General features: G+C 41.0%; 10 protein-coding genes and 2 non-coding genes across 18 annotated transcripts; 8 read left to right on the forward strand and 4 right to left on the reverse strand.

Annotated features, from left to right (window-relative positions):
* Positions 1-13,529: 13,529 nt before the first annotated feature.
* gata2a (GATA binding protein 2a) lies at positions 13,530-30,338 on the reverse strand. 5 transcript variants are annotated; one of them, XM_044122772.1, is made up of 6 exons: positions 30,069-30,338; positions 24,118-24,524; positions 22,734-23,303; positions 19,070-19,215; positions 15,435-15,560; positions 13,530-14,761 (listed from the first exon to the last, which is right to left on the reverse strand). In XM_044122772.1, exons 2-6 carry the CDS (start codon positions 24,344-24,346, stop codon positions 14,465-14,467), a joined length of 1,368 nt encoding a protein of 455 aa, XP_043978707.1. In that variant the 5' UTR covers positions 24,347-24,524; positions 30,069-30,338; the 3' UTR covers positions 13,530-14,464. The 5 variants fall into 5 exon arrangements, with proteins under 5 accessions (XP_043978707.1, XP_043978704.1, XP_043978703.1 ...); XM_044122769.1 differs by having other exon boundaries at positions 19,070-19,227; positions 30,069-30,324; XM_044122768.1 differs by lacking the exon at positions 30,069-30,338 and adding an exon at positions 24,744-29,905 and having other exon boundaries at positions 19,070-19,227.
* An 11,038-nt stretch (positions 30,339-41,376) lies between these two features.
* On the reverse strand, positions 41,377-46,773 carry rpn1 (ribophorin I). The gene is made up of 10 exons (XM_044122774.1): positions 46,386-46,773; positions 45,282-45,346; positions 44,332-44,638; positions 44,029-44,238; positions 43,618-43,810; positions 43,423-43,522; positions 43,165-43,303; positions 42,750-42,869; positions 42,338-42,583; positions 41,377-42,257 (listed from the first exon to the last, which is right to left on the reverse strand). The coding sequence occupies exons 1-10, from the start codon at positions 46,623-46,625 to the stop codon at positions 42,075-42,077; spliced, it is 1,803 nt and encodes a 600-aa protein (XP_043978709.1). The 5' UTR covers positions 46,626-46,773; the 3' UTR covers positions 41,377-42,074.
* Positions 46,774-46,963: 190 nt separating this feature from the next.
* Positions 46,964-47,036, forward strand: trnaf-gaa. The gene has a single exon. It is a non-coding gene; the product is annotated as a tRNA-Phe (tRNA).
* Positions 47,037-47,912: 876 nt separating this feature from the next.
* LOC122834376 (ras-related protein rab7-like) lies at positions 47,913-54,063 on the forward strand. The gene is made up of 6 exons (XM_044122776.1): positions 47,913-48,022; positions 50,324-50,386; positions 50,534-50,660; positions 50,740-50,958; positions 52,352-52,480; positions 52,594-54,063. Exons 2-6 carry the CDS (start codon positions 50,334-50,336, stop codon positions 52,687-52,689), a joined length of 624 nt encoding a protein of 207 aa, XP_043978711.1. The 5' UTR covers positions 47,913-48,022; positions 50,324-50,333; the 3' UTR covers positions 52,690-54,063.
* Positions 54,064-54,196: 133 nt separating this feature from the next.
* On the reverse strand, positions 54,197-57,808 carry hmces (5-hydroxymethylcytosine binding, ES cell specific). The gene is made up of 6 exons (XM_044122775.1): positions 57,374-57,808; positions 56,573-56,716; positions 56,274-56,489; positions 55,991-56,145; positions 55,040-55,232; positions 54,197-54,402 (listed from the first exon to the last, which is right to left on the reverse strand). The coding sequence occupies exons 1-6, from the start codon at positions 57,560-57,562 to the stop codon at positions 54,211-54,213; spliced, it is 1,089 nt and encodes a 362-aa protein (XP_043978710.1). The 5' UTR covers positions 57,563-57,808; the 3' UTR covers positions 54,197-54,210.
* A 1,161-nt stretch (positions 57,809-58,969) lies between these two features.
* On the forward strand, positions 58,970-66,017 carry ttll3 (tubulin tyrosine ligase-like family, member 3). The gene is given in 15 exon segments (XM_044122777.1): positions 58,970-59,113; positions 59,596-59,740; positions 60,579-60,664; positions 60,743-60,884; positions 60,959-61,014; positions 61,106-61,234; positions 61,354-61,468; positions 61,583-61,687; positions 62,206-62,398; positions 62,517-62,665; positions 62,744-62,987; positions 64,061-64,320; positions 65,234-65,409; positions 65,496-65,895; positions 65,898-66,017. Coding segments are annotated over 15 exon segments (2,367 nt in total). The 5' UTR covers positions 58,970-58,984; the 3' UTR covers positions 65,936-66,017.
* A 440-nt stretch (positions 66,018-66,457) lies between these two features.
* Positions 66,458-75,966, forward strand: LOC122834378 (cytochrome b-c1 complex subunit 1, mitochondrial). The gene is made up of 13 exons (XM_044122778.1): positions 66,458-66,614; positions 68,124-68,264; positions 68,374-68,460; positions 70,424-70,553; positions 70,688-70,886; positions 72,085-72,164; positions 72,247-72,362; positions 73,023-73,166; positions 73,843-74,003; positions 74,123-74,208; positions 75,168-75,256; positions 75,361-75,436; positions 75,525-75,966. Exons 1-13 carry the CDS (start codon positions 66,552-66,554, stop codon positions 75,587-75,589), a joined length of 1,437 nt encoding a protein of 478 aa, XP_043978713.1. The 5' UTR covers positions 66,458-66,551; the 3' UTR covers positions 75,590-75,966.
* Positions 75,967-76,076: 110 nt separating this feature from the next.
* On the forward strand, positions 76,077-79,957 carry LOC122834381 (urocortin-3-like). 2 transcript variants are annotated; one of them, XM_044122781.1, is made up of 2 exons: positions 76,077-76,463; positions 79,267-79,957. In XM_044122781.1, exon 2 carries the CDS (start codon positions 79,278-79,280, stop codon positions 79,653-79,655), a length of 378 nt encoding a protein of 125 aa, XP_043978716.1. In that variant the 5' UTR covers positions 76,077-76,463; positions 79,267-79,277; the 3' UTR covers positions 79,656-79,957. The 2 variants fall into 2 exon arrangements, with proteins under 2 accessions (XP_043978716.1, XP_043978715.1); XM_044122780.1 differs by lacking the exon at positions 76,077-76,463 and adding an exon at positions 78,238-78,369.
* A 1,772-nt stretch (positions 79,958-81,729) lies between these two features.
* LOC122834380 (tubulin beta-4B chain-like) lies at positions 81,730-85,943 on the reverse strand. Its single transcript, XM_044122779.1, has 7 exons — positions 85,801-85,943; positions 85,354-85,462; positions 84,762-84,872; positions 84,319-84,563; positions 83,471-83,793; positions 83,041-83,385; positions 81,730-82,565 (listed from the first exon to the last, which is right to left on the reverse strand). The coding sequence occupies exons 1-7, from the start codon at positions 85,855-85,857 to the stop codon at positions 82,418-82,420; spliced, it is 1,338 nt and encodes a 445-aa protein (XP_043978714.1). The 5' UTR covers positions 85,858-85,943; the 3' UTR covers positions 81,730-82,417.
* A 1,681-nt stretch (positions 85,944-87,624) lies between these two features.
* Positions 87,625-94,433, forward strand: cidec (cell death inducing DFFA like effector c). 2 transcript variants are annotated; one of them, XM_044122784.1, is made up of 6 exons: positions 87,625-87,726; positions 89,168-89,236; positions 89,328-89,481; positions 89,974-90,123; positions 90,455-90,645; positions 93,458-94,433. In XM_044122784.1, exons 2-6 carry the CDS (start codon positions 89,184-89,186, stop codon positions 93,657-93,659), a joined length of 750 nt encoding a protein of 249 aa, XP_043978719.1. In that variant the 5' UTR covers positions 87,625-87,726; positions 89,168-89,183; the 3' UTR covers positions 93,660-94,433. The 2 variants fall into 2 exon arrangements, with proteins under 2 accessions (XP_043978719.1, XP_043978717.1); XM_044122782.1 differs by lacking the exon at positions 87,625-87,726 and adding an exon at positions 88,791-88,970.
* An 18,800-nt stretch (positions 94,434-113,233) lies between these two features.
* On the forward strand, positions 113,234-117,262 carry LOC122834383 (G-protein coupled receptor 22-like). The gene has a single exon (XM_044122785.1). The coding sequence runs from the start codon at positions 113,322-113,324 to the stop codon at positions 114,837-114,839; it is 1,518 nt and encodes a 505-aa protein (XP_043978720.1). The 5' UTR covers positions 113,234-113,321; the 3' UTR covers positions 114,840-117,262.
* A 4,012-nt stretch (positions 117,263-121,274) lies between these two features.
* Positions 121,275-121,347, forward strand: trnaf-gaa. Its single transcript has one exon. It is a non-coding gene; the product is annotated as a tRNA-Phe (tRNA).
* The last annotated feature ends 15,003 nt before the right edge of the window (positions 121,348-136,350 follow it).

Here is a 136,350-nt window from a genome sequence, read left to right on the forward strand (position 1 = left end):
GACGTTTTTAGGAAAAGTGACACCTTAAGTGTCATGCATATGATTTTTATACAATCAAAATCCATTTCATTTATTTATTTTTGTGCCGTTTGACCTTTATTTACAAGATACATCTGTTTTGATTACATTTTAGTGCAAAGAACAAAATCTTAAAGTGTTATAAAGGGGAAAAAGATTTTGTTTTACAAAGCCAGTTAAGTTGTTTTTATTTTTATTGGTAGTAAGGAAAAGAAAAGACCCATTTAGCAACAAAAAGGACGTTGTTGCTGGTTGAACAACATAGAAGCACTGTACTAAAAATGTATTTTCTGCTGATATTGCTCAAACACATACAAAAGGACCGCTGTGGTCCCTACATGAGGGCATTTATAGAAAATTTAAAGTTTAACTTCTTGTGGGCAGCAGTTTCTTTCCCCCAACTCCTCCATAAAGGCCAGTTTTATAATAGTTGTCCTTTCCTCAAATCTTTCTGCCTGAGTTGTGGATCTCTGCAGCTCCTCCATAGTTACTATGATTATTACTTCCCTTGTCCAGCCTGTTAGCTTACATGGACAACCGTGTCTTGGTAGGTTTGCAGTTCTGCCACGCTTATCCCACTGTCAGATGATGGATGACTGGACGATGACCTTTGACCCTGACCCTCCATAAAGTTCTCCCCCGACCTGTCTGCTGTGTTCCTTGGATTTCATGAGAGTGTTTACTATTAAAACCTCTGAGGTCTTCGTGGAATGGCTGGATTTATACTGAGATTAAATTACACGCAGGTGGACTCTTTGCTGCTCAGGTGTCTCCTGAACGCAGTTGGTTAGTCTGAATTGGTTTGTTTATTTAAGGGTATTGGCGTATTAGGAGAGCTGAATCATCTTCCACATCAAGCACTGCTTTGTGATAATTTATCAAAACCAAATGAAGCACAATGAAGTTTGTGACATGGGAACATTTTTAAAAAAAATAAATAAATAAAAAAAAGTTCACGTGGTAAAGCGACTTTTGCAAAATAATAGATACATCCATAAATACAAAAACTTAAAAGAACCAGTGGATGGGTTTTCATGTTCTCCAACCTGGAGGCGGCGCAGACAAGACGAATCATCACCATCACGCAGAAACCGCAGAGAAGTGAGTTTATGTCACTGTGTCTTTTTCCTTTTTTTGACTCATCGTGCTCTTACCACTGTGTCTTTTTTTTCCCTCCAACAAATATGACAGATGCATATCAAGATGTGCAGTCTGCTCAGGGGAGATAAGGACCAGTTAGGTGCCGGGGTTGCAACATCCCACCGAGCCAATGAGTGAGCACAACGTCTTTTTCATACCGATCCTACCAAAGATAGGCCTTCAGTCCGCGAGCAAGCGCTTGCGTCTGCGATGCCCCTGATAATTTCTGTCTCCACTGGAGTTTGCACACATGTCCGATCCTGAAACTTGTCTGAAGTTAAGCAGAAGTTGAATGGGAGACATTCGGAGAACGTGCTGCTCATCTGGACGGTACTGAGGTCTCGCAGACTGGATTGATACTGTTTATCAACTTGAATTAACCAATCACATAAAAAAAACAACAATAATTATAGCTATTCCTGTCTAAGCTCATTGAACTCAATTGCAGAGTTCACTCAGAGCACATTGCGTCGCATTAAACCGATAGTTTCTCGCGTATTATTCCCCTTAAAATTCGCTTAGACACGCATCAGGCTGCGTTTGTGCATGCCTGTCCATGTTTACTCAGCAAGTAAACAGAACACAAGACATAACAAGGTGCCACGGTGACGACAGACACGACAACAAACTGATCTAGGAATGCCCTCATTGCATGTGGTGTTTCTGCATGAGTGGCCAGATGAGCAGAGCTTAAATGAGGCCTGGCTGACTGGCTCCTGTGAGGGACGTTTCCTTTCGATCGTAGTTTTGTGGTTTCCAATACAGTTTGCTCATGACTGTAGGTCTACATGAGGAAAACCTTATGACTAAACTGTGCGGATGATGTTTTGACTTATTAACCAACCACCTTAGGTTAAATGACGACATTTAGCTGAGCTAACGCCTCTCAGAATCGCTAACCAAGTTGCTAAAAGAGCGTTCAGGTGATCGGAGTGCAGATGGTCTCACCTGGTTGTCCACACAGCGACGGACGTTTAACCCGCCAGTTTATAGTTTATAATTGACGTTTTAAAACAAAGTGACATCTTTTAAAGCGATAAAATTAAGGCCTGCGAAACTGAGTTGCTCAGTTTGAGACAATGAGGCATTTTTTTAAAAGATTTCTTGAAAACGTGGATTTTTACAGTCAAGTATGTTGATGAGTGAAGTCCGAACATTTTGCACAGAGCCAGAATTGTCAAGTTGGAAACACTCAACGATTTATTTATTTATTTGTTTTTGTTTTGTTTTTTCTTTTTCAGTTAAAAATGCAAAAATAATTTTACTGTGAATTATTTTCTTTTTTGCCTCATCAGTTGCAAATAACATAGTATTCTAGTGAAAAAGGTTAGAAAAGAATCTTGAAGTTGTACAGTTTCCCAACTTGTTCAAAAATATCAATTTTACTTTGTTCCCTGCCACAAACAGAAAAACCCTAAACTGTATTTAACCTGGTGAAATTATTTTTTGTGTGATTAAATCTGTTTCTGAGTTAAGTTGCTGGGGATTTTCAGCCCTGCTGACATTAGAGCAAAAAAAAAAACTAAAAAAAAAAAAAACTTGACTAATAAAACAAAAACACCTGTTTTGTACCTGGAATTTTATATCTGAGATATAAATTTTTCATTGAAAATCTTCCTAAGCAGGACCAACACAAATGGCCCCGTGCTGGAGTTTGATTAATCCGGTTCAGTTTTGTAGTCGATTGACAGCCCTACTCAGTTCATCTCCTCATCCATAAGAGCCAACAAAATACAGTGGATAAATTCAGGGCGGCTTTGTCACTTAATCCTCCTCTCGAGCATCTATGGTTCGTCCACAATAGCGTGCAGAACAGCTTGGGAGTTTGAGCAGAGAACATCAGGTCTCTGTGGGCTCCTACCGTCCTCTGTTGCTGTCCCATTCTCTGTCTGGTCATCCTCCGCCCACCTCCCCCATCCTCGTCCAGAGGATCTACCCAGCAGTAGGCACCTGGGTCTTATCCTCTCACTCCTGGCGACGGTCCAGACTGCCCTTGACTCACCCACTCATGCGTGTCTCCTGTTACGTTCCGGTGAAAGCAAGGGGAGCAGGTCAGGGGCTGGGAATGCTGGGCGACATTATATGGGCGGCGAAGAGGTTGCCAGATCCAGACGCCCACTCCCCAGAGCCTTCCCAGGCATTGGTACTGTATCCCCCCCGCCCCCCAGCCTCACTATGTCAGTGGGAGCCTCAACATGAATGGGCCCATTTGTCCTCAAACAGCAGGGAAGAATTTGTCTGTCAGAGCAGGTGAGCAGGTGAGCAGGAGGCGCAGAGCATGAATGAGACCTGAACACTACCTGTCCCCAGGTGGACATGCTGAATGCTCCCCGTCCCTGGTGAGAGGAGACTGGCCTGGTTTTCAGGGTGAATGGAGGGAGGGAGGGACGGTGGGGGGGAGCATGTCCACACCCTGTGTCCTCACAGCTGCTGATTACACACTTTAATCTATCGGTGAAGAATTTGTGAAAGTGTCCAGAACAGGTTGACTGCAACAATTTCAGAGCCTTTCCATGTTTGTTTTGAGGGGAGGTTTTATGTCGGGACTTAGTCTGGTAGCATGTTGGGAAATAAAAGGAAAACAATGTATGGCAATAAATCAGTAACAAAATACTATGATAAACACCTGATTAATATCAATGGATAATGTGTTAGGTAGAATATTCAGTCAGTTCACTGAACTCTGATCCAGAACTGCACAGCATTCTGGGAGATGTAGGCAGAGGAAAGACTTTAGCCACTCATGGCCAGCTAAGTTAGGTCAATGGCATCAACTACCTCACTCATGGTGGGTTCACACCAAACGCGTTACATGTGTCAAAGACTCGTCTGATGCTTCATGTTCAAAGGTTTTGCACTTTGAATGTAGATGCTTGAAATTTTTCTCTACACCTGGCATTTTGTGCGTCAGCCGTGTCTGGTTTACATTTAAAGTCCATGTGGAGGTGTGCTGAGGGCGCAACAAAATTGCTGTAGCGGTTGTTTTCCATTGCCGGCCTATTTTTCGGACGCGTTGAACACTCTTGACGCGTCTAATACTCCAAACGGTTCAAATAACACTGTGGTTTGCAATAGGATATAAGTCCACACTTTGACTTGGGTTTTCTAACATATAAATGTTTGATCTGAGTTTGACTTTTGTAGCTGTAGCTGTGTGTTTTGGGGTTATTGCCTGATAAAATGGCTTTTCTTCAAAATCTTTGTTCCAGTTACAGTACAGACCAAATGTTTGGACACACTTTCTCATTGAATTCAAGTCATCAGGCCGGGATTTGATCCTGTGACATCCACATTGAAGACTTAAGGTCTCCATATGTGGGTTATGTTTTGCTCCTACGCCACCACAGCATCTCAGCCACATTAAGTTACCACCACTATGTTTCAATGTGACTGTTCAGTCTAATGTGCTGTTAGTTTTAGTTCAGTCAGTCATGTCTTCTTCAACAAAGAAGACATGAGTGCAACTTCCTTCTTCAAAAATGTAAACACAAATGGAGAAGCGACGGATTTGTAGAATTTGTCTTTGGTAAAAGACCACAACCCATTTCTCCCTCTAGAGCCAGACTCATATGTTTATTTTGATTGTACTTACCCAGAATGCCCTGCTCTGTAGTCCACGTCCTACCTCAACCGAACCAAGACCTGGGTTTTTAGGCTCTTTTGATACACATCAGAGTTGGATTACACGTTCTTACCTCCTCAAACGAACCGGACTTTCTAGGCAAACAAACCAGAGTTCGATTAAAGCGGACCAAACAGGGCAGGTGTGAATGCACCCAAAATTACACACCGGTGCCCTCTATTCACAAATTAGCTAACCCCTTCATCCCATTGGTTGAACTGGATTTAAATTTTGCAATGTCAGACTAAATATTTAGGCAACACTTTTGTCATTAACAAAAAATGAACAAATAAAAATCAAGGGGTGTGAATACTTTTCTGTGCTAATGTAGGTCTAAACTGAGGCATGATTACTATCTTGGTGTTGATACAACAGCTAGTGACTCATTTGTTCAGACTGATTTTAACTATACGAGGGCGGTACGAGTATTTTGCTGTTTTACCTCGATGGCCTTCTGTTTTCTCTTTCTTTGTGGTTTTTATATATCTTTTCTACGATGAAGCACATTGAACCTGATGAAGGCTGCTTTTTAAACCAGGTAAACACATTTAAGTTCAGGGTATTGAAGTGTTTATTTGACAATAAAACACATAAATTTTACCAAATCAGCAGCTTTGCAATCCCTACAATGGAGCCCGAGGACATTGAGTGACAGAGACAGATCATCTTAAGCGAGAACAACTTTAGTAACCACAAAAATCCTGTGAGTTCATGCACAACTCATAAGCTTCTTTCAGTGTTACTGCACTTTACTGAGAATCCGTTTGAAGACCACAAACCAGGTCTGGCTCTGAATGTTTTCATTTTCCCTTTTTGGCTTTTCTACTTCGATGACAAACCACTGATGTGCTGATATGCAGCAGAAGCAGAGAATATCAACCTCAGGAACGGCAACGTTTACTCAATGCCTGACTGTTTGTGTCGCCATTTTGAAGGAGGCGATGTACAGTCCGTCAAGAAAAAAGACATGCAATTACCAAAATGAATATGAAATATTACGGCATAGCTCTGTGATGACGGAATTGCTCTGAAGTGCTGGACCCGCTCCAATCAATCTCCTTTCACCGTCCCTGTCAAACATCTATGGTTTTAATTGCTCCTAATAGCACCACATAAGTACTTCCTGTTTGAATCTCTCACTTCTTGTTTCTCTTCTCTTTTCTATTCTTTTCCACGTGTTTCAGAGGCCATCTCTTCTGTCAAGCTTGAGACGCAGCCGTGGGCGGCTCAGAGTCTCTCAGTGCCGGTTCTGAGGCGGAGAGACTTTCAGAAAGGTGTAAAGGTCAACAGAGGCAGAATTACACAAGATCAAGAAACGCTACTTTCGTACAAACTTTCATAATACGGATATTGGTCATCGATGAGATATGGCTGTGTTTTATTTTTTTTGTCCGAGCGGGTCAGGATGCGCCCACTTCCTCTCGGCGATAATCGCCGATGATCAGCTCTCACCTCAGAAACGCTGCGACTGACGGCTGTTCCTGTCAGGGCTCTGCTGATCACAACATCGCTCCACACGATGCGCTCGGCTAATCTTAGAAGTGCGCAGGGTTATTCAAGCGTCACTTTTTGGTGTGTCTGCTGAGGTTTCCACAAGTAGCCCAGACCAGGTGTTTTACTGAATATACACCCCTTCTTCCTGTAAGACTCTGACTCGGGGTGTTTCTATGAATTTCTCCTCATCTGGCAAAAGAGGAAGTTCATTTTTGGGTCTCTTGATAGCAAGAAACCCTATAAATTGATAACATTACAAGTGAAGCTTTTCATAGATATACTTTGTCATGGTGTTGCTCAAGTTCTTCTTCAGGCAGCGGTGTCCAAAGCGCGGCCCGGGGGCCATTTCAGGCCCTTGAACTGATTTTGTGAGGACACTGTAGTTTAAGAATGATACAGATGTGACCCATCCAGCATTGATGCTTGATTCAGATGGAAACTTTTTACTCCAGTCAGGGTAAAATCATTACCGACATAATTTTCTTACACTCGTATATGTTCATTACAACACAAAGTATTCATCTTTTTATAACCGAGCTTTTATAAATAGTAGAACCGTGTTTATCCAGAGACTTTTACTGAAAAGCCCACTTCTCTGCACCCAAGTCAGATTTAACTTAACTTATTAAACACGGCCAAGTACATCAAGCTTGTTGAAAGAAAGTGACCCAAATCCCGCTTTTACGACCGAGAATAAATTTGCTCAGTAGAGCCTGAAAGAAATTGAAAACCAGATTCCTTTCTATTGACACAGTAAACGTACAAAATCCTGTTAAAGTTTTGGATCTATGACTAAAATCCATTTTGGACAAAAAATAAATAAATAATAAAATTGATAACTTTATTTGCTTGATTTAAGTTTTGGGGTTTTTTTCTATTGGCCCTTCAAGTATTTTTAATGAAATGATTTTTGCTCCACCTGACAAAAGGTTTGGATGCCCCCACCTTAAGGCCACATGGGTTTGGGACTTCTAATGGCACAGATCGGTTCCCCCAATCCACGTTTTATCCAACTTCTTTCTTGTCCTGAGGCTTTAATATCCTTCTATGGGTCTGAGGAAGGAGGGATGCTTTACCAGCAAGGCCCAGACAAAGGTCAACCCCCCCCCCCCATCTCCGTCCCCTCCACCCCGGCCCGTTTTTACAGCACACTCTCTACGAGACCTGCATTTGAACCGCGCTGCACTTCCTTTCATCTTCTACGTCTCCTTCTCCCTAACTCAAGTCTGCGAGGGGATGTTCGGAATACCTTTTGATTCCGCTAATTCAATTTGATGGAAAAACAAATACTCCGGGGGAGAAACGGGGGACGAGGAAAGAGTGGGAGTAGCAAAGGGGGGATGGATGGATGGCGTGGAGGATGAGGAGATCGGACACTCGCGTCGAGCCCCGGGAGGGAGCGAGGGAGGCGGCGGTGAGGGAAGTCGGTGAGTATAAACAGAAGAGAGCGGAGGGGAGAAAGAGAAGGAGGCAGGGAGTGGGAGATGAGCTAAAACATCCAGTTCCAGGTTGAAGTCGTAAAACCTCCCAGTGCTCTGATCTAGGTGGCCGCCGTGTTCACCCCACTGACGCATCGACGATCTCTCCTCTTCATCTCTCCTCAGGAATGCCACTCTGATAGTCAAGATAAGTAACTTCCTACTTTATGTTTTTCTGTGTCACATAATTCAGGAGGAGAGTCAAGAGGGGTCGCCTCCGCGCTCAGCGCAGCCGTCCGCCTAGGGAGGCGAAAAACACACAACGTCCCCGCTTTACCAAAATAAAGGGCCAAGGAATCTGAACGGGGGAACAATGGTGAAAACAGTGTTCGGTATTCAAAATACAGACCTCATTCGAAGTGTGAATCCTAATGCCTTGTCTCCGGGTCCATCAGTGTTTCCACACCAGTTAGTTTTGTTACATTTTAACCTTAAACTTTTGTGTATTTTATTGGGATTTTGTGCACTAGCCCAGCACAAAGAAGTGCCAAATAATGATGTAGAAGGGAAAAGACGTGGCTTTCTGAAAAATTATCCTTGTATTGACCCACTGATAACCCTAAATAAAAGGGTTATCAGAAATAAAATTACTTCTGTATGCCGTCAGAAGTTCTTTTAGAAGTATTTTAGTCAAGCAGCAGCATCACGAAGATCAACAAAAACACCAGACAGCTCCGGGAGAAACTCGTGGAGAAAGAAAAACAATAAAACCCACTTTCTTAGAGCTCTAATCGAAATTCTTGGAGGAACTCTGGGGGAGCTGCAGAAATCCACAGCTCAGGTGGGAGCAAGTGTCAATATGATAGACAGAAGATGTGCGTCTGGAAAATCAGAAAAGAGACCAATTCTGAAGTGGTTTGAGCTACATGCACAATGTATCAGCAATAATATGTCATCAGCCGATATTATTGTCTTTTTTTTTTTTTTTTACATATCGATATCGGTATCATAAGTAAAACTTTGCATCTAATAACATCGAATTTTATTTCCATCTTTTTGACATTTGTGTACATGTTTTGGGCAGGAGAGGGGCGGATTGGACACGAGTTGTTAGTTTGGTCGGGTGACAGCGACCGATCAAACAGCGAGAATCTGTGGCAAAAGGTCAAAAATTATTCACAGATTTTCTTCACCCAGTCTGACTGACCTTGAGCTACAAGCAAAAACTAAGTCTGGATGCGTAAAGCTGATGGAGACAATGAGACAAAGACTACAACGTATCGGCTCTTGCAGCTGAGCGCAGCTGTCCACCACTCCTTTCAAACTGCTCTTTTTTTTTTAAGATCGCCATGGAGATCTTGTATTAGTGCATCAGGTTTACTTAGTTCCTCTGACTTGTGCTAAAGGATACCAGAGGAGTCCGATTCTTATTTGTAAAGATTTAGTTCTAGTTTGTTGCTGTAGATACGTTGACTTTTATGTTGCTTATGTTTATGATTGTAATACGCCAAAGTGAGGCTGAGCTGAACAGGTGGAAATAGTTTATCCAAATATAGTTTCCTGCATGTCCTTTTAAAAAATGTCAAGGCCTAAAATATGATTACATAGATAAGATACTTTTTTTAAGACGGCAGATCAACAAATTAAAAGGATCCAGAAGTTTGTACTCTTAAAAGCTTTACAAAGAACTTTCTCGTACTCCTATCAAAGGTTTATTTCCCATCAGTAACCCCAATCTTGATTATCGCTGACATGAAAAATGCACAACCTTCTACCGCCTCATTAAAACGTTGCAACCATGAACATGTGCATGGTGACACGTTACGTTGCCCTGGCAACAAAAATGTGCTAAAGTCAGCAGCATAATCTCCCACTAAAACTTTAGAAAAATGTCATGTTTAATTTATTCAGCTGAAAAGATACCCATTGAAATTATTTTCTGCTTTTCTCCTCGTCGCCTGTTGCACGGTTGCGGCATGCCTTTTATCTGTACATTGTTGGTCAATTTTGTGTCTGCTGAACCATTTCCTTGTCGATTTCGACATGTTTTGGATCACTATCTTGCCTTAAGATCTATACGCCATTTTCAGCTTTCTGGAAGAGGTCACCATTTTTTAAATTTTATCCTTCCTGGTATTTCAAAGAGCTCATAAACTCCACCAAGGTTACCGGCTTCCAGGGTCTTTGGAGGAGAAAGCATGACATCTCCTCCACCACGCTTATTTTTTCCTCATATTCATCTTTTGCTTTGTGCAACACCTACTTTTAGCTAAATTTTAGTCTCATCTAATCAGTCTACTTAAAGACTCTCCCTCCAAAAGAACCGATCGGCAGGTAGACGATACGTAGCGGCTGTTAGAGAGCCTTGGCCCCATGAGGACGCTCGTTTCTGAAGCTATCTAACAAAAAGTTTTGATTCTTGTCTTTCCCTCACTTTGCGTCCTTCTTTCTGAGCATGGAGGTAAAACTAATCTGGATTGTCGTTCAGCCGAGCAGCCAGGCCCTCTGCATTGTGGCATATTTACACTTCATGCATTTAAACAGAACATTATGGATTATTAATTGGAGGATCAGAGAGTCGTCGAATAGCTTAAAAAAAAAAAAAGGATAAACTAAAAATGCTTCAGCTACGTTTGTTGTTATTGCTCTGTTATCGGATCCATTATTTGTGTCGCCAGCAGTGGCGCCTTCAAGGAAGGGTCCGGGGGGGCCAAAGCCCTATCTTAAAACATGCTGCCACAGAATAATGTCACAGAAAGGTGCACAGATTCATCGTTTTTTTAAGCTGTGCCCCCCCCACACATTTTTCTGGAGGCACTACTGGTCACTTTAAAAAAAACAAAAAAACATTTATTATAACATTATAACATGGAGGTCTTTTTTCTTTTATCCCACTTAACAGATATCCAATTGAAAATTTTCCACTGCGAGATTTTGACACTCAAAACAAAACTCTTCTAAGACTTTTTTTTTCTTTTTTGCTAGACCAATAAATTTGTCTGCATCTGTGCGTGCAGTTGCATGGTCATGTGTGATGTGGGAGTCTCTGGCGTTTCAGACCGCTGTATTATTTTTGGGAGGGCTGCTCCTTCCCTCCGGAGGGCCTCCCTGAAGAGTGCTTGCTCTCTGGGAGCCCGGCCAAAGCCCAGCCGAGCGGACCCTTCGGCTGCGGCGGCTCACAGCCCACTGGAGTCGCGGCCCCCGGCGCTCGGCCCGGCTCCCACAGAGCTGCGCTGCACACAGATGGCCAGACCGCTCGCTGCCAGTCGTGCGCTGCATTTTTCACCGGTGAATCAAGAGGATCCCTCCTCTCTCAGATGGTTGGACGCAGCCACCCGGTCCTGCATACTGTCAGGGTTTCTGAAGCGAACGACGCAGCATTTTGCCTACACTGGATAACAAGAACAGTACCCTATAAAAGTCCCTGGACAAATCTTTTTCTTTTTTTTTTCACGATTTAAACAGCCCAGACCTCTGGAAAACCCCAGCAGATGTCAACAGGGCGGAGGGTTCAGGAAGAGGTAGCTGTCCGCTTTTAGCTTGGACCGTTTAATCGGACGGTTTGTGCTGTGGGCGTGTGAGGGCATGTTGAGCTCGGCAACGGTGACCTAAAATTGGCCCTAATCGAGCAGACTCATTAGTCGCTTGGCGGTGTTCAAAGTTTCTTCAGTCCGTCCCCTCGCCCCCTTCGCTTTACTGTAATCGTCCAAATGGGAGGCAGAGACGGGGCAAGCGACGCAGAAAGGAGGAGACCACAAAGCAAACAGAAAACATGGGAGAGCAGACGGAGAGAGAGAGAGAGAGAGAGAGAGAGAGCACACAAAAAATAAACAAAGAGAAAGAAAAAGAGGGAGAAACAGAGTCGACGCCTGCTTCCTGGCAGCCTCAGCTGCGAGCACATCTGTGTGTGAAGGGCTTTGAGCAGACCCCCACGTGTTTGCTCAGGTCGCCTGATTGCCTTTCCTTCCTCTCCGCTCTCCCACTAAAGACCCCGCTGTCCTTCCTCTCACTCCAGTCGCCACGGCCAAAAGCCAGAGACAGGGGGCCGCTCTCTGACAGACGCTGGGAGTGAGAAAAACACCGCTCTCATGACTCAGTAGTTTTCACACACAACGTTTGGGACTTCTAAAAAAACGGGGTGACGCCTGTCTACGTTGTTCCGTAAAAATGAAGGGGTGTGAATTCGTGGCTGCATGTGCGTAAGCATGAGGGTACGCGCATATGCATGACTGTGTGTGACTCCGGAGCCCTTCGCTGGAGCCTGCTGTCTGGGCACAATGGTCCAGCCTGGGGCCTTCGCTCCACAAAGAGGCCTTCTCTTAACAACGAGCCATCACAGATAGAGGAGGAGCCTGACCAAAGCATTACCACGCTTTAGGGATCAGAGAGCTTCTCTTGATGCATCTTATACCGCTTATGATTTTAATGACCACGCACCCTTTGTGAAGGGGGAACTTCAGCGTAATAGCCGTGTGCACCATCCCACACAACCATTTTAGTATAACACACTTGCTTTCATTAAAAAAAAAAAAAAAAGGCCCAACACAGAAGCGATCTCATTAAGAGATGCATCCGAAAGCAAGATTGTGTGAGGAGGCAAAAGGGAGCAACTTGTAAAGGTATTTATAGCATGTAATCTTTTTACCGCAAGCCTCTCTGTAACGTATTAGGATTTTATCTGATAGGCCAATAACAGTGTTTGTTCAAACGGTGAAGATGAAACATTGAAATTCTGGGAAATGTGAGTAGCTTTTGCATTCAAACAAAACCCAGTGCAACCAGTTGCCTTCAGAAGACACATGGTGATTTGTAAATGAACTTGTCATTTAATCCCAGTGTAAATCCAGCTGCTCTGTGAAGGTTTTCAGAGAACACACAGCACCATGAAGACCAAGTAACACTGCAAGCAGGTCAGGGGAAGAAAAATGTTTAAAACAACATCCCAGCCTTTAAACATCTCACAGAGCCCAGTCCATAGCATGTAGTGAAACCTACCAAGACACGGCCGTCCAACCCAAACTGAGATCGAGAGCTCGGCTTGGAGACTTCAGTCAACTTTTAGCTATGGAGTCCACGAATCTGTCCTTCATTGAAAAAGTAGCAAAAAGAAACATGTGGAGGAACTTTTGGTCTTCCTTCAGAGGCTTGTATGACTAACACACACATGGCACAGAAGCCTGAACCATCACCATGGTGAGACACGGTGGCAGCCGCCTCATAATGCGGGGATGCTTTTCTTTTGCGGGGACAAGGGAAGTGGTCAGGGTTGATGACCACTTCATCATGATGGATGGAGCGAAGCACAGGAGACTCTTGCCAAGAGCCTCTTTGTGAGACCGGTTCGGATGTCCATTTTTCAGCATTACGACCTTTAACAGCCAAATGATTTATATGAATGTATACTCATAAGTCATAATGGCCTTGCCAAAGTTTAGACCAGAATCCAACTGGGAAATTTAGACAATTTAGGCAACACATAAGGATTGTTGTTCATTCAATGTGGCAAAGCTTGTTCCGTCACAACACAAGTTTGGACAGAATACAAAGACACAGTACAGTTTTCACTCTTTCCTTTGTTGGAAAATTGGAAATACATTCATGATTAACCTTCCAGCTCAAAAATGCGTGCTTCATTGTTTTGCTTTTTGCACATACAATCACACCAAATCATTTTCAAAGGGTGTGAATACTTTTGCAAAGCGACCCGATTGAAAATCGCAGCCTCTTTAAAAAAACACGTGAAATTCCTTCACTTTGTTTTTTTTGTTCCTCATCTCTGTTTTTCTCTCCACTCTGCTTGCTAGGACGCACACCTGTAAGAATCATAGAGACATACGTTTCTTCAGTATTAAACTTTATTTTCTCTTCTTTGTGAGATGGAAAAAAATGATAAAAACGTACAGCTCAGGGACTCTTATTCGCCCAAGACAGGTCAGTGTTTTTCTTTACGTAATAACCATGTAATTAAAATCATACGTTTCCATGTGTGTCCGGTGAAAGTTTAAAGAGTGAAAATAAATTATCGTAGCAATAATTATAACATCAAATATAACAACAATAATAGCAATTAAGCATTTATAAACACTCTATTTACTGTGTTGTTGTTTTTTTTTTGTTGTTTTTTTCTTTTTCCCATAAAACAGTTATGAAAAACAGGTGAGCTCTGTGGTGCACAATCCAGCATGTGAAGAGAGCACTGGTTGGTTGTTGCCTTTCAGCAGTTCTGCCTGTAAGACAGCTTCCAGCACCATGGAGTCCGTCTGCGTGTGTGTGCGCGTGTGTGTGTGTGTGATGGCGGCAGTTCTGAACAACAGTGCGGGGACAGACGAGGTGCACGTATCTCGGGGTATGACGGTATGATCATGAGGTGAGAAACAGCGGTTGTTTTCAGGCCCTCTCTGGAGTCTCCTGTTACAGGGTCAGGGAGAGGGGGGTACCAAAGTGACTTAGTAAAAATAAGCAAAAAAAAAAAAAAAGAGAATGACAAGCTTCTCCATTCACTCCTCTCCTGTCAGCCCGACTCGCCCCAGGGGACGGAGGAGGTGGGTGGAACGGACAAACCCCTCGTCGCATTAGCTCTTCACAGAGTCCGCAAAAGTTCGCGACGGCCACCCCCTCTCGGCGAGGCCGTGGCCTGACGAGGCCCTCGGTCACTGAGTCCAACTGAAAGCCGCTGCGCTCCGATCATCCGCTGTACAGGACACAAGTCCGCCGTTTAGTGTCTGTGGAGATGGGGTGGGTCCTGCGTCCCGCGGGGCGGAGAGGGACGACCTCAGTGAGGCTCGGCCCAGACCGGCGACCGATTGGAGTGGTGCGGGTGACCGAATGACGGGTGAATGGGCGTGGGAGTGGGCAGCATGTGTCCCGAGTGGCTGAAGGGCGGAAGGTGACCCATGTGGGTCATGTGGCTGGTGAGGCCGGGCCCTCCAAAGGGCGAGGCCTTGTCCTGCATGCACTTGGAGAGCTCGTCAAAGCCGTCCCCCGCCCGCTTGTTCCTCTTGGACTTGCTGGACATCTTGCGGTTGCGCGTCTGGATGCCTTCCTTCTTCATGGTCAAGGGTCTGTTGACCTGTTGAGGAGTGGGCACATTAGCTCAAGGCACGCCAAACAAAAGCTGCTCTGACAGTGTGAATGCTACATCATTGTGCTTCAAGGTTGTTTTTTGCCTTCTAACTTCGGCCGAAAATGTCAGCCGGGATCTCTCACTTGCCGCCAATTATCATGTACATGGCATTTCTGTCATGGCAGTTGCCCTTCATGAATTGTACCAGTGTAAAGTAAACCCCATAAATAATGAGCAGCTGCTTTGCATGTCCACTGGCTGCATTCTGGGGCCAGTCAGGGGCGTTTTATTTTAGCTTTTGTCTAATTGTCTGAGCCAAACAGAACCTTCCTGGTCAATATGAATTCATGGGGACGAGGACAGGCTGGGTGTGAAAGGAGCAGCCTCAGACAAATCCTCATCAGTGTAACCGACGCCGTTACACTGAATGACAGTCCCACCCGGCAGCCTCTCCGGGGAGTAACGCCCCCCATTGAAACAACGACGGATTAATAAAAAGAGACGACCGGTGTGGGTTCTGCACGACAGGGTGAGCAGCCTCTGCTTGCACAGTCCTAAATCGATACACGCTGTCCGCCCACTTAACCAGTTAAGCACCACCTTCGCCCCCCCCAAAAACTCCACACTTGGGTGAAAGTCTTTGTGTGAGTGTGTGTGTCCACTCTCTAAGCTTACTTACGTTGTGTAGTTTGAAGTAGAGGCCGCAAGCATTACACACCGGGTCTCCATTCCCGTTGCGCCTCCACAGGGTGGTGGTGGTGGTCTGGCAGTTCGCACAGCAGGTGCCTGCACGTCTGGCAGCAGACTGAGGAGAGCAGACAGAGCGAACGTAAACATTGTAAATAATGCTCCGTTATGTTGTTATGAACTGGTCAGCTTAGGCGCAACACCCCTGGGCAACATGTGGTTAAGAGTGTCTGTTCTCTAAAGCAGCGGCTCCAACCTGCAAAACAACAGTAAACTTCTGACCCTATCGGCTGACTGTGAAACTATAAATAATATCTTTACACATCACTACTGGAAATATATTTTTATTTATCGATTTGCATGCACTGTTTCCATCTCTTTTGAAGGTGGTCTTAAACTAATTGTCCCCGTTTACTTTGACTTACGAAGAGGAACCCGGGACCTCACATTTGTTGGTTTCTTGCCCCAAGTTTAGAAAGCACACGTCTAAAAAGCTGTCTGGTTAAAAACAGCGCTATTAAAGTCTGCATGTGGTTGGAGTTGATCAAAGGGGCTTACCGAAGTCTTTGTTTTGCTAAATTTGAATGGAAGCAACAATGTCAACAAAATGTTATGTTTTCAAGATGACCTTTTGTTTCAAATAAAAACGAAGGAGACACAAATTCTTAAATAACAATTACAAAAAAATAAAATCAAAAATCCAAAAATCACAAATGTTCAGTGTTTTGAGGGCGTGCTCCAAAAACACCTGTGGTCATCATTTTCCATACAGAGACTGCATCAATTAATCCGTACCATTATTATTATTATTATTATTATTATTATTATTATTATTATTATTATTATTATTATTATTGAGGTTTCTCCCTTTCTCCCCTTCAAGCCTGCTATTTGTACACACCTTGTCATTTCTTCCTATTTAGTTTTGTTCACTTTCATACTCATGTACCAATAAAACCATTTTAAGCACTTTTGCTGTTGCATTGATTTTCATATATTATGAAGCAACACGTGTTGTTCCACTAAAGTCATTTAAATGTAGCTGATTTTCAGCTACCTGTAGTACAACCAGTTAACATTGGTTGTGGCAGCCATATGTGGGAGTTCTGGGTGCTGATTATTTTTGACACCCCTCGCTATTTCGTCTTCTGCGGTGTTCGTGGTTAAATATTGACTTTTCGACAACAAGCAGAGATTGACATTGATTTTCTGCATTAAGTCGTCGTTTACTGCACTGAAATGTAGGCATGTGACCTCAACAAATATTTGTTGCTAAATTTTTCTTAGAGTTCCGATTAGTTTGTTAGGTGATTATGTCAGGGGGCTCAAAAAAGATCTAGAATCACAATTAGTGGAAAATATATTATGTCACGTATGAAAATAACATGCAGCTAATTAGATTCATGCGTGTGTGACGGTCCGAGTCTTTATCTCCATGACAACAGTACATAGAGAAGCCAACCTATATGTACATATGTACGAAGTGGCTTTTTTTTTTTAAGCTATTACATATAAGTTTGGGAGGATGAAATGTCACCGCACATTCTTACAATAATCTATAAAAATATATATTTATACATATATATTGCTCCGCAAATGTCTACCCGTTTATTCGCACAATCTAAATTTTTCCAGTGGGTCGCTGCAGGTAATTTGTGCGTTGCATTACGTAACCGGTTATTACCAGTTCGCAATGGAGGACCCGGTTGGGTCCCAGTGCGCGCGCCCTGATCCAGGAGAAGCTGCGCTACAGGTTGTGTAAGCGGAGCCGCCGTCCTCGCCGACAATGCGCCCCCGCATCCATTGCGGATCAATTCTCCACGCATAATGAGAAACATTAAGCGAACACGCACGAACCCCTCCGGTTCTCTTCTCTCTTTCTCTTTCTCTCTCTTTCTCTTTCTCTCTCTCTCTCTCTCTCTTTCTCTCTAAATCCACGCAGCATTCAGGTTTTTCCCTTTTATATCAATTTCAGGTGAGTTGGCGGTTCACTAACATCTATGCTCTTTTTTTATTCCACAAAATACGCGTTTGTGTTGTTTTTTCTATAAACAAATATAGAAAGAAAAGAAAACAACAACCGCGCATTAACATTTTACCTCTGTCCGCACAGAATGACAAACAGGAGGAGGACCGTAAATCCATTTAGTTTTCCAATGGCCGCCCCTCTCGGCCCGTCTCTTCACACATAAGCGGCTCCTTCAGTGTTGTGATAATCTCTTTTACAGTATATGTCAGCCGCGGCCGCAGAGAATGCTGCGCGCCGGGTGAAGGCGGAAACAGCCGGGAGCCTGACTTCCTTATCTGGCCCGGCCAGATATCCGGATAGGAAACAACTGGATGCCCCTTTGAACACAACTCTGAAAAACACTTGAGCTGAAAATGCAAAACGCTGCACGGCCACATGGACAGTGGAAAGTGCGGGCTAATGGAGAAGGAACGGCGTGGAGGTGATGGAGGCAGAAGGTGGGAAAAAAAAATAAACAGAAAAAAGAGCCAATCAGAAGTATCTTCACAGATCGTCTAATGGCGAGACTAATTACCAGCTAATGTTTAAGAGAACATTTTGATCAGGACTGTAGCCTTTGGAATAATTTGAAGCAACAACATTGACCTTCTTGTGTTATTTGTAGTAGTGATGCTAGTGGTATGGGTAATTTATTAATTTGACCCAACCATAGTAAATCATAAAATAAGGGGTGACAGACATGTGTTCATTATGAAATGGTCCTGTTCTCGATTCATACCCAACAAGACCTTTTGTACCCAACTTTTTTTTTTTTATCTCCTCACTGTCAACTGTAAGGAGCCTGACCACTAAATACTGTCATAAATAACAATGCCCACCACCAGGAAGTTGGTTGGAGTTAGTTTAGTTTGATCAGAGTTTCACATCTGTCCTATTTTAATACAGTCTGTTGACCCAAATCAGAATCAGAACCAAAACAAATAGTGAAACAATGTGACACAAATATTACACACCGTAAATGATAATAAATTAAAATACACATGAGATTTGAGCATTTTCGCAACTATTTAGTGCCAGAATTTATAAACATATTCAAATACAAGAAAATAAATTTAAATAATCATATGCAAATGTTTGAGAAAATGGATGTTAAACTGCTAATTTACAAGTAGGAAAGGATGATGAAGCACCAGAAAGGCACATGGATAGATAGATAGATGGATAGATGGATAGATAGATAGATAGATAGATAGATAGATAGATAGATAGATAGATAGATAGATAGATAGATAGATAGATAGATAGATAGATAGATAGATAGATAGATAGATAGATAGATAGATAGATAGATAGATAGATAGATAGATAGATAGACTCCATCATGGTGTTAACTCAAGCAGCCTGGGCATCAGTATCAGTAACAGTATCAGAAGTACCAGCAATAACGATAGCAGGAACAATGGCAATAGTAGCAGTATTGTAACAGGCCGCGAAGGCGGATCGTCGGGGGGCGAGAGGGACAAACAATTCCAGGAAGATCATAGGGAAAATATAACTTTCCTGGAATTGTGCTGCCGGCATCTGCTTTGTGCTCATATTTGGGTAGCCAGCTCTCGGAGCACAGCTTCGGGGCGCAGAGCAAAAGACGAGAGACTCACCAGTCTCCGCTTGGGCTTGATGAGCGGTCGGTTCTGGCCGTTCATCTTGTGGTACAGTCCGCAGGCGTTGCACAGGTAGTGGCCGGTGCCGTCCCGCCGCCACAGAGGGGTGGACGTGGCGCCGCAGTTCACGCACTCTCGGCCCTCTGCATATAGTTCAAGAGGAAGACAAGGGAAAGAAATTTTATATAATTAAAAAGTTCACCTTCTGTGGGAGGCGGCACATGTGGCAGCTGTCCGGCGCTATCGGGCAGCCGTCCCGCGCCGGGTGACCCCAGATGACACTGTAACATGAAGAGAAAATCCGCCTGGAATCGGGGACAATGTCCGCATCGGCGTGCAGGTGTAGCAGAGTGAGCGCTTGTCACACACAAACGGCTCCGTGTAAACCGATCCAGAGGCGGCGAGAGCATGTCCAGAGGTGTCCAACAAGAAGAATGAGCCACACCATCAAATTAGGGCTACATTATTTATCAACTCAGTGGGCACCCAGGAGAGGAAGCATTAGTGCGAGTTGGAGGTATTAAATGTGGCAGACAGTGTCGCAGGGCTTGACGAAAGGCTTGCATGTCACTTGGCTGCTAATAATGACTTTGAGGTGGTTTCAAACCACAAATGCTCATTCTTTGTGGGTAAAAAAGAAAGAGAAAGAGAGAGAGAAAAAAAATATCTGCTTTTTTGAATCTTCCACCCATGCCCTCATCTCTCCCTTACAGGTTTGACTTCAAACAGCCTATTGCTAAACCGACAATTCACTTCAAGAATCCCTATTTTTCCCCAGAGCACCATCTCATTATTCCTGTTATAAAGCCAGCGACACCCAGAGTCCCACCCTTTGCTCCACAATGGAATCTGACCTGAGTACAAAGCTGGGCTCTCCTTTTGAAATGCATCTTTCTTAGACCTCCCTTCTCCTTCCTCTTAATGCATCTTACGATGCATTAAGTGTTTCACAAGTCCAGCGACCCGACTGAAGAGGCCCTCATTAAAGCTGCAAATATTCATCAACCGTGGCTTCTATGTTCTGTTTTATGCAACGCATTGTGTCGAAATAAGAAAAGAAAATGGGAAGGGTGAAGACGCGTCGAGCACAAGAAAGTCAAATGGGGGAAGAGCGCTTGGTTTGAGGTCAGTTCGACAGGAAGCCGCAGGACTGCAAGGTGTTTGTGCTGACAGCTGAAATGTCATTGTGGCATTTTGTACAACAGTCAATCAACATTACAGGCACCGGGCAGAGAGTTTGACAGATAAGAGACCTTTTTTTTCTTTTTCTTTTTCTTTTTTTGAATGCCGTACAGCAGATATGTTTGTGTTACTGACTCGGGCACAGACTGGCCGGCTTGTTTTAAATGTCACACTATAGCATTTCTCCTGCCACAACAGCTCATATTCCCTCCGATTATCGGGCGGCCAGCGTTTTCCCAGGTGTAGTTTAGAGAGATGACAGTGCTGATAATTGCACCACTGCATCCGGAACAATTTGTCAACAGTAGAGATGCACCGATCAAGCTTCTCCTTGCTGACGCCTATTGCCAATTTTCTTTGAAATCTGACGTGCCTGTTCTGATGGTTCGATTTTTTATTTATTTTTTTCCAATAAAAAATTTAAGATAAAACCTGGTCTGAAGGTTTCTTGATAGAGAAAACAGGATACTGCAAGATTGTGTCTGTTTACGTGTCAAAACTCACGTCACTGGAGTTTATCTGATTTTTATAAAGCTGAAAAAAAAGATTAAAATACATATTTTTTGTTGAGGAGTTTAAATACAGAAAATGGTGGCCGTCTTTGGGTTTGATGCACTAAACATATAGGGAAAAAAAACAACAACAATTTTTTGACGTTTTGATCACTTATTAAAAACAGATGGAAACAAAAAATCGGCCAGTTCCGATCTCTAGTTTATTAAACAGTGCAAAGTGAATGTTGTAGGTTTAGGCGTTTATGGACTAAAAATTGTGATTTAATGAATTATTTTTATTTTATCTAAATTTTCTTTACTTATCCAGCCAAACGTCTATCAGAGACAATCAAGAGAAAATCGACCAATTTCTGGACGACTGATTATCACAAAACTGAAGAGATCTTTCCAGCTGCAGAAATGATCTAAACAGAGTTGGAATTTACCAAGGTGGACTTTTTATTTTTTTATTTGATTTTTTATTTCTTTTTTTATTATTATTATTTAATTATGTCATTTATCAAGGAACCTGCAGCACATTTTCTGTGTTATATTCAATTGTCAAAACTCAAAGAAATCCAAAAAGCTGTCCCACAGTGCATCTCTTTTTTTCTTTTTTTTTTTTTTTTTTTTCTTTTTTTTTTGATGCATGTAACTATGGACAAAAAAATATAAGATCTGCCAGAATTTGACCTTCAAAGGAGCGTAGTCATATCTGACTTCTAGCTGACTGGTGTATTAGTAGTGAACAAGCTGCTAATGCATTCTTTGTTCGATGGAAAACAAATGAAACAATGTGGGGAAATTACTGACTCATTACAAGAGCTGTTGGTATTTTTTTTGTGTGCTATCACTATTTTCACTTGATTTCCCATTAGTGGAGGGCACACGGAGTCGTACAATTCCCATAAACGTCGCAAAAACATGTAAGTAAAAATAATAATAATAATTAACACCGTGAGACTTTTAAGTGAAAGAATGAGAGAGAAAAAAAACCAGCGCCGATGTTGATTACTCAATGCTCTGCAAAATGCATTCTCATCTTCACAGAGAAGCGGGTCCACCACTGTGGACGTATTGGGCCAAGGCCATGCTTAAAAACACAAACAGCAGGACTCTGTCGCCTGGGCTTTGTTAGGACTGTGGAGAGCGGTGGGCGGGGGAGCAGGGGGGTGGAGGTCGTGATTTGTTCACTCGGAGGTATACAGGATATAGCAGGAGCCAGGGAGTCGTGACTGCTTTATTTTTCGAAGTGCAGTAAACGGCCACGTTTAAAAGGCAAAAAGAAAAGAAAAATAGTCTGTGGCACGAAAGAGAAGAAGAAGAAGAAGAAGTAATTAGGCGGTTTGTGGTGACTGGAGTAACTTAAAGAACCGGATGAGTCGCTGCAAAGTTCTGTCAGTCTCGTCTGATAATTGCACAATAATATGTTCCATTGAAAACACGCAGAGGAATCTGAGATATTCACGAATAATCGATTAGTTGAACAATTAAAGCGCATCCAACTTCCTTTTTTAATCTTAAATCGCCGTGATTGGATTGAAAGCTTTCATCCTGAAGTGGATTGCTTCTTGAACTGACACCCCCGCCCCCTCCCACTCCACCTTCCGTTAAAATTAAGTTGCAAAGAGTGAGACGGAACAAAGATAAGAGGTGTCAGAGAGGAAATGTTGCTTAGACTGAGAGATGTTTTATTTATTTTTTTTGACAGAGCGACAAACAAATGTAAAAACCGCATAGGGAGGGATTTTAGGTCCAAATCTGAGCTCGGACAAAATATGCAAATACCCTCAAGGCAATGCATACACAATTATATCCGCATGTTTAACAACAACAACAACAACAACACCAACATTATTACCGTGCCAGATAAAACATGCATGCGCTCTGTAAAAGGCTGGATCGGGTGAATATGAATATAAATCGTCTTAATTGGTTTAATAATCGGTTGATAATGCGGAGGAACGAAAACATCAGAGACTCACCTGAGCTCGACCTGGCTTTGCTTTTGCATTTGGGCGTAAAGCTGGAGGAAGACCCGCCGAGCAGGCTGCCCGGGTGGAAGAGGCTGCCGCTGTACTCGTGGGGCGTGGGGAGCGAGTAGGCCGGGTAGGTCGGGATGGGGTGATGCGTGGCCGCGGCCTGGCCGTTCATGGAGGCCAGGCCGCCGCGGAGCGGGCTGCAGCTCTCCATCTTCATGCCGTCCGTCAGCGGCACCTGGTACTTGATCGAGTCCTTCTCGTCCATCCTGGTGGAGGTCGGGGAGGTGGGGCCCGGGTCCGGGGAGACGTCTTTCGGAGGGGTCGGGGGGAAGCTGTAGAGGTGCGGGCTGGAGTGGGACGCGGGGGTGAGCGAGGACACGGAGGCCGTGCCGGCGCTGCTGCTGCAGGGGTATCCGGAGCTGGCGGGGTGGAGGCCGGGTTTGCTAAAGTGGCTGACCGCCCATGCGTTGTGGTGGTGCGCGGCGGACAGGGCGGCTTTCCCGGGGTCCAGCCAGGGGATGCCGGGGCTGTGGATGAGGTGTGGCCGGCAAACCTGGTTTCCAGCAAGGCGAGCTGAAAATACAGATTGTTTTATTATTATTATTTTGATTTTTACAAAATTATTATTGAATTCTTTGTAACACAATCAACATATATGCCACATTTTATTTGACAGCCTTTAAGAGCAGAACAATCCTGACACGAGTTGTAAAAGTTAAAATTAAAAAGGTCTCACCAGCTAAAGCCTCAAAGTGACTCAAATCCGACATTTAGTTCCAGACGTAAATAAAACTTTCAGGCCGGTTTTAAATTGTAGATCTACTATCTAGTTTTGTAGGCCTCGTTTCACTAAAATGACAACAGGCCCATTGTTGTTAAAACAATAAAGTCCCGCTGATCGCAGATAAAAGCAGCTCCAGGTCTGGACAGTACAGGCTGGCTATCTTTTGCTCCCTGCTGCAGCTCTCGGACTAAAGATTGTTATTAGCAAATTTGCGGTTTTTATTTTATATCCGGGAAGTGCCTCTCTCTCTCTCTCTTTCCCTCTCTCTCTCTCTTTTTCTCTCTCTGCAGAACCCCTGCCCCAACACGGAGGGGTTAAGTGACATACTTCCCTTTCCTCTCGCTGTCATTTGCTAGAAATCCCTTTTATGTCAGTGAATCGGCCCAGAAATGTAAGGAGGAGCTTTTTACAATTTTATCACATATTTCTATTATTATTATTCTATTTGAATTCATTATTATTATTATTATTATTATTATTATTATTATTATTATTATTATTATTATTATTATTATATTGAGTGACACACAGACTACTATATAATTTATTATCGCTAGTTCCCTTACATTTCGTTTTATTCTATAAACCCGCGCTCGTCCTCACCGTGTGCCTGGCTGTAGGTGACCCTCGCCCGGGAGTTGGTGTAGTAAGGGTTCCCTTGGGAGTCCAAGTGGTTCAGAAACATGTCAACCTCGTCCTGGGGCAGCAAAGGCGCCATCGGCTCCATGTAGTTGTGGCTCAGACTGTGGTGATGGGAATCCGGGTGCTGGCCGTTCAGCACCGCGTGATGGTGCGCCATCCACCGCGACTGATCCGCCGCTGCGACCTCCATGGCTCGGCTCTCTCTTTTTTTTCTTTCCCTCCCTCCCACCCCACTCCGATTCCGTCTCCCGGTCGGCCCGTGTCAGCTCGCTCTCCTCTTTGCAGTGTATAGTTCCCAGCTGTTTTGTCGGCTTTAGAAATAGAATCCTTAAATAGCGCCGCGTCCCTCCTTCTGCTTCAGCGACGACCTGCAAAGTGATGAGAATAAAGCGTCAACTTTTCACCTCTGCATCCCTCCTTCCAGCGGAAAGCAAGGAGCGTCCTGCGTGTTTTATCTACTCATATCGAATGACACGTGAAGTGAGCTTTAGCGGGTCCTTGCGGCTGTGGCAAAGTAAAGAGTACAGCTGTGTCTGTGTGTGTGTGTGAGAGAGAGAAAGAGTGTGTGAGAGAGTCTTAAAGCATACCCCGTGTCTGCAAAAAGAAAAGCAGGGGAAAAGTTCTGTCCCGTTTGCAGTAAGTAGCAACCTGTTGCGGTTCCGATCAGCTGACGGGACACACACACACAAACACCCCCACTCTCTCTCTCTCTCACACACACACACACACGCACACACACATGCACAAAACGCAGCCTGGATGTGCTAAACCTCTTGATCCGTGCAGAGCTCGGGCTCATTAATGAGATGTGGCGCAGACTGATGCGGCTGGCGCCAGTAAATTCCCATATCAAGTCAGGACGGGGTGGAGCGTCGCTCTGCGCCAATCACGGAGCGCGCTGCCACAATTGGCTCGCTCTCTCTTCTCCCTGCTTTTAAATTTCTCTATTTCTCCTCAACCCCCACTAAACTAAACGACTTATCAATCAGCAGCCCACTTTATGTTGTCTTTCTCTCTCTCTCTCTCTCTCTCGCCACAAGCTCAAACGGAGCGAAGTTTTTTTTTTTTTGTTTGTTTTTTTTTTAGAACCAAGAAGCGTTTTTTAAGAGCTTAAAGACAGACGTCAAAACGTATGGAGGAAATTCTGCTTGCACAGTATTATTATAATTTCAAATAAAGAATAATTCCCTTTTCCTGCATTAAGCAGTCGAGAGAACAGATATATTGTTTTACTCTTTAAGATGCGATTCTTTGGGCGTGTTATAGCCGTGTAATCATAATAATATTAATAAGAATAATAATAAGTAAGTGCTATTGTTTGTATAGGGCTGTTGTGTAAATAAGCAGCGATTTTAGCACCCCTTTTACCAACAGGGGAGGAGTGAATTTATGACCCCCTTAAACTGGGCTTCTTTGCATTGTGCGGGGAGCGGCCTAATTGTCTTTAATTAGCAGCGGGACATTCCTCCTGAGAAAACAGGGTCCGGCCAGTCGGAGCCACTCTGCATATGCGCCCGCGGTGCACACAGGGCGCCGCGAGGGAGGCCGCAGAAGACTGGCGCGAGGCCTCACCTGCGCGAGGACTCAAAACTACTCAGAACAAATAAAAAAATGGCGGGTTACGTTTACCCCGATAGGCGTGTTTAGCTTTTTTTTCCCCCCACCTCGGCTAGATAAAACTTAAAGTGCGCAACATGCGGTTGGTTGCTCGCAACTGTGGTTGACGCAAACAAAAAAAATTTAAAAAATAAAAAATAAAAATGGAGGTTGCCCGGGGCATTTACTATCCGACACACAGACGCCTTCATAGAGTCAGAAAATGTGCAGCAGACTGAGTGACGTGAGACTTTAGGTACCTGTGGACGTCCTAGCAGGTAGAAGTGCCTCCATTAAACGATGCCTCTGTTCAGGTCATTAGAGCAGCCATCATAACCTCCTGGTTGTTGTGTGTGAATGCGTGTGTACGTGTGTGTCAGTCAGCAGTCATTAAATCACTGGCATGTTGCCAGGGGCAGGGGGCTGATGAGCTTGTCAGCTCTTAAAATCAACAAATTAGTGTGGGTGTGTGCAATGGCAGCAACAGAAGGAAAATTACACTATAAAAAAGAATTTTGTAGGGTATTAAATATTACTTATTAGAATTTTAGTTGAGCATAAGTTTTTAAATGTAACATTCAATGATAGTTGAACAACATCAGTTTACTTTTGTAACTTTTAAAGCTTTAAAATGACTTTAATTTTAAGGAAACCACATTCTTGGTGCCATAACCAACAGGATTATTTCACATATAACTTACAATGGATTAATAGTTTCACAACCTTATTGGGGGTTTTTAATAATACATTGCTTGTGCTTGCCGTTTTGAATGTTGATCATTTGCTTGTTTTGTAGCCACGTTTTTCGGGTAAGAACTCATGGCACCTGGATGTTTCGTACCAGCCCAGTGGATGTTGTTCTACCTGCTAGAGAAATAGCTTCTAAAGCTGGGGTCGAGACCCCACTTGGGGTCACAAAAACATAACTTCGGGTTCAGGAGGTTCTCTTACGAAATACCAAAAATGACGATGAGAGAGCTTACGGATATTAGAAAGGTTGTAAAGATGAAGAACAGGACAAACATGGTGGCTAGTATGATAGCTGTTGATGCTTATTGTGTTCTCATTGTACCATTTTTTGTTTTTTTTTTGTTGTTGTTTTTTAAACGGCTTGTTAAAAATGCCTGTACGTTGAACCAAGAGTTGGGGTCATGACCTTTTTACATTTTTGCTTTGCTTGAAATTTGGGGAATCACAGTGTCAATGCACTTCCTGTCCTTACGTTTAATATACCATATAGTTTCTATCTGCCTGTCTAAATCTTGAAATTTAGCCTACTGATTGTTAATTTTAAAATGGCAAAATATGAGAAAGAAATTAGAGTATTCTCTCAAGAAACAAGAACCTAGGTTTGTATACAGCTGGCAAGCCTTAGCTTGTTTAGTATTGTTTCTAAACTAGCTAAACTAGCTACAGCTTCCTAACAAGCTGAGCTCAAGTAGTTATCTTGACAGGATAGCTTTTGCTTTCGTTGTCAGGACTTCTTACAGTTACATTAATGTTTTACAACTTAATCTTAAACCACTTACCTGTTTCTTTTTAGGATGGAAGAACAACCCAGACGAGAAAAATGAACAAAATAAATAGTAGAAATGTAACAAATTTAACCTAGCAAGTTGGAATTGTTGTGTGGAGTTTGACAAAATATGTTTTTGTTTAAGAGACATTTTAAAGACGTGCCCAAAAATATATCCAATTCAAATCTTTCCATCAACATTATTAGTTTAATCCAACAGTCTCTGTTTCATCAGCCTACAGTAACTTGCATTCCAGAAAAGGGGGGAGAAAAGGGTAAAATTTGGCAGGTGTGAGTATAAGAACATTCTTACCCTCATATTCTGTCCTGTAACTGAATGTATTTCATAGCTGATCAGTCATCAGTAAAGCATTACTTACAGGAATTTAGCGTCTCTGAGTAGGCTAATCGCTGAGCCTGTAGGATCTAATGGCTCGCCTCTATTTGAGCCTGGATCCTGAGTGGCTGCTGATGCTGCTGGTCTTGCGGTTTTGTAGTGAAAGGACACTTTATATGGATACTGTAAGGTGTCACCGAGCCAAGTGGTCAGCCTGTGTTGTCTGGGCTGCGTTAAACACCGCAGGCCCAGGCTCAGGAGAGCGGCTGCCGCATGCCCATTGTTGTTTGTGTGTTTGCCAAATGGATTACTCAGCAGGATTTAGCTCTCTGTAATTCATACCTTCATTAATCCCATTTGTATATGCGGCCCAACAAAAGATGGGGGAGTGTGTCGGAGGTGAGGATGAGGAGTGGAGGGGAGGGACACGCTGCTGCTTTCCCTCTCTCTCAAGGACACGGCATTATTGTTTTCACCCAAGGATGCTACCCTGTCCTACGCCTTCGCTGGAGGACACATCCTCCTCATAACGCCTCCTGTGCGAGCGACGGCGAGGGGGAGTCCGCGGCGCCGTGCGGCCGCAGCGGCTAATGAACAACAAGATTATCATTCCGATCCACGGCGTTATTAAATGGGATTGGCTTTATCTACCTGTTTGTTCCCATTGGGCACGGTCATCCATCATTATCCGGAGTGGAGGTGTGTGTGACTGCAGCGCCGGGCTCTGCGTGCTGCTTGGAGGTGTGTGTGTGTGTGTGTGTGTGTGTGCGTGTGTGTGTGTGTGTGTGTCTTTATGTGAAGAGCCACAGTGGGGCTTGTGAAGATAAGCAGAGGCAGAGAGAAGAGAATGACACAAACCAGCTGAAGCATTATTGTCTCCTTTACTCACGGCTAATTAGATTGAGCCAGGGCGCTGGGGAGGGCTTTATAGACACAAGCACCCAGACACAAGACCATAAAACCGTTGAGAGAGGGGGCCTGGATGCTGCTTGGAGGGCACCACTCCACTTCCTTATTTAAGAATGAGCAAAACAATAACATTTCGGAGAAAGCATAGGGTGCAGAAAAGAAAACGCAGAAAAGTTCTGCGACATTTTTTGGTTTTGCAAAATGTTCTAAACAATGCAGGTTGTTTCACTGGTCACTGGTGAAATCAAGGTTGCCTCCAGAGAGTTTTCAAAAGACATGACTATATGGGGTTATATTATTACTATTATTATGCTGTTACCATTTGTAGGTTATATATGTGTAAACAAAATACTCCATTATAGTTAATGATTTGTTTCTATGCAGATTCAATCCTACCTTAGAATACGCAGACATGGAAAAACTGTTCATATTTTGCTTTTTTGCAACAATCTGTACTTAATGAATAAAGAAATCAATATAACTCCTCAACTTGTTTTTTATACACATACTACTAAATGTGTACTCATAAAAATATTGTGCTTATAAGATTGCATGGATCAGGGCTGTAGTGGGCCAATTTACACTGGTGGCCTTTTGTCCCTCCCTCCTCCCCTGGTGGCGCCATTGCATGTTGCTTGAATAATATACACAAATCAGCCATCAGGTATTTGAAAGGGGTATAACAAGGTGTCGGTCTTCGCGCGCGCGCGTATGTGTGTGTGTATGTGTGTGTGTGCTCCTCGCTCCATGCATGCCTGCGGAGACCCCCAGCCCGCCCCCTGCCTCGGCTCCACCATTGTACGGGTGTGATTGCTCTGTCTGCTGATGAAAGAGGACCGCCGCAGTCATTATGCGTTTCAAATGCGTGACAATTGAATACTTTTGTCGCCGCTAATACAATGCTGATGACACATTAACTGGACCATTTTCGCGTTCGAGGGGGTTTATTCCAGGAGCGGAGCACCTTCTCCCTTCCCGCAGGCGACGCGGGGCGCGCCGCATAAAAAAAAGTGCCGTTATTGGCCGCATGTATGCTGCACGGTAATACAGTGAAATATTAGAAAGTGCGCACTCCCGCCTGGCGCGTCATTGCTATGGTGAGCGGAGCGAATAGTTGGGATATATTTACAATTTCAAGTGCATATGGTTTTTTTTTCTTATTATTTTGTTGTATTGCTTGCATTTATTAAAAACACCGAATTGTGTTGAAGACAAAAACGCAGCCCATTCTTTCCCTTCATTGTAATAAATAAATAATCGATTTTAATGTAGTTGTCAGTAAGTGTTGGAATATTTGCAACAGTAAGTCTTGAGGATAAATTTATATATGTATATATATAAAATAAAGAATCAAAACAAATAAACATGCAGCCTGCCAACCTAATTCAGTAGTTATTTTTCCCCCTCCTTTATAAATAATTCTCAACAAACTTTATCTTTAATTATTATTATTATTATTATTATTATTATTATTATTATTATTATTATTATTATTATTATTATTATTATTATTATTATTATTTATTCCTTTCAGTATTAAAACACACCTCTTACCTTTTCTACTGAGAGAAGACGTGGGGCTGCTGTTTTGAAGTCACAGCGCGTCCAGAGTGAAAGCGGCTCCGTCTGGTCGACCCTCCAAAAATAATAACGTTCAGTGTGAAAGAAAGATTAATTAAAAAAATTTTTTTAAAAAGTGTCCACACCTGTCCGGTTGGTTCAGGGAATTTAATGAAGTATCGGACTCCGAACAGGCTGTAAGATCCGCCGGGCAGAGAGCGGTGCGCTCTGACTCTCCCTCCTGTCTGCTCTGTGCACAGCCTCTCTGTGCACAGAGCTAAAAACTTGTGTGGCTGGATGAGAGAGAGAGACTACGGGCACACAACCCGACGTAATGGCACGTCAGCCAGCCAGCCAGCCAGCGGCTTGTCTTCCGGGTCCCGGTTAAATACAGACACTGACAGCGGATGGTAATACCTGATCCATAAGAGGAGAGCCAACAGTGTCACATCGATTCACAATAAATAGTCGTTCTTTTTTTCCTTTTTTCCCCCCTGTACATGCGCACTAGTTATCATCCTATCTTTGACTCTAGGCGAAAACATATGTTTAAATTGACGAATATATAAATATATTGTTGAGTTTGTGCCAAACTGCGTGAAATACACCATCACGATGAAGCCACACTGTTAAAACTGTTGAAATTTGAGCTAATGGATCAATGCAACAATGTACAGTCATTTTAATACCGTCGTGTCTCTAGTTTAAATTCCGTCTAGTTACTCAGATCATTTTGTTTTCCCTGACTGATTTCCGGTCAGGGCATGAAATGTTACTGAAACAGTGGTAAACTTTGAAAATCTCTTCTAACAAGATGACATTTAAATGGCTGTTTTTCACAACCACAAGTTGCTTACTTGCATTCTTCGGAGAAATGTTAATCCTAAGCCTTATGATAACTCCTAGCCTTTACCGAGTTGTTTTACTTAATAAAAACCAACATAACCATAACAGTCTCCCCATTCACTGCTGGATGCTTCACAACTCACTAAAACCAACTTAAGTTAATGCTAATTAAAATGTTCAGGATGGTTTTCTTACCAAAGTAAAGAAGTCAATATTAGAATTTAACCAATTATTGAATATTAGGATTGAGTAAAATGCTGATAATTTTATTGACTAGTATTCATCAGTCTCCACAGCTCCCTTTAGTATGTGACTATTGTTTGTATAAAGGCCTGTTAGAGACAATACCTCTTTAAAATCACGTTAAGCTAAAGGAAGGAAACCGTAATGGCTGCACAATTATGAAATTATGCTTAAATTATTTGGAGCACTTAAAAATATTTTTTATTGTAGGTGCAGAAATAGTTTATTTAAATAAAAAAAAAGATTGTGCCACCCAGCAGTCGTTCATTAGGCCCTCCAGCTAGTTATTGTTTACACTATAAAAACGTACTTTGGGTCTATTAAATATGAGGCAATTAACTTTTGTACATTTTCATAACTCATTAGTTTCTGATGCTTTTTAAAAATTGTTTTAAATAATTAATGAAAGCTAAAGATGTTGATTTATTTTGGTAAGAAATGCTACTTTTTTATTAGAATTTAACTGGAAATGTTGGTTTTGTCAACTGGTTGTGTGTGGCGGCATCCATCAACTGTAAGGTTATGTTTATATGGGTTGTATTAACAAAATATCAAATTTGGCAAAAGTTACAGAACCTTCATAAGGCTTGTGCTAGGGAAAGTTTGGGAAGTCTCAGTATCGTGCTTTAGCTAAACCAGACTAGCTAACAAGTTTAGCTTCTTACCCATGGGGAAGTCATTTGCTGTGGTTACAGTTTAGCAACATTTTAGCTACAAATCAATTCATGTTTCTTTTAAACACGGGATTTCAATTAGGAAAGTTTTTGCTAACAATTAACTTAATGTATTTCTCTTTTATATGTTAAACATGCAGATTTCTACCCGGAAGTAGTGTTTGAAATCGACCTAGATAAACGGTATGCCAATTATTGCACCGGTTCTGTAGGTTAGATTCTCATTGTTTGGTTTATTCGTGTATGTTTGATCTCATTTCTCAGTTTGACGGTCACCCAAATTGAGAGAACTCTGACAGCTCTCTGCGCCTTAATTAACTCACGGAGATTTGGCTATGTGTGGTTTCAGCCTCTGCCTCCCCCACAAACCCCTCCGACCCACTTTGTTAAATGTGTTAAAGAAGAAAAATGCGCCCTGCTCCTTCCCTCCACCCCCTCATCCCTCTCCTTTTGGTGCTTTGTGTCCCCAACACAGCAGAAGAGCAGCATCAAACTTTGTAAAACATGCAAAGCTCCTAAAATCTCCTGCACGCGACCTGGACTCGTGCGCGGCGCCGCAGCCAGGCAGGTGCAAGGGGCGCGAGGACCTCTGTTACTCGGGCCTCGTGCTCCCCAGAGTGCACACGCACACAAAAAGGAGACTATGAAAAAAAGAAGAAAGAAAGAAAGGAGGGAAAAAAGGGAGCCTGCCGGAATCACCGTGAAATGCTTAAAAGCAGCAGAGAGAAGATGTGACTTACTAAAAGATTTTTGTTAAGTGTGGATATAACAAACGTAATTCATCATCACAATCATAAAATCCACTTAACTTGTTAAAGTCAGAGATGTGGGCTGGGTGTGCTGCAGTTTACAGTTTATGGTGACCCGGGGGGAATCCGATTTATTTGTTTATTTCCCCCCTTTTTTTTCTTCCCTGAATTCAACATGAATCTAATTATCCCGGAAGCAATAGTTCAGTTTAGCGTTGATGCCTCTAACATTACCACCTTAATTAGAATCTTATTAGATTAAATTATTATTATTATTATTATTATTATTATTATTACATATTATTATATTATTATATATTATATATATATATATATATATATTATATATATATATATATATATATATATATATATATATATATATATATATATATATATTATTATTATTATTATTATTATATTTTATATATATTATATATATATATATATATATATATATATATATATATATATATATATATATATATATATATATATATATATATATATATATATATATATATATATATATATATATATATATATATATATATATATATATGCAGACCGCATTATAGATGCCGGGGCCCTTCTCCTTCTGATTATTACCAGGGGTAATATTTCATCGGCACCACGCAATCTTTGTTCTCCGTGAAGATAATAAATGGCCTAATCGTTATCAGCAAACTGCTGGGGGTGTCAGCGCCGACCGAGGCTGGAAGCAGGGTCCAAAGTGCTGCTGAATAAATTGGTGTTCCTTATCTCTCCCTCCCAGATTATCGCCGCCTTTTCAAACTCGCACAACAAATACATTCAATGCATCTAATGCATCATTTGGTGGAAGGGGGCTGACGAGGTGGGGGGAGAGATGCCGCAGGTTGATACAGACAGATAGGCGTGTAGGGAAAGAGACATATTTGCACGTTTTTTGGGTTTTTTTTTTTTTGTTTTTTTTTTTTTGTTTTTTTTTACATCGTGGCGTCACACGGGGAGCTTATTGGCCAGACGCACTTTGCACATCAATACAATATTAACCACGCGCCACTATAATGCGAAGCCTATCTGCCTGATTGATCTTATTTAGGTGAGATGAAGTTCTTTGATTTCTTCAGGTCACCTTTTGGGATGCTTATTGTGTTGCTAGGCGATATATGACGACGCCTTGTTAATTTGGCCTGTAATGATTTATAAACTTTTCATTTATCCAACACCGAGGTGGTGGTGGAGGGGGCAGATAACATGATAAGGCCTAATTTCCTACTTGATTTCTCACTAATAAACACATCTAATTATGATAGCACCACCTTTACCTCCACAACAGGACGGAGGCGTTATTAACAAGCACCATCGGTTTTTACCAGCCCTGTTATCTGCAGGCCGAAAGAATCTGACTTCTTTTCTCTCTCTCTCTCTCTTTCTTTTTTGGTATCTTTCTAACAAACTGCAGTGGCATTTTGTGCCAATTTCAGCTCCCATTTGAATCATATCATACCTTTCTATATATATATATATATATATATATATATATATATATATATATATATATATATATATATATATATATATATATATATATATATATATATATATATATATATATATATATATATATATATATATAATTGATGTCAGGCGAGTGAGTTTTCATTTTTAAATGAATAATGACAAAAATTGACGTATGGGCGCTCCGATCCTTTTTCTTTGCTATTCTGATTTTAAAACTAAAGAAAAAAATGGAAAGTGGATAAAATAAGCATTTCCGGGTTTATAAGATGTGATTCAGCATATTTGAGCGACACTTTTCGAAGAAAAAAAAAAGAAGAGGGGGAAAAAACACAAAAATATTTTTCCAAGGCACACACACACACACACACACACACACACACACACACACACACACGCACGCACGCACGCACGCTTCTCTTTTAATACCGCCGCATCTCCACCGGCTCCGGTGCTCTGATGGTCTCCTAGACAACCGAGATAACGGGCCTGCAGTTTTCCATATCGGTCCCGGAGTCTATTATAGCTCGGGATTAGCTCTCTTTCCGAAAAGGTCATACGCAAAGTCACCAAACCTGCTCTTTTCCTCCGCCATATGGGGCCCCCCGTGTCAGGGCGCATTCATAAGCATGCCTGTGCCATTTTCATTTCATGCCATTAGACTAATAGCCCCGAAAACATTTCCCCGTTTTCACACAAAGTCGTGCACGTAGAAATGAGGAGGCTGCAAAGCTCGGAAAAGGTAGGGACCTTTGGGATTGAAGCTGCGAGACTCGCGTTGCAGGGGAAGGGAATGTGCTGGTATGTAGCGACCCCTGGCGAGAAAGACATGAACTTCAGCAGGGGCTTTGTCAGGAAACATTACTACGTGATTGAACTGACTGACTCGTTTTTCTAGATGGTACGTAGAAAATATTTTTACACAAACCTTTTGTTGGGACTTGATGTGGTGGACCAACACAAGTAGCAATCCTGCAGTGAAAGGAAAAGGATCCATAATTTTCAAAGTATCTTCTGAATAAATTTCTGAAAAGTTTGCTGAGTGGACTATACATTGTTAAAGCTGCCACCAACTTTGCACGTCCAAATTCTGAAATGTTTGTTCAGGCTTCATTACACATCAGCTCCAGCAAGGTCAAATTGGAATTCAAAGTCTTGTCACAGATTTTGAATTGTACTCAATTGGGACTTTGACTAGGTCATTCTGAGATGTTAACGTGCTTTTGAACGTTTTAAGTCGTTTGCATCTCCATCCTCCCTGCTACCATCACACGTCAGATGGTGTTTTCAGGGCGTAGTGCTGCATTAACATTCATCCATGCATACGTTTAAATGGGCTCATCTGACAGGACGACCTTCAGCCAGATGTTTTCTGTGGCCCACTGCAAACAGGTCTTCTGACTTCTTTGAACAGTAGCGTTCTCTTCTTGCCATTCTTCCATAAAGGCCAGATTTCTGGAGTGCACAACCTTTAAAGATAGATCAGGAACCTTTTACTAAAGCGCAACTTCTGGGAATTCTAAAGGATTTTTCCTTTATACCAGGGGTGTCAAAGTCTGGAGGGCCGGTGTCCTGCAACTTTTAGATGTGCCTCTGCTGCACCACCTGAATAGAATAATTAGGTCATTAAGGCTCTGGAGAACTGATCTACACAAGGAGGAGGTAATTAAGCCATTTAATTCCAGTGTTTTGTACCTGTGGCACTGAAAACTGCAGGACAGCGACTCGTCAGGACTGGAGTTTGAGACGCTCAGAGATTATTAATAAATCTGTCTCCCCCTGCCCCGTACAACTCTTCAATTTCACAGTTCGTCGTCTTTTTTGGCTCTAGTGGCCTTTATTGGAAACTGCTAAGACAGGAAATTGGGTAAAGAGAGAGTGAAGACATGCGGCAAAGATCATCAGGCCAGGAATCAAACCTGCGATGACTGTGTGGAGGACTAAAGCCTCCTTATACGGGGCGTGCTTAACCCCAGGACCACCACAGCAACCCCCAATGTTTGTCAATTGTACAGGGTGTTTGGTCTCTATGTGGCAAAGCAGTTTGAAGGCTTCATTGCCTCATGAGCGAACCGGTCACCATATCATGCAGAACGGGCTTGGAATGTGGGAATCACCTACCAGTCCAGGATAAAACCATTCTCCTGTCTCTTCTCTGGGCCTTTCCCCTTTCGCAAAGAAACTTTCCAAAGACATTTGATTTTGCTGCTTGTGGGCTCAATGTTGGCACGCAAGATGTAACCAAGAGAATCCGGTTAAATTTGTTTTTAAAATAAAAGATCCTCCAGACTCAAGTAATACATAAAACAGAAATATTTAATTATTTCTTGTGCGGCCCGGTACCAATTGGTCCACAGACCGGGGTTTGGGGGCCACTGTTTTGTATGTGAAATGTAGTATATATTGTTCATTTCATGGAATAAATAAGAGCTCAGGATGGACACTCTCATCAGGTCCAACAGATGTAGTAACTCTGTTACCTTGCAGCAAAAAGGTCCAGCGTTTGAATCCCCGTCTTTCTGCAGAGAGTTTGCATTGTCTGATTCTGTCTTACCACTCCAATTCACATTATCCGGTTCTATTCACAGTTTCAGGTCTTTCTATTGCTGACCTGCTCTGCTTCTATTCCTTCCCAAACCTTCTCTGTTTGTTTTATTCTCCTGTGGAATGTATTTTTTTTCTCCCCCCTCGTCTTCTTTCGCTTGTTTAACCGTCCAGACTGCCGACGTAAAAGCTGCCAATGGGGGATTTGAGTTTTTCACCTTGATTTCTTCCTGCGTTGGAATAAATGTGAGTGGATATCTCCAATGAACTCTGTAACAAAGAAACTGGATGGAGAGGGCGGGATGGAGGGAGGGAGGGAGAGAGGAGCGGCGCACAGCTGGAATGTTCCAGCTGGGATTCCCGGTGGCTGGACAGGAAGTTTGAGGAGGCCTGACAGGAAGTGTGTTCTCATGGAGCGCCAGCTTCGGGTGGAGGGAGAAAGGGAGAGATGTTTCCTGTTCACCCCCACCTACCCACCCAGATATGTTCAGAAGCCTCTCTAAGCATGACTCCCCTGCCCCCCAAATCTTTAATCCGTGCTTGTTTTATGTCACACCCAACAAGACCATGGCACTGTTCTGCATGCGGCAGGATTGCAAATGTATCTCATCAAGGAATGCTATCAATGGACGGTGGTTAGCCAACAGAGTAAATCATGCACAGGGGGTAGGATTTTGTCACAGGATGCAGATGTCACCACATGAAGTGAAACTTCCTGCCCATCAAAGTAGTCAGTGCCTGTTTAATGGACTCACCATCTGCAGCCCGCAACAGAAAGTGGCTATAGCTTCATAGAAATACGCCCAGAAAGCCTAAGAAGGAGAGATGGTGGAGGGAAAGAGGAAAAGGCAAGTGAAGAGGGGAGTGGGGGTATTGTAGGCAGAGATGTGATGGAGCGATATGCGGATTGCAGGAGGGGAAAATCTCTTTGTCTCTCCTGAGCTGAGTGGACAATCAAAGTTTCCTATCAGCTCTGGAGTAGGGGAAATTGGCTGCCCTGGAAAGGAGAGGGCCACTCTTACAGCCAATGGGAAGTGCCCCTGTCACTCTAATCAGGTCCGATAGAGAAAGTAGGAAGCGAGCACGGGCGTGTGTCTGTTTTAACACAGAGCAGCCTTGTTTCACTCCGTCTTCGCGTGATCCAAGATGATACAAAGTCTGGCGTGGCGTTAGAGACCTTCATCTGCGGCTTATCCTCTGCGCCGAGGGGCCGTGTGCGAGCCACTCGGCGCATGTTTGGCAAAACGTGCTCTGAGAGGCATGACCGTCGATGCTTTGATGGGGCGCCATGTGGCAGAGATCAGTGGGCCTTAGTGGGAGCTGTGGACAGTTTCACACAAGGGCAGCTAGGGGAGAGGATTACTGTCTCATCAATACAAATCCATACAGAGAGAGTGGTTGACATCAGTATGCACACTGACAGAGACAAGAGGCTTTGAGGGGAAAGTGCATGGCGCAATAACATCCACACAGGAGGAGTACGTCTGTAGACTTGGGTTTGGTTCACCCAAACCTTACTTTTGACCCCCCCCACCCCAGCCCTCCCACCCATTCATGTCCCTACCTACTCCGTGCCAGACAAGAATGTGTCTCTCTACACCCACAAACCCAATCCTCCGTTTGAAGTTCCATCTCCATCTCCATGCTCACCGGGGCCATCCTTTCCCCTTCCTCTCTCCTGTCGGACCGTCTCGTCTGTCAGCCCCTTCTCCTCCCCTCCTCCTGCAGCTGCGCCGAGATTCACAGACGCCTTCATTGTCCTCCTCTTCCTCACCCTCGCGCTTCTGCACCCGGCCGCATCACACCTGCCACCTGCACAAGGCTGCCGACCCGCGGAGGCTTTCATCCACTCCTCACCCTCGCCCTTCAGAGCCTCTCATCCCCCTCGTCCCGGCACCCTGTCACTGAAGAATGGCCGGTTGCAGAAGGCCGCGGTGGGTTCGGGACACACAGGGCCGCCGTTGTGATGGTTACTCTGGCTACTTTGAGTGTAGCCAGAGGGAATCAGTGCAGGTGAGGAAGGTTTTGTGTGTGTGTGTGTGTGTTCAGATTAAACTTGTATTTCTTCTTCTTTTTTTTTATGACGTGCGTTCATGGCAGAGGTGTAGGATTGGGGGAATTGAATGAATTTATATTGTGAAGAATGCAGACCTGAGAGTGGGCGCATAATAACGTGCTGACAGTCAGGGTGGTGTCTCTGTCTCAGTGATTTATGAGAGTGTGCTGTGAAGGGTCTTCTAAGCAGGATATTGTTCCCTGACTGGTGACTTCTGCCTCTCTCTTTGTGTGTGTCGGTGTGTGATTGTGTGTGTCTCCTATAGAGCAAGAAAGATTAAGAGGAAGAGCATCGCAGGTGAGCCCCGAATGTAATCAATCACCACCGCGTCACTGGGCCCAGAAGTTGTACGGCTCACGCTCACCTGATGTCTAGTTTAAACCCTGTCCACGTTTCCTTTTTCATTTTGCATATTCACGATTTCTGGCAGATAAAAGGCAAAACACAGGCTGCATCAACACCATGCTTCAGGAAAGGAAGATAATAATCAAGCCCGTGCCTGAGGGGGATCATGAGCAGCTCAACCACATGGCCCAAACCAGTCCCAAACACGCCCTGCACAAACCCCAGCATCCACCTCAGACTCGCACACACGCTCGGTTGGCCACATCAGGATACAGTGCTGCACACGAATTCCGGTTTAAACTGTATTCTGCTCAGTTTACAGCAACAGATAAACCGCAGTGCTTGTGCGACCGGTAATCATATCCTGGGCTAAGAACTGAAAGGACTGCAAGGCCTCCAGTCAGCCACAACATGATGGTGGCCTGTCAGGGATGCAGGGAGCCATCTGAGGCGGCCTCCACCAAGCAGCACAACCCCGAAATATCCCCTGACATTCAGCGGGGTCTCTTTATGGTGCAGGTACTCTGTTATACACACATCATTAACTCGGATGCCCATAAATAGCATGTAGTGAGCATTTGCCTTCATAAGTTACCCGATTGTCCACTCCCTTGCTCTCAGTATAAATGCAGCGGTTCTGTAAAGCAGAGATTTGTCAGTGAACATTAGAGAACAAACAGCATCATAAAAACCAAGGAACACAGCGGACATGTCAGGGAGAAAGTTGAGGGAACTTATCAAGCAAGGTTATGTTACAAAACAATATCCCAAGATTTAAACATCTTTTCCATCCGTCAATTGTCTAGGGTCACAAGGAAGCTGGTACCTATCCACAGCGGTCACTCGGTGAAAGGTTGGGTATACTCTAGACAAGTCACCAGTCCATCACAGACTACACAGGACAAACAACAACAACTCATAGGACAGTTGGGCAAATAGAGCCCATCTGATATCAAAGCCAGGATCTTCTTGTTATAAGGAAACGGTGCTACCAACTGTGCCACCATGCAGCTACTTTCTGTTGGTCTATTTTTATAAAATAGCATTAGAATGAATTAAAGTTTGTGGTTGTAATGTGACAGCAGAGCTTTTAAGGTTGTGCACACTTTTAGAACAAACGATAAAAATAAAAAAAATTTTAATTGCTTTCATCTTTGGTCCCACAGTCCATTCAGGTATAACAAAAGCAGCTGCTTTAGAATAAAAATGTTGAAGTCCAGGATTCTGGCACATTTAAATGTACGCAATCATCTCTTTTAGAATTATGTTAAAAATAAAATCCCATTCACCAAAAGGAAAAACATACAACCCAACATATAACACTGTAATTACCTGGTTAGTGGTTGGCTTGTTTGGTGGCTTACAGATTCTTGTAGTTATTTTTATGTTTGTTTTAGATGTTTTGACTTTGGTCAATCTCAGTCCATTTTCATTTTGCATCTCATTTAGCTTAGTTTGTGTGTGTGTGTGTGTGTGTGTGTGTTTTCTTTTGGTTATTTCACAGTTCTCTTGGTTAATTTACTTCAGACGGATCAGTTTCTATTGTTTTTTGCGGGGCTTTTTAGTACTGTTATGCATCATGGTGGTCTTGTTGCAGTATACATGGTCCCCTCACTCATGGGGCACCACTTCTGTGTCTACAACCTTTCAGGAAGTTGGAGAAATGGAATGTAAATGTGGAGAGTTGTCATTCTCACTCAGACCTGAACATTTCTCAATAAACTGACCAATCCATCTTACAGACATTTGATTATGTCATGCTAGAGTAGAGAGCAGACGTGATCCAAGTAGCTTGTGAAAGTAGAAGTCATCTGTGACTCAGAGAAAGCTCCACTCAAGTCCAAAGATACAAACAAAAATGCCATTGTGTGACCTTTTGCCACCACTAAGCGTCTGTGCTGACAGACATTGTCTGTGGTTTCTCACCGCCGTGTTTTGAGAATGATTATTGTACGGCGCACACAATGCGTGAGCGCCGTCATTGTGAGAGAAGTCGGGCTGTTATTATGGAGCAGGAAATGACCTGTCGGGACCCCCGGTGACCTTGGAGGGAAAGCTTTGACCTTCAGCTGACCCTCTTTGCACTTGTCCTCACCAAACTATTTGGTGGGATTGGAGTTAGAAAGTTGCAGGAACTTTATTCACCGTGAGAGTCAGAAGCCGCCACAAAAATGTGGATTACCGTAATCTTTTCTGAAGATGTTAAATAAAAACAACATGAAACTGACATTTCAAAGACGGTTTTTAACTTTTCAAAAAGACGGTTCTTTGGACCAGTGTGCCCTCTTGTGGTGAATGAAGGGTACTGTGTTTCTAGAAAGAATAAAAAAAGCAGACTAAGATGAGTTTCTCCAAACTTTATTTCCAAATTTAACCAAGATCCATATCAATGCCCCCTTCCCAAAATAAAAGCTTCCATGTCTTGTCTTCCACACAATCTAATATCATTTAGTCTTTAATCTCAAAGAGTGGAAAAAAAAAAAAAAGTAAATCATACAAAATGTAGAAAATATGAGTCGGGAACATCCAAAACGAGCGCTGGCCTTGATGCAGATTCAGAGCTACAAATTTTAAAACATCAGTCCAGGGGCAAAAACTGCAGCTGAGGTCAGCATAGAACAAAAAGCATCCTCTTTCAACACTTATAATGTTTAGCTTCAGAATACAGTATGTGAGTAAAGATGTGAGGCCATTTCAAAGACCTTAAACCATGCATGCTTCAGAGGGAAAGACCAGAACATGAAATCTGAGGCAAGTGGAACAGAGATTAAGGGCTAGTTCAAAAAAAAGAGGATCAGAAACAAACATCTTTATGTAGCTGCTCCGAACACGAGCAAACAGTGAACCACAAGTTTATCACCAGGCACAGAGGTACATGTCCAGATAAACTCATCACTTCCGTAAAACGAGATGTTGATAGTCCATGTCTGGATGCAATGATGGTAAAAAAACAAAAAAAACAAACATGTAAAATGTGTCACATTTCATATCATTTTCATACCAATACTTGATGAAAGCAGCATGTTGGTGGGTGTGAAGCTTAGAGGGCGTCCAGCAGGCTGTCGATGCGGCTGATGAGCTCTTGTCTCCTGCCGGTCAGACTCTTCTCGCTCTCAATGTAAGTCTCCTTCTTGACCTTACCACCCACCAGCCGCTCCGCCTCCGAGCAGGAGCGGCACACCAGCTCCTTCACCTGGCCGTCCAGCTTCTGAATCTCTCCGACCTGGAAAAAAAGAGCACAGTCTGGTGAGCGACGCGGTGGTTCAACGGTCCTTCCTGATTCTCAACAGCCAACCTACGCACCTTCTCGGCCAGGTCGGAGCCCTCCGTCTTGAGGCGGGCCTGCAGCGAGCTGATTTCGCTGGTCAGGGTGCGGTGGTCGGCTTCCAGGGTCTTGCGGCCGCTGTTGAGCGCGCCCGTGTCGCGGGACTGTTTGTAGCGGTTCACCACCTCGTCCATGTGGCGGTACAGACCCAGACGCCTGTTGACCAGAGTGAGCACCTGCTCCGTGATGGAGGCCACCTTCATCCGCACCTCGGCCGCTGGATCCTGAACAAACGACAGACACGGCTGGAATGACGGGGGGCTTTTATTCAGATGTTAGGAATGACATGTGCCATGTGGCGATGCCTCAAATCTTCAGAACAGTAAAATGAACAAAGCGAACGAAGAAATGACACAAACATAACTCGTGATGAGATTCGGTCTTTTCTACCTTTGTGATGGCAAAGTCCAGCCGTACGTAGATGATCACAGTGAAGAAGAGGATGTAGAAGGCCCCGACCACCAACAGAGGCTCCTGCAGCATCAGGATCTTGTTGAAGGTATAATGAACCTGCAGATGATAAGAGGGAACGGCGAGTTAATCAGACTGGTGGGTAACCATGTTTTTGAATGTGAATAATTACACGTTCAAAAAGGTAAGGGTTAGGGTACAACCACTCGCATCTTATTCTAGTTTTGTTAGGGCGGCAAACACTACAGCTACTTAAACATTCCTTTATTTCATGATTGTTACATGCATCAAGTGAAGGTACAGCTACAAATGGAAGGTTTTCGTCTACAACAACCCCCCCAACAACTAACATTTCATAACCGGATCACTAATTCAACTGTGCCCACCATCTTACCACAAAGTCCTGAATATGCTGCTCCACCAGGTTGTTCTTAGTAGCCACCAACACCGGTCTGCCAAACGTGTCCAGGTACGTGTAGTGCAGCTGGTTTGGCATGCGGTCAATTTTGTAAGGTGTGTCCACGTGGATGTTTCTGATTTGTTCAAAACAAAACAAACAAAAAAAAACAAAAACATTAATGTTGGCCAAAGTTTCATTTTCATCTTATCAACCAAATTTGACTCGGGGGAGAGGGGATAAATAAATACTTACTTTGCACCTTCTGGCAGAACGATCTTCACAGTCATGTAGTCGATGACCTGGTCATCATAGACATGGTCAACTAATCTCATTTTCAGTGCATACTGGTCACCTAGAATGGAAAATTATACAAAGAAACCACAAAAAACCCCAAAACATAACAGTTAGCATCTCAGTTTTATGCAGTAAAGTATTTCCAGAACTCACCGAGGGTGTAGAGGTATTCGTAGCTGGGCAGATTGTAGCCGATGATATAGTGAGTCTTCCAGCCTCCAAACAGGGGGAACCGCGGTCTGACCTCCACTTCCACAGAGTCATCCAGAACCTGCAGGTGGGAGGTGGAGATGTTGCCGATCTCATCCCGGTAGTAGACGTCTTGAGCCGAGGCAGGAAGGATGGTCTGCGGGGGAGAAAAGATGGGAGTCGCCTTAAGTCATCAACAAACCGGAGGAAACAGAGAATCGAATGAAATGGTTTTCGATCTAAAAAAGAATTAAAAAAAAATAAATAAAAAAATCACCAGATCAGCCCTACATTGTTTTGACTTTATGTCCAGTAGAAAGGCCTGAGCTTTTCAGGCGTTGATGTTTGAAGGATTTTCTTTTGTTGTATTTATACCTTGAAGGACTTGACAGAAGAGATGCCGCTGTCCGACTGACGCTGGTAGTCGTAACGCGAGAAAGGGCCCTTCAAAATGGCTCCCGTGTGCCTCAGATCGATGGTCTCCTCAACGGCAATGTTCCCCCAGTGAGACACCTCAATGGTGCGAGTGATGCTGGTGATGGTGAGGAAGGGGGTGTTGTTTTCATAATGGATCTTCAACGCATCCTGACGGGTTGAGAAAACAAAAACCAAACCTTAAGTCGCCGGCATTGCCGGCACCTTTTTTGGCGAGCTGACCAAACCTGGGCGGAGCCATACCTCGCTGAACGGAGCGACGTCGCGGAATGGTCCGTACTCGATGATCTCGTCGGTCTTGCTGGGGTTGCCCAGCTTGGTGTAGCTCTCCACCGTCTTCGAGGCCAGACGGACGCGGGTGGTCTGGCTGCGGGTGGGATACGGGGAGTACAGATAGTGGTTGCCCTGGAAAACCACCAGCTGGCGCTCCGCCTGCGTGATCTGCGTAGGGAACGGCTTCAGGACGTGGCTGAACATCATCTCGGTCTTCACTTTCAGTTGAGCACCGGCGGCCAGAGTCGAGGGCAGCAGCACTTTGTAGAACTCCCCTCTGACATGAGACAGAAGAAGAAAAATTTGGATTAGTTACCAGACCGAAGCTTGCTTTCAGCCATCGTGAATTTCAATCTTTTTTTTTTTTTACTTTTAATGAAAGATCTGATGTGGAAGTATGAATTTACTGTGAATTTTCTCCAATCTGCACATAGGTAAAGTTATACACACGTAGATGTGTATCAAATATAATGATGCGACCCCCACTAAGAAAGTTTTAAAATATTCATTACCATGTTGCACCTCAAAACCGTGTATTTTGCAGCCATTTTTAACAGCATCTTATGGACCAATTTAACCTTTTTCTAAATCAAAAATCTCATTGAAATTTGTCATTTCCTCCCATAATCCACAGATTTTCATTAAGCTTGAGGTTGGGGCCAGTGAACAACCGGAATGCCTTTTGGAGAAGAGCTTTATACTCAACATAAAAAAATAAAATACAAAAAGACTGAGGTATTTGGTCACAATGACAGGAGCAATGTTTAGAGGAATCAAGGTAAGGTGTTCATATTTAAAAACAGTCAAGCATAGTGATAGGAACATATGATTCTCTTTTTGATAAGGAGTGTGTGTAAACTGGTATTTTATTTACAACGGAAAACAATGGCGAACACTTGCAGTACAGGAGGTCAAATCACCTTTGTCCCTGGATTGATGTCTGCTGAAGTTCAAGTGTGCCATCCTCCTCTTCGTCGCCCTTCACCTGTAATAAAGTTAAGATATAAAACATGTGAGATCGTCAAGCTTGGTGTCACGGTGTCCAGTCGTCCAGTCAGAAAACAGAGCCTTGCAAGTAGGCCCATCGAAATAAACAATAAATCAATTAATCGCATGATTAACTAAAACAAGCTTAATAAATTCCCTATTCATGATGTACTGTTTTTCTCTTTCTGCCAAAACCTGGGTGACAAAGGTCTTCAGTCTGCTTCCGTGCGCTGGTCTCAACTGTTTGCAGAGACTTTACAACTGATTTTATTTGTTGTTTCTGTTGTTTTGCTTATTTATTTTGGATAATAAAATGTCTTAGAGCTCCAGTATTAAATATTCAATAGAATTTCAAATTCATTGCTCTTTGAGAAATTGTTCTTGCATTATGACACCATTACGATTATATTACTTGAAAATGGTCTCAAAATAACAGTATTATCGTTAACCGTAATAACTTCTGGCGCAATTCATTGTCCAGCAAAATTAGTTATTGTGACAGTCATTCGCAGGAAAAGGGGGCAGAGCTGTGCGGAGTCACACACGGAAGTGACCTGCCCTGCGCATACGTGTCATTCAGCCACTGACAGAGCGTGGAGCCCCACGGAAGTTAGTGGCTATCTGCTAGCATTGTTAGCCTCTTCAGCGTCCATTGATTCTGTAGGGGTTTAGTTATTATACCACAGTCTGTGAACTGACGTAAATGTCATGCATTTATTAGTACACAACTGTTAACATTTGCAACCACTCGCTGTTTGTGGTGAACTGACTTCCTAGCTTGCAGAATAATGACCAAACAGGGTCGTCTTTTTGCTTTGCTTTCATGCCTGCTATAAAAAAAAAAAAAAAAAAACACTTCCACGATAGGAGCGCATACTTATGCAGTTGAAACCTAAATAATAAAACAGTAGCGAGCTGCTTTCGTGGCGGTTTTTGATGCCTGTAATCTGCGCTTACAAAAGATCACAAGCTAACGCTAGCTAGCGGGTGACATGATGCGGTGTCGGTACTGTTTCTTTAACAAACGCTGGACTCACCGAAGCTCCAATATACGCCATGTGAGGTGCAAGGTCTGCATCTACGGCCAATATAAAGCTCTGGACGGAGGACTGCCCATGGTTGGACAGCACAATCTCCGCGGTGATCTTAGCCAGATGAGTGCTCAGGTCCACCGTCCTTTTCACATCCTCATTTACCAAACCGTCCGCTGAAACCTCCGAGCTCAAAGCGGCCACAAACAGCAAGCACACTGCCACGAACGCCGACCTTTGTGTCATCGTTAACGGAGAAATAAGAACTAAAATGCTGAAGCTGGAGTAGAAGGTTTGCAGTGGAAAACGGAGCGCAGCTGAAAAGAGGCCGCCGCGCCGCTCTCTACGTCAGAAAGAATGACGCTTCATTCAGTCGAACGTGATGGCGTCACTGCGCACTCAACAGCGTGCTGGGAGTTGGGAGTACATAAACCAGATAACAAATCAGATAAACCTACTACATTGACAGAGAGTCATGTCATGCGTATTTTATAATATGAAAAAACATTCAGAAACAAAGTAGCACACATTCCACGTATTTCCATTTTCTGAAAATTGCTGTGTGTCAGATTGCAATTGCTCGCGCCGAAATAGCTCAGTTGGGAGAGCGTTAGACTGAAGATCTAAAGGTCCCTGGTTCGATCCCGGGTTTCGGCAGAGAATCGTGGATCGTATTTTTTCCCGGTGAGAGTTCGGCAAACGTTCAGTTAAAGCTAATAACATGTGGCATATTCATTTAGAATGCGCCATATGGTCTAATGTCCAACACATCACTGCTTTTGCGTTCTACTATGTTTATGACCTAGCCAATGCCACAAGTTGCAATCTAAAGTTGAAACTGTCACGGTAGGAAGTATCAGTTACTAACTTAGTAACATTTATTATCGTTACAGTTAATAACATTAATGTTATTAACTGTGTTAATAACTTGACGGCATAACTGTGTTATTAATCTTCACTGCCCTAACTGAGGGGCAGTGAAGGTTGTTTCTATTCTATTGTATTCTACTCTTGACACTAAAGTACCACTATTGTTTCTTTTAAATCTGTTTTTCTTGTCATTATGCTGGAAAATATGGGTTTAAAAAACCAATCCCATAGAGTGGTAGTGATAGACATAAAAACATTGCAAAAGATTTATGTGTCTCTTAGAAATATAAATAAAATAGTAGGCCTTCAAAAATAACACCACGTTTTCTACTTGAGATACTTTTTCCAAAATTATGAGTGCTTTTTTTCCAAAATGTTATGCAACATTTGCGGTTCTGAACAAGTTTTATTTAGGCTGTACATGTTTTAGACGGTACCCTCTCCTTTACAATTTACACCAACGTTCTATTTACAATAAAACATTTTTATATTCTTTTCTAATTTTTCTACAAAATTTTAGAAATTAGTTTAACTTGCTTATAATTGATAGGGGTACAACTAGCACGCTTTTTTTCCTCTTTTTTTCTTTTAGGAAAACAAATCAGTCATTGCTCGCTATGTGATTTGCTCGCAACATGTGTGTATTCTATTGGTTCTTGTGCAATAAGGCGTGACCAGCGCGCGACGTCAGAACTCACGAGCGCAGCTTGTTTTGGAGGAAGTGAAGAAAGCCCCGTTCAGCTAGCAGCTAGCCGCTTAACCTGACAGGAAAAGTGAGTGCCTAAATCGCCCGTAATATTTAGTCATTTTACTCCGACATTGACAGTATTGATTTTAACATGTGGACTTAGTGGAGAGCCTAACTTTCGGACAGCTGTCGTCGCTCTAAACGTGTTGTTTTGTGTCATATTTGTCGGTGCTGTTAGCCGTCCTGCGCGTTAAGCTAGGTCTTCCATCACAGGCGAAACAAAAAGTCCACCTTTGATTTTTGTAAAAAAAAAATATATATATATATTCTTTTAATCTGACGCCTCGTCGCCCAGGTTGGTTTGTAGTGTCTCAATGTGTTTATTTCTGACAATATATAATTACTGTAGTTTTCTAATTATCATAAATATTAACATTCCCCTCCTTTAGCCAGCGGTATGTTACCTAATTGTTTACTAGATGGTTATGTCGTGTTGTAAAATCGACCATGAAATAGTTTCAAGCAGATTTCTTAATATGTATGTTATGGAGCCGATTAGAAGTTGTTTTTGGAGTTTCTTTTTCTGGTCATTTGCTTACTTTGCAGTGTGGCTTTGTCAGTTATTTACAATGCTAACTATCTGAAAGTGTGTTGCAAGGCTTACATTTCCTTGTTTATAACCTTTAGATACACGATACAGTGGATCAGGAGAAGAAAAACGCATTGAACCGAACAGGTCGTTGTGAATGATGCCGGTTGTAACCCATTATGTTCCAGTTAACAGCACTTGGGCTAACGCAGCCTGCCAAGTCATGGTTCCTGTGGTCGTGTGTTTAAAGCCATGTGATCAGTTCCTGACACTGTGTCATGGGGTTCAGATTATGCGAGCTGCAAAGATAGCACTGTGCTAGTTTTGCCTTCTGGCTGTGCGCTGGCAACTTTTAGTACATCAAAATTTAGGAAGTTGTTGGGAATCCGTGACTCCTCTGGGCTTGTTATCTGACTGCGTCACCTGATAGTAGTGATAGCTTTAACCCCACTGTAATAATAGAGTAATGGAGTTTGGACTTTGAGAATTACAGCTTTATGAGGAGGTTAGTATTGCGCAACAGGGCTAGACTGAAGTCAGAAGTCTTCTGTAATGTCTTCCTGAGACTCCCCGCTTTGCTACCAAAGCAGCCTCTCTGCCATGATTGGAGGATTTGGTTACTATAAAATTTAGGCTCATTGTAAATTGGGGAGGTTATGGATAACATTTTAAAATTAAACATTAAACGCATCTTTAACGCATCTAAAACAAATCATCTTGCTCTAGGAGCTTTCTAATTTTAGTCATGCCAAATTTGTACATATTTTACTGTATTGTTTGGCATGGGCCGCTGTGTTTGTTTAAGTGGATGTGATTGCAGTTATGTCTGAACCTGTCAATGTCAGACTGTCAGAGATCAGAATAAGCAAGTTTTATAAAGTAAATAAATAGGAAAAAGAGAAATACATGCTTTGATAAGTATGGATTATCTTGTAATTCGTACTGTTTCTGGTGGATTCAAAACTACTATAATTATTTTTTAATGTTTTATTGTTAGGAGAAAAATCTGAATCTGCAGGTGAAATCCCAAAGAAAACCATTTAATACATGAATCTTTGGGAATCAAGCTGGGAAAGACTTGATCTCAGTGCATTTCCTATTACAACATATCAGTGTTATTACATTAAAATGCTGAAAAAATTCGCTTAAAATCTGAGTTGGTGTTCCTGTTGTTTCATGTACTATTCATTATCAGTTTTTTTTTTGTTTTTTGTTTTTTTTAGAAAGCTACAGGTATGAAATTGTTTTTGTCTTTGCTATTTGTCAAAAGTGTCCAACCCACAATCAGAATAACCATCAACATCATATTGTAATCATTTATACCTTTATTATTACTAAAGGTTTCCAGTTATCATAACTGGAAAGCAACAGTACTGCAATAAATGAGGATTTGTTGTACTTTTTTAGAGATGCCAGTTTCTGTTTTTTATAGTTCTAACCTGCTGATTCAGAGTTTAGTTTTTTCTAAGAACTAAACACAGAATGAAATCAGCTTTGAATTTTTTTACAGAGTTTTGGTGGAGAAACCTTTGCTCTCTGAGTCTGTATGAACCGTCATATATAATCATGTGTTGTTTCAGTGTTTCCAGTTAACGCTTTCTTTGTATTTCCAGTCCAGTCAGTTACTGGGATATTTTTGGCATCATGTTAGTAACGCAGCTAAAGTGTGTCTGTTTACTTGCGTTTGTATTTCAAGACATTTTTTTTTTTACAGAAGAGGTACAGTGTTTGGCCCAAATCCAAACTCTAATTACTTCTCTTGTTTTTCTTTTTCCTCTACTTGTTTTGTCTTCACAGCTGTGAAATCATGACATCAAGGAAGAAAGTTCTACTCAAAGTCATCATCCTTGGAGACTCTGGGTAAGTAGTTGCAGATTTACGTTGGTTTTTAAAAACGACTCTCCTAGCAACTGAAAAGCCACTTCCTGGTTTCAGCAACCCTGGTATTATGGTGACTTTTCTTTTCCTAATGTTTTTAATATGGCCTTCATATTTGTTTTGTTGTAGAGTTGGGAAGACCTCGCTAATGAACCAGTATGTGAATAAGAAGTTCAGCAACCAGTACAAAGCCACGATTGGTGCCGATTTCTTGACGAAAGAGGTCATGGTGGATGACAGACTTGTCACAATGCAGGTATTGAAGCTACTTCTGACTCGCTACATCTGTTTGGTGCATACAAGCTTTAAGAAACCGTAACTGTTCTGCCTTTCAGATTTGGGACACAGCAGGCCAGGAGAGGTTCCAGTCTTTGGGTGTAGCTTTCTACCGTGGAGCAGACTGTTGTGTGCTGGTGTTCGATGTGACCGCACCCAACACCTTCAAAACCCTAGACAGCTGGAGAGACGAGTTCTTGATCCAGGCCAGCCCACGAGACCCAGAGAATTTCCCTTTTGTGGTGCTGGGCAACAAGATTGACCTGGAGAACAGACAGGTTAAATGATGTTTTTACTATAGAAATATTTCTAGGCTACAATATTTGATTAAAATTAGTTATTTAAAAGTGCATTGGGGTATGTTGGAAAAGTTTGTACATGACAGGAGGAGCATCTCTGAAAGATTTGTAGCCTTTAATTGGCACAGAAAGATTTCCAAATCCAGCTTGTACCAAGATAGGACAGAGAGAGTTCTGCTGTAACGAGTTACTCTTCTAGGACTGTTTGCTTTTTTACCAATTGTTCCAAACATTCCCTAGCCAGCAGCCCCGGCTCCAGGCAAGTTTAGCTTATTTTGGGGGGGACAAAATGAATCTACATAGTAATAGTAATATTACTCAAGTAAAAGAAAAAGGTACAGGGAAGTAAAACTACTCTTATAAGTACCTTTGTTTCCAAAAAAGTTACTCAAGTGAATGTTACCAACATCAGTAGCCTGTAGGCTACTTGTTAGCAAGCAAGCGTAACGTGCTGGGTTGGTATTAGCTAGTCATCTTTTAGCTAGCATTACTTGTATCCAACAGCATTACTCAACTCAGTCGGTATTAGTTTGGGGGTAAAAATTGTGCAGAGTTCTTTGAGTTTTGCTGGTTTGCTGCCATGATTCTAAAACACACCTGAGTAGCTCTGCACAGAGGCAGCAGCGGGTCTTCTTCACTGCTGCACAGGTGTAAACCCAGCACGAGCGTCTTAGCGCTCATGTTGACGGAGAGGGTATTTATGGAACCCTAAATGAGCAAACATTTTTCTTTCAGTAGCCCTGTCCACAGCGAGGAGTATTGTACAGGACCCTATGCAGGGAGTCCGCACGTCCTTAAAAAGTCTTAAAGTCATGTATCTAAAATTAAGGACTTAAAATGTCTTGAATAGATTACAAAAGAAATATGTTAACCTTTAATACATTAATCACAGGCCTTAAATTTTGACTTGACATTTAAGACCTGACTATTAAAAATTGATAGACATTATTGACTATTTAACCTTGTATATTTGTGTCATTTTTTAGTCTAGCTGCACTTTTCTGTTAGCTTCTTTATTGCTCTTTGTGACTCGAGGTGGTTGAGGCTTTTGGTAACTCATGGCTAATATGCCCTTGCTATCTAGCTAGCTTTATTTGTGAGTATCAAGGGTAAAGTGCAAGTCTATCGTCAGTTGGATAGACAACATTTCTGCGAAGATATTTATCTTAAATTCCATTCCTAATGGTTTTAAAGTCTTAAATTTGAGTTGGTGAAACCTGCAGAAACCCTGATTGTAGCTCGTGTGGCCTGGTGTAGTGCATTCACTGATCACATAAAGATCAGATTTTTGGCGTTCCAATTAATCAATCACGAGCCTCTTTTTTTTTTTTTTTTTTTTAAGACAATAACATTTGCTTATGTTGCGTTTCAGGTACCAACCAAACGGGCACAGAGTTGGTGTCAGAGCAAGAACAACATCCCGTATTTCGAAACCAGCGCCAAGGAGGCAATCAACGTGGAGCAGGCTTTCCAGACTATCGCACGCAACGCTCTTAAACAGGTATCAAGACCGTGATTGTCATTTTGAAGCATCAGCTTTTTTTTTCTTTTTTCTTTTTTTGTCATTGAAGTTTAGTTAAACGTTCCCTCCGCTCGCTCTGGCTTTGATCTCAGGAAACCGAAGTGGAGTTGTACAACGAGTTCCCCGAGCCAATAAAGCTGGACAGGAACGAGCGAGCCAAGCCTTCAGCGGAGACCTGCAGCTGCTGAGGCCTCTGAGGATCATCAGGGGCTCGTCATCGCCTGCATCACCCTGTCTTGCCTTGTCTATTTATCCCCTGCCCCATGGCCCCGCTGTGTTACGCCCTGACGTTCAACATACAAGCAGCGTCCCGTTCATAAGAGTATATTACTACACACAAACATGCTGCACCCACCTCCCTATATAAATATATATATACAAAATACATTTTCTATAAAATAGTCTTTTAGTCCAAAGAACACTTTAAGGAAAGAATTAGGTGTTTATTTGTTTGAAGCTTGTTTCCTCCCCAGTCTTTGCTCCTCTTACTCGTCCTTGGTGGTTTGGGGCTGAATTTCCTTCCGTTTCACGTATTTCCTGCTTTCACTCCCAGTGTGCTCCCAACTGCTTGTATTTTGATACTTAAAAGTGGGAAATCAAAGCATTACTTCTGTATGTATTTTGAATTTCTGAGTTGGATAAATATCGTTGTTGTTTTTTTTGTTTAATTATCAAAATGTCTGTAATTGTGGTGGTCATTTTCTCTCAGTCCACCACTGCTGCACGAACAGAGGAAACACTGCTGCTCCGTATTTTCCCTAATACTTGTTACGGTGGTATGTACACCCTGGACGGCATAAAAGAAATCTCCCTACTTCAACAGGGCTTTTGTGTGAAACTAAACAAGTGAATTAGATGACAATAATGGTAGCTAACTTTTAAAAAATTAGCATATAATTGAAAATCAAGTAATCAATGTACAGTTATTTTCCCTCACAGCCATGCTGTCATACCCAGTAGCTTAAATTTATGGAGACGACTCATTTTGAGCCACACAATAAATGTGATTGTAACTTAGGTCGGGACTTTTGGTCTAAGCGCTGCTCCTCTGTTGGGAAAATGAAGGTTCATCTTGTAATCTTTTACCGTTCTCACACCATTTGACATGGGAACCAGCTGCATCAACACAGCATGCCAGATAAACTGGAAGGAGAGCTTTTTTTTTTTCTTTTGAAATAACTCTTATTATTAAATATATTTCTTTTACAAGACTTTGTGTATAACTGCGAATTTCTCAATCATGGTTTAGGGAAGGCAAAGAAAGCTGTTGTAAATCTCCATATCTGACTCTGCCAACTCGCCTGCGGTGGCAAACAGTTTAAGTGCTTCTCATCTTATTTTAACTGATTGGATCTTTAACTGTTGGTTTGTACTATACTGAGAGCTAGAAATTCATCGTAGAGTCTAAAATAGCACACATACTGTAACTCTGACTCTTAAAAAGAAACATGGAAGTCTTTGGCATTCATCATTATTATAATATGGTAATGCACAACATCTACATTGTTTCAAAATGTCTTTGCGTTTCAAGTAATATGGATAATAAAAAAATCTTGACTTAAGTGTAAAGAGTTCTTGGAATTTATTATTAAATCTTGGGCAATCAAAAAACAGAAATGGCATCAACATAAGGAATATACAAACATTTTCATCTACAAAAATGAAGACTGAAATGATCTCTTAACAGTACCCAGCTACATTTCTTGTGTTTATTTTGTTCTCGGTTTCTTATTGGCTCCCTGAAGCCACAGCTGAAGTCCTCCAGCGGGCTTGCGTCGACGCTTAGCCTCGGTGTCTTGCTCTCCTTTGGTCTCGTTCGTGTCGGGCTCCTTCCTTTTAGCCGGGCTGCCGCTCGACAGCCAGCTCATCATCATCTTACTGCTAGCTGTGGCTTTGATCTCCTGAAAAACCAAGAGGCAAATCAGCCCGATGGGGGAAATGAAACTGGAAATTCAAATTTCTCTAGATGTTTTAAGATATACAAAGTGTTCTGATGCAAACATGTCAGCCATGGTCTATGTACCTCTTTTTTCTTTTTTGAAGAAGAGTCACACTACTTTGTTGGTTTGCACTCCCTGTGGTGTTGTTTCAAAAACTGTCTGCAAATGTCACAAGATTTTGGAGTGATTTCACTCCAAGCTATTGTTTTGCATGAATTATTGCACCAGAGAGGCGTGGCATGGATGGAAAAAGTGGAACAGACAAAGATTGCTCCAATAACTCCCTTCAGTTTGTCCACACTCTTGGGTCTGATCAGCTGCCTCCCCATGATTATGTTGGCTAAAACATCATGTTTCAATTTTAAAAATACTTTAACCCAACCGGTCTTATGTGATATTAAAACTGCACACCATAATCAGCAAAAATAAGAATATGTACATAATGGAATATGTCGCTCATCCATAGAATACGTATGTCTTACTTTGAATTGAATAACTGAGATGAAATCACTTTTTATTAATGGTTTCATTTACTGAGAGGCACTTGTCTGACTGTGTGGCTGTTATTGAAAAGACAGTCACTTGTTGGTATTGCTACCTTTTTGCTGCTGAGATCCACCGGTTGGAGGCACTCTGGGGAGTTGTTGCGTGAGTTGTTGACAAAAGACGAGACGGGGTGAAAGGTCAAAACGTCCTTGGACTGAAGCAGCTTGATGGCGTCCAGGAATCTCACCTCCCCAAAATCGAGCCATCTTCTCACTTCGTCTTCTCCATCCAGGATGGCTGGCATCCTAACAAAAGTTAATAAATAAAAATAAAATACATAGTTGTTTAAAGTTTTATTATCCAGGTAATACAATTAAAATTTACATTTTCCATTAATATACATATTTTTTTTATTAATGAATTGATTAGAATGTGTAAAAAAATAATAATAATAATTACTAACATCGGCCAATACCGATGTTGATGTGACAATAAGTGATTTTGGTTGCAGAATTTTCAACACATTTGTAAAATCAAAAAAATAAATCGTCTTGTGTATAAAACAATAATGTATAATGATGGAAATAGAAAGGTCCAGGTCCCTAACCAGCTATAAAATTCATCATCTATAAATACGATGAGGACGAAAACTCAACTCCTTATCTGTCATTTTGAAAGCTTATACCAATACCAAAGACCCCACAGGTTTAGATAATAGCAACTTATCAAGCATTAACTAATATATGATCTGATTCTTTAGTTAAAGTACATTTCTAACTACATTTTTAAATTTCTTAAATTGAATTTAAGTTTATTTTAAGCGAAAACACTGATGTGTACAGAAAACAAGTATCTTATTTCTTTTATAGAAATCCAAATCTTCCATTTTTTTTAAAATACAATGAAGAAGACTCTGAAACCCAAATAATTTTCTATCCTCTATTCTATCATTTTTTGTTCCTCAAAACACTAAAAAAATGAATCTTTTACTTTTCAAGACAGTGTAGAAACCTTTTTTTTTTGTTGCATACAAAAAAAGAGAAAAACTGCAGCCGCTACTAACCTGTCGTGAATGCTTTGGAGATTCGGGGAAGCGTTCACAGTGATAACGCTGTAGGTGTAAAGAGCTTCTCCACCGCCTGGTGGTGTCCAGCAGTCAAACACTCCGGCCATCGTCAGCAACCTCCACCCGGTCCACTCAGCAGCAGCTTCGCTGTCCTTTCAAATTACATTTTGTTTCCAAAATGAAAACCTAGAAATCGTTGATTTCCAGTGATTTCTGCAATTTTGTTCTAGACAGATAAATAATTTGAAGTATTTTTATTCCAACAGAAGATAATGCAAACCTCTGCCAGGTCATGCGAGATTTCCCCTTTCTCTGACATGACTGTATTGCAAGTTGAAGACGTGACGTCCTGCTGCCGTTCCTCTTTCCACTCCTGGTTCGGGTCATTTTTCTGAGGAAAGTAGATGAAGAAAGGCTGCTTCTCCTTGTCCACCCTGCGCCACTCGTAAAACCCATCAGCCATGATGACGCAGCGCTGTCCCTTCAGCAGGGGGTCCTTTGAAAAGAGGTCAGGATGACAAGCTCAAAACAAAAGGACGACAAAACACAGGAAAGGATGACTTCCACTGAAGTCCACACCTTGTAGGACTTTTTCTCGAGAATGTTTTCGCTGCGGCAGTTGCTGGTGCTGTACTGCATCTTGCTGGGGTCACTCTCCTTGAACCAGGCGGGTATGAGACCCCAACGCATTGAGGCCAAAACACATTCATCCACAGGAGCAGCCTAAGGAGGACATAAATCGGCAACTTCTAGCAGGACAGCCCTCACCATAGGGATGGCTGAGCATATTCAAAGCATTCATTATTATTACTCGGCAGATCTAAATGCAATTGAGAGACGAAAAGAAATGTCTGGATATACATACATATATCTCTAGATGTATTCAACTCAGGTGAGTTGAATGCATGTTACCTATTTAGCTTAACATTTCTATATTTTTTTCTTCACATTTTCCAATTATCCACCACTTTGTGATGGTGTGCCACATAAAATCTAAATACAACACAACAAAGTACTCAAAAATCTGAAGGACAGTAATATTTCTGGACACATTATGTCTAAAACTAAAACTTTCAAGAAAAAGTTCCTTCAGATGCACTACTTATTCTAATATGCTCAGAAGCTATTTATGTACAACTTGATAAAACATTTTTTACTGAATTTGCAAACAATGAATTATCACAAAACGCAGTCTATTCAACCTTTAAAAAAAAAGAAAACTAAAATAAAGCGAGGTAAAAAGCGCAGGCTCGCGATCATTTAAAGGTGGTTTCCAAACGTTATCTGACAATGGGCCAGTTTGTTAGAAAAAGTCCGTGTAACGTTTAGCACAAGTGTAAACGTTACACGAATATCCACTTAAACTAAAGCTGAAGTCACCTTGTCGAAATGTCTCTGCGACACCAGAACCGGACTCATGGACTGTGGACTCTTGTTGTAGGAGGGTCTGTATTTGTCCGTGTCTCCATCCCTCCAGCGGGGCTGTCTCCGCTGTCCGCCCCGGTTTCTGTACGAACAGGCTCGGCTCACCTCGTCCGGAGCTAGAGTGCACGCAGTTCTTCCACACATCTCAGAAAGCTAAAACTGGCTTTGCTTCTTAGCTAAAAACGAATTTTAAAAAACGAGTGACTTTTTTAAACAAAAGGTCTTTCTCGCGGCCTATTAAGACCCTTAAAAAAGCTTACCAGTCTTTCGGTACTGACGTATAATGATAAATGTCAAACTCAATTTGCTGGGAGTTATTGTGTGTTTAGAAATAGTGCGCGGATTTGTCTGGGCAGGAAGCTGTCAGATCACTCTCCCCGCCCCGGATCCAATATGGCGGCTGTAAGACACATCAGGGTTTCGTAAACCCTCCGCTGCTGGTTGCTATGGTAATTTATGAGCCTATCTACTGTACAACACTATAACCCGCTGTGACCTCTGGAGGTCCTCTCTTTAAATGACGACTTCGGGACAATTTCCATCGAATGACGCTTAAAGTGTGCACGTTGAAGAAAAACTGCTACAATAAAACACAGTGTTACGCAGAAAATGTAAATATAATATCAGAAAATGTTAAATATAAATATAACATCAGAAACAATTTATGATGTCAGATTATAATATGTGGCTTCTTCTGCTAACTCCCACAATATATTTATATAATATAATATATTATATGCAAAATTATAATATGATATAGTATTATAATATATGATATAATATCAGAAACAAGATACCAATAATTATCTGGTATCTTGTTTCTGTTTTCAGTGAGGGAGTTGGGTAATTAACAGTGTGTTAAACAAATCAAAACTCACAACTGAATATATTTCTTTTATTTTTATTATAATTAAAGCAATAAATAATATACTGTATAAACCTGAAAATATATCATTTGAGCCCATAAAAAAATATTTTAAAAATATGACCAAAAAAAATTATTTACACCAAAAATAATTTTTTTCATTATACTTTCAATCAAATCCCTTCACCTGTGTTTTAACACCACAATGGCGGGAATTATCAGTACAGATATAAGCATTTATAAGCTGTAAATCAATTATATACACTCATGATTTAAGTTTTATGAAAGCCAATGCGAGTACTGAATGTATAAAATGTGTTTCGCTTTTGTATTAAATTAATAAAAAATAAACTTTTTTGTGATATTGTAAATTTTTGATCGAACCTGAATACGAAAAAATGATTTTATATGTGTAAATTAATAGGTAGAATGAATTAATAGGTGTTAATATTTCTGTGTTTACATGTTGTAGGATGAAATAAATAGTACTAGGAATAAATAGACATTCTCTTCCTTCACTCTTTTTTCCAACAGAAAATGGCCGGGTTTTGTTATTTTATTTGCATTTCTTTATTTCATTATATTCCTATGATTGTTTTTTTTATATCATAAATTTGCTTTATATAAATATTTCGTCTAATCAGAAAAAATGAATTCCGTTTAATGATTTTTTTTTCCTTTTTTCTTTTTCTTTTTAAACAATGGACAGCTCTTCGTCGCCATGTCTAGCAAGCAACTGTAAAGGAGGTTGCCATAGTAACGTTAAACAAGTTAACACCGGCGCATCGGGGATTCCTGTGGTGAAACTCGGTACAAGGTTAATAGAGCAGGTGAGAGGAACATCTCTGAACTAATAGTGTTTGATAAACACCACAGAACATCCTGCTGACCGCGGCAGGTGGAGTTTATAGCAGTTTTTACAGAATAGGCTAAGTTAAAAAGCGGCTCAGCATGTGGTCTGTTTTAACAGACAATTTAGGGAAGCCCTGACGGTTTCATAACTTATGTAAAAAAAATAAAATAATAAAATAAATACATAACAAAAGTCTCATAAACACATTGGTAATTAGGTTTGCTTTTCTTTTATTACGGTAGCTTAATGAAAGTTTCACACACTTGAAACCTTTTGAGTGGAGCCAAGCTGTCCCCAACAAAGCAGTTTGACCCACTTAATGCTGCACGAGGATAAAGGGAGGGGCTTATCATCTACACCGGCTGTCAGAGAGAGCTTAAAACGTGCAAATATGTGTTATTGTATTTGTGGAAACGCTCTATCTTCAGGTGGTGCTCACCTTTATGCTGTCTGTTTCAGTTCCAAAGCTGCAAGACAGTTGGAGCTAATGAAACACATAAAATGGTTTCCCTGGGGAAGAAGGCCACCGACTCTGCCAATGCTGTAATCCTGAGCCTAGAGAAACTGCAGGACGGCAAGGAACACAGTTTACCGTGTCCATACAGTAAGTGAACGACGTAAATGTCGAGCAAGCAAAAATGATCGACATTTGATCTTTTTGTGACTGATGTTCAGAATGCAAAACTCTGGAAAATAAAAACTTTTTTTTATTTTTTTATTTTTTTTTACGTTGTTCACATTCTGACCGCGGTGTTTTCATGCATTTGAAAGGGATTTAATAAACCAATGCAAAAAATAATGCATCAATGTGAAGTGGAAGATAAATGATGCATGGATTTCAGCACATTTCAAAATAAGGAAATTGCCAAAAAATAAATAAGTAAATAAAAGATCTAAATCCAATTGGGCATGTACGAAACTCAAGTGTACAGTGATTAGTATGCACCAAAAGACTTACTGTGGTAATAAGGTACACACACTCAGAGACCTTGAATCCAAATGTATGCTGCACTTTTCAGATTTTAGTCCTGAAAAAAACAAAAGTCAAACACCATTCAGCTTAAAATGATAAATTACTTTGTTCTGGTTTGTGGTATTACAAGGACCTTTTTCAACTTGAAATATTAGATTTGAAATGACTTGATTTTTACACCTCCAGGTAACAGATTATGGATCAACAGGTCATGAGCCGGACATGCAGTCAAATGTTTGAACGTAGAAGCTGTGAATTACTAATTCATCTTTTTTTTTTTTTTGTTTTTTTGTCTAAGACTTAGGCCTTTAGAAATATCCATAATGAACACATTTTCTATTAATTATGGAGATTTCTTGCATTTAACTAGCAAAACTGTTTGTATTTTCTGGCTGGCTTTGCACCGTTTGATCTTTGTCCAAAATTCTACCAAAAAAATGAGCGCGTACATGTGTTTGTGTGTCAGCAGATCCTCCTGAGATCAGAGTGGGCTTATCCGACATCAACCCGAGCAGAGTGAAGTTAGCCAAGAGTTTGGTGGAGAAAGCAGTTAAGGTCAGCCGCGGCTTCTTCGAGACCAAAACTCTGATTGCTCCGAGAAGGAAACCACAACTTTTGATCCCGCTGTTTCAGATGCACAAGATATTCACCATCCAAGGCCCCTATCCTGTCATCAGGGCAGCTTTGAGGGCCAGAGGCTGGATTGAACAACGCATGCCGCAGCAGGTCCAGCAGCGTCAGAACAGTGACAGCCGATCGAATGATGCGGAAGAAGGTGAGCTGAAAGCATTTGATCGAAATGCCCTTTTGTGATGAATCGTTGTTTGAAATGTTGGGCCTTCTCCTTAGACAACTCAGAGGAAACTGAAAAGGAAAAGGAGCCAGATAGGCTGCACAGTCTCATGGTAAATGCAGAATTGGTGGCTAAAAGTAGCAAAACTTACCCAAGCGGTTCAACCCATAAAATTGTTTTCAATTTTTAATTTTTTTTTTTAGTCTCGACTTGTGCGGAACGAGATGGTTTATTTCTACTGGACGAACCGTAGAGATGCAATCAGCACAAACAGCTTGCAGAAAGAACAGATTGTCAATCATTTTGCTAAGGCAGGCAGTTTCACCACAAAGGTAGATTTACCACACATGTTTTTTCTTTATGTTCTTTTTACTTGAGTACGTTATTTTTGTACTCTTTCCACCCTTGCCCTTCACGCTCACCTTCATCACCAGCCTTTTCCCTCCAACAGGCGGGGTTGTGTGTGAACTTAAGGAAACTCCACTGGTTTGACTCAGCTGACCCAGACAGCTTCTTCCCCCGCTGTTACAAACTCGCAGCCCGTGACGAGAAGCACGCTTTCATTGGTTAGATCTGGTTTTGCATCCGAGCTCACAATTGATTATTCTGACCATGTACTTTCTCATATATCGGTCTAAATTCGTTCATGTAGACTTATCTTTCTGTGTTGTTCTCTGTAGAGGACTACAGGCGGACTGCGTGCACCAGTCTACTGAAATACGTTGTGGAAAAGGACCAGCATATTCAGTGGAACGAAATACATCAGAACTTTCAGGATGTTCAGTGTATGATCCGTTGATCACTGTGAACAGTTTTACATTTTGTCACATTACAAACTACAAGCTTCAATGTATTTTATTGGGATTTTATGCTGTACAAGATAGCAGATGATAGTGAATTATAAGAAAACTGATACACAGACAACCACCTTTTTATTGCAATTATAGGTGCAAACATTGTTGGTTTTATACATTGCCAACTCCATTTTGTTCCCATTTTTATTAGCAAAATATCTCAAGCTGGCTCAGATTTAGATGGAGTCTAGCAGATTTCTAATTGGATTTATGAAATCTAACACGATTATGCGTTGATCTAAACCAATCTAAGGTTGTTTTGAAAACAGTGCAGTCTTCTCCTTCCACCGCAAGATAATGTTGTTGATGTTCCATGTACAATCTCAATCAGACACAGATCTGGGTGTTGTAAAGGGACATTTTGAAAAGGTTTAAGGGTTCAACTCACATTTAGCAAGGCACTGACCTAATCTTCCGCCTGAAGATTCAGTTTCTCCCTCCACATTCAGGGCAGAAGAAACAGACCAAACTCCGCTGTAAACCACTGGTCCCTTCTGAAACGGTTACTACTGCGCTCAAAGTATGCCAGGAATACCTGGAGAGTCTGGAGCACGGAGACATCGACAAAAGCCTGGAAACAACGCAGACACTGACACAGGAGCAGTGGGAAGCGTTTCTTAACAGTTATTATCTAGTTGCTCAGTGAGTGTCCATCAGGCTTGAGAGATTTTATTTTATTTATTTTTTTATTTTTGTCTGGGAAAACGTGACTTTCAGAATCTCTACAGTGCTTTTTTTTCCCCCTCTGACTCCTCCACAGTGGCAGAGCGCAGATCGAGAGAAGTGGAAATTTCGTTAGCTCTTGCAAGGCCATGCTGCAGAAACTTGAGAAGGTTAGCCCACAGCTGGGCATAGATGGCACACAAAATATCTGGATCATCAAACCCGGAGCAAAGTCCAGGGGCAGAGGTAGGACACCGGAGACAGTTAGACAGAGCCACATCGTGTTTGAAACGTCCCGTCTTATCTGTTGAATTTGTCTTCAAGGTATCAAATGTGAAAAGCGTCTTGATCAGATCCTCAGGCTAGTGAACATAGACTCAACACTTATCAAGGAGAGCAAGTGGGTGGTGCAAAAGTACATCGAGAAACCCTTTCTGGTCCACGACACCAAGTTTGACGTGCGCCAGTGGTTTCTGGTCACTGACTGGAACCCTCTCACTGTGTGGTTCTACAAAAAGTGCTATTTGCGCTTTTCCACCCAACCTTACTCATTAGACACACTGGACAGGTAAGACAGTCAATTCAATAATGGGGGAAACAAACTATGCGTCAGTGGTTAATTTTGAAATAGAAAAACAGGAAGTGAAATTCAGAAAAAGGGTGTGTCTCCTTTGCCTATCACTATTAGAAGGAAATTTGGTTTAGCATCTGTGTGTAACCTGAAGCTGTTTCACCAAATGGTATATTTAAGGGTGGGTTATAATCTGCGTCATCTGCAGCAGCAAAATTCAAATTAGACTAAAAGCAACTTCTGAAACTTTAACCCAATTACATCTGAACTTTCATGGATTCCACAGGGAGCAGAGAAAGCTGCTCATGTGTAGGGCGTGTTAGAAAGAGACACATCATCAGAAATCCGAAATAGTGGCGTAGTCAGTTTGTGTTTTCTTTTTGGAATTTCCTTTGAACCGTTCAGTAATAGATCAATGTATCACATAGGAATCATGTTTAAAACTGTATTTCCAAATTAATAGAAGGTTTTACACGATTCAGCAGATTGTAAAAGACAGTCAAATGCAAAAACATAATATAACCCTAACATAATATCACAAATGAAAAACAACAATTTATAAAAACTCTGACCTAAGTAAAGGTGCGAGAAAACTTGGTATTTGTGTTTGCGTGTGTACTTGGGAAGATAGAGATTTAGGGTCCCACACATTAAAATCTGCGACAAGTAATGCACCAAAATATCCACATGCTTGATAAAAACAATGCCGTGGGTTTTATCAACTTGTAATACTGGTAAGCTATTTAAAAGTAGTTCAATCTGTCTATCCAAACAAATGAACCTCCTTTTGTGAAGTTTAATTCCTAACAGAAACTGAATCTGATTGGCTGTCATAGGTTTTAGCTTTGCACTACACTGCCCCCACTGGGTTTAAAACAACACAGGGAATATTTGTGTGCCTAAAAACATTTTTGTGAAACCAATCCCGTGTGTACGATATAATATTTTTAAAACAATTCGGCAGAAATATTTGTTTTTATAAACCCCGGCGTAGCTTTGTGTGCTTGCCACTGTTTGGGTTCATTTTGTCCCCGATCCCTTTTCATCCAATTTCTTATTTCTTTCTTCAGCTCGGTGCACTTGTGCAATAACTCCATCCAGAAGCACCTGAGGCCCTCTCAAGAACGCCATCGCTGCATTCCATCACACAACATGTGGTTGGATGACCAGTTCAAGGCCTTTCTGGCCAGCCAGGGCAAGGAAGGTCTTTGGGAGACTGTTGTAGTCCCAGGAATGAAGACAGCTGTGATCCATGCACTGCTGACTGCACAGGATCTGATAGAGTCACGCAAGAACACATTTGAGCTTTATGGTGCTGATTTTATGTTAGGTATGATGCACTTGATTTATGTTTACAGATAACAAGACAGCAAAGTAGCATTTCTCCTGAAACAGAAATCTAATTTTGAAGTTATAAAGTTGTTTTTGTATAAAGAATTAAAGCAACTTTGATGTTTTAATGGGACAATAGCGGTGACAATGGTAAGAGTTTGTCCCGCAGTCGTTGGTCCTTCTGCTTCTATCATTGCCTCCTTGGTAAAGATACTTCTGGTGGAGCCCGGTGGCGCCTCACTCCTTTCAGACACCTCCAGACTGCAGTCTAGTAGCTAGCCACTATCAGCGTGTGAATAGGTGAATGATTGAATGTAGGAGCGGTTTGGGGTCTTCTAGACTTGATAAAGTGCTGTACAAGTACAGACCATTTACCATTTCTGTTAAATGGCAGAGCACTAACAGAAAAGCTATGGATTCAACACTTTAGAGTAACATACAGCTTTTTATGAACTGTTCACATTGTCCAAAACCCCCTCGCCCCCAAAAAACAATCCATCATCCTCCTACTATTTCCTGTCGTCTTCTTTGTCGTTTTTGCCAGTAGTAACATGGGCTGTTGATCACATGACTCTTGGGATGTGACAAAAGCATATTTATGTGGCTGAAAAAAACCGCGTCTTCGTAGCACACCTAGTTTAGCACAATGGTCTGATCCAACAGGTGAGCACCACCTCAACTGCTGATGAGGTGGTGCTCATGTTGACCCATCATCTCTGGACTAGATATTACAGCACAACTTTGGAAGTCTAGAAGAATCTCCACAATTCAAGGCTATTTTGGTAGCAGCCACACTTTAAAGCATGTGGCCATAATATTATAGTTGTTTTGCGTCCAACTATGTTTGTATGCCACATAATGCCTATTAAAATTTACATCCCAATAAACAGTTTTGCTTGTGTTTTGACCAGACTTCAGCCTGCACCCATGGTTAATAGAAATCAACGCTAGCCCCACCATGGCACCCTCAACCTGTGTGACTGCCCAGCTCTGCACTGCTGTGCAGGAGGACACATTACGAGTGGTTCTGGACCGCAGAGTGGACCGTTTCGCAAACACTGGGGACTTTCAGCTCATATATAGGCAGGTAAGGTTGAGGTCAAAGCATAATATGCTTAATCAGTTCTGTTTGTGCGTGTCAGCGGTCTTTCAGATGTCATTCCTCATCTGCAGGCGGCGGTAGGAGTCCCACTATACATAGGAATCAACCTGGTTGTTGAGGGCATTGCTGTTAAACACTCAAGAAGATTTCAGTGTCTTCTTCCTCCACTTAAATCTTCCCAATTGCCGTCTTCAAAACGGTGTGGTGCAGTCAAAGAAAAGGAGCCTGCACCAGAGAAGGATAAGCCTCTGTCAAAGGTTTCTCAAAAGGTACAAGAGAACAAGACCAGCAATAGTGAAGCAACACTATCTCCTGCTCTTCCTCCTGAACCATCAATCTCCAGAGTCGCATTTCATCTGCCAGTGACAGTTCTTTCAGTTGATGGAGGCTCTAACTTTGAGCATTTCTCAAAGAAATATGCAGAGGTATCAAAAGTTCAGCCAACAGCAACAGAGAAAAAGCAAGCTTCTTTGTCCTGGTGATGACCGATTCAAACAGCCCAGTAAAATAGCCAGCAGCCCTACAAGTGCCTAAAATATCTTCCATTAAGAGATTTTATTTGCCTTAAAATAAAATCTGGGATTTGGCATGAATTGCGTGTTTTATTTAAATGCTTCTAACTTGAATCTCTCCTACAGTGACTAAGCAGGTTTCCCACCTCCTGATAGAAAAAATATGAAAGACCAATTCATAAAATTTTTAGCTGTGACTGAAAGGAGGAAATCACTTTAAATAATTTATTTTACTGGAAGATTTGATAAAACTGACATCAAGTGAATTTAAAAGTTCACAGTACAGTTCACACTTAAGATTTCACCCTCATCCTCCATACTTTATCAGTACAGATAAAGTATACTGTAGAAAATGAAAGTGCAACGGGCTTTAATGAAACCTCGTTGATATTTTTGAATAGGAAATTTTAATTTATTTTAACTGTTTGGAGCAGAATGGTCTCAGTATCAGCGCTAAAAGAATTGCAATTTTAAGGAATATTAATTTTTTTTAGGTTCAGTACCACATACTGGACATGTGGTGGCAGTACCAGCCGCTCGAAAAGTTGAAGATCACTTTCTTTCAACCGGAAGAAGAAGAGTGAAGCGCCGACAGCCTTCTCACCGAGTTTAGAAATGGCGGCGTCCGTGTGCCGAGTAGGGAGCACCGTTGGGCGAGTTCTCGCCAAAACCCGCAGTGTGAGTGTTACGGCAAACCTTTAATTAATAGATGTCTTAGCCGAGCAGTGTTGCTATTGCTGAACTAAATAACCGGAAGTGTAACGGCCAGACCGGTGTGGTGTTCGAGCTAGCAGTGCCGATTAGCTAACCGGTTAGCATAGTTTAGCTAACAGTGAATGCAAGGTCAATTACCAAATGGAGCTGCACAGCTTTTAACTACTTATTATAACACAATGTCAAATCTATACAATAGGGATTCCGGTTGTTTTTGTTGTTTGTTGTCCTCCATGAAGTCAGTTGTTGTAATAACTTCTATTTGTCCTCCTCTGTCCTCGGAGCTTCTAGGGTAGCAGCGTTAGCATTGGGACTTGTAAAAGGCAGATTCTAACTCTTTGCGCTGTATGTTTTGTTTGGACAGTAACTTTGGAAAAAAAGTAGAATAAAAAGTACAGACTTTACACCGAAGCTAATGGAGCAGTTTTTATTTTTGATCCGTTACATTTCTGAGATTAAAATGGGTAACTATACTTGCATAGTAAAGGCAGTTCTTGAGCTAAAGATCGAAAACCGCAGTGATTGAAAATATGTTTTCTACTTTGGACTGTTTTTAGGAATAATTAATTTTTGGATCATGTCTTGTATCAAACATTTATGCGACATGTTCGTAAAACTTTCAGAGAAGTTGTGTCAACACATCCATATAATCATACCTTTAGGTTAACTATTATTTCTCGGGTTTATTACGTCCCTCATTTGCATTGAAAACGGAAAGGTTTTAACCCGAAATCACCACAGTTTTCTTAAGTTAATACTATAGCTAATTTTCTTGGTGGCAAGAATAAACGTCCCTTAATTGTTGTGTGATTGTTTAGTCCGACGTAAGGTAACAATCAGTGTTCTTAAATATGCTCTTCTTATAATTGAAAATAGCAACTGGAAATACTGACAGTTATTTAGTCTGGAGACAAAAAAATATGTCATTTCAGCAAAGTTGCATCTAAATTTTAGACATAAATTGTCAATTTTTGTTATGTTTTTGATGGAATATGGATTTGAGCTGGCTAATCAAACCTATACTCGTACATCTAATCAGTTGCTATTCACTAGATAAATTGCTAAAAAAATATATCTGTAAGTAAATAAAATAAGTTCAAATAAAATGTCATAAAATTACCCTCAGCTATTTCCCTAACTGGAATGGAAAAAAAATAACACGCTCATAATATTCTGGGTATGTTTATGTTTTCAGTGGGGTATCTCTAAACTGCAACCAGTAATACACAGAAAAGAGATGAGTCGAAAATATAATTTTGAACCTAATTCAAACAAACATTTTTTCCATCCATCCATCCATTTTCTGTTCACCCTTTGTCCCTAATGGGGTCAGGAGGGTTACTGGTGTCTATCTCCAGCTACGTTCCGGGCGAGAGGCGGGGGTCACCCTGGACAGGTCGCCAGTCTGCCGCAAGAAACATATTTTATTTTATTTATTTATTTTTTTATTTTATTTTTTTTGGCGAACTGTAGCCCATCCTGCTGTCTCTGAGACGTGGACAGGCGTCGGTCAGCTATGCCCAGAGTCTGGTAGGAGCCCCTGAAACCCAGGTCTCTACCCTGGACAACGGTCTGAGAATTGCATCTGAGGATACCGGACATGCAACTTGCACCGTAAGAGCATATTCATTTGTCCTTCTAGTCCCCTGCCCCAGCCGAGGCAGTAGTAATGTACATAATGGACATCAACAACCTAACCTCTGATCTCATCTCACCTTCACAGGTTGGAGTCTGGATCAGCACTGGCAGCCGCTATGAGAACGAGAAGAACAACGGAGCGGGCTTTTTCCTGGAGCACATGGCTTTCAAGGTGGAGTCGTCACTCGATGTTTAAAATAGAACTTTTTGACCAGATTAAGTAAAATATAAGTTTGTCGCATGTAAATATCCTATATGTATTTATTATTTGACTCCTTTTAATGACATTTTGTTGTCTGGAACTGCCTTGCAACAGCAGCAAAGTTGGATGTGAGGTCAAAACATCACGATTTACATTTCCTTGGCTGCATTTATGCCACAGTTTAAAAAAATCTAATTGTTATAAACTTGGATCAGAAGCATGGATAAATAGGAAATACTTAGAATAAAATCATAAAAGAGTAAAGTAAAACTCCCATATTGTGGCGGTGTTATAGTGAAATAAAATGGTTACATTGGAAACGTGCCAATAAGAATTTCATGACATGTTAATTTTGTTCAAATTTCTGGGTAAGAACAATAAAATAACAAGCTAAAAGAGCAGCATTCCGAATATTTAAATGTAGTTTTTACTGTCACGAGCATGATATGAGTGTATGTGAGACCTGTTGCTGTCAAATGTCGTCTTAATATTCTAAAACAAAGAGAAAATGATCTACAAGTGATTAGCATAGTTAGCATTACTGAAATAGCAGCCATCCTGTGTTCTCTACAGAATGAACAGAAGATTCTTACTTTAACTCCAAATCCAGCTAAAAAGTGTGAACTTCCTGTAATACATTTAGTATTTCTGTTTCTGTTGAAAGTCTCCCACTCTCTTGCATCATCAGTGAACTACTGGCATGTCTTGACCCGTCGTCAAAGTTACAGTCCTGATCGGACTTTATTTTTTAAATGACTTATCAATGCTGGAGGTTACTTTGATTTTTTTTTTTTTTACTCAGCCACACTTTCCACACGGAAGAGTGTCTTTATTGTTGAGTTTTGTGTGTTCAGTGTCCAATTAGTGAAATTCTGCTACATTTTTTTATTGTTTTTTATTTTGTCAGTTTTACACTTGGGCCACATTCAGCAATTCTTGTATCGCAGGGGTGTCAAATTCATTTTCATTTTAGACCATATCAAAAATGTGAGTGTTCTTAAAGGGCTGGTTGTGCCAGAATAAGTTGATAAAAACAATTAAATTGTCAAAATACCAATAATTAGCTGTTCCTTCAGGATTTTGTGATTCTTCCAGTGGCTTTTTGCAGTCATAATGACAGATTTTGTGGTGAATATTTAGAACTGTTTGTAAGGCATTTTTACAATATTTGCGCTGATGTTAAATCTGAATTTTTATCACTCGCTGTACCAGTTACATACTTTAACTTGACATCCAGTAACGCTGAGGCAGCAGTCACTTGAACTCAATGTTTTTGACCGATTTTGAGAAAATGTGAAGTAAAATAAAGTTTAAAAAATGCAGAGATTTGGGGCGTGCTGTGGTGGCGTAGGGGATAGCGCGACCCACATTTGGAGGCCTTGACACGGCCATCGCGGGCTCGATTCCCGCCGCATGTCTTCCCCCTTCTCCTTCCCCCTTTCCTGTCAGCCTACTGTCATATAAGGGACACTAGAGCCATAAAAGACCCCTGGAGGGGAAAAAAAATGCCGATATTTGTTGGTGTGTAAATTTTGCAGATTTGTGAAAAGCTGTATAAACTTAAAGATGTAATTTGGAGTTTAAAGGGCCACATACAAAAACTCTGGTGGGCCAGATGTGGCCCCCGGGCCTTGAGTTTGTTACCTGTGTTGTATTGTATATCAGAAAAATAGAAGACGTTACATTTTCCTCTGTGTAAGTCTGTCTTTATCAAAGAACATAGTCCTATTCTTGCTGGGTCATGTAACTGCACCTTCTGTAGATTTCGATGGCTTCTCCTGATTCCTTTAGGTTTGATCAGTTCCCATCTACAAGGTTTAGAGATTTTCTTTGGCCTGTGATGTTAAACCCAGTGACAGCAGGGGGAGCCAAAGACCAAACAATGGCTAGGATGCAGCAGCCCCAACTAAGTGTACAATTCGATTTTCTGCAGGGAACAAAGAAGCACCCCCAGACAGCCCTGGAGCAGCAGGTGGAGTCTATGGGTGCTCACCTGAGTGCCTACACTTCCAGGGAGCACACTGCTTTCTACATGAAGACCCTCACAAAAGACCTTCCTAAAGGTGAGAAAACAAACTGGCCTCATCATTCATTTCCCAGAAGCCACGAAATGTTTAGCGATTCAGACCGACCGCATTAAGTCCCCGCTGCACCCTAACCCTCAAATCCCGACCATTAACTGACCCCTGGTCTCCAGCTGTGGAGCTGCTGTCAGACGTGGTGCAGAGCTGCTCGCTGAACGAGGCGGACATCGAGCAGCAGAGGAGCGTGGTGCTGCGGGAGATGGAGGAGGTGGAGGGCAACCTGCAGGAAGTCTGTCTGGACCTGCTGCACACCACGGCCTACCAGGGGACGCCGCTAGGACAGAGCGTGCTGGGGCCGTCCAGCAACGCCAGGTAGGAGGGACGGGGAACTCACTGCTTACGTAGTCAGGGTTTACGGCGTTCGTATGGCTGCAAATTCTGAAAAAAACGCTTGAATTTCATTTAGGTTTTTTCAAGGTTTGGAAAGTGCTTGAATTTTGTATAAAGTCCTTGAAAGTGCACAGTTTGAATATCAGGCTTTTAATCAATCTAACGCTTGACAAAAAGCCTAAAGCTGGTTACGGTTACAGACGAAAGCAGATTTCTTTTCCACTTAATAAAAAGACACTTTTTTTTTCTCAGTTTGAAGTTAAATCAGACTAAACTTTTTATGTTTTAGGATTGTTAAGATGAACTAAATCATTTCTATTTGTTAAATGTTAGAAAACTTTGTGAAAAGGTTTAGAGATGTTTTTGTAACTTTGAATACTGTATTTAATTTGAACAGAAAGGTCATTTACCTGAACACAGTTTGTTTAGATTGTTTCAGTGTCATTTGCATTTATTATTCCTAATGATTTATTGATTATGTTATATTTTGTACCTTGTACAACATTATTGAAATCGGATTCAGGAGAGAAATTTGAAAGAAAGTAAAGGTACGTATTAATATATTTCTTTTCAGATACGCTGTCTTTTATATATATAATATTATAAAAGAAGACATATTATATTATTATAATATTTATAATAATATTATAAATATTATAAAAGACAGCGTATCTGAAAAGAAATATATTTTGCTGCATTTATTTTGTGTCTTTTTTTTTTTTTGTTTGCATTTTTCTTTCTTTTGTGTTCATGAACCAATCAGGTGTGCCTTCAGGATGTGTGAGTGTAACATTTCAAACAGAAAACTATATTTTAGTTTACCTCGTTCCTGCTGTAGAACGAAGAATACTACCACAAAACATTTTTAATAATGGTAATAAATGATGTCATATAATGGTGAAATGAAATGACCTTGTTTTACTTCACCTATATTGTTTGCATCTCCAAAGTGTGGTGCTGGAAACGTTTGAAAACATCGTTAACTGTTCAAACTCTAGTATTAAATATTCTTTCCACTAGAATAGCGCCACCACTGAAACTGCTCCGTTTGTGGTTTTGGACTTAGCTCATCATTGAGCCCAGCTGCTACATTATTTATCGTAACGTGGCTAAAAACACTGACGACAAAAACAGCACGGCTGCCAAAGTGAACGCTGCTTCTTGTGTTGAACGCTGTCAGGAATCTGACCCGTCAGGACTTGGTGGATTTCATCAGCAGCCATTACAAAGCCCCCCGGATGGTGCTGGCGGCTGCAGGAGGTGGGTCCACAGCTTTCTGTCTCCTGTTTTACGACGGCGGTAGCCCGTGTTTTAGTGTTTCTAACGTACGCCCCATCTACAGGTATTAACCACGACGAGCTGGTGGGCATGGCCAAGTCTCATTTTAGTGGACTTTCCTTTCAGTATGAGGGAGACGCCGTCCCCGTCTTGTCTCCCTGCCGGTTCACTGGCAGCGAGGTGAGACACCGAAAATAGACATACCCCAAAAATCCTCAAGTACATTCAGTTAGACAATTATAACTATAAATATTCAGCCCAGAATAATTCATACCCGTGGAATATTTAGGTTAATCTTTCGATTTGACCAGCTTGTTTCATGTGACTGGATGAAAGTGGAATTTTTCTTTTCTTCTGAACGGAGAATCCTTGTATGTTTTATCTTTTGAGATGAGCTCTGCAAACGCTTTGGTTGATTAAATTTAGTTTTAGATCAAAATCTGGTGGGCGTATGAATAATTTGGAGCTTCGTTGTTGCCTCTGAGAACAAAGTGGAAGGTAGTAAATACAGAGGAGCAGCAACACATTCAGCTCACAGGAGGAGATGGGTAAATTAAAAACATGCACATGGATTTTCATGTTTCATAAAGTCCCTGCTAAATGATCCAGTTCAGGTTTCATCATAATTTAATTTAGATTTTGGGTTAAATTAACAACTAAATGACAAACTATTTCCACACTGAAGTTTTTGGTTGTAGTGAAGGCGTAATGTATAAAAGTTCAGTGGGTGTGAATACTTCAGCAGGACGCCGTCACACTCTTTGCTCGTCAGGCTTTCATGACGTATTAACTTATCGACTTGAACTTTTACAGTGGCAGTAAAATCTTTGTCTTGTTCAGATCCGCATGCGAGACGACGCTCTTCCCCTGGCGCACATCGCCATCGCCGTGGAGGGCGCCAGTGTTTCCAGCCCCGACATCGTTCCCCTTATGGTCGCCAACGCCATCGTTGGCAGCTATGACCTTACCTACGGGGGTGGGAAGGTGGGGGAAAGTCTGCTTTCTTTCTTTCTTTCTTTCCTCTTGTAGTGAGAACAGTAACATCTCATGACTTAGTGGAAGAAAAAAAAGAAAATCCCCTTTAAGCTTTGCCCACTCGGGACTCTCCATGTCCTGAGTGGCCATTATGGAGGGGTAAAGCATTGCCTGTCTAAAAACCTGAGTCAGGGGTCTTCCCTCTGCCTCCGGACCTGTCGGGAGGAACACAACTGCTGAGCAACGTTTACGTCATGAATTGTTGGGTGTCATAAATAGTTGGGTGTCATAAATTTCTTTGCATGTCTTTGGTCTGACACAGTTAGTTCTTTGTGTAGTTTTATATCGTTTCTTCCTTCTTCTTTTTTTTTACTCGGCAATTAGCCACATGGTATTTTATGAAGCAAACAATTACTATTTTTTTTCCCAGAAATGTGATTTTTGAATGATTGTAGATCTGAAACATAAAATGTTCCCAGATTGTTTGACTGCCAGGCATATATGGTTAATTTTAAGGAGATTTTAATTGTTTTCAGTGCATAGATAAGATGCTTTAAAGAAGGTAATCTCTTTCCAGATCAGTCAGTTTATAACCAGTCAACCTGAAAATCTTCAACCAGATTTCTCTGTGCGTCTCCATGGAAAGACCTTTGACCTCGACTGTGGTCTTTCCTCTCTCTCTCAGCACCTGAGCAGCCGTCTGGCTCGCCTGGCGGTGGAGGACAACCTGTGCCACAGCTTCCAGGCCTTCCACTCTGCCTACAGTGACACCGGCCTGCTGGGCATCTACTTTGTGAGCGATAAGCACCACATTGACGACATGATGCACTGGACCCAGAACGCCTGGTGAGAAACCGATCCGAGATCATTTCTCCCCGAGTCAGAGAGGTGGATTAATCCTACTGGATTAATGATGATGAGTGCTTGTGCTTCATGTGATTCCTGCCTTGCTCTTGTCCCTGCAGGATGAACCTTTGCACCACGGTCACAGACAGTGACGTCGTTAGAGCCCAAAACGCTCTGAAGGCCAGCCTGATTGGACAGCTCAATGGTACCACGGTCTCTCTTACCATTAAATAAATGGTCTCGAGCTGCAAAACCTTCACGAATCTTCAAAAATATAAAGCTTTTAAAGTTATCTGAAATAGAAACAACGCAACGCCACCAAACTAGAATTGAACTTATTGTTGTGAAGCAAATAAAAACATAAAACAAAGACAGATGAAACACATTTTGAAGTGATAAAATGATAAAGATATTTCAGTCTAGAGGCACACACAGACACAACTTTGTGTTTCTACCTGTATGAGGACGACTGCAAAAACACAAAATCCAACCAAGTATTTGTGGTCTACTTTCTACTGCAGCTACCTTAGTACTGTTGAAATTAGACAAAACTAACTTACAAGTAGCTTTATAGTAAGATACGGGAATTTGTAAATAACTCTTTAATACTAATGAAACAGTTTTAGTTGCGAGATAAATAATCTACCAGTTGAACAAGACATTTTTAACCTATGTGGGGAAATGTCTTGTTCCACTGGTAGATTATTTATCTTTTAGCTAGTACTTTTTCATTAATATTAAAGAATTATTGACTTAAAACAGGCTCCTACATCCTGTTGAGTACTTACTTGTTGGGTTTTGACTAATTTCAAGTATACTAGGACATTTGCTGTGTATTGACTTCATTCTTACCCTAACCATTATCAGCACATTCCAAACTTCAGCCAAAGGTGAATTCACACCAGACCTCCATTCCTCCTTTAATCCATAACCTTAAAGAAGGGGATCCACCACATTAGGGCAAAGCTTTGACCCTCATAAGGCCTGTTAGTAATAAGAATATGCTAGACAAAGCCCTAAATGGAAAGCCAAACACACACACTCACACACGCTAAATGCGTCTCCAGAGCTACAGGTTTGCAAACCCTTCCCTATCCTGGATGTCTACTATTTAGTCTACACGCTGCGCATCAATCCAAGCTAACCAACTCCTCAATCTCATAGGTACAACACCAATTTGTGACGACATCGGCAGACATGTCCTGAACTACGGACGTCGTATTCCTCTGGCAGAGTGGAGCGCCCGCATCGATGTGAGTCGTCTTTGCACAGCACGCTGCGGTGCCTTTTTTTTTTTTTTGCAAATCAAAACTTTCCAGTCTGAAGAGTTTTTTTGCTTCCTCCTCTCGTCTTCCAGGCTGTAACTCCCAGGATGGTGCGCGACATCTGCTCCAAATACATCTACGATAAGTGTCCTGCCGTGGCTGCTGTCGGTGAGCTCTCCGCCCTTCCCGTTCTTGTAGGATCAGAACCGGGTACCGTTGTACGTGCTCTAATCTGTCCCGTCCTCGTCTCCACCAGGTCCCATTGAGCAGCTACCGGACTACAACAGGATGCGCAGCGCCATGTACTGGCTCCGGTTCTAGGAAAACATCCGCTGCTCTTCATTTCATCTCCTCCTACCGTTTTTTTCTGTCACCAGTGCGAACACCTGCGGGTCCTCCTCTCATCTCACCCATTCTGTACCTTAGTTACCTGTCGGGGAAGCAGCCGGTCGGAGTCTGAAATATTCTGCATGTGTTGATTGTACTTTGCAGAAACTTGTCATCTGAAACGTTGTTGAGAATCTGGCAGCAAGGACAAACATAAATTCTTGATTATTAATTTCAAAACGCAATTCAGCCAATATCCAAGTTGGGGCAACAAGAGAATATTTATACATTCTGTAAACGTTTGTTTTCTGTCCACTATTGTACATACCAGAAGTTGTCGTTAAGACACAAATAAAAACAATAAAGCTTTAGTGAATTGTTTTATTCCTTGACCTCCATTCAAAAATGGCAACCTCAACCGGGGTGCAGCTTAAAGATTTTTTGGTCATTACTTTGGACAATTATGTGCAACCATGGCAGCAGGTCACATTTTTTTATTTTTTTATTTTTTTACAATTGGGAGCATCGGATTAACATTTGAGATTAACATCTAATACTTGTACTTGAAGTACCTCCCAGACCAGCCTGGCTTTCTAACCAAACGGCTGACAGATTTAAAGATGAAGCGGATTGGCAGAGATTGACGGCAACTGACTGTGACCTGCTGGAGATGTTGAAGTGGTATATTGTCTCCGCTGCCTGGAAATTGAGCCGTTAGCATGTAGCTAACCGTCATTTTAGCAACAGTCTTCGGTCAGAGGCTTCTTCGGAGTCGCTGCAAGACAGAAAACTACAGTAGATCCTTCTGTATCTGCGCCCAATTTCACCCAGTTTCACCATGACGACCATTTGAAGATTCTTGGAGAATGTATGTTCTATATTGGTAGAAATTATTTTTGAATTGTTACTGGAGCTTACTTTGATTCTAGAAGACTCATCACTGCTAGTTTTTTCTTTGTCTTGCTGTTCTCTCCTGGTATTTTATTTTTTTTATTTCATTTTGATTAGTGCTAGTAGATTGAGCAGGGAGGTTATTCTTTCTTTTCCAATACAAGACAGTCTCTTAATCATTGCTATTTCCAAAACCATCAGATTAAAGTGAATCTTCTGCAGCGTAAAAATGTCAGAAGCAGTTATAAAATGAAGCTAAATAACTTCCATTCACATGCTCTCCCACTAAAAGAACAGTCATTCAGAGCAATAATTAACATTAAAATCTCACGATAAAACCCGGTGTTCCGCACTTTACCCTTGAGATGATGGTGGAGTTTCCTCGGGTTCTGGTGGATCGATGGCAAACATGTTGCTGGTTCGACCCACTGCGTTTATTCGCCGCACTGACGTCATTGAGATTGTCCCCGGCGCTCCGGGGTCATTAATATTGTTACGGTTCTGTATCATTAGTTAGATGAGGAGAAGGCCTTTGATGGGGTAGAAGTGAGGTGACTCGAGACGCGGTGGGTTTCATTTCTGGGCCTCCAGCCTTTTCCTTCTCCTTGTTCTCGTCGGGAGTTACTCTGATGCTGCAAATTTTATTTATTTATTTTAAATCCTCCGTGTGTTTCTGGCTTCTGTTATTTAGAAAATCTAAATTTAGCGCCCGGATGTTTATGAACTTGAGCGTATTATTTGATTGTTTGGGACGCAATAAACAACGCAAAACAATAAAAGTACGGTAGTCCTTTCTTTTGCTTTCTTTCTTTCTTTTTTTAACTTGAAAAGTGAGGCGTGCAGCTGCATGTCTGATGCGAGGTACCAGTTTTGCATATCTATAGCTCAAACTGCAAGCAGCATTTATTGAGTTTTTCTAAAAAATAAAATAAACATTTGGATTGAGTCTAGACTTTGACTAGGCCATTCTCCACCAGATTGGATTGAAAATCTTCTGTGATCAGCAGTTTTAAACACTGATCGCAACATTTAAAGCTGCTTTGAACTGCAGCTGTTCTCTCATGTTTTTTGTTTGTTTGTTTGTTTACTTTTAATTTCATTAATATTTCTCTCCGGTTTGTGTAGTTGCAAATGCTGGTAATGTTCTCTGAGCCTCAAGCAGGATAGAGATGTTATTTACAATCGAGGTCACTTCCAGAAGCAGTTAGATTATTATTATTATTATTATTATTATTATTATTATTATTATTATTATTATTATTATTATTATTATTATTATTTGTTTTTTATTTAAGTGTATCACCGTAAAAAGGGGTGAGAATAGAAATTCTATTACGATTTTTAACAGAAAATTCCAGCAAAAAAAATAAAAAATATGAAAAAAATCTGCAAAAGTTCCAGTTTTGTTGCTGATGTTGGGACACTCGCATTCTGCTGTTCTCCCTACAGTTATATAACGCGCAGCGGAAGCCACGTTCTTGCTGCATCTCTCTGCCCGCACTCAGCCGTCAAAATCAATATCTCACATGAAACACGTCTAATCTGACGTGGCTCTCCGCGCTCTGACTCCAAACCGAAGCAGATATCCAACTAATTAAAAGCAGAGCCACTCTGCGATTAGCATCATGTTATTTTTAGAAAGAGAAAGGCGGCGATTGGAGTGCGGAGGAAGTGAAAAGAGGGGAGGGCGCCCGGGTGTGAGGGATAAACAGAGAGGGGATGGACGCAGCGTCTCAGACCAGAGAGGCTGAGGACGAGCAAGTGGAGAGGAAGATCTGACAGGCCGGAAGAAGAAGGAGGACACTGCAGATTCGCAGGAAGGTGATCGCCACAAGAGGAGCAACAAGTGTCTCCTGGTTACGCCGTCAACTTTTCCCTCCTGAGTGAGTGCTGCGTGTCTTCTGCTTTCCTGACCTTTGTGGACGTAAAGTTGGATAAGAGTTGGAGATAGTTTTGTCACGTGTTTGCATTTTTCTAAAGGGTCTGAACCTGGAAGATCCGGCGTCCTGCTCTCATCCGACACGCAAACAAAATGTTCCTAAACGATCCAATTTTCTATGAATTGGATCGTTTAAACGTATCAATAACTTTTAAGAAATGTTAAACTTTTATACTGCAGTTTATTTCAAACCAAAAACAACAACTAAAAGTGTTCTTCCTGCTGTCTCAGATACAAATTTTTCAAAAACTTTGGAGAAACATTGATTGTGGTCCGTTTTCAGGAGTTGTGTGTGTGTGTGTGTGTGTGTGTGTGTGTGTGTGTGTGTGTGTGTGTGTGTGTGTGTGTGTGTGTGTGTGTGTGTGTGTGTGTGTGTGCGTGCGTGTGTGTGTGCAAATTCATTAAAAACTGTCAGGAAGTTGAATTTATTTTCTTTCTAATGTATACAATTTGGTACATTTACGGCATATAGAAAAAATAGGAAGTAAGGAATTCCGGCAGGAATTGTTATTTTCAGTACAGTACATCAGTACAGTACTTTTTTAAAAATTGATTTTTAATTGGAGACTCTCGCACAAAAAGCACAAAAGGTGACGGGGATGCTGCTGTGCTTACGAAAGGCTTGAAAGAGTTAAGTTCTGGTCAAATGAAGAAAAAGATAAATAAATAAAATAAATAAAAACAACAACCAAATATGCAGAGAACAAGGAATGGGGGCTTTTAACAACTAAACACTCAACATTTCTGTAGCAAACCTTCACCTGCTGATGCTCTGCGGTGTCCCAACTGTGTAATTCAGATCCGTCTCTCTCTCTGTCTCTGTCTCTCTCTCTCCTTGTAGACGTGCTCACCATGAGGAGTGTGTGTGTGTGTCTCTGCCTGGCTCTGCTGCTGCCCTGCTGCGTCCAGAGCCAGGCGAGCCGCCCGGCCCTCGCCCGGCTCGACGAGGACACGCAAAGAGACGTCCTGGCCGTCGACTTCCTGAACCGCGACGGCGTGTTGAACTCACTGCTCCGTTCAGAGCATCACCTGGTGCTGCGGCAGGCCAGAGCCCCGCGCCCCGCGTCCCGGGTGCCGAAGAGAGCCCAGCAGGGCTCCCGCTTCGCCCTGTCCCTGGATGTCCCCACCAGCATCCTCAGTGTCCTCATAGACCTCGCCAAGAACCAGGACATGAGGACCAAAGCAGCGGCCAACGCGGAACTGATGGCGAGGATCGGCAAGAGAAAATAAAAGCAGCCGGAGGGACGGAAACCCAGAGCCGGCCCGAGGCATTAGTGAAGCAAGGCGCAGCTCGAGGTCAAAGGAATGCGTCAGTTTTCAACGATTACATCTTTAAATACTTACAATTACTATGTTGAGAATGTTTAAAAATAAAATTCAAACGCATTTTAAGTTTAAAACACACATTGGAATTTCAGGAGCAATTAAACTTTTACAAATTGAATTGTTTCATTTGAAAAGATAATTAGGAAATGTTCAAGTTCAGAACAAGCCAGAATATAGACAAGTTCAATGTATTGGCAGGTACAAAAATGTTGTTTTTTTTTCTTTTTCTTCTGCTAAATTTGTGAGAATATTTATTTATTTAGAACAGACGAAAAGTACAAGAGTAAAAATAAGAAAAAATAAAAACGCTAAAAAATATCTGAGTGAAATCCACTTAGAATAAGAGCAAAAAACCAGCATTAAAGAAAAAAAAAAGTTATTGGTGTTGTACATTTTACATTTCAAAAAGGTTTATGAAGGAGGTGGGTTAGACAGGAAGCTTGGCCCAAATTCTGCTCAAGGCCTCATTCTACCTTGGACCGGCTCTGGGAAACAAAATCGCTAAAACGAGACTTTGTAACATAAATCTTTGTTTCAAACTAGTTTGGGGTGAATCCTGTCGTGTTTGTTCTGTGCAACTTTTTCTACTCATGATAAATAACTTAAACTTCACCTCATTTACAGACAGAGTGACGTGCTGTGTGCCACGTGCCGTGAGCATTAGTGGCTGGCGTTTTGCTTGCACTGTGGTGTGAAACGTCTCTCGTGTTTTCATGTGTGATCTTAAATTGAAAGGAAAAAAAAAAAAAAATTATTATTCAATTAAATCCAATGTGATGATTACGCTTCCTCCTCATTTCAGTGCTGATATCCGTAATCCGAGTGAGCCTGCGTCATCCGACAGCGGTATCTGATTGTGGGCTGCGGGACAAAGGCCCGGGCAGGATATTGACCTCTGAGGGAAGAACAGATCCTTTCTGCGGACCCTTTGTTCACTTAATACTTAATAAATTTGGCTAACATGCCGCAGCTATTTTAAGTTAGACGCATTATCTGCTCTTGATTAGGCGAATATCTGGGCGGATGAGTCATCTGCGCTCCTGCTCCGGAGTGGAAGATCTGAAGCAGCGGGGGGGAAAACAAGCTGCTCGCCCGATTTACGTTCAGCTTGTTCTGTTTTGCGCTGAGCACGGAATTGGATTATCTCATGTCAGAGTGCTGTAGCTTTAATTAATTGCAGAGAAACGGGACGTAAATGTAATGGATTATGCATGCAGGAAGATTTGAAGATTACGCAACTAATAGTAAAAGGAGCTGAATGTAAAATGTACGCCACACTTATCAGATTTTTATATCTATTTATATTTCATTATTTGACATTTTGCTTTCACTGTAGAGTTAGGAGCTACTTCATGGTGGTCTGTCAGCACAGAAAAGGAATCCTGAATCCACAATTAGGTGCTGTAATGACTTTGGGCAACAAATGAGCAAAAAGAAAGAAATGTCAAATGGTAACATTTTTGTTGTACTTTGTCAATATAGCAACGCAGGAACGTACTGGGAAAATACTGCTGGTTTAAAAAGGATAATAGTTTTAATTTGGCGTATGATACCCATATGCAATATGACTTTCAATAATATTTTAGTAGCTCCGATTAAGTGAAAATACGGAGCCAAAAACAGTTTTAAGAGCATGGCGCCGTCTCCTCCAGAGTTCTGCAGATCATCACCAACTTCAGCTGTTGTATGTTCGATGGATCTGAAAATATTCTATCAGTTCAGTTTTATTATTGTTACAGATCATTACATCATGTTACTACGCATGTGCCTAAATTTTAATTCCATGTGGCTCAAAAGTTCCCTCCGATTAAATACAATGCTGCCATTTGGCCAGCAGATGTCGCTCTTTATACACTGGCTCTCTTACATACAGATTTATTTCCATCATTTTCAACATGAACGCATTGAAGTCCCCTCGAATTGCTGAAGTATTTATTTATATGCCTTCAACTGACAAAAACACCAATTCACAGCTTAGTACCACGGTAAAAACCTTTATTTATATTTAAAACTCTATGAACGTACCATCAAGTTATTAATGTAGCGATATCCATGAAACCATCCTAAATACACCACAGACAGAATATAACAAAATTCAAAGATGGACAAACTTACAGAGTCCATTGGGTGATATGGGAATTAAAAAACACTCTTGGCCATGTCTTTTTATAATGAAGCGGGTTCCCACAAGATATTAGATATAGTGTTTTTTTTCTTCCCCCATGTCACCAGACGGGTTCTGTACCAACTTGTCAGGGTTGCGTAGAAAAATAACAAACAGCTTTAAAGAAATGCATTGAGCAGGCAATGTGGAGGTCAGACTGGAGGAGTTACAACATTCAGAAAAACACTCATCATCACACTCCCAGTAAAAAAAACATGAGCGACCACATAAAAACAAACCGCTCACATATCAAAGCTTCAATGTACAAAACATTCAAAATACTACAGGGCAGAATTACAGGTTAGCACATTTATGTCCCAGAAATAAAATCTATTGTAATATTTAACATGTTTTCTGCAAGGCCTGAAAGCAATCCTAAAACTTTTAGGACAAGCAAAACTGGTGACATTGATCGCGCCGTAAGTGTCTGACACTTTGAACAAAGAAAGAAACGGTGAAATCAAACAATGTTGCCCAGGAGCAAAGCCGCCACATTAGCTGCTTAGGCCATGTCTTCTTCTCCCTCCTCTTCAAACTCGCCCTCCTCCTCGGCCGTGGCGTCCTGGTACTGCTGGTACTCAGACACCAGGTCGTTCATGTTGCTCTCTGCCTCGGTGAACTCCATCTCATCCATGCCCTCGCCGGTGTACCTGTGATGAGACAACATTAGCATCAATGCCTTGCACTAACAAGCCACTGTGTTTTAGTCCACCTGATAGCCTGATAAACTCGGTTGGATTGAGGGTCAAAGTTGCAACATTTGTTACATTTTCAGATGGTTTTAGGGTTTCACACTGCACTGTGTGCACTGTTTCCAAATCTGTTGAAAAACCCATTTCTCTCCTGGATGCAAGAAAAGATTTTAGTGGTTGTAGGATTTCGCTTCTGTCTTTCACCATGAGCCATTTCTTCTGCTAACACGTTGGTTTTGGATGCATTTACCCAGAATGCCCTGCGTTAAAGTTGGCTTCATGCTTTTGGAGAGGTCTCTGGTGCGAATTGAGGCCCAGATTTTTCGGTGGAGCAGAATTTGTTTTATTGGTCCACATCAGTTGGATAGCACATTCACAACTCCCCAAACGAACTCTATGCAAACAGACCCGCGTTTGGTTAGCGCTAACTCACCAGTGAAGGAAGGCCTTGCGGCGGAACATGGCGGTGAACTGCTCCGAGATGCGCTTGAACAGCTCCTGGATGGCCGTGCTGTTTCCGATGAAAGTGGCGGACATCTTGAGGCCACGCGGCGGGATGTCGCAGACGGCCGTCTTCACGTTGTTGGGGATCCACTCGACGAAGTAGCTGCTGTTCTTGTTCTGAACGTTTAGCATCTGCTCATCCACCTCCTTCATGGACATGCGGCCACGAAAGATGGCGGCCACCGTCAGGTAGCGGCCGTGGCGCGGATCACACGCCGCCATCATGTTCTTGGCGTCGAACATCTGCATGGTGAGTTCAGGGACGGTCAGGGCCCTTGGAAAGGAGAAGACGTTTATTTAGAATTAAATATCTAAAGTGGGGGATAATCCTAATCTAAGGGTGGACTGAGTGTCTTCACCGGTACTGCTGGCTGCCGCGGCTCGTCAGCGGCGCGAAGCCCGGCATGAAGAAGTGCAGTCTGGGGAACGGCACCATGTTGACGGCCAGCTTCCTCAGATCGGCGTTCAGCTGGCCGGGGAAGCGCAGGCAGGTGGTGACGCCGCTCATGGTGGCCGACACCAGGTGGTTCAGATCGCCGTAGGTGGGCGTGGTGAGCTTCAATGTACGGAAGCAGATGTCGTACAGCGCCTCGTTGTCGATGCAGAAGGTCTCGTCGGTGTTCTCCACCAGCTGGTGGACGGAGAGGGTGGCGTTGTAGGGCTCCACCACGGTGTCCGACACCTGCCAGGAGAGGAACACAGAGAGAAAAATGGAACCTAGTTTAAGGCTGGGAGAAGAAGGATTTCAGAAGGTTTCATCAACCCAAACATAAGACTTTTTAGGATCACTGTGAATAAAATTTAAGACCTGTACCACAACATAAATATACAAAAGACATTTGTAGCTTTGTGCTTCTAGAAGTACTAGAAGCAGCCGACTACAGTCTTTATGTACCCAGCACACAGAATCTCCTGGGTTGGCAGCAGAAGACAAATATCATTTTCTCAAGTATGCGTTAACACCTTAAGGAAGCAGAGCATCATATCTGAACAGAAGTGAACATCATCACCTACCTAAAATTATGACCTAAATAATTTTTTGCCTTTGGCAAAAACAGAAATAAATGAAATAACAAATAAAATATCACCACTTCTTTGCTGCAAAAAAAAAAAAAAGATGAGTAAAGCAAAAATGACTAAATAAAATCATTTTGGGACAGGGACGGACCTGTTTGGGCCATTATTTAAGGAAGGCGGCGATATAAACCTTGGGTGACGGCACCACGCTGAACGTGTTCATGATGCGGTCTGGGTACTCCTCTCGGATCTTGCTGATGAGGAGCGTGCCCATCCCGGAGCCGGTGCCTCCTCCCAGGGAGTGGGTGAGCTGGAATCCCTGCAGGCAGTCGCAACCCTCTGCCTCCTTTCTCACCACATCCAGGACCGAGTCCACCAGCTCAGCTCCTTCGGTGTAGTGGCCCTTAGCCCAGTTATTACCAGCACCGCTCTGACCTGTTACATATCAAAGTATTTGATTTGACTATAAAAATCTTGACAAACTAAATATCCAGTTTCTTTTGTTTTTATATGGGAAAACATTCGAGAAAGTAAACCATTAACACTCCAGTTTTGTTTGGCAGCCCAATATATGGTAGTTTCATTTTTTTATTTTTTAAATTAAAACTAAATTTTTTACAGAAATACACATACCAAAAACAAAATTGTCAGGTCTAAACACTTGGCCAAAAGGTCCAGACCTCACAGAGTCCATGGTGCCTGGCTCTAAATCAACCAGAACAGCACGAGGGACGTATTTTCCCCCTAGAAGAGAGAGAGAAGAGGATATAATAGTCACACAAAAACACTAACATCATTAACTGGTTGACAAATAAAATCAGGATAACATTGGAGTGAAAAGATCAAACATGATTTGTGGAAAATGTGATGTATAAACTGTTTGAAAAAGAATCGTCAGAAACCTATATACACTCATAATTCGTTTTTAGCAGTTCGGGGGAAAATGGTAGCTTTTTTTTTGTTTTCTGAACTTTTAAACTGGTAGCTTTTTTTATTGTGTTTTCATTCATTTGAGATTGGTCTAAAAGGAAAGCGAGAGAGAGGGAAGACATACGGCAGGAGCATTTAATCGCGCGCTCTACCCCTTCGCCATGGCAACGCCTGGTAGTTTGGACTTGTGTGCATCATTGAAAAGTCTAATTAGGCGACATAACGGCCCTCCTGTAATAACGGTACTAAAGCGCTTCCTCCACTAACTGCACCGTGAAGCGAAGTGTGAACAAACCTGATGCCTCGTTGTAATAAACGTTGATCCGGTCGAGCTGCAGGTCGCTGTCTCCGTGGTACACCCCGGTTGGGTCAATGCCGTGTTCATCACTTATTACCTCCCAGAACTACAACCAAAGAGAGAGGAAAAATTACGTGTAAACTAACGGGTTGAGCGGGAAAGTAATGGAAACCAACGGCTGGCGGTTACATTAACTTATTTTGGCCTCAACCTAAATGTACATTTTCAGACGGTGTTAAACGATACAAGATTGATTATTGACATGCTATTTCATTTTGTATGGCTATGGATTGTCATTTAGCTAGTACTTATCTTTACCTTTTTTTTTTTTTTTTTGCTAAGCTAGCTAACGGTAATTCAGAAGCCCGCCCAAACTAAATGTAACTTTTCAGTCGAGGTCCCAGCAAATTTAGGTATCATTTTAAAAAAATTATGTTTACTTACTTTTGCACCAATCTGGTTGCCACATTGACCAGCTTGAAGATGAAGAATTTCCCTCATTTTTATCGAAATAAAGCTTTCTAATAATCCAACGAGTAAAGACGAGTCTGGCGCACCAATCCGTTAATGGAAGGAACTTTTTCTTCTTGGCTTTTTAAGGGGTGAAAGTGTTGTGCGGATTGATACTGGAATATCTAGTTGTCAGATAGTAGACCTTTATGCTTAAAAATCAATACTCAAAGTCAGGTATGAATACTTTCAATACTTGAGTCACTTTAGATAATGCATCTTAACGAGTGGACCTTAGAAAGTAACTAGATTACTGTGATTATTTTTCCTAAAGAAGGATTTGATGGGAGCTACTTTTCACTCCGCCTGCAAGAGTGTAGGGACTTAATGCGCATGCGCGAAAGAAAAAAAAAGTCATGCGTGGAGCTATTCCAGATTTCATTTTATTGTAGTTCTTAATTTAAAAATAATTTATTTCAGTAGAGTTACTACGACAAACATATTAGGGTGATTGTAGAAAAAAGGAGGCGTAAACATCCGCCAAAAACTTGTGAACAAATACAAAGATTATGCCATATTGTAGCCATGGCAACACAACAATCAAACTATTAAGATGGTTCTTTGCACTTTTACAATTACTATTTTTTTTTCCCTCTGTTGAATGCATTAAAGAAAATTTAATAGCATTGTAAATTTAAATAAATGACTGCTACAGGTTTAGATCTAAGGACTGTGTTACAATTCAACCATTTATAAGGGCCCTGAATTTTCTGGAGGGCCCTACCAGCAGCTACAGAGTTCTCTTTGTCTTGATATCTGTGTCTCACAATTCTAGATCTCTGAGGTTCTAACCTAAAAAAATTATGTAGTTTACCCCTCTGAGCTTTTTTGATCTTTTAAACCAATCTGCAGCCAAGTTGTTATAGAGGTTAAACAGAAGTAGCAGGGTTTATTTAGCAAAATAGCATAACATTTGCTTATTTAATTACATGCTTCATAACCAGCGACCTTCTCTCCTCTGGTCTGTTTAACAGCTACAGTCTCAGATCAACTCAGCCCTCCAGGATTCTCAGCAGCAGAAACAGCAACATTATGCCTGTTGGGGAAACTAGACTACCGGTACATTTGCCTTGCATTGCCCCCACATGATGACAATAATATGGTATGATCCGATTAAATATTAGATTCTTGATTAATATGGGTTGTTGCTATGTTGTTGTGCGGTGTTTTAAGATCTTTTCCAGTGTGCCTCTTTCTAACTTTGAGTCCCCGCCCCTCCAAAGGTCTCTGCACGGCTCTGCTTTAAAATGTATTTTTGTGTCCGCACCTTATACATAAGCACAAACCCTATGTTTTAATACGCAACTTAAAAAAAACATAATAATCTGGAGAAAACTGCAGAGTGGAAACATATCCTTTAAATGACGCGTCCCAGGTGTTAATCAGACATCAGGTCCGCTCCTACATCTGAGTCCCGACACAGACACCAGCCGTAAGCGATGAGGGCGGTTCTAGAGGGAGATGGTGTTGAAACGGAAAACACGTCTCAGAACAAATAAGAAATATTGTGTCCTCACTTGCCAAAAAAAAAAAAAAAAAAAAAAAGCGCTATACCAAAATGAACATAAAATAAACAGATACATAAACTGAACGGCTACAAGCTAAAATACTCGAGTAATCGTTTTTTACTCTTTTTTTCTTTTTTCTTCTTTTTGCGGAGCATAGGGTATTGTTTTTGTAACCTTAACTTGGCGGATACTGGCGGTTTGCGCTATGTGCCAGGCAGCTGATGTGCCAATTTAAGAGGGACTGCTGACTCCGCCTACTTCCTCAGCCGCAATCCTGCGCCGGCGTGTAAATGGTGCGGAGCTAGACGCAGGCTCGTTGGGAAGAACTCCGCGTGAGCAACACACAGGCAAAGTAAGTTTCTGTGTTTTTTCGGCCTTTTAAAAGTATTTTTATAGCATTCTATTGAAGTTTCTGGAATTTATTATGGTCAAATCGACTTCTTGCTTTCCTCATCATCATGCTCTTCTGAAATGTTTTATTTATCATGATAAATATCCATATTTTGTAATTCGTTTGTCAATATCTCGGCAGAGTACCGTGTAAATAGACCCGTGTTTCTTTTAATAATAATTATCCACCTCCTCCAGGTGTACCATGATAATTAACCAGGTGTTCTGAACACACCTTGTTTGATTTTATAGTAGCTGACACAGCGGTGGTGTGTTAGCTGGCATGTACCGTACACTAACCATGACCTAATGCGGGGAATTGATCCATCCCATCATAATCACTGTAAAAGTCAGCGTAACCTCTGACACAGTAAATAATCAGCACCATAAATCTCAAGTTGAAGTCCATCAGCGAAAGCTCAGAACAGGTTGCTTACCTCATGCTCTATATTTGAACGGAAGTAAAACGGAGAGCTACTTGTTTAATTTGTTGATCCCACGTTTAAAATAAGGGTTTTTAAATGAATTTAAACTCGACTCTAGTGTTGTTTCACGGAGTCAACATGACATCAGTGAAACGGTGAGCAGTATCAGATTTGTACATCACTTCAAATGCATTTTAGTCAGAGACTAGAGGTTTAAATTAAAGCATGTGAACATTCACAAAATGCTAAACTAAGAGCCTAAAATGATGACCGGACTATCTTGATCACAAATATCTGCAGCTGATGAAGCAAAGTAAAAGTCCGCCAAAGCTGCCAAGTGTTTGAATGTGCCTGAAATGTCACAGCCTGGAAAGTTAATAACATTTAATTTATTTCATGATTAAATTAAAACCTAATATTGAACTCTGATGAATGCATTGGGATAAAATTAAAACTGCAGAATGTGTAGTTTTCTGTCTGGGAAGCCAGAAAAGTGCCCCAGCTTGTGCTACTGGGTCAAAATGCGGCCCAAAGTCAGTGGGAGTGTCCGTGGAGAGTTTCTCAATAAAGCTGACGACTCGCCACCAGCTCAGCAGTCATCAGCACAAAGTTCAGTGACCGAGTGTTGCAAGAAGGAGAGACAAGAGAACAGGGAGGGCATCCGTGTTGGCCGTTGAGGAACTGACTGAGCTTGGATTGGTATTGGAGGAAGAAAGTGTGAGGATTTCCCTTGAGAGAAAACTGAGGACAGCTGCTGGGGATTAGTCACGTTTTTCAAAATGTAAGACCGTTTGTTTTAACTTACTGCTTTGGGCTTCCCAGTCAAACATTGTTCTGAACTGAGGAATAGATTCCATTTTGCTTGGGTTTTATTTGAAGTATTGAGTTACCAAGTTGAGCTGTCTCAACTTGGTAACTTAAGCTTTCTACAAGGTGGCTTGTAGAAAGTTGTCAACCAAATGCTGCTTCTAATTGCAGGTCTGCATCCTTTGAAATGGATTATGCCATGAAGTCTCTCAGTCTTCTGACTCCATCTTCCCTGTCAAAGTAAGGCCTGTCCTCCATTAGCCTGCATGATCAAGGCATTGCCAAGTTGAAGCAGCAGGTTTTCACTCAAACCATTTGTTTTTTTTCTCAGGGTTGTGACGTCCAGCGTCTCAGCCAGCGCCTCAATGACCTCTCAGCTGCTTGCGGGTCGAACGCTTCGACCAAAACCCTTCAGGGTAACGAATGCGGACCACAGCGTGAAGAAAGGAATTATGGCAGAGACGCTTCTAGACCTGATGAATAAGGTGAGAAGATAGAAAAGTTAAATGTAAGCTGAAAACTTAGCAGTGGCAAGGATAGCCTGAGTCAATGGTAGAGTCCATGGGGGATTTGCTTGGTCATATGATGGTGATTAAGATTTGTTGGGTGTTTAACTGAAACAGAGAATCAATGTCAGTCATGTGGTTGTATTTTCATGGTATCAGGGTAGAAATCTTTACAGTATATTGTTTATCGGCATTTAAATGGCGACACTAATATCAGATATCTGTCCAAATCTTTCAAATTGTTGCATTTCTATCCTAAACCCTTCCATTGTACCTCTGGTTTAAGCGTCTGTCTTGATAGGTTTGTACTTGTCACACTCTCTCTCAAAGAAGACCACCTGGATTTTAATGTCATGTGATGCATCTAAATTTAGCTTTGCTGTGCATTTTTAGCATATTTATAAAGTTTATCATCATATATATATATATTTAATTGTGCTGACTGTCTTTGCTTTTCTTTGCTGGCTCCAGGTCAGTGACTCTTTCAGTCTGCAGTGTGTCAGCGCCTTGGTTCTGGACGAGGACGGCACCGATGTGGAAACCGAGGAGTTCTTCCAAACGCTGCCGGAGAACACGGTTCTGATGGTTTTGGAGAAGGGACAAAAGTGGAGTGTACATCCTGTAAGGCTCTTGTTCACTGTAACGGCCACTAGATGGCGCTCTTCAGCAGTCTATCCATGCCTCAAAATGCCACTTGTTTATTTGGTAGGGAGATGTTAGACGTTGAATATCTAACAAGCTTTATGCATGTTGGATATTTAACCTAAAGAATAAAAACAATTTTAATTATGAGGTTTGCCCTTTAAACTGAGATCATCAACATAAGGTGTCTTCATAATATAAAATAATTAAAGGGAAAGGTTGAGTTCCTCCTTATGAATATTTATTGGGTTGCCAACAAAATGTTCTTCCAATCAAACGATGTGTCTAATGACTCCCCTCCTCCTCACAGAACAGCCCCTCCAGACTTCAGACCATCGAGTGCCTACAGAAGCGCCGCACAGATGTGGCCAAAGTGACCTTCGACTTATACAAAAACAACCCCAAGGATTTCATTGGCTGCCTTAATGTGAAAGCAACACTCTACGGCGCTTACACTGTGTCCTACGACCTGCGATGCTACGCAGCCAAAAAGATGCTCAAGTGAGTAAGAGTCTTAGACGTATATCAGAGATTTTAGTTTATTTGAATAATGCAGGCAAAACCAGGATTTCTGATCGACAAACTATCGAGTTGTTCATTTATAAGCAAGCATGGAGGTCAGTTCGTTTGACACATGGGTGATGCTAGGTGATTGGCTGACGAGGGTTTCATTTGGAGTTCCTAGTCAGTTCTTCCAGGATGTTGTCATGTCTCTTTGTGATTGTTGGAGCATAAAATTACTGATAACTGCAGCACTTTTCTTTTTTTTTTTTGAAGTTGTCAGTTTAAAAAAATTGTGTAAGGTTTAGGTTTTCTATAACATAAACCTTTATTGTAAAATCTATAATGTGATTTTACAAAAAAGTTGAAATTGCTCTAATATAATCTTCTCAAAAAAAAGACAGGATTAGCATGGACCGTAACTGTTCACGCAAATCCAACGGAATGTCTCAAAAAACTAAACTAAACTCTATTCTATGAGGATTGGTCAAAATTAAATGGAGTTGCAGTGATTAAGCTCCACACCATGATGCTGCCATCACCCTGCTTCACCATAAGAATGGTGTACTGATTACAACGTGGCGTCAGTTTGGAGTATACTCTCAAATCTGATCGTGCCAAAGCGCTTCATCCGCACGGTTCCTCTGGTTTCTATGTGGCAAACTGAAACAGGAAGTTGTATTTCTTGTGCCATTTTCTAGTTTTAATAGATGGATTCAATGCTGCTTCATGAGATCAAAACATGGGATGTTCTCTCTGAGGCCTTTTCAGAACTGCTGTGTAATATTTTACTTTAGTAACATAAAGACAAACTAGGCCGCTGTGTCCCATCTAAGGAATTGACCTTTTGAAATGAACTCCTGTCCAACTGAGTCGATATAAAGTCTGGGCTTGTTTAAAAAAATGATTGACTTGACATCTACAAACTGCAAACCAATCTTTAAATTACTATTTTTTGGAGCCAGTTTCCCCCTTTCCAGATGTGTTTTGGTGACCTTTTTATTATTTTTTCTGAGCACCAATTTCCAGGATTGTACACCTTAAATAGACAAAACAGGAATTTATCTGTTCATTTTCTATTGGTGGCAGTATAGTGAGCAGACAGAACAAAGGTCAAATTTTACTGAGATTAATTTTCCGAGGTGTTATGTCACCACTGCCTGGATCGGCTGGTTTCCAGGTTTGATACGGAGCCTCAGCCAAAGAGGATTACGGTTTGCAGACTTGTCAAATGTGATCCTCGCTCTGCTGTTGAAAGGACATGAGAGGTCTTGGAGAGCAGAGTGAGGAAGCAGGGCTAAAAAAGGCTTTGGGCTGTTTTTATTTTTTATTTTTGCTGGGTTTTTTAACACTACAAACACTTTTCAGTGTACTGTAGTTTATTGGGATTTTATGTTGAAGACGAGCCCAAGTTGGAGGACAAAAATATTTACAAATTCAAATCTGAGAAGTGGATCATTTTTGTTGGGCTCTCTTTACTTTCATGCCCCTAAATAAAATCCAGGAAAGGACAAATTTGCACCACACCATAAAGGTCTGGTGGAGCAGACCCCAAAACAAAACATGGTGGAGAGGCTTCTTTTTTTTATTTTATTTTTTTCATCAGTGATGAGGTAGTTTATCTAAGAAGACTGAAAGAAAGCCAGTCTGACAATTATCTTAAACATGCAGCTGGCGCTTCAATTGACTGTTTTAAAGTAAAACATATTCATATCAGAATGGTCCAGTCAAAGTTCAGACCCAATTCCAAGATTTTGAAGTCGTAGTAGGTTTAATCCTGCATTTGGAGAACCTGTCACAGTACGCAATTAATCATCGTTTAATTGCATAAGTTAAAATTAGCTTGATATTATTCTGATTTATTTATTTTATTTTTTTTCAAGGTGTGATCGATTTGTTTAGATCCATTTTATTTGATTTTGCTTGTGTGTAGTTTTTATTTTCTTATGTCTTTATTTTTTAGTAATTTGTCTATATTCAAAATGTTGTCCAGTTCCACTCAGGAGTGTTCTGTACAAAGTTAAGGTTTGTCTTTGAGAGGGAAAACTTCCATTATTATACTAATTTAAAATGGTCTCAAAACATTATTGAGACTGTTCTCAATTATTGGACACTTAATAATTTTGTCTCAATTATTGCGACAGTCTTATCCAGGATGAGTTTCAGCTATTTAGCAAGAATGGACAACAAAATGTCTTTAGCTGCTCCAGGCGTGTAGAAGTGCGCCTCTGCTGGTTTTCAGCTGTAATTACAGTGTCTGCTGCTTCTACAATGTATCCCAGCTGACACTGGTAGACATTGTAGAACAAATAATTGTACACACACACACACACACACACACTGCGAGCTACAGGAACTGTAGAAATTATTACAAATTCCCCTGTGCCTTGTCCACACACACACACACCTTTTCTTAAACTTATTATTCTCCAACGCAAAAATTGTGGAATGAAAACACAATTTTCACCTTAATCTATTGAATGAAACAGAATTTTTATTCAATAAATGAAGCAGCTGGATGCTTTTTGCAATGAAACAGTAAACTTCAGATTTATTTGTGAAACATCAGCTTCACACTTATCCACTACTTTGGTTTCTGATAAAATCCCTTTAAGAGTTTCCCATTGTAATGTGAAACATGCTTGTGCGACCCACTGTATCAGGTCCTCTTTGGTTGTTGCTCTGTATGCATGTTAATCTGCACCAAACCAATCCAACTGGTGTATATATGTTTACATATGTATGTGTATTTCTGCTGCGGTACCGTCTCTGCCCGCTCTCCTCCTCACTCTGCCTGTGCTCTGTGCCGTAGGGAGGCTCTGCGATGGACCATCTTCTCCATGCAGGCCACAGGCCACATCCTGCTGGGCTCCTCCTGCTACATCGAGCAGCTGCTGGAGGAAGAGGAGCGTGCCGAAAAGAGGCTGGCGCTGCCACAGGAGAAGCTGGCGCTGCCGCAGGAGAGCCGGATGCGGCAGCTTCAGAGCATACTGCTGAGGAAGAGCTCCTACTGATGATGATGCTGCTATGAAGTCGCAGGCAGACATGCCATCTCCTCCTTGATTAGGTCACAGTGTAGATTTCACACACTGAACAGATCCGGTTAGATTTGTGTCATACCTTTAAAACTTCACTTTTTTTTTTTTTTTTTTTTTGCTGTTACAGTTTGTTCTGAATATTGTAGTTTCTATGAATGCACTTTTTTTTCACTTGTGTGTAACTTGTTCCCATGGAAACGTAATAAATAAAAGCACCTTGTTTTATCTCCGTGCCTGATGGTGGAGCTGGGTGAGTTGCGCCGCGCTCTGGGAGCCCATTAATCCGACTTTATGCGCCGTTCCAGATCATGGTCGCCGTAATTGGCAACAGGTTCGGCTGTCTCTCTAATTGTCGCCCGGTCTGTACCGTCCTGTCAGCTGCAGCCTGCAGCTTCGCCTCAGAAAACCGGAGGAAGACGAGGACGGAGGAGTACAGGGAACGACCAGCAGCTGCAGGGAGGGCTGGGGCTGCTGGATAAAACTGGGGATGGAAGCAACACTTTTCAGAAAGGTAGCAAATGAAGCAGGACAGACTTTCTCAAAATTGGGTGTCTGTGCCCTGAAGAAGATAAATGTCAGAGTCATTAGTTTGTGCAAATGTGGCACCCTTTCATGTCAACTGGTTTCTTTTTTCCCCCAGTCTTATCTGTATTTTTAAAACAATTTTTCCACTTTTTTCTTTTTAATTTATGGGGAAGAATTGGTACTTGAATGCAAATGTGTGAATTACAATAAATGCTGTGTATATGATCTCCTGGGTTTTATTAATGTAGAGGACATTTCATTTACAATTTTAACACGTTTATCTAAAGTTTTTGAATGAAAAGAAGTAGCTGTGAGGAAAAAAAAAATTGTATAGCACAGTCAATTTGCAGTGCTATACATGTACATTTTGGTTAAAATGTGCTTTTTCTTTGACTTGTAAAGTAATTAGAGGTTAGTAGAGAAGCAGAAGTTAAAAATATAGTGCTGTAAATCTACTCAAAGTATTACATTTGTTATATAAAGTTCCTCAAGTAAATCTAGTCAACTCTTATCTCTGGTTGTAATACATTCAGCCTTCCTGTTATCTGCTGAAATCTGCTGTTTTTTACTTTGAAGGAACTTTAGATTTCTTATAATGTTCAAATACAGTTTCCTTTGGAATCGCTTTAAACTTTCTAACACTGAAAAAAGCAGTGAACTTTGGAGTGTGGACAGAGTGCTTTAATGTTTTATTTTTGCTTTATGAAGGAAGGAACTTTGAGAAGAGAGCTCATGTTTATAATGACCTTTTCTGAAAAGGACTAAAAAAAATAAATACATGTTCATCTCTGTTAATGTGCACCTTTTTGGAGACTGTTCCTGTAGCTCACCTCGGGAACTATAAATTATGAACATTTCTTTTTAAAAAACCTGGTATGATACAATCAATTCAAACACACAGAGCAGATTCCAGATAAAAGCTCAGACTCTTAAGTCTAAATGAGTTGCAAATGTGGTTTGGACTTCATAACAATATAGGTATGGCGGAGCCCTCTTCTTCCTCCTCCTCTTCCTCCACCAGCCAGTCAGTGAAAGTCATGCTGATAGAGTCCTCGGAGGATCCAGCAGGAGCCTGAGCTCTGCCTGCAGCTCTTCTGTCTCTCATCGGGTCGCTTGGCTGCTGTTTGTTCTGCTGCTGCTGAAAAAACAACAACAACAAAAAAAACCCGACACACCACAGGACCGAGGCGGGATCCAGCTTCACATCAACTCTCCGAACCAGGCAGCCCACAGGTTGCAGACATGCATCACTAAGCGCGCGGTCCGGACGCGGGAGGTGAGATGATTTTTTTTATCCTAACTAGACATTTCATGCTTTGTTTGCGATTTCTTTTAAAAATGAAAAATAGGTAGCATAGTCATGGTTGACACCAACCTTCATAAAAAACATTTAAAACTGCGATTTCCTCTTATGATTCCTCAATTGTAGTCAAGCTCCTCCTTTCATATTGCATTTGGTGAACTTTTACGCAGTCCTGACTTTTGCTTTTCAAGTGTCTAAAACGTGAACAAACAGCGCTTTCAACATTTGCAGTCAACTTCTCATCGTTTACGTGATGCGTGCTCGTTGCTAGAGCGGCGCATCGCTCTGCGTGCCGCTCGGCACAGAGCGTGCTCGCATATTGATTTTTTTTCTTTCTCCTGCATTGGAATCTGGGTTTTATTGGGAACCTCGGGCTCTGTCTGTGGGAGTGGGGTGCCTGACACAGGCTGTGCTTCTCCCACGCTCCTCGGGGAGCCTCCCGCTGCAGCTGCTGGAAACACCTCGCTGCTCACCAGCGTGCGCCCGGCCGCTCGGATGCGTTTGCGTCTCACTGCGCAAATGACCATTCTTCTTGTTTGATCAGACTTAAAAAACGCCGTTTTCAATTTGTCTTCATGAGGTTTATGTGTGATAACTGCTGTGGTTGAAGGCTTGGCGGATTTTATATCGTGTTAATCAACAAGTAGCTGGTTAGGAATAATTGCTTGCAGTGGCGCGAACAGACATTTTGGGGGGCAGGTGATCAAGTGGGGGGACGGGAGTGTGGGAAACAGCTAGCTGCGTTACTAATGTCAAACTTTTAAAAAAAGGCTTATATACCTATTTCATATCTATAGCCACATATGCTGCTTTGGGCCACTCATATAAACAGTAAAAAAAAAAAAAAAAAAAAGAAAAAAAAAACCCACCTCCCATAGATTTCAGAAGGGGATTTATTTTGTCTAGGGGAAAAGGGGAAGATGCTCTACCGCCCCCTGGTGTCTATCTGTTCATGTCCATGATTGTTTCCGACAAAATGCTAACAATTACACCATCCAGCTTATTTTCTTGTTTTCTTTACTTCCGATGCATTTAAGTCATTGAAAAAATATTCACACCATTCACTACAACCGAGGTTTACTAGAGAACATTAGCGATTAGTATCATGGAGATCAAGGAGATCTTGAGAGAGAGTGTGTGGAGAAGTTTAAAGCAGAGTTTGGTTAGAGATACGTGTTGGATCTCTCGCAGAATAAAAACACAAAGAGGGGTGCAACTGCAAACTAGCAAACGCAGTCACTAGAAGAACCGTACAGATCAGGTTTGAGAGTCTGGTAACAGGTGGGCAAGAAGAAAGTCATAGAAGAAAGTCAAACAACGTCCTGTTTGTAGTTTGCCATGAAGAGAAGCTCAGCTTCCTGAAAGAAAAGCAGTTGGAGGTGCAGAAGACTGGACGCTGGGATGGAGCTTCTCCATTTAAAATGACCATTCTTCTTGTTTGGCAGAGAAGAAGAACAGTCAAAGGTTTCAGTCTCTAGATGTGCAAAACTGGTGGGCGGACACAGTTGTTTTAATTTTAATGATTTATTCATTTGGAAACACAAACATTTTCTTCTTCTTCTTCATTAATTACAGCTCTAGCCATTCAAAGTGATCATAGGTGAGGATGAAAGCGGAAAGTCCAAGTGATTTTTAACAACTACAAAGTTGAACAAACACAAAAAGTAGTTGACTTGGGGACAAATATGAATTTACAAATCCAATTAAAATCTATGCCAGATTTTTGTTTGTAGAATAATAATAAGAATATCCATGAATTATTTTCCTTCCTCTTCATAAGTATGAGCTTTTAGACTTAGACTTACTTTATTGTCTTTGCACAAAGACACACTTGTGAATTTGTGCACAAAATGTCATTGCTCAGAGTACACAGGATCCAGCTCACAACTCTTCAGTGTTGGATCTAATCACCCAGAATCCTGACAAAATACACACAATTTGTGATTAAATATGGAAAAAGCTTATGGGAACAATTTGTAAATTTAAAGGTGCTGGGATGTTTCCACCGCTGCTTATTATTCACCTTCAGGCTGAAAATGACTCCAACATCAGAGACCAGTTGAACATGGCGCCCAGAAAGTCCAGCATGCTACATAATGCGGTTTTTGACGCAAAACAATTTGTGAAAACAAGAAAATGGTGAGGAAAAAAAAAAAAGAACTAAAGAGATGGACGTACAGAAGATGGAAAGAAACTACATGAGATGCAGCAAGAGGAGCGACTGAGCAGGGAGGCGTTGCTGGAAACAGTGTGGAGGTGGAGATAAGCAAAGAAAGAAGAAGGGAGATGCCTTGATGAAAGCGTGTGGTAGGAGCTCTGTTCTGCTGTGGAGAGCTTTGATTGCAACATAAAGGAGGAAAACACTGACGATAGAAAGCCTGCATGTGTGCGTGTGTGTGTGTGACTGATTCCAGTCGGCCAGATTGATTAACTGACCTCTAATCCTCACTCAGTTGACTTGCCTCATCAGTTTGTTGCTGGACAACTTTCTGTCTCTCTTGCCTTTCAGCGGTCGGCTGTTTCGGCTCCATATTTCATGTGTGTGATGAATAATTCAGGCGGCATGGGAAGCAACACTTAGAGTTCCGATGCTCTCCCCTCGAACCTGAAGCCAGCATTTGGAAAGTCTACCTGAATAATGGATCTGGCTTCATTCGGTGCAAAGTAGCTGAAAGGTAGACGTGACAAATGTGACCAAATAATCTTCTCTCGTTTATCGTCAGTTGAAGGTTTATGCAAACAAAATGTGAAAAAGAGAGAGCGGTTTTTGTAAAAAAAAAAAAGGACAAAAATTATTAAAAGAAATGCTTTTACTAAGTTTTTTTTCCTCATATGTATCCTCTCCCTTAAGGTGCTCTCTAGTGTTCTTTAAAGCTTTATGCCTCTGAATTTTTATTTTCCAGCTTCTCACTACCTGCAGCAGAAAACTACATATTTTTTACTCACCTGAACTGCTAATAGAAAGGCCAACTTGATCCAGTGTTTTCAAATTTAACCCAGTTCATCAGGCTTGTATGCTGGACAGTGACACCCGTCCTTGCTTATGCCCACACTGTACTTACAGATTATTGTTAATATATATAAGACATGTTGCATAAATAATGCTTGTGTCACGACATAACTCTGTAGGCTGATAACGTAGGTGCTGCATGCTTTTTGTAGCTGTAACCGGTGCTGCATTTTCATATTTTATATTCCACTGTTGCGCTGTTGAAGTTTCTGCCTTAACGGGCAAGAAAAAGCAAAGTCATAACCCACAATGCAGTGCAAATTCAGTTGGTCATTAATGTCAATTCGTAAAAAAGCAAAAACAAAAAAAAGGATTTGTCTAAGCAAGCCCAGCCTATTGTATGGAGTCATTCATTTCAGAACAATTCCTCAGATTAGACAAGCAAGCGGCGACAGTGGAAAAGAATCCCTCCCTTTTAACAGGAACCAAAACATACAAAAAAGCGCCTGTTCAGGCGTACTTTCTACAGAACACAAAAACAAACAGTACACAGAGTAAATTAAATCTCTTTCTGTGGCTCAGTTCAAAAAAGACTACAGCGCTGAGCCAGGAGAACTTTCTCTGGGAAAGCCCAGATGATGATGACGACGCCACGGCTTTGTAGGCTTCTGATAAGTTGATCCACAACATTTGTGTCGACTGTAGGTGCATCTGAGGACCTACCCTATAAGGGCAACACCTCAACACAGTGAGTCAGTGACTGACTTTATGTAAAAATAAAAATAACAGCGGACCTCCAAAAGCCCGAAAGTGCAAAATTCATCTGTTGAACCAATTGAAGCTGCAGCAAGTAAAGTTTATATATTTACATTTATATATAAATGTATATAAATGTTTTGTAGATATTTGTTAAAACTGTCACTATGTCTGGACAGTATATTATGAGACAATCTGTGGACAGATGCTGTTGTGAATGCTAAGGCTAGCTAGCATGACCACCAATGACGGTGGATAAACTGTTTTCCTGTAACGGTAAGTTGTTTCTCAGCACTTTGAGCAGTGCGTAAACGGGGATGATTGACAGCTCTAAGTCCCTCCCCCTGACTCCGATTGGTCGTTTTATTATTGGAAGCGGTGAATTTCTTCAGACGGCAATAGTCGCTCAAGAAGGAGGTGGAGAAGTTTTTTTTTTTTTGCCACAGATTATCTGTTTCATGGTATCACAACATGGTGACAGTTTTAACAAATATGTAAAAACCTACTTTTAAAATCTACAAAGTGTAAGCTCCATGGTAATGTGTAGCCATCTTGCAGTTCAGGAAGGAGCATTCAAGGAGATGAATGTTTTTGTGTGCAAAGTGCACATGAACTAATATGGAAATGAGTTTATTTATTTCATTGTGCAAACAAACAAATCCGTAAGGTGGTAAATACTTTTTCCTCATTATTGTTTCCTTTTCCTTCCTCCTCACAGCTATAGTCTATTTTGTGTTGGTCTATCACATGAAAGCCAATAAAACACTGAGATGTTTTTTTTGGTAATATGAAGAAAAGAAAAAAGGTTAAAGAGGCACAAACACTTTTTAAAGTACTGTTTTACTGGGAAAGTCACAAAACGTCCAAGGACTACACTCCGTCCCTCAGGACGCGCGTTGACCAGTCTGTGTGAGCAGGACAGAAATAGAGCTGACCGACCCGAGGACCCTGTGGCTGATTTGTTAGACGTGTTTCATCTCCTGGTATCAAACATTCACAGCTCAATGTGTTACACTCCCGACTCTCATCATCTCTGCTTTCAGCCTCACCTCAAAGCCGTTTAGTGTAGACTGTAAGCAGGAGTCTTTGGAGAGCATCTTACTAACCTGCTTGCGCCGCTATGTGTGTGGCGTGGTCGAAGGTGTTTGTGTGTGTGTGTGTGTGTGTGTGTGTGTGTGTGTGTGTTTGTTCCCTCTCAGGCCACTCGAGCTGAGGATGAGCAGTGGCCTGCAAATATCTAACTGACATTTTGTCTCCATCATGGCAGCTGATCTGGAGAGACTTCTCCAGTAAGCTTGATTTTTCTGCTGCACAAGCGCTTTTTGCTGTATATTCTCATGTTGCTTTTATTTTTATTCTTTTTTTGTGTTGTTGTTGCTCATCCATTTTGCAGCTGCTTCTCAGGGTTGATGTAATGAGTTTGAAGGTATTTTCATGAAAAAAGATTTGTGCCTTGTAGCTGAGAAGTTGAAGTCAGAGAAAAAAAAATCATAGAGGAGTTTTGCAATTTTACATTTGACATTGGACAGTTGCACCTCTTCAAATTGTATTTATTATATATATAAAAAATTAACAGACTCCTCGAGGTCAGGTTTGACCAGGCCAAAGACGTGAACAAGTGACTGCATGTTCTGATTTATTCATAAGCCACAAGTTGAACCTGGAACCATTTTTAATTACGTCTGACCATTAAATTAAACCCCGCAAATTATGCCACATTGGACGCTTTCAGCAACAGAAGATGACAGAAGTTTCATTGTCATGACAGCTTCCCTTGATTGATTTGACAGCCTGATAGGATTTTAGGGAGCCTCTTTGAATAACTTTGCATCATAATGAAAATGAGCGTATTTGAACATAAGCGCAGCATGTCAGCCCTCGGATGAAGAGAAAAGTGGATGTATTTAATGAATGCCTCCTTGTTTACTTAACATTTCGTACTGCAGGAGTGACTGTGCTAATGAGGGGAGCTTTATGACACTTAAACTCCTACTGATGTGGAGGATTATTATAATAAACAGCTAAAATGGCTATTTATTATTGAAGTTGGTACGTTTTTCTATATGCAATAAATAACTTAACAAAAAGAAAACATCCGTTCAGACAGTTAAATACATTTGCGGTTGTCGTATTTGTAATGTGAAAAGAAGAGTGTAGATTTTAGAAGCTGTAAATTTGCCGTCTACCTGGACAACAGACTGTAGTGAAGTTTAATGTGGGGTTCCATTAGTGTCAAAAATGTAAATATAAACATCTATCTAGGTAGCGTGCTTATGTAATGTAACGTGTCTCTGTACAGACCAAAAGTTTGGACACAATTGAATGAATTGAATTCAATTAGAAAGTGTGTATGAAGCTGCGTATGTAGCAGACTTGTGTGTAAAATAATGGCCCAAGTAATTTTTTGCCAAAAGAAATTTTGACAAAAAAAACAATAAATCAAAAAATAACCACCTCTTCTTTTTTTTTTGCCAAAAGATATATATATATATAAAAAAATAAAATAAAAAACTTGGCAAAAAAATTATTTAGGCCATTATTTCAGGAAAGTTACGCAGGGCATATGTTGTACCTATATGCTGTGTGCTTATGTATCGGTAGGGATACCATTAGTGCCAAAAATATGAGATGCAGTGACATCTGTCGACCACTTCTGGACGGTTTTTAGCTGGACTAAAAGAAAAGAGTAAAAAAACAAAACAAAAAGAAAACAATAAAATATTCCAATCAGTGAATGCACCATAGCAGCCGCCGCAGTCGTTGGGTTGGAAGTTGTTACCATGGGGAGCGAGCTCAAAGTTGGCTATTTTCAGTACCAGCGAGGTCTTTAAAAACAAAGTCAGAGGAATTACAGAAACCATTAGAGGCTTTGTAAAATGTATTTTAGTTGGCTGGTCATTCAGGCTGCTGCAGCAGAGTGAGACTTTGGTGGGTGCTGGGCTTTTCACGCTTTCATCATCTTGGACTTTTGCTACTTTGCTTGGTTCATAGTTTATTTTCTAATGCTAAATCAAATGAAGCTGTTTCAGAGTTTTGCTTCTTGGCGCTTTTGCTGAGTATTTTTTGTGGATTTTAAGCTCCGTCTTAGACCAACGTGTGTCTGAGCCGCCACTAATAACAGAGATTTTGTCGACTCCTGTCTAAATGAGGTCTACACGTAGTTTTAACGTGTAAATCATCGCTTTTCTTAATGTTCCTCAAGAAACTTTGTGCATGACACACTGTGTGGTTGACAATGAAAGCTGTTTAAATCACTGTCTCCAATAAACACATAGTCTGAAGCAGTGTGCTCAGCCTCTGTATGCAGAAGGTTTACTTTCCTGGTGCAGCTGTACCCCGCAGGGCTCTGAAGGAAGTAGTTTATGTGCTTTATGCTGTAATTGGCATAGAATTAGAAATTGGCAGATCACTCTCTCTCATGACTGTCTTTTTGTTTTTTTGTTCGTGATTTAACCATTTGTTGTAGTTCTGTAATGACAGAACTGTAGATGATTTTTGGGGAAGGGTCAAACTGGAGTAAGAAAAAAAAAAGGGATTTGGAAAAGTGGAAGTTGGCCTCATTTTGTGTAAACCCCAGTATTACAGACAGTTTGGCGAGGATCAGTCAGAACAAATTGTTTAAAAATGCCTGTGAGGGCTTGGCAGGCAGAAGAAATCCTCCTAAAGATGCTCATTAAATCTTTTTTTTTTTCCCGTTTTCATTTGCAACACAGAACACCAGTGGGGGGAAAAAAGCACAATTTCTCACCAAACTCACTCTCCAGAAGGCAGAGTGAGTGCTTTATAATGTTTTATTTATGTGGCCAGACAAAAGTTCTTTATTAATAAAAGGCACATGGCAGTCAGTATGAAGCTTACCGGACTGGAGTGGCCGGGGCTTGAATCCAATTGATCACTGAAAAGATCTGAAAATGTCTGACATATGTTTCCAAATCCCAACCTGATGGAGCTGGAGGAGAGATGGAAAGAAAATTGGGCCAAACTGCATAAAGATAGGTGACTGGAAGCTGGCGGCTCCGTGTTCAAAACCATTTGTGGCTCTAATTGCTGCCATCAAACAAAGTGTCAAGCAAAAGCTGTGACGTGATTTACTGGTTTTCTGTTTTTGGTAAATTAGGAAAAATCTCAAATCTCAGCATTGTCAAAGTGTTTATAATGTTGAGGAAATGAGTGAATTTAATTAAACTTGGAATAATGCAGTAATATAACACAATGTTAAAAAATTAAGTGCTGTAGATACTTTCTAGATGCAGCGTAGATTTGTTGGTCTGTCCTATAGTTTATGGGATGTAAATATTTTGCACGGCGCTGAGTGTTTGATCTCTCACAGTATGTGTCTGCCTCATTCATCACACGCTTTGGTCTAAAGTTCTTGCAGAGTTCCTGTAAGATACAGGGATCATGAAAAACTTTCCATGTTCCAAAAGCAACCCCAGGGAAAGAATACGCTTTCCGATGCAAAAATTGTCTTTATTTTTAAGGTATTCAAGTCACAATGAATAGAAACATGAGGATATGATTGGCTCAGTTGTCACTGAGCGCATACTTTACACATCCCGTATTGTTACCGTTATTATTCAATCGTGATCTTTTTGTTCTGTGATTCGCAGAGTTTCTATTTCCAGTCAAATTCCTCAAAATAACCCCGCTCCTTGATGGATCCTCCATTCCTGTATCCCGTCTTTATCTCTTATTACTAGCTCTGTCATTTTTGACAACCTGTTACATCAGCATGTCACGCAGGAAAAGCAAGATTATCTCCGCTGCCATTCATCTTTTTAATCTTTGAGCTGCTGCCTCTGGGAGAAGCCAATGTGTCCAAAGCTGTTCAATTATACATGCCAGGCGTTCTCTTGTCTTTCTGGTTCCACACACTGGAGGGGAGAAGCACTGCGGATCAGATGTGTGTGGAAAGTGGTGCTACTCTACATTTGTGATTTTATCTGTAAATCTGAGTCTCTGGTGGTGTGTGTATATTGAACTGAATGAACTATACTGTCACATTACTGCGACACGACAGTTCAGAGGTTTAGTTGGTGTGGCAGTGATTCCTAACCTGCCGTAAAAGATCTTTTTGATGCGTCCGTCTGGAAAAGGGGCAGCGCCGGTGACCATTGACTCAATTTAAAATCAGAGATTCCAACACAGTAAAACTTTGATGGTTCAGTTTGACGCTATAAATAGTGACTTTATGTTAAATTTTAACTGTAGTGAAAAGGATACGCAAGATGCAGCTGTTGGGGAAAAAAACATTAAGAGACCTTAAAATGATCAGTTTCTCTGATTTTACTCTGTATAGGTAAATGTATCTTTTATTCTATGAACTACTGACAAAATGTCTCCAAAATTCCAAGAAAAAACCATTTAGTATTTATTTGCAGAAAATGAGAAATGGTCAAAATAATGAAAAAAGATGCAGCGCTTTCAGACCTCAAATAATACAAAGAAAACAAGTTCATATTGATTTAGAAACAACAATAATAATGTTTTAACTCAGGAAGAGTTCAGGAATCAATATTTGGTGGAAGTTAAGTTCCCAATGGGGTTCAGTGCAGTTGGAGCTATTTATTCTTGATTTCTTTATTCATTTGAATTTTGTTAGTTAATTCTTAAGTGTATGTTTTTTGTATTATTTACAGTATTTATTTGCAGGTTAATAATTGTTGATTCTATTTAATTTTTTGTTTTATTAATTTTCTTATTCATTTTGAGTTAGACAGGAAGTCATGTGGGTCAGTCCACTTATCTATAAGCATAGGGGCCTGGTAAAGGACCAGCAGGCATTTGGGTTTGGGGCCTATGGTTTTTACCAGAGCAAGAGAATTAGATAGGAGAACAAAGGAAAGTTTGAATATTGTAACTGTTTGCTGAAAAGGAAAATAAAAGCAACCAAGACAGTCAACAAGTTTGGACATCAAATTTCTTTTGCCTGCGTACAAAAACTTGACCCAGTGCCTCTTAGTGGCTGAAGAAACTTTTATTGCATGTTTGTTTGGTTTGACAAACAATCGCCACTACAGGCTCTTAATATTTCACAGAGCTGTGTGTGAAATATACGAAAGCAAGAGAGTTTGTTTCTGGTTGGTAATGATAAAACAGTGTTGAAGTATAATCAAAACCAATAAAAACAACTCTTTTTTATTTTCTTGTTATATAAAAAAACAACTGCATTTCAAAATGTATTTACAACTTCCTGACTGGTTCATACAGAGCCCCTAAAGAGAAATTGAAGGAATAAATAAATAAAAAAAAGCTTACTCCTACCAACATCATTTTAAGCTTCTTGATTCCAACAAATAATCGTAGAAATTTTAAACATGTTTGTACACTTCAAAATGACCATAAAATAAAATAATAACAAAAAAGGAAACATCAAGGTTGACTGTTTCTACAAAAATAGTTTTTCAAATATCATCTTATAAAGAATCTGGATCTAAGGCTGACTAATTCAGGTTTAATTGATCCATATATCCCAATAACAACACACATGCTTAAAAAAACACAGGAAAGGTTTTAATGGCATTTTTGAGAAAACTAGAAACCTCAGTTGTTTTGTGTTGTCAAAACCAGAATTTATTATTAGATTTCAAACATCTCAGCTTGAGTACAGAGGATCTTAGTTTCAGTGGTAGCAGCCCAAGTATTTTTAGATAATAAACATGAGGCGTTCAAGTGTAGTTCAGATTCTAATAAAAACAGTAAAATGTCCCTTGAATAGAGCCAAGTTGGAACCTATCAATCAGATACCAACTTCAGCATCACTGACCTGACGCTGGTGGAGCTCTCTTTGGTTTCTAGTTTCTACTTGATCAGACTGTCAAATAAGCAGAACAGAACGAACTTTTTTTAATTGAGTGCTAATGCTGCTCTCTGAAATGATGGCGCCCAGGGTGGAAAGCCACTTTGATCGTGTCTAGCTGCAGACACACTCCCCCAGGTGTATACAGGTGTAAATCTGTCAAATTACATATGAGCAGTGACATAATTAGTGCCTAAAAAGCCCGATCATTTACAGACTGTACTTGTTCTCATTATTGGTTTCTTCAAATCTTGGAAATATTTCAGGGTTTCAATCACCTGGAGGAGTCGTTGGTGAACCTCTTCCACTTGTAGTGACTTAAATATATAAATTACATCCAGAAATGCAATGACTTGTACACTTTCCTGCCTTTGACACTCAGCTAGTTAGCAAGAGTGGCCGTGCTGTTCTCTGCCAAGACTTTTATCTGCATTTAGAAAATGATCTGTCTGCAGAGAGCTAACCTCAAAGATTCAGTCTAATTGGACTTTTTTTTTTTTTTTTAAAGATTGAAAACGTTCTAAGCTCTTTCCTCTCCAGGGTCAGGCTTTTCAGCAAGCGTCACACCGGCTGATGTGTGTGCCACATGAGCAGCTCTTTAATTAGACGGTCGTGCTTTTAAAAATAGTAACTGAACTGTACTTTTGCCTAAAGAGCAGCGGGTTGAGATCACACCAGAGCTACAAATCTCCTAGAAATAAGCTTTAAAAGATACATCTGGAGCAGCCAATCCAATGATCAGGAAAACCAACGTATCACAGCGTCTCCTTTCTAAAGTGATTTCACTTTTGGCGAAAAAAATGTCAGAGGCCATTATTGTAGGACGGTGAAAACGAGTAGGACTCGGCGTAATCCTTCGGTGATCAGACTGCTCTGCTGCTGTGATTTTAAGATTGGGAATATCTTTCCACCTTTGCTCCTTAATGTACCCTGAGTGTGTAGCCCGGTAATCATGCGGCGTTTCACTCAGGCAATCATGAGCCTTCAGAGACCGAAGCAGCCTTCTGGGGCCCGCTGGCAACCAGGAAACCATGAGCTGCTGTAGAGGAAGGCTGATGTAAGACTTTAGAGTGGAAAAAGCTGCCACCTCTGCTCTCTGGGACAGCTTGTTTACCAGCACTAGCTGTTTCTTCCCACTTCTTCGCTTCCTGCCTTCATTTGGCATCTTTTACTCCCCTGCCCTTGTCTAAAATCTCCTCTCCGGCAGGTGGTTCAGGTAGCCTACTTTCTGGTGCTGCGCACCCCCTTTCCAAATGAGAATCCTCTGCTTCACCAATGGTGAGCATTTCCATTTCTGTCCTGTGTTCATCTGAAGCCTCTGGTGCCAATCAGCCTGCTCCCCATCACGCCGGCTGGGAGCGTGAGGCGGCGAGGCCAGCTGCGGGGCTGACTTCTGCACACCGTCATTTCAGAGCGCGCCCGTCTCATCTCACCCCTGAACGTTTTTCATCTGTTCCTTCACCAGTTTTCCTCTCTCTTTGGCTGGCCACGGCTTATTTCTCGCCATTAAAGCCAAAATTTAATCGCAGTCTACACTGCTCTTTTAAAATGTACTCCAACCCTTTGTAGCTCTTATGTTCGCGCTAGCTTACATGCTGTTTAGTTGTATTTCAGATTAGGGGTGGGCATTTATGGTGTCGGTCATCATTTTTCATGATAATGAAAAATGATTCTATGATTTATTGTTCTCAGGATAAATTCCACTTAATGATGTTTAGGAGCCCCCAAAACTGTCTGTATTGTTGGGATTATAAATTTTAATAAATAGAAAATTAGATTAAATGCAATTATGGTTAGTGGTTTAAGGAAACAAATCACACTTCTTTATGACTGGTGCCCTAGTCATAAAGAAGTGAAGCGTATTACAAATGGGAATGTTTTTCAAGACCAACCTTTGTGTTTGTGGGGCTTAAACTATTGTGCCATGTAGTCAGTGAACTAAAACAAAGAAGTAATAAATAGTTCTTATTGACATTATAGCTGCACCAAAGTGCAGTTATAAATATTGTGATGAATTTGAAAGGTGATAAACCTTTAAACTTTAAATGCGTACCTTTGATTTCTCAATCGATTCTGCGAAGAGCATTATTTTACTGTCCACACAACAAAAATAGTTCTGGACCTTTTATTGTTTCCTTTTTGTAGTTAAGACGCAGAAGCAAGCATGTTGTCATGACAAAACTCACTGCCAGTGTCATATCACCTTTGCTCTCGTTAGTGGGATCTCCGGTGCCGTTGCTGGAGCAACAAAGGACGGCTGAAAACCGAGTCCATCTGTCGACTGAACATCTCATTGCTGTTCTGCAGATGTGCGTAGACGTGTACGTTGGGGACTTTATGCTCTTCTGTGGTGTTTTGTCACCAGTGTTTTAAACACTTGATTTAGCAACTTTCACTCGCCAGCTCAGATGAAAGGAGGCTGCGATTGCGATTGCTCTAAATCACAGCTTCCTGCGGGTGCAATTAGTCACCACCCCCTTAATCAGCGATGAGTGTATTTTAAACGTCGGCTTTTAGCCAGTTCTCATCGAGTCGAGCTGCTGCGCTCTCAGAATTAGATAACTTTGAAGAAAAAGCCATCAAGGAAGCGCTTTACATTTTACACTAGTTTTAGATGTTTGGATTCAAATCCTACATTTGACTCAGTGCTTTAAGTCTGGTCATCGGGAGTCACTTTTGTAATAAAATAAAGCTTGTGTAATTCTGAGGGATTATTATAAATTTGGTCGTTGTTATTATTGATTATTTGTCCTGTCCATGCACTGAGCAAAAAGCCTATTTTGGCTGAAACTTTTGATTTTGTCATCATATATCACAGACAAATAAATGTATCCCTCAACTAGATTCAGGATCATTATTCAACATAACTTTATCTATATTATGTGATTTCTATTTTCTCACTTTAGACCTATACACAAAAATAAGCAAATCGAGATAACGAGAGAATCCATGTTTATTCTCCTATAATTACCAAATATTAACATTATGCTGTTTTGGACCTTGAAAATGTAAAACCTAACTTGTTGTAATACTAAATACAAATAATTTCCACCAATATGTGCATGTTTATATCTTGTCAGCTACAACTCTTCAAAACAAATGACGTGGAAACTTATGCAGAGCGCTCCACTGGTGATTTGTATTCTCAGTGACCCAAATCTATTTTCTGAGTTTCATATGACTACTCCTAATTTTCTGAATAGCCATTTCCAGAGTTTCTAGTAACTAATCCGGAGTTCCAAATAGTTAACCTAATTTTCAAATAGCTATTCCTAAAATTCAAAATGATCAAAGTTCAAGGTAGTCAATCCCACAGGTCAAAATATATATTCCTAATATTCAGATATTGTTTTCGAATGTTTCAAATGGCTATTCTGAAAGATTCATGGCGTCATTCCCAGAGTTTCAAATACATATTCCAAAAACTTCCAAAAAAACCTGTTCTCGAAGTTCCAAATAGCTATTAATAGAGTTCCAAATAATTATTCCTAGAGTACCAAATCACTGTTCTAACAGCTCCACAAAGCTAATTCTAGAGTTTTAAACAATTAATACCAATGTTTTAATTACCTACTACCTGAGTTTTAATGCATATTTGTTTGCAGAAACCTGTTCCATCCATCCATCCATCCATTTTCTTTACACCCTTCTTCCCTAATGGGGTCGGGAGGGTTGCTGGTGTCTATCTCCAGCTGCGTTCCGGGCGAGAGGCGGGGTTCACCCTGGACAGGTCGCCAGTCTGTCTCAGGGCAACACAAAGACATACAAGACACACAACCATTCACACACACACTCACACCTAGGGAGAATTTAGAGAGCCCAATTAACCTGACAGTCATGATTTTGGACTGTGGGAGGAAGCCGGAGAACCCGGAGAGAACCCACCATGCACAGGGAGAACATGCAAACTCCATGCAGAAAGACCCCGGGCCGGGAATCGAACCCAGGACCTTCTTGCTGCAAGGCAACAGCTCTACCAACTGCGCCACTGTGCAGCCCAGAAACCTGTTCCTGGGGGTTAAAAAACGTTTTGTCAGAGTTGCAAATTACTCTTTCCAGATTCCAGAATAGCTACCCAAGTTCAAAAATAATGCCAATGTGACAAGAAGTAAGACTGAGATGTTATAAGCTACGTGATGTTTCAAATGATGTCTGATTTGTCCGGTTTTTCTTAACATTCCTGTCGATGCTATTCCAATTTTATATTCACATAAATATGTTTGTGGAGCCACATTAAAATAGGCACACCTACTCTATACTACTATACGTCTATTAGCCTCAAAGAAACACAGAGCGGTTTCAATCTGCTCGTCTTAGGGATGCTGACAGCAGCACTCCAGGTTACCTAGTTTTTCTTTGGATGGTTTCGAAAACAAAATGAGATTTGATTTGATTATGCTGACATAATCCTATTTACTCAATGCAACTAACATCGCAAATGGTTCAAAGTCAAATTCCCGCAGAAGTCAATGTCAAAAAGTGGGAGAAATTTATTTGAATGAACATGATTTCCAAGAATTTTACTGCCATTGATCTACATGAACTACCAAAAGCCACCACAGATGCTTTAAAGCCACTTCCTCCTCTGTGGAGATTGACTGTGTAGAGCAGACACCATTCCCTTTGCAACAGAAACAAGCCTCCAGCAGAAAGCAGCTCACGGAAAATGACCCGGCTGGTTGCGGCAAACAAGTCCGACAGTGGACGAAATAGAAAGAGACAGCGATCAAAATTGTAATCTTGGAGGCTCATACGAGTGCGTGCTTATGGGGTTATGGTAATGGAAATGAGCTGGGGCAGTGACACGCAGGACTTTATTAGAGATGATCATCGTTTATATCACAGGTGAGTGGGCTGTCATGAAGTATCAATATATGCGGATCATGAGCAGGAGAGAAATTATTGCTTCACAGTCAGAGGGAATATCCCTACAGACTATCGATGCAGGGCAGGTTAGTAAACATGTCATGAATTGAAGGAGTTTTTCATTTTGTGGTTTTATTCTAGATTGGGTTTTGTTTTCAGCTGTGTTTCTCATTTTATTTCAGTACTCCATCTTACCTTGTGTGTTTTATTTGTTCTTGTTCCTTATTTATTTTGTCACTTTAGGCCTTGTGCTTCCAGCTTTAGTTATCATTCACACAAAAGAGGCAATTAAATTATTAATTTTTATCTTACACTGGGTCACTTTTACAAAAAGACAACAGGATTTGGCCATTGTAACACCCAGCAGCTGATTAGCATCTATACACTTTGCAAACATTTCCTGGAAATGCCCCATATCTGTGTGTGCACTGTAAAACCTGATTAGTTCTCTTTACTTCAAAAATATAGGCAAATTACTGGTGCAGTTCCTTGAACAAGTCAATCTACATTCACTAATGTTTTTCAATTGAATACAATGTTACAGTTTACACTGTGATAAAATTCTGAATGATAGTGCAGCTAAAATGTAAAAGCCTAATACTAATTATTTATAATCTCAACATTTTAAATGTGCAACATTCCCTCCATTAATAACTGGTGGATTTCATCAAATGTGCTCTAATCTACAAGTGTGTTGTTGTCAATAATGGGGTGAAAATCTTAATTAAAGCATCTGTGAAAACTGTATTTGGCCAACCTTTTAAGATCCGTGGCCAAGTCTTAAAATAATAAAAGTAAAACATTAAGCAATCAACGACTGACCCATTTAGCTGCCCTGTGATATTTTCGAAAGCCCCAGGAATCATCAGTGGCCTGAGAGAGAAAACAGACCATTCACAACCTTGTAGGGAAGCGACCATTCACAGCGCAGCAGCGCAAAACGACAACTAATCTGAGGCAATCTAGCACCAACCTGCCAACATCATAGCAGGAGGGACAGGCTGCTCAGGAGCCAGAGATAACAAGGATATAATTAAACTCCTTCTGCTATAATGTTCTTCCTGCCCTTTCCAGAATAACTCTGACTCTGTTCAGCAGACCTTGAGCTGCGTTGGGTATATTCTGGGGAAAATATGGCAAGAGAACAGCAAGAGTTCCTACTGAAAGATTTTGTCTTGATGATCTTGATGATCTGCCGTAAACTCTGAATGCTATAAATAATTGCTTTTCATTACCTTGGAAAAAATCTTATTTTCTCCTTTCCACATTTCTTGCCATATAACATGTTACAACCACAAACTTCTTTGCCTTTTACGAAGACTAAATGTTATAAACCAAGACCAAGTAGCACATAATTGTGAAGTGGAAGAAAAAAGATACCTGTTTTATACATATTTAAAGAAAAAGTCTGAGGCATTTGTATTCAGCCCCTTTACTCTGAAACTACTTTTAATGTAATCACAGTATAAATCCAAAAAGCCATGTTGGGGACATGGTGAAAATGTGGAAGAAAGCTCTGTGGTCAGCATAAATATTCCCTGACCTATATCCTAACACCATCCGTTTCCTTCGGTAAACAGGGAACTGGTCAGAGTTGGTGGGAAGATGGGTGGAGCTAAATACAGGTTAATCATGGAAGAAAACCTCAACTTCCTTGCACTTAACAATTATGTGCTACTTTTTGTAGGTCCGTCACAAAAGCTTAAAATACAGAAATGACGTCGCTTACTTCTACGTGGTACAGCATATGTCACCTTAACTGCTAAATTATGTTTTAATAACTCACTATGATTGGGCAAGTTCTGCCGTAAAGTCTCTAGTGTGCTGCCTTAGACACACTATATATTGCTTTAGCTATAGCTCCTCTTAAAATTCAGATGGCTTTATATAATCATGTTGTCTTCCACAGGCAGCAAAGCTCAAATTGTGGCTAATTTTATATCTTATGCTCAAAGTGTTGTTAGTGCTGATGAACTGAGTGCAGCTGATTACATCCCTTTGTTCAGTTTGGCTGTGCCCCCTGAGCTCCAGTGCAGCGTGTTGTAGCAGCTAACATGCATACAGAATCCCATCTGTGGCTAAGACAAAATGCTAATCAGCGACACTGATTGACAGCATGTTGATTGATGCATAATTCAGAACTTGTTCTGTGCAGGAGATGGGTTTTATCAGTGTGCATATGCATGAGATTGACATATCTCAGCCAACATGCATTGGTTACAGTCTTGTCTTGTGACATTTGAGTCCATAGCCACGTTCAGACCCTTTGGGAACGACGTTTGGATTCTGTCCCACACAGTCCATTTCTCATCGGTCTGTTTTGTGTTCTCATCTCTCCAGAACTGTCACCTCCACACCATGGAGGATCGGGCCGGTGCATCATGGGAACTAATCTGCAGGGGACCAGACACAACACTCGACAAGGACTGAAGGGTCGTCATGGAGACTGACAGCTACACCGCAGGCCCGGCCACCGCTGACTGGATGGGGATGACAGCGGGCCTGGTGGTTACGGAGGCCCATCAGGATCAGGGAGGAGATGCCTCACCGGTCAGTGGTGTGACCTGGCAGATGCCGTACTCACTGGGCTTCCAGGTGTCGCTCACCGCCTTCCTCATGCTTGAGCTGGTGCTGGGGTTCAGCAGCAACCTGACGGTGCTGGTGCTCTACTGCTCACAGTCTAATTTGGTGGACTCTGTGAGCAACATGGTGACGGTCAATCTGCACGTGTTGGACGTAGTGGTGTGCTTGCTGTGTGTGCCGCTCACTCTGGTGGTGGTGCTGCTGCCGCCAGGACCCAATCTGGCCTTGCTCTGCTGCTTCCACGAGGCTTGTGTCACATTCGCCAGCATCGCCACAGCCATCAACATCCTGGTCATCAGCCTGGACCGCTACGACATCTCGGTGCGTCCGGCCAACAGGCTGCTGACAACACGGAGAGCGGCGCTGCTCCTTACTGCCGTCTGGATCACGTCGGTTGCAGTGTTTTTCATGCCTTTTTTGGAGGTCCAGTGGTCCGGTGCATCAGAAGCAGAGGAAACAAGTCAGGTGACCTCCTCAGTTGGTATTGGGGGAACAGCTGTGCCAGCATGGCGGAACAGGACCCTTCTATGTGTCGGTGGTCAGGGCTATTACACAGGTCTGGGAATGTATTATCATCTCATACTTCAGGTGCCCATATTCTTCGTCACCGTGGTGGCCATGTTGTTCACCTACTCCAGAATACTGAGGGCTCTGAACATCCGCATCGGCTCTCACATGAGGAAGAGCCAGCGGAGAAGGGGGCGCCACAAGAGGCAGAAAGAGAGGAAGGTGGGACTCAGGAGGAATGACGAAGAGGGAGGAGCGGAACAGTGCACCACAGATGGTACCAAACAGCTCAGCCACCCCCCACTCATTCCTTCCCAGTCTCCGACCCCAACAGCTACCTCTCCCCCAGCCCAGTCCTCTGCCGCTCCTCTCATCGCCTCTGAGGCAGGCGCTGCCACTGCCCTGCCGGCCACCATGGGCGTCCAGGCCTCTGTCTCGGCGATAATAGCGCTGCGTCGGGCAGTGAGACGCCATCGAGATCGTCGAGAACGACAAAAACGGGTGTTCAAGATGTCCCTCATCATCATCACGACCTTCCTGGGCTGTTGGGCTCCTCTTTCCGTGACCAACATACTCATACTAAGCATTGGCCCCAGTGACGTCCTGGTCAGCCTGCGGCTCTGGTTCCTGGCCCTCGCTTATGGCACCACTGTCTCCCACCCGTTGCTCTATGCCTTCACCCGACAGAAACTGCGCCGTGCCCTTCGTGCCAAAGTGAAGAAACGGGTGGTGTCTCTGCTGCAGGTGGATCCATCACCCGGGGGCACGGTGATCCACAACTCCTGGGTGGAGACCAGAAAAACCAGCCGACAGGTGCGGCTGGAAGCAAGAGAAGGCACAGACCGTCACCTGGCCGAGGCCCTTTGAGGCCGAGACCCTTGGGTCCAGATGGAATAATTAAAAAGCAGAATAAGGTCGCAGGTGTGTTCCATCATGAACTTCACTGAAGCGAGGAGCCGCTGTAAAAAATGCGAAGAGTGCATTTTTTTTAACCTCTGGGAGACGTTTAATGTAACCACCGGCAAGGCCCGGCTAAACACGGCTCCGCTCACCTCAGGCACAGGTTGAAACAGGACGATGTCGTCAAAGTGGAGCACATAGCTTCCACACATATAAATGAGGCTGTATCATTTGTACCTACTTTGTCAAACACTGAGGTTTATTTACACACAAAAAGTCTTTATGTAACTGTAACCAAGGATGGGTTTCTCCAGAGAATGATCTGATCTGCTCTCCCACTCAAATGATCTTATGTTCATTCACTTTAAATACATGGATATTCTTCGAATCTAATCAATACTAGCCCTGCTTTCTATTTTGCAGAAGAAACATTTAGCAAGGAAATAAAACACTGCCACATAAACTTGAATAAACCTAAAAGAGGAAGGCTAAAGGATTTGGTCTAGAGATGAATATTATGTCTTAAGACAGTAAAAGTGTAAAATGAGATTTTGCAGTTTTGCACAGATATAACAGGGTTATGTAAAAAAATTTGCATCAGCAGTTGACATTACTGCACTTTCTTTTATTCCTAGTTTTTAACTAATGGTGTAACATCTTGCAGAAACTTGCAGATTAGCTGATCGCTGCTTCTTTTTACTCTGCTTTGTTCTGTCCAATACAGTGCCTCACATAGAACAACAAAAAGGAGTGCTAAATTATAAAAACCAAACTAATACACAGTTAGAATGTTTTACAAATAGATCCAGTTGTTTGGTCTGGAGAATAAAGGAAAAACAACTAACACCCCCTGAATTAACCAGCCGCATGATAGAACATGGTGTGGGTTTATTAGTTTATTTGGTAGAAATTTGTAGAAAATTCTGAAAACCATGTAACATTTTCTTTTCAGTTCACAATCATGCACTACTTTGGAATCCTGTGGAGTAAAATCACAATGAAACAAAAAAAGGTTTTAAGTTGTAATGAGACAAAAGGTGAGAAGGTTCAACAGGTATGAATGCTTATGCAAGGCACTGTAGAAACTGGCCACAGAGTTATATATGGTGTATGTTTTAGATTTTTTTCTGATTCATAGTAAGCTCAAAAGAAAGACTAAATGTTGACAGAATTGTGGGTGATGACTGAGAAAATGAGTCAAACTAACCCTGACAGAAATAGCAAAAAAGTACTTTACGTAAATGTTTTACGAAGCAACAGTGGAGCTGCGACCTTCACCAATGATATTTGGATACTATTGAGTAGATGTCTGTAGCTCATTGGTGCAGTGCACTTTTTAAGAAACATGTATGTACATGTTGTAAATATCGCCCAGTTGTGATTTATTACACGTGATTCTTCAAAACGAGCAACTTGCTCTGAAAGAGTTTTTTGGCCGACTTTTCTAGATTAGAGGAGTGTTTCACACAAGACGGCAGCCGGCTCCTGTTCAATCGGATCAATGGGACTATTGTTAATATTATTATTATTAGGACACGTGGTTGCTGTTGACTTTCTGCTTGTGTGCTCACTGTTCTGAAGATATGCCCACACTGCATCCATGTGAGCTGTCGCAATGCATTTTTGAATGTAAACACATGGAAAATGCAAAATGATGTTGTTTCACACCAAGAATATGCGATATTTATGTTTTCTCTATGGTGTTGATTTATAGTGAATGTATCAGAAATTACTTTAATTACTTTAATAAATCTAAAAAAGCATTAGGCACTAATTTGCTTTCTTTGTTGTGTACTCTTTTTCTATGAACTGTGTGTTATACATCAAGTTAAATGTTCAGTTTTTCTTTGCTGACGGCGTAGAAAGTCAACTTCAGTTTTCATTTTCTTCTCAAGTTGAGCCATAGATCACCACTTTGACTTTCATTCTGTGTTCTCAATAGAGTAATATTATATCTTTTACATAAGATGAGATGTTAATGTATGCTATAATTTTTTCTTAATCAGAAAATTAGGAACTGAGTTGATTTTAGAATAGTTTCGCTGAATCTCCTCCCTACTGACCTATTTGAGCTCCATCATGACGCCATATTGTTTCAGTATCCATGTCCAGCTTTGGATCCCTGTGTGGGCACTGAGCGCGTCCACCTGGCACCGTTCAGCATGTGCTCCTCCATGTGGATCCTCCTGCACACACACACACACACACACCAGCTCCATAGCTGGCAAAATTAAAAAAATAAAAAATGAAGAAATCAACTTTGCGTGGGTTCTGTGCTGTGTGGGAAGGAGGAGCTGCAGGCCTCAGCAGGAAAGTAAAAAAAAAAAAAAAAAAAAAGAGGGTCATCTATGTGGGATGAAGCCTGCAGGGCAAAGTAGGCTAATTCAGCAGAGAGAATAAGTAGGCCACTGATATCACAGATGATTTTTATCTGCTTGTTAAAAACAAATAACTAACATCACAGGTTTTGGGGTAAAATGAAAACAATGGTTTCATATCTGCTATTTTATTTCAGCCAAACATTGTTCTTGACCCAGAAACTGTGTTGTAAATTTGACTTTTTTTTTTAAGCTTTTAAGTCCTTCCCAAATTCAACCGAAACAAAAATGATGATGATGATGATGACTAGGTAGGACTGAACTCTTTTAGATGCTAATTTGGCCACAAGAGCTAACATTTAAATCACACTTAGTCGTTAGTTCATATCTCCATTTGGTCATTTCTACATTATGAATGCGACAAATTTCAATTAATCTGTATTATACTTTATCTTTTCACCTTTCACCAGGAGTAGTTATTTCAAATGATGTTAGTGTGACAAAGATTAAAAGCAATCTCATGAACTTTAGAAGCTTATTGATTGATTTTGATTACATAAGAAGAAGCAGGAGACTCTTCACAATGCATTTCTCTGAATTTTATCTCTTTAACCAGATAAAATAAGATACAGATCATTTATCATTCATTCCTATTGGAGGTTGAACTTAAGGTTCCTTGGAGACCCTTAACTCTCAAACTTCAGGGGCTTCTTTGGTTTATTTTCAACTAAGAATTTAGAAATCAGAGACAAAGATGCAGGGCACTGGAGAACTGTTTAACTCAGAAAGTAAAGCCAGTTTTTCTTTACATTCAAATCGGTTTTGGCTCAGTGGGGAAACAGTCAGACTGAGTTATGTTTAATACATAAATCCTGGACATGGAAGTATGCTGACTATGACAGCAGCAGAAGATCCAAATATACACATGACATGATCTTTAACCTGAACGACAAGATGCATGTAATTTGGTAAAAAATAAAGTGCTTTTCAGATGACGCAGCTTTGTTAGTCACAATACCTGCGCACGAGAGAGTCACCTGACGTAAGATGACAGAGCTCTACATCCCACTTACCCAATGACTCATATTACAGAAGCGCAATTAATGAGAAAACTGGCATATTTATTTTTATAAACCAACATGAAGATGAGATGGAAAGTCTATTTGTATCTTGGATTGGTGTTAGTTTGCACATCAGGCACATCCAAAGAGTATAAAGAAAAAAAAATCCAAATAAGATCATAAACATGTGAAAAGAAAAAGTTAAATCAGTTATTAACTTACAACTCAAATCAAAAAATCTAAACCTTACGTATGAAGACTATTGTCAAATGTTGATATATAAACTCACCCAGTAAAAACAACTAACCAAACAAAGAAACTGTGGTTACGTTTCTTTAAAAATAAACAAGCAAACAAACAAACAAAACTACATAATGGCTAGAATGTGTATTTAAGGTTAACAAAGTTGAGTCACGGCCTTTCTTCTTCTTCTTTCAGTTTTATTGGCGGATGGCAACCAACTTACGGTGCGTTTACCGCCACCTACCGGACTGGAGTGTTGTCATCAATTATATTCCTACACAACCGTTTGTCTCGTTTGTTTTGTTGCTTTGAGAAGAGTAGGTGGGCGGAGCTTTCCAGACCCAAATTTGTGACGTCTGCTCACTCTAGAAATTTCCGCCAACATCAAGGGGCATTATACTCAATCTGTTGTTGTAATAGCTGAGAAAGAGACAATGAATTTTGAAACTGCTTCATATTTAACTCTGTGAAATTTACTGGGAACAAATTATAATTTCAGAATGAAACATACAGTTGTGGACAGAATTTTACATCCGCTCTATAGTGAGGAAGCACTTTGCCTAGTGTTTGCAGCAGCTGACCACACAGTCTGGACAAGTATCCAGAGAGCTACTTGGTCAGAACTGACTCTGAAATAAAGGAAGCTGACTTAATATGGAGTTCCTGGAACCACAATCACCTCAACTCTATTAGAAAGGTAAACTTTGTGGGTTTCTGTTGAGAAGTCGCTGGTTTGACATTTGTCAAAATTGAGAGAGTACCATTTTGATGGCAATATGGTTTCCAAATATTAGGGTGGCTATATATATATATCTGAGCACATATAAACATAACCATAGAACCACGATAAAGATTCAGACAGTCTGCTAATGCTTTTAAATCCACTGACTGAATAAAATATGGTGCTTCAACAGCAATAAGAACTCAAAATGAACACAAAATTCATCCCCATATGAGAGAATACAAACACAACAGGGGGCATAACATAGAAATTAATGCTAATAATAAATAATAATTCAAGTCTAACCCTCACAAACTGAAATAATACAGTTTCACTGATAGATGCCCCTTTGAATTTTTAATTAACACACAGAGAGGTTCATGCAGTTATGGGCCATTGTTGCACACAAAATTAAACAGAAAAATAATTACTGCCTGAATGGAAATTTAACAATAAAGAGATTATTAGGGAACAGTGAAAAATAATTTGTCAATCCAATCCCCAGCTCTCAGTCAGACTTAATTTATTACATCTTAGAGTTACAAATAGAAATTTGGCCATCCTGCCAAAAGGCAAAAAAAATTAAAAATAAATAAATCATAAGGTGAGTTGTTCGCAGTGGCTTTTGTTGGAGTAATAAAACACAGTTACAGCAGAAAAAAAGACAGGTAACATGCAGACCCAGAGGTTCCTCCTTAAATCATCAAGACATAATCTTTGTAGAAATCTGTCTTGTAAATTGAAAACTTTGAGGTAACAGAATATTACCAAACCCGGTCATCAAACATAAACTCAGCTCTTTTATCCCTTTTGTTTTTCACTCAGATTACACGCCATGCATTGAGAGAACAAAGAGTAATTTTCTCAACTTTCTGCAAAGAATGATCAATGCAGAATGCTGATTTTTATTAGAGAAGCTCCTGACTCACAGAAATCCAACGGTGTCAAAAACCAGAGGAGGTGCAAAGAAATGAAGCTTGTAATTTTCTGCTTCATGACTTCTTCACATTTTCACCATGAGTGATCTGATATTTTTCCTTCCACTAGCTAACTTGGAAACGCTTTCAGGATTCAAATATTGACTGCTTTCAGGATTGTTTTTCAGAACCAGAACATTCAGCTTTGTGTCAAAGCTCTGGTTTCCTAATTTGATGATTCCTATTAAAGGCACTAATCAGGATTCTGTGGCGAATTTCAGAACTCTGTGTTTTGTAAAGCTTTACCCTGCTGATGCAAATTTTGGCCAGTTCTAGTTTCTCTTAAATAACTATATGACAAACAAGAATAGAAGAACAGCACTAAAGAGAGTTAGTTAAAGTCTTGCTCTCTTCCATGATCTTTACTTGGGTTGCAGAGACACGGGTCCAGAGGGGTAAACTGAACATGCTTTTTCCCAGCACCCCTTTCAGCTTGCTGTATGAGATTCCAAAGCATTCACAAGGTGAAAAGATTCAAGCAAAGGCTAGTCCCAAGACTTGTGTACCTTAGAATGATGTCAGACAAGATTAAACTTATTAGGTTAGTTCCATACCTAGTTCCTGCCCCAAAGACATGCATCACTGATACATAGCATGATCCGTAATATTCCATGGTATTACATGCAGTTTAATTTGGGGAAATCATAAACACAACTCATTAGTTATAATAAAATTGTAGTTGGAAACTTATTTCAATATATTATCTGAGAACCAAAGATTTATGTTTGATCGCCCTCTGGTGGGGACTTTGACACATTGCAGACACGTTTATTGAATCTCGCCGAACACGTAAAAAACTACTGCTTCCTATCTTAAATTCCATATTAAAACATTCACATTTCTTCCTGTTATAATAAAATATTCATCTAATGCAACTGTAATTTCTGGAAAATGTAATGCTTATCAGAGTCTACGAATATGTACTTAAATATCCAGAATACTACATAGTGTTATTTTTTTAATTTTTTTATTTTTTGCTGTATTGTTTTAATTTTTAGTAAAATACCAGATCATCCATTATATTTCTCAAAGAAATCACACAGATCACGTTTTCGAATACATGTAATTACACGTCATCAGGTGCCGAAATAGCTCAGTTGGGAGAGCGTTAGACTGAAGATCTAAAGGTCCCTGGTTCGATCCCGGGTTTCGGCAGTGATTGCCGCTGAAAGCATTTTTGAATGAATTCACGTATGTAGGTATACATTTAGACCTGTACAGTCATGGTCTTTGGGAAAATATTTTGTGGCTGTCACTTGACGTTTTTGACTATATGTCTGAACTGTTTGCTCTCACCAGGAAATTTGAGCACAACACAGGAACATAAACCAATTGCTGTTACAAGATCAGGAAACATTGTGCCAGGTGGATCTCAGAAAGATCACGGGATGTTTGTTGGAGCTCTCCTGGCATATTGGAGGTTCAGACTGTTTCTCAGCTGTTCTGGCTCGTGAGTGAGTGTGCTAGGCTGCTGATGTGTTGAGGCAGCAGGGCCTCGGTCCAAAAGAACATGCCTGGGCCACAGCCCACTAAACAGGTCAGAGATTTGCGTCATTGCCATTGAAACCTGAATGAAAGACCAAACAGCTTTCTCTGTGGGGATGTGCTAATCAGCAGTGCATAAATAATGAACAGAGGGAAAATGTGTTAAATCACTGATCAAGGGAATTCACTGTAAGGGATGGAAACGGCGCAAAGTTCTCAACCCTTCAGCAACATTTTACATGCAAAAATGTATAAATTTTAAATAAAAGTAGAAATAGAAGGTGCAGACACGAGTGTTGATTTGCTAAACTGGGTTTCAGACAGAAAACTTCTTGTAATGACAAATAACACATACTCTCCTACTATGTCTGAAATAAGTTTGCTTTCAAAGAATAATGGAAAAAACAGACTATGAAGCAGAGAATACATCAAAAAAAGTGCAGAGCTTGCACAACTAGTGTGCCTGCTAGTTCCATTTTTTGACCGGAAAGACATCAAAAGTATTCATTTGTCTTAAACTTCTCATATTACAACCACAAAACTTCAGTGTGTTTTTGTCTTAATATCACAAACCAAAAGAAAGTGACGCATAAACCTGAAGTGTAAGGAAGTGGATATACTGCTTTCAAAATGTAAGAATTAAATTTGAAGAGAGAGGTTCTTTGTATCTACCCTCCTTTATTCTGATACCCTTAATAAAGCACAAAGTATCCATGATAGGATGTATTTCTTAAGCAGAGGAGGGACAAATGATCAGAGTTGAGTTCAACTAAAAGAACAAATACAATCTGACAGAAAGGGCAACAACTTAGACCCTGGGACAGAACTTCTCCGTCCAGCAGGACAACATCCTTAAACATATATCCATGAGCTACTATGGGATGGATTATGTGTTATAATGGCCTATGCAAAGTCCACACTTAATCGAATTGAGAATCTGTGTCAAGACTTGAAAGTTGATGCTTACAAATACTTTCAAAGCGATTACTTTGGATAAAATGTTCAACAATTCAGTTGGAATTGCATAACAAGATGTTTCTACATAATATTTACTTATAATATTTAATTGTAAAGTTAAATTTGGGGGGGAAAAAAACTGAAAATATCCTTCATTTGTCTGCTCCACCTCTGTGCACTACTTTGCATTGTTCTGTCATATGAGAAAACACCCAAAAAACATTGAACTGATTGACGTGGTGTGATAACGTGTGCAAATATTCAAGGGGTGTTAATACTTTTGCAAGGTGCTGGACTTGTTGCCCTCTGTCCAAGCACCATTTCTTCTTAGTTGCAATCTAATTTACCGTCATTGAACATCCTGTTACACAACACTTCCCCGCCTTCTCCCCTCTTTTTTTTTTCGCCCTGCTTGCTGGGTTTAGCTCTGTTTCCTGGCAGCTTTGTTCTCCTTGGTCTCGGAAGGTTTCAAAGAATCAATGTAGATGTCGGTCAAGCTCTAAAGCAAGTCTGTCTTGGAGGTCAAAGAGAACCCTGCGAGTGGCGGGTGGTCCATAAAGCCGGACGGATGCATGGGCGCACAGAGAGAGGGTATTATTGCTCCAATTAACCAAAGCCCGGTTGAGCGTTGCTCCACTTCCAAGAAGCTCACATAGACGCTCTGGTTAATTTGATTTCAGGGCTTACATAACTGGAGCAGCGCTAACGTCGACACAGTGAGCAAGCAGACTCGAAAGGTGTGTCGTCCTGCAAAACGAGTCAAGCTCAGTCCGTTCACATCACGTCTACAGGGCTTTCCTACAAGTCAGTTTTTGGTTGAGGATTCTGTAAACGGCTAAATGTTTTCGCTCTCCTGCTATTAACTTTTACTTCACGTTCAGTCGTGCATCCTACATCCGTTCTGCTGTTTCTGCTTTGTACAAATTTGAATCAAGTAAACTTAACACTTTTTCTGATTAATTATCCTAACGATGCAGTTATTTCACATTTCATTCCAGTACGTTTTACAAATTGTTGCACATAGAATTTTATTTTATCCAAATAAAAAAGTAGCAATTAATTTGTCTAGATTAAAAAAAAAATCAAAGATTTGAACTGTTATTTTTACACTGTTAAAATGTAAAACAACTCTAATTTATTTTGTGTGTTTGTGAAAGATGCAACTTTTCTTTATACAAAGTACAAAAATGTTGTGTTTTCCACAACAAGATACATTATTTATATTCCCCCTCCAATTTTTACAAAAGACTTACAATAATTTTTGGTTCAACAGTGTGGAAAGTCAACAACACAACACGAATGATGGCCTACTGTCGCTCATCCAGTTCAGGTGAATGCTGCAGGTTACAGACTTAATGCAATGTGCATTGTTCTCTTAGAAAACGAGGAAACATTTAATCTTAAAAATATTCAAATGACAATACCATTGAAAGTGATGAAAGAGACAAGCATGCATTTCTTGCATTCTTCTTTGACACCAGGGGAGTGCCTGAAACTGCCTTTATCGTTTCCAACAACTGAATTCAGTCGATGAGTTCAGTGACAAACAAAGTTCTCACAGTGGCAAGTAGCGTGACTGCAAGATCCTCTTTGTCGTTAAAAGCCAAAGACAATGCGATTGAAGAAGACGGAAACAAAATCCAAAGAAATACCTTTTTAAAACAGAAATAAAATATACCAGTACATTTGTGTTGTTATGGAGCTCTTGTTACATAACCCACCATGATCTGACAAAGAAAGGTTGTCCAAGGGAACAGAGCTTGACCTCGCTTTTGTCCTTTGAGACAAAAAGCAGGCTTTGTCTCTCCAGACTGACTGCTTAGAAAGTAACAAACCCACTCCATGTTTCTTGAACGAGGTTCAAGGACATCATGGTGACTTGCTTCTCTGTGTTAATCTGTGGTGCTGTTGTCTCTATTGTTGCTGTTCTTTCTCTGCACTGCGCTGACCTTTGCAAATGCCTGGGTGCTGATCTACGTCATTATATCAAAGCGGCAATTCAGAAGTTTACTCGCACTTTTTGCTGTTGTTCTCCCACGAACAATGCTACCATGGTGCCTGTTGGGCTTGGGAAGCTTATGTAATTTTAAAAAATGAACATGATTCAGTCATCTGACTGAATTCTTCTTTGGTAAGATTCTGGGGGGAAAAAACTGATAAAGATGTTTTTTGAATACTCACTCCAAATAACTACAAGATAAATGCTGCCTACCTGATTTTTTGGGAGAGCAAACTCAAGATTCCTCTGTTGTCTGGTTCTAATCCAGATCAGATCAGAGTTGCAAAAAAGGAATCAGCATATTTCACTTCCTCCCCTTGCAATTTTAAAGCCATATTAAGACGGCTGACTTATTTCTCAGAGAGTGATGCTACCAGCTGCAGTCATCCAGCCTGCATTGTTTCCAAGCTTCCACAGTCTAACATCGTAAACGCATCTCATCAATCAGTCGATGTGCTTCTACATTTCACATCCTTGGCTCACATAGGTCACAAGGCTTTACGGCCGGGCCTAAGGATATTACAAAGTCACTGTGTGTTAGTGCGGGGACAGTGTGCAATAAAAGTATTTGTTTTTTAGCATGCTGCCAGCCTGCCCTGTGTGTATCGCTGCCAGGAAGTGTTGGAGCAGGTGCATGTTTTTATTTCTCACATGGGTGGTGCGTCTGTGGTTTCCTCACCATCTGTCAAAGAGATAGCAACTCACTTCTTTCAAAATAGCAGCTGAGTAATGGTGCCTCAATGGTAATGGTGCCTTCAGCCTGTAGATACTGCCAGTAGGTTATCGCTAGCATGTTGACTAACACAAAATTACTCCATTTAGTATGCTAACATTAGTGTATGAATAAAAATTATACAAAATTCTAAGTTTAGCTTAAGTAATGCAAGTAAAATCAACATGCTAGTCACTTAATATGCTAATGATACCCATCCTGCTAACATTAACCTAGTACCTAAAATAAGTATTTTACATAATTTCATATTTATTAGCAATATTTACCATACTGAAAGGATTAAGTAAATGTAAGTAAACATGATGGTGACATCACACATGCTACTGACATCATTCAGGATGCTAATATTAGTGTATAGATTAAAATGATCCAAAATGCTAAGGTTAGCTTGAATACTGTCTGTAACATGTGTGGCGACAGCATGTTAATCTCTAGAATCTGTAAAACCTTAAAGGTTTTACAGATTCTTTACACTTGTATGCAATCATTTTTTCCTCCAGTCAATTGAAAGCAGAAGCAAACTGTTATTTACCCGACCAGTGTTAGATTAACTGTAATATAAAGTTCATAGCTGCCATGACTTTGTTGGTAAGTTTCTCTTATAGACGCTTTATTTCCCTCCTACTTATAGCCATGTACATGGCAAAAGGTAAAATAAATACAACATGAACAATCACTCTGCTGGTCAAGTTAAAAAAGCAAATGAATATTCCAAACTGCTCCATTTTTTGGTTTTTGTTTTACTGCCTTGGAAAAAAAAGAAGACTGTATCAGAAAATTGGAATTGGGCAACTCACACCTCCCAGAAAATAGTACTGACCAGGAAATATATGTAACTTAAACTTTGCAATATCTTCAATATTTGTTTATGATCTTTACCCAGTGCTTTCTAATTATTTGCTTATTTTCATCTTTAAATCAACACTTTTAAAAGTGTGGCAATTTCTACAGAGTGAACTAAAACTCAGATATTTAATTTCCTATTTAAAATAATATGACTTGGATAAAATGAATTGGACAGGGCTGCAATGTTTTTCATTTTTACAAGATTACCTCAGTTGATATCATCCTGTAGTTTCAGATTTTCTCATAAACCCGTGTTTCTGTTGAGTCTGTTTTCTTCTGCTAAGAACATAAATGATCATTTATCGTTTAGTTAACAGGTTCGTTATGGGGAAAGCTTTTGGGATGTCCCTTGATCTAGTTGGTCTCTGTATAGCGTTTGCATGTTACGTTAGATTAAAGGGATTCCCCCATGTGTGGAGGGCCTCTGACTGGTATGCGTGGCCTCCTTCGTGCTGTGATAGTGTCGCTGTCAGTGGAAATTTGTCAGGCGTTCGTATTGGCGATGACAAGCTGTCCTCTGACTGAAGACGAGTTTTAGCCTGACATATTTCCCATACATATCTCATTTTCTTCTCCCTCAGCGTGTATGTGCGCTCTGACAGGTGTTGATCAGGCATGGCTTTAATATTACATTACATCCAGATGGAAACAGGTGGCATAATGTGGCATAAGCTAGAAATTTTACATTGGCGGTGACATTTGGGCTCTACGTGGGCAGATAGGCAGCGTTTTTATAAGATTGAACAACTTTACCAAATGGTATTACTAGACCCCTATATCTCTCAAAAGTGAGTTGGTGTTTTATATTGCCTGTTTACATCACATTTAATGTATTTACATGTATAAACTAAGGCTTACACTCTTGTAAGTTAAAAGGTCTCTTTTTTAAAAAAAAGTACTGATGTCACTAATGCTACTTTTGCGTTGACTAATTAGCAAACAATTGCCAAAGAAAGCAACCTCCAAAAGCTGTAACTTCATGTTCCCCTTCTGCTGGGGGAACAAGTGAGTTCCAGGAATTATATTCATTATCGGTTCCAGTGACTGTAACAAAATATTGGAAACCTCCTTCAACAGTTTCCCCACAAGCATGTCAAGCTCTGACCTATGAGGCTGATTTTGGTCCAATAGTTCTCCGAAGGCTACAGGAACGGGAGTCTTCGCTAAAGAGCAACAGACCTTTAATTTCTCAGGTAGCAGTTACATCTTGTGGGATAATAATAATGTTGAACTTTCACAGAATATGCTATTAAAGGAATGTCTTTAGGACTTGGATCATTGGGCAAACCTTGTGAAGGCTTAATGAATTTTGATTTCTTAGGACTCATTGTCCTTGTCACAGTTATTTTGGGTATCAGAACATGAAAAGAGTTGAATGTTTGAAAATTTTCTGCAAATAACTGACTAGATTTTTGCCATATTTGCACTGACAGCACGCTAACATAATTTGCATTTCCATTACGAATTTGCAATTACGGCGTTTCCATTAAAGAAGAAACAGAATTTAAAATCACACGTGAACAAGTTTGTTCACGCAATAAGTAAATAAAAAAACACGCCGCACCATCATCTTTCTCCCACTTCCTGTCATCGCCTTCATCTTTTCTGCCAGTAGTAACATCCGGTTGTTGACCAAGTGACTTGTGTGATGCGAGATTCAACGGACAAGCTGCTCATGTCAGAACCTGTTTGTCACTGTTAGCCACTTTCACACATATCTGAATGAAGGCGGCCTGACAGAACCACGTTAGGCAAACTCAGCTCGGTTGGATTTGAGTGTTATTATCTGGATCGGACTTTGCTGAGCAACATAATTGTCAGATCATCAGACTGATAGATCATGCAGCGCGGCTGTTCCTGCTGCGCACTCGGACTCGGATGTCCTCACTTTCTATTATATCACTACGCCATTAAAGGCTTGTGCTGCAGAGAGAAAGTTACACCATGCTGAAGTCTCGGGCCCAAGTATCAAATAATGATGTAGCCCTGGAGCCGATGGGACCTGTTTGACCTTCCTGAATGATTCAGGCGCTTACCCAGTGCCAGCAGAGCCATCGTTGCCCTTCTCGTCCAGGACTTACCAACCCGTCACCATCTCTCAGTCATGGAACGTGTGACAGGTTCTAATCCTGAGATTGTACATCATAATCTTTTCACCGGCTTATTTTTTCTGCTTAGTTGCTTGCTTGAGAGGCGCAAAAAGTGAAGTGCAGTCCTTTAAAGGCCTTCATCAGGTTGTTTTTGGGTGCACATGCCAGGGAAATGAGATGAAAAGATAATCAGGCCGTGGTATTTGTCATTGACGGAGCTCCAGGGTATGAGGATATGACCTGCCCTGGTTGACTGTTGAGTCATTTTGGACCTCTCCTTTCTACATTCCTCATAGCGTGCTGTCTCTGAAACACAACCCCATAAAGTGTCCTTTTGTTTGGAGGATTACTGAGCATGTCTATAGCCCTGCTCTCACCATCACTGGACTCTTGGAGCAGATGTTGGCAGTGCCAGTTATCCCGGGCTGGCATCTCTTCGTCCCACTACTGTTGATACCCATTTTGACCCCCCACTAAGAGGGGCTGTCTCCCTTTTGATATTGAGTCAAAAGCTCGATAGTGTATTTTTAGTTATTTGCTTTTTCAGTTCACACACATTATCTGAATGGAAAGAAAATTGGTGCTTTTTTTTTTTTTTAGTCGTCTTTATAATTTGTAAAAGAAAAAAATAACTGAAAAGAGAAATAAAAACTGGTAAACTACATACATGAACACATAATTATTTATTACATGTCTGAAATGGACAAAATGGCGACGCATACATCCAAACAGATGATTTGACTGAACGACGTTTTCTGCAATTAAAATATTGATTATTTCACCTGATCTCCAATAAAAATGTCTGCATAAGTTCTTGCTTTCAAAAATAACTGTTTTCAATTTAATTGAAATGAAAATGTTTAATTGTGATGTCAGAGATGACTGTTTCAGTGCAAAGATATTACTTTCCAGTTTTAAACAAATAATTTTTTTTCCTTATTAATTGATCTGACTTAAGTTGATAATTATCAATCTGTTTTAAAAAAAATTAACACATTGATCAAGTTTCTCTCTCAAGGTCACAGACTAGTTTCAACAATAAAAACTGGGTCAACTGGGTACATGGATGGATGGATGGATGGAAAACTGGGTCAAGACTTATGCTACGAAATGTGAAATGTGAAAAATGTAGCTGGAGTTAGGTGTTACAAAAGAAACTTCAAAGACAAATTGTAATTCTAAACCTTTTTAGTTCATTTCGTTCTAGAAGATCTACAAACTGGACCACTTTAACTTTCTTTGGATCCTGCTGTGGAGCTGAATTGGGGCCATAAATTTTGTTGTTAACTGCAAAATGTTTTGAAACTGAAAAAAAAATGAAGTTCAAAGCTGCTTTTCAGATTCAAGATTTTCTCTTGAGCTTCAAATCCCCCCCATCCAATTTTAAGCTTCTTTTTTTTCAGTTTCCAAAAATGATTTCAGTTTCTTTCTTTTTTTCAATTTCATCCTTTTTTTTTCTTTCTTTCAAGCAAACTTTATGGTCCCAATTTAGCTCCATATACTTCCTTCTCTCTTTGAGCCTCAGGTATCCTGCAGCCAGCCCATCCAGCAGTCTCAAAAACCTCCGTATGACCCTCCTGATCTATCAACAAACACTCATTATGCAGGTACACAGCTCTTGTCTTTGGACAGATTAGGACCAGGAGACGGGAGGAGAATTAAAATGTTGTCCATTGGCAGTTTGGAGATTACATTTGGTTCAGCAGATCATGCAGTATCCCAAAGAACATTTGTTTTTGCCTCAAATCGTAGTTATTGTGTACAAAGTGATGTCTGTATCAGATTAAGAGATGAAGTGCTTGTTCTGATGCGTAAATGCTGCTGCTTTTACTGAAGGCCCCGCTTCCATCCATCCATCCATTATCTGAACACCCTTCTTCCCTAATGGGGTCGGGAGGGTTGCTGGTGCCTATCTCCAGCTGCGTCCCGGGCGAGAGGCGGGGTTCACCCTGGACAGGTCGCCAGTCTGTCGCAGAGGGCCTGCTTCACTTGTCAAATTGAAGCGGAGGGAAAAAAACCCAAACTGCTGCATTGAGCAGCACAGGGTGCATATTGGTACTTTATCTCAAGGGGGGGGGGAGTCCTAGGGGACTTTCTCTGTAATCCCCCCAACATGTGCGCTCTTACTCATGTGCTCACGACGACCACTGCACTGCACAGTCGTCTATCTGGTGAAAAGAAGAAAACAAAAAGCGTTGGCAGCGGACCAGACTCTGCTTTAAAGCAGCTGACATTCCTACTCATGCTGATCCCAGACCTCCTATAAGTCACTCACTAAATCAGCATGAGTTATGCTGCACAATATTAGGAAAGCATACAATCCGAGTACATCAATAAAAAAAAATACTTCTTGTCTTTTCCCTTTAGCCGTCATCCACCTTTCTGTGTGCGTTAGCTTCTTGTCTGTTATTCTCCTGCGGGGAGAATTTGTCTGATTTGTCTGTGAAAGCACACAGTCTGATTATTCATTGTGGTTTATGATGTACTGTAGTTCAAGCAGTTCTTTTCTATAGAAACATTCTGCTCTCTGATAATGCAATGATGACTGACTGGTTTTAAAGCTGACATGCACCCTGATTGGAGAATCAAAGACGCAGAAAGAAAGCAACGGGTAGGCAAATATTTTTTTTTTCTAACAGAGAGCTTTGCATCATGGGACCATTAAAGATGATTGACGTATTGCTTGTCAAAATGTCACATTGATGCCTTTTTGTTTTATTTCATTCACTCAATAGTAAATAAGAACCGTTCATGTTGCAATTAGCAGTCACGAATGAAAAGGAGCAGAAAGAAATCTATTTCAGATTTTAAAATTTAAAATTTTCATTTAAAATTTAGCTACCGGTATTCAGTCCAGAAGACAATTACAGACAGATTTCAAACAAGCAAAAAATGTGCAACAAAATATCGGCTTATTCAGCGCCTTTCCGCTTCATCATAACGATTTTCAAATTTCTCTGAAATGCAAAAAGATATTTATATTGTTCCACCTCTAACTGAAATGTGTCTCTCGATAGTTGTTGTTCTGAATCTCCAGTTTTTGAAAATATCTGTTCCTTTTGCATTGTCTTTTTACAAATCTGTGTTTGAATTCTTTTTGGCTAAAAAAGTTATCTTTTTATTGTGAATTTTTACACAATATTAAATATTGTGTAGTTTTTATTACACATTATTACAATATGTCTGATGCCGTCCACTTTTTGTATAATAAAGCTTTCCTCCACAGTTAGAAGTCTGCAGACGTGTTGGTCTTGAATCTGCCTGTTGGTTTGTTTTCCAGTCCGTTTTGGCTGATTTAAAGCTTTGACATTTTTAAATTAACAGCAGTAAACATCTGTATTGATCCATAAAAAATGGACAAAAAGGAATTACAGACTTGAAATGTCAGTCTGGAAAACTTAAACTACAACATAAAGGACTGTTCATTTCTTAAAATGGCCTGTTTGTGGTGTATTTTGAAGTATTTGACTTGGATTACCAAACATGTAGGCCAGTATACATGTTTCAAGATAATACAAATTCTGGTAATGTGTGCAAATTCTGGCTTTGGACACATGCAGCCGGGGAAGCTTCAGAGGAAAATGAGCTGGTAAAAGTGGAAGTATTTGATGCTGATCGTGTTCCCCTTCGACATTTATTCCTTTTATATCAGGCTTGTCTGTAAGTTGCTTCGAGATATTTCAAAATGGTTCTTTTCAGTTTACACAATTGTTCATCATGAAGCTCCTTCCTGCCCCCCAATTCCTGATCGGGGGAAAATGTCTACAAGTTTTTAATTGAAACCTATTTATCATCTGCCAGCAAAACAATCTCTGCTCATTCAAGGCATATTTAGTCACCAACAGATATAAACTGAGTTCAACAGAAATGTGGATCAGCATTCATTTTAACATCCACACACCCTAACAATAGACCCACGGGGTAAAATTTGTTGTTCTTGTCTACGGTTCTGCAAATTACAGGTAGTTCTTTAAATAGTCTACAAAACAAAATGAGGAAGTTGCTGTGTGTTTAACGGTTCTTTGTTGCCGCAGTGACGCAACGAGTGTTGCTGCACTCTCAGGATGGTTTGTGTCCAGTGGTCTGCAGAGTCACTGTGGAGTTTCGTTCTTGGTTATTTGGACTTAGATAAGAAGTAACATTCTGGTGCCAAACAGTGACTTGCAAAAACCTTCATATTGGTGGAGCTTTTCCGCATTTTGTGGTGGAAACAACTACAACAATGTAGGAAATACATAATACGTGGGAAATATTATGTATTTCCCACGTATCAAGTAACCATGTTAATCTCAATTGTTATAATGCTCTATATACCAAATATGACTTAAAAGAAATTTGACTTTGTAATTTAAGGTCTTGAAATCAGGCCTGTCTCTTTAAGAAGCTCCTGCTCTTTCTGAAACTCTGCCATCAGAAAGTCGTCCCAACATTGCTCCTCTATTAACCCTTTAACGACGTTTTCACCAGTTTTGCATTGCACAGTTCCACCAGGCGTTTGCTAACTGCTTCTGGCTAGTCTGAAGGGAAGGTTACTTTGTGAGGCAGAAGCCTGGAAACAGCAGCTCTGAGGACGGCCTGCGTCTCGAATGCAGTGCTAGGTCACTCCAGGCTCTTGGCGCAGATGAATGGTTATGTTATGATGTAAAGCTGAAAAAAAGTAAATTTTACATAATACTGCCCCTTTAAGGAAAATGCACACGCTTATGAGATGCACTACGTAGTTACTTACTAAATATGACAAATCAGAAGTCTGTTTACTAACAAAATGTTAAGTAACCGTGAAAAGAAAGGATGTTTCTTGTTTCTCTATACTCTGTACTACAGATCATATAACTTTCACTGCATCCTGTATCTTAAGCAGAAAAAACAAAACGCTCCGCATGCTATTGGCTATCACTTTAGTTATGTGGTCTCAGAGTTTTTCCGTCTTTATTTATGTGCTTTCTTGTAGCTTTGCCTATAAAGAGTGGTCCCATGAACTTGAAGAAAGTTAGAACAAGGTCTTCAATTAGCTGTAACTGTACTCCACATTGAGGCCTTGTCTTACTGTATTACCTTTTTCTTTTTTTTTTGCACGTGTGGGGCTATTTTCCAGTGATTAATATTCATCTGGGCATCGGTCACCCAGGGTTAAGACGGGGCTTTCTGCATGCTGTGTTGGTTTATGGTATTGGGTGTCCAGGGTGAACCCATTTTTTTGCCGCATTGATCATGTTACTTTTAATTTAATGATATGAAGTTTAAATTTTACAGAGCTCCCGGTCTGACCTGGAACAGTTGGCACGTGTTTTCCAACCACCGACTTCCTTCGCTTCTTATTATTCTTTTGCCGTTATCTACTTTATTATTCTTATATTGTTTTTTATCTTCTTCATATCTTTTCAAACTCAATTGTTTAAAGGAGAGAGCTGGTCTCCTTATAAAGACATGAACACGGTTTGACATTGAGTTGTCCCCCCCTGCGTTGACCCGGGCCTTTTTGGGTCAGCGAAAGCAGCATCTAATTCATGTCTGGCCTCACACTGCTGTTTTATTGTTTCCTTAAAGGCTTTGATGTGGCGTTCTACTAATGGGACACTGTTGTGTTTATGAGTCCCAAGCTTTTTAAAGTATAAGATAAAGTGTGGGAGAGGGTGGAGGTGTGTGTGTTTATATTTGGAGGGAGAGACATGCCAACCCGCTAAAGGACGTGTAGCCCCTCTCACGTGCCATTCTGCATGACGGGAGGTGACACACTCAGGCCACATCAAGGATATTATTCTGACAAAAACAAGCGTGCTCACATCCAAAATAGCTCTATAGTATTAGAACTGGAAAAGCACGTGCTTTGTTTTTTTCCTGCTGACCTGGTCAGTTGTCCCAAAAATATTGCTCAACATATTGCATAAAATTGAGCTTTAGGCTTGAGGTTTGCCCAGAAATTTATTTTATGCCCTGGCAAAGCCTTTACTAGAGCTTCAATGTATTGTTTCAGGGTTCGAGGCAACACAAAGTACCTTAGTGCACGCTGAAGAAGTGGAAGGAAAAGGATACACTTCTTTTTCTTTTTTACAAATAGAAATCTTAACGGTCTAGAGTGATTTTTTTATACAGCTCTACTTACAATTCTTTGTGGAACTGCTTGCATTACCTCCAGCTGCAGCCTGTATTTATTCATTTAGGCAAGGCAATGCAAGCAATATATAAACTGGAACACTTTCTATTACTGGGTCACTGCAGAGTTCATGGAACATCAACGAGAACAACAATGTGATGGTTTCTTTTATTCTTCATTCTAGTGTTTAACTTGTCTCCCTTAATGTTTCAATATGAAACTTAAGTACATTAATGCCTGGCCCTTGGTTTCTGTGCCACAAATGGTCTCTGCCAGTATTTGCATGCTTCATCCTCTATGTTGGCTTTTAAAAGCAAACGCTGCCCCGTCCACCACATGGAAAGCTGAAAGGTAGCAAGAGACTATTGAGTGTTGTTGGCTTACAACTGTGTTAAGTGCCCTATCTTTAGAAATACAACATGTGCTTAACACCCGTACAGTTAGAAATTGGTTCAGGCACCAGTCTGGTATTTCTGCTTCACATGTGTCGACAGGTATCATTTCTTTACAGTATGTCACCAATTTCTCTGTCATGCTCTGAGGCTCAAAAGGAGATGAGAGCTTTGCTTTATTTACACTAACCAGTCAATCAAAGGGCATTGATTTAAAACCGCTTACATGTTCATTTTGTTAACTTATTGTTTTATGACGGTTATAAAATAGGAAAAACACATTTTATTTGTATTTTTTTTTTACCTCATACTCAGTTATTTGTTGTTCCGTTCTTGTGTCAAACTGTAATGCTTAATATAATGCTTTCCTTTAGGAGTCAGAATTTTGTCTTTCACCGACCAGATGGTCAGCATTTCACCATGACACCGAAATGATTTTAGGGATTAGGAAGAGACCGTCCTATTCCAACTGTGCTGAAGCTCCAGGAAACCAAAAAGTGTGGGTTAGTGAGTCCCTTCTGACCTTGTCCAGCTGCAGCGCAGAGGCCCAGCCAAGATAAACATAAAATCAGTCCGGTCAAGACATGTATGAGTCTCGAAATACAAAAACAACCCGGCAAAGAAGGGTGCAGTGTCTCGTAGCAGAGCTAACATTGCTGGACATTTTGGCTTGTTAGTTTTTTTTCATATTCAACATTGTGCTTTCAAGCTTTTCCCAAAAGTAATTCTGTGCCAAACCAAAGCTGATAAACTGCATTGTCTCTGGTCTGCAGCCAACATAGGCTCTGATTAATGACGCTGTCTTCTTTTCTGAGTGAGTGTGTGTGTGACTGCAAAATAAAATGTGCCAAAGGATAAATCCTGGACACATGACACCCCCATCCCGGTTTCCTCCACAGTTGTAGGGCTTTACAGCTTTAAAAGTAAATCTTTAGCTGTAAAGACTGTTTGGTCCACAACTCGCCGTCCAATCATCAGTTCTGGCTGCTGTTGCATACTGGGAAAAAAACAGAGAGGCGACATAAAGCACATTGCTTCCATGTCTTCCACTGACAAGCCTCTTTGAATGTATCCACATTTTATAGAAATTGTCTTTATACCAATCAGAGCCATTTTGGGGCCCAAGGAAAGTCATGAAGCTGTGAATGTTGCCTTTATTAGCAAGAATAAAAATATATAAAATGTTATTATTGTCTCTAATATTTAGATTTGCACCTACATAACTAAATATTAGGTCTGTGTAAGCTTGAGCTAATGGACATAACGAAATTAAACATAGCAACATCAGTCCCCAGTTGCGGTATTACACATGTTCCTTTTATTTCAGTTGTAGTTAAGGTTGCATTCACACCAGCTGTAATCTGATCTGCTGTAATCAAAATCTAGATTGTTTGATTAGAAAGTCCGGTTCGCATGGGGAGGTGTGAATGCGCAATCAAACTCTGCTGTCCAAAACAGTAAACTCTGGTCCGTCTAAAAACCTAAGTCTCAGTTTGGTTAACTCTGGTGCAGTTCGAACACATATGTGGATGCCAAGCGGACCTGAGCAGGAAGCAGACTAT

Source organism: Gambusia affinis, linkage group LG07 (genome assembly GCF_019740435.1).
Source record: "Gambusia affinis linkage group LG07, SWU_Gaff_1.0, whole genome shotgun sequence".
NCBI lineage: Eukaryota > Metazoa > Chordata > Actinopteri > Cyprinodontiformes > Poeciliidae > Gambusia > Gambusia affinis.

Coding starts and splice junctions, on each gene's coding strand:
- gata2a (XM_044122769.1), bottom strand. CDS start 24,346: ATGGAGGTCGCAGCGGCGGATCAGTCGCGGTGGATGGCGCACCATCAC. Junction 19,228..22,733: donor CAAAGCCAGGTCGAGCTCAG/GTGAGTCTCTGA, acceptor GTCTTCCTCTTG/AACTATATGCAGAGGGCCGA. Junction 15,561..19,069: donor TCAAGCCCAAGCGGAGACTG/GTGAGTCTCTCG, acceptor TGCTCTCCTCAG/TCTGCTGCCAGACGTGCAGG.
- LOC122834380 (XM_044122779.1), bottom strand. CDS start 85,857: ATGAGGGAAATTCTTCATCTTCAAGCTGGTCAATGTGGCAACCAGATT. Junction 84,873..85,353: donor TTATTACAACGAGGCATCAG/GTTTGTTCACAC, acceptor TCTCTCTTCTAG/GGGGAAAATACGTCCCTCGT. Junction 83,794..84,318: donor GCGTGGTGCCGTCACCCAAG/GTTTATATCGCC, acceptor CTCTCCTGGCAG/GTGTCGGACACCGTGGTGGA.
- rpn1 (XM_044122774.1), bottom strand. CDS start 46,625: ATGACACAAAGGTCGGCGTTCGTGGCAGTGTGCTTGCTGTTTGTGGCC. Junction 42,870..43,164: donor AGCATATTCAGGACTTTGTG/GTAAGATGGTGG, acceptor TATCATCTGCAG/GTTCATTATACCTTCAACAA. Junction 42,584..42,749: donor TGGACTTTGCCATCACAAAG/GTAGAAAAGACC, acceptor TCGTTTGTTCAG/GATCCAGCGGCCGAGGTGCG.
- hmces (XM_044122775.1), bottom strand. CDS start 57,562: ATGTGTGGAAGAACTGCGTGCACTCTAGCTCCGGACGAGGTGAGCCGA. Junction 56,717..57,373: donor CGCAGAGACATTTCGACAAG/GTGACTTCAGCT, acceptor TGTCCTCCTTAG/GCTGCTCCTGTGGATGAATG. Junction 56,146..56,273: donor TCTCGCATGACCTGGCAGAG/GTTTGCATTATC, acceptor GTAATTTGAAAG/GACAGCGAAGCTGCTGCTGA.
- cidec (XM_044122782.1), top strand. Junction 89,237..89,327: donor ACTCCATCTTCCCTGTCAAA/GTAAGGCCTGTC, acceptor TTTTTTTCTCAG/GGTTGTGACGTCCAGCGTCT. Junction 90,124..90,454: donor AAAAGTGGAGTGTACATCCT/GTAAGGCTCTTG, acceptor TCCTCCTCACAG/AACAGCCCCTCCAGACTTCA.
- LOC122834383 (XM_044122785.1), top strand. CDS start 113,322: ATGGAGACTGACAGCTACACCGCAGGCCCGGCCACCGCTGACTGGATG.
- LOC122834381 (XM_044122781.1), top strand. CDS start 79,278: ATGAGGAGTGTGTGTGTGTGTCTCTGCCTGGCTCTGCTGCTGCCCTGC.
- LOC122834376 (XM_044122776.1), top strand. CDS start 50,334: ATGACATCAAGGAAGAAAGTTCTACTCAAAGTCATCATCCTTGGAGAC. Junction 50,387..50,533: donor ATCATCCTTGGAGACTCTGG/GTAAGTAGTTGC, acceptor GTTTTGTTGTAG/AGTTGGGAAGACCTCGCTAA. Junction 52,481..52,593: donor CACGCAACGCTCTTAAACAG/GTATCAAGACCG, acceptor CTTTGATCTCAG/GAAACCGAAGTGGAGTTGTA.
- LOC122834378 (XM_044122778.1), top strand. CDS start 66,552: ATGGCGGCGTCCGTGTGCCGAGTAGGGAGCACCGTTGGGCGAGTTCTC. Junction 72,165..72,246: donor GGTGCTGGCGGCTGCAGGAG/GTGGGTCCACAG, acceptor CCCCATCTACAG/GTATTAACCACGACGAGCTG. Junction 72,363..73,022: donor GCCGGTTCACTGGCAGCGAG/GTGAGACACCGA, acceptor TGTCTTGTTCAG/ATCCGCATGCGAGACGACGC.